This window comes from Thermobia domestica, chromosome 7 (assembly GCF_964235325.1).
Source record: "Thermobia domestica chromosome 7, izTheDome1.hap1.1, whole genome shotgun sequence".
Lineage (NCBI taxonomy): Eukaryota > Metazoa > Arthropoda > Insecta > Zygentoma > Lepismatidae > Thermobia > Thermobia domestica.
In genome coordinates this window covers 295,495,244-295,639,422 of record NC_137460.1, presented here as the reverse complement: position 1 = coordinate 295,639,422, position 144,179 = coordinate 295,495,244, and the positions used below count along the sequence as shown (strand labels likewise).

Below are 144,179 nucleotides of genomic sequence, written 5' to 3'. Positions count from 1 at the left end.
TCATGCGATAGAAGAATGCTTTGCTTGCCATTTAGTAGCATCTAAAGCCGACCATATTTTTGGTGGTGGATTTTGACGTTTTATAGAAAAAAAATTCCAGTCTGTGCTTATATTTGTACAGACAAAAGAAATTAGTGACCCAAAAGCTAAATTTCGTGCCTTTTTTTCACTTTCATGACCGTTTTCTGATTTCGTGATTTTTTCAGGACTTTCGTGATTTTCGTGACCGACAGACACCCTGTAACAGAAAGCCAAAAGACCATATCTATAAGAATATATTTATTACGTCATCAAAAATACAATTCTTAAAATCTTGGTTACTTTTTGACATGCAGTTTTGAGTATTCGACAGAGATGACTCCATTATTTGAGGTACCCGAAAGAAATTAATAATTCAAGTAATTTTTTATAGAAACTATAGTGGGGTTCTCACTTATCCCGTAAGGGTACAATCATATTTTACTACAGAATGTCTTTTAGATTGCTTACTAATGCACATATATTAGTTTAGTGAAATGTCACCTTTTTATAGTAGAAACCTAAATGTCCATAACCATAAGAATCTCTATATTGATGACGTCATCAATAATACAATTCTTAAAAATTTGGTTCCTTTTTAGATATTCATATGAGGTTTTCAGTATTCGACCCACCTGAGGGTGGTGTTTAAAGTACCCGAAAGAAAATAATGATTGAAGTATTTTTTTTTATGGAAACTATAGTGGGGTTCTCACTTAACCCATAGTAGTACCATCATATTTTACTACAGAATATCTATTACATTGTATATTAATTCACGTATATTAGTTTTGTGAAATTTCTCCTCCTTATAGTAGAAACCCAAAAGTCCGTATCCATAAGAATCTATATTTATGGCGTCATCAAAAAAACAATTTTTAAAATCTCGGTTCATTTTTTTTTAAATATTTACCTGAGGTTTTCAGTATTCGACAGCTCGAAAGAAATTAATGATTGAAGTAATCTTTTTATAGAAACTATAGTGGGGTTCTCACTTAACCCGTAATGGTACCATCATATTTTACTACAGAATGTCTTTTAGATTGTTTACTAATTCACGTATATTAGTTTTGTGAAATTTCTCCTCCTTATAGTAGAAACCTAAAAGTCCATAACCATAAGAATCTCTATATTTATGACGTCAAAACAATAATACAATTCTTAAAATTTTTGTTCCTTTTTTACATATTAATATGAGGTTTTCAGTATTCGACAAAGCTGAGTACATTGTTTAAGGTGGGGGCGCGGTGGCTCAGTGGTAGAGCGTTCACCTATGGTGCTTGGGGTCCCGGGTTCGATCCCAGCCCCCGCCAAGTGAACTTTGTGGTGGACAAACACCGTGCTCGTGGGTTTTCTCGGGGTTCTCCCGTTTCCTCCCACTTTCTTCATTCCACCATTTCACTCATCTCTCATCATCACCGTCTCCTTTAGCCTAACCGGCATAACCGTGGGACGTAAAACTCAAAGATTTCATTTCATTGTTTAAGGTACCCGAAAGAAATTAATGATTGAAGTAATTTTTTTTATAGAAACTATAGAGTGGTTCTCACTTAACCCATACGTGTACCATCATATTTTACTACAGAATGTCTATTAGATTGTATATTAATTCACGTATATTAGTTTTGTGAAATTTCTCCTCCTTATAGTAGAAACCCAAAAGTCCGTATCCATAAGAATCTATATTTATGGCGTCATCAAAAATACAATTCTTAAAATCTCGGTTTCTTTTGTAGATATTAACATGCAGTTTTCAGTATTGGACACAGATGTGTGCATTGTTTAAGGCACCTAAAAGAATTTAAAGATTGAAATAATCATTTTATATAAACTATAGTGAGGTTCTCACTTAACCCATAATGGTACCGTAATATTTTACTACAGAATGTCTATTAGATTGTATATTAATGCACATATATTTTTTTTTCTTAAATTTCTCCTGTTTATAGTACAGGGTGCCGACTCAAATTCCAAAATTAAATTTCGTGACTTTTCTTTACAAAATCATAAAATTTTCTAACATTCTCAAGAGTGAATTTGGGTGCAAATTAGGCCGAATTTTCAAGCATGCGATAGAAGAATACTTTGCTTGCCATTTAGTAGCATCTAAAGCCGACCACATTTTTGGTGGTGAATTTTGACGTTTTATAGAAAAAAAATCTCCAGTCTGTGCTTATATTTGTACAGACAAAAGAAATACTTTTTTAGATATTGACATGCAGTTTTTAGTATTCGACAGAGTTACTCCATTATTTGAGGTACCCGAAAGAAATTAATGACTGAAGTAATTTTTTATAGAAACTATAGTGTGGTTCTCACTTAACCCATAGTAGTACCATCATATTTTACTACAGAATGTCTTTTAGATTGTATATTAAAGCACATATATTTGTTTTGAGAAATTTCTTTTCCTTATAGTAGAAACCTCAGAGTCCATATCCAAAGGAATCTATATTTATGACGTCTCAAAAATACAATTCTTAAAATCTCGGTTCCTTTTTTTAAATATTCACCTGAGGTTTTCAGTATTCGACACAGCTGAGTGCAATCTTTAAGCTACTCGAAGAAATTAATGATTGAAGAAATCTTTTTATAGAAACTATAGTGAGATTCTCAATTAACCCATAATGGTACCATCTTATTTTACTACAGAATGTCTATCAGATGGTATATTAATACACATATATGAGTTTTCTGAAATTCCTCCCCCTTATAGTAGAAACCTAAGAGTCCATATCCATAAGAATCTATATTTATGACGTCAACAAAAATACAATTTTTAAAATCTCGGTTCCTTTTTTTAAACATTCACCTCACGTTTTCAGTATTCGACACACTTGAGTGCACTGTTTAAGCTACCCGAAATAAATAAATGATTGAAGAAATCTTTTTATAGAAACTATAGTGTGGTTCTCACTTAACCCATAGGGGTACCATCATATTTTACTGCACAATGTCTATTCTATTGTATATTAATGCACTTATATTAGTTTTGTGAAATTTCTCCTCCTTATAGTAGAAACCTAAGAGTCTATATCCATAAGAATCTGTACTTATGCCGTCATCAAAAATACAATTTTTAAAATTTCGGTTACTTTCTTAGACATTAACATGCAGTTTTCGGCATTCGACCCACCTGAGGGTGGTGTTTGAGCTACCCGAAAGGAAATAATGATAAACGTAATCTTTTTATAGAAACTATAGTGGGGTTCTCACTTATCCCGTAAGGGTACCATCATATTTTACTACAGAATGTCTTTTAGATTGTTTACTAATGCACATATATTAGTTCAGTGAAATGTCACCTTTTTATAGTAGAAACCTAAAAGTCCATAACCATAAGAATCTCTATATTGATGACGTCATCAATAATACAATTCTTAAAATTTTGGTTCCTTTTTTAGATATTAATATGAGGTTTTCAGTATTCGACCCACCTGAGGCTGGTGTTTAAGGTACCCGAAAGAAATTAATGATTGAAGTATTTTTTATAGAAACTATAGTGGGGTTCTCACTTAACCCATAGTAGTACCATCATATTTTACTACAGAATATCTATTACATTGTATATTAAAACGCATATATTTGTTTTGTGAAATTTCTCCTCCTTATAGTAGAAACCTAAGAGTCCATATTCATAAGAATCTATATTTATGACGTCATCAAAAATTCAATTCTTAAAATCTCGGTTCCTTTTTTTTAAATATTCACCTGAAGTTTTCAGTATTCGACACCTCGAAAGAAATTAATGATTGAAGTAATCTTTTTATAGAAACTATAGTGGGGTTCTCACTTAACCCGTAATGGTACCATCATATTTTACTACAGAATGTCTTTTAGATTGTTTACTAATTCACGTATATTAGTTTTGTGAAATTTCTCCTCCTTATAGTAGAAACCTAAAAGTCCATAACCATAAGAATCTCTATATTTATGACGTCAAAACAATAATACAATTCTTAAAATTTTTGTTCCTTTTTTACATATTAATATGAGGTTTTCAGTATTCGACAAAGCTGAGTACATTGTTTAAGGTGGGGGCGCGGTGGCTCAGTGGTAGAGCGTTCACCTATGGTGCTTGGGGTCCCGGGTTCGATCCCAGCCCCCGCCAAGTGAACTTTGTGGTGGACAAACACCGTGCTCGTGGGTTTTCTCGGGGTTCTCCCGTTTCCTCCCACTTTCTTCATTCCACCATTTCACTCATCTCTCATCATCACCGTCTCCTTTAGCCTAACCGGCATAACCGTGGGACGTAAAACTCAAAGATTTCATTTCAATGTTTAAGGTACCCGAAAGAAATTAATGATTGAAGTAATTTTTTTTATAGAAACTATAGAGTGGTTCTCACTTAACCCATACGTGTACCATCATATTTTACTACAGAATGTCTATTAGATTGTATATTAATTCACGTATATTAGTTTTGTGAAATTTCTCCTCCTTATAGTAGAAACCCAAAAGTCCGTATCCATAAGAATCTATATTTATGGCGTCATCAAAAATACAATTCTTAAAATCTCGGTTTCTTTTGTAGATATTAACATGCAGTTTTCAGTATTGGACACAGATGTGTGCATTGTTTAAGGCACCTAAAAGAATTTAAAGATTGAAATAATCATTTTATATAAACTATAGTGAGGTTCTCACTTAACCCATAATGGTACCGTAATATTTTACTACAGAATGTCTATTAGATTGTATATTAATGCACATATATTTTTTTTCTTAAATTTCTCCTGTTTATAGTACAGGGTGCCGACTCAAATTCCAAAATTAAATTTCGTGACTTTTCTTTACAAAATCATAAAATTTTCTAACATTCTCAAGAGTGAATTTGGGTGCAAATTAGGCCGAATTTTCAAGCATGCGATAGAAGAATACTTTGCTTGCCATTTAGTAGCATCTAAAGCCGACCACATTTTTGGTGGTGAATTTTGACGTTTTATAGAAAAAAAATTTCCAGTCTGTGCTTATATTTGTACAGACAAAAGAAATACTTTTTTAGATATTGACATGCAGTTTTTAGTATTCGACAGAATTACTCCATTATTTGAGGTACCCGAAAGAAATTAATGACTGAAGTAATTTTTTATAGAAACTATAGTGTGGTTCTCACTTAACCCATAGTAGTACCATCATATTTTACTACAGAATGTCTTTTAGCTTGTATATTAAAGCACATATATTTGTTTTGAGAAATTTCTTTTCCTTATAGTAGAAACCTCAGAGTCCATATCCATAAGAATCTATATTTATGACGTCTCAAAAATACAATTCTTAAAATCTCGGTTCCTTTTTTTTAAATATTCACCTGAGGTTTTCAGTATTCGACACAGCTGAGTGCAATCTTTAAGCTACTCGAAGAAATTAATGATTGAAGAAATCTTTTTATAGAAACTATAGTGAGATTCTCAATTAACCCATAATGGTACCATCTTATTTTACTACAGAATGTCTATCAGATGGTATATTAATACACATATATGAGTTTTCTGAAATTCCTCCCCCTTATAGTAGAAACCTAAGAGTCCATATCCATAAGAATCTATATTCATGACGTCAACAAAAATACAATTTTTAAAATCTCGGTTCCTTTTTTTAAACATTCACCTCACGTTTTCAGTATTCGACACACTTGAGTGCACTGTTTAAGCTACCCGAAATAAATAAATGATTGAAGAAATCTTTTTATAGAAACTATAGTGTGGTTCTCACTTAACCCATAAGGGTACCATCATATTTTACTGCACAATGTCTATTCTATTGTATATTAATGCACTTATATTAGTTTTGTGAAATTTCTCCTCCTTATAGTAGAAACCTAAGAGTCTATATCCATAAGAATCTGTACTTATGCCGTCATCAAAAATACAATTTTTAAAATTTCGGTTACTTTCTTAGACATTAACATGCAGTTTTCGGCATTCGACCCACCTGAGGGTGGTGTTTGAGCTACCCGAAAGGAATTAATGATAAACGTAATCTTTTTATAGAAACTATAGTGGGGTTCTCACTTATCCCGTAAGGGTACCATCATATTTTACTACAGAATGTCTTTTAGATTGTTTACTAATGCACATATATTAGTTCAGTGAAATGTCACCTTTTTATAGTAGAAACCTAAAAGTCCATAACCATAAGAATCTCTATATTTATGACGTCATCAATAATACAATTCTTAAAATTTTTGTTCCTTTTTTACATATTAATATGAGGTTTTCAGTATTCGACACAGCTGAGTACATTGTTTAAGGTACCCGAAAGAAATTAATGATTGAAGTAATATTTTTATTGAAACTATAGTGGGGTTCTCACTTAACCCATAGGGGTACCATCATATTTTACTACAGAATGTCTATTAGATTGTATAATAATTCACGTATATTAGTTTTGTGAAATTTCTCCTCCTTATAGTAGAAACCCAAAAGTCCGTATCCATAAGAATCTATATTTATGGCGTCATCAAAAATACAATTGTTAAAATCTCGGTTTCTTTTGTAGATATTGACATGCAGTTTTCAGTATTGGACACAGATTAGTGCATTGTTTAAAGCACCCAAAAGAATTTAAAGATTGAAATAATCATTTTATAGAAACTATAGTGAGGTTCTCACTTAACCCATAATGGTACAGTAATATTTTACTACAGAATGTCTATTAGATTGTATATTAATGCACATATATTATTTTTCTTAAATTTCTTCTCTTTATAGTACAGGGTGCCGACTCAAATTCCAAAATTAAATTTCGTGACTTTTCTTTACAAAATCATAAAATTTTCTAACATTCTCAAGAGTGAATTTGGGTGCAAATTAGGCCGAATTTTCAAGCATGCGATAGAAGAATGCTTTGCTTGCCATTTAGTAGCATCTAAAGCCGACCACATTTTTGGTGGTGAATTTTGACGTTTTATAGAAAAAAAATTTCCAGTCTGTGCTTATATTTGTACAGACAAAAGAAATTAGTGACCCAAAAGCTAAATTTCGTGCCTTTTTTTCACTTTCATGACCGTTTTCTGATTTCGTGATTTTTTCATGACTTTCGTTATTTTCGTGACCAATAGACACCCTGTAATAGAAAGCCTAAAGACCATATCTATAACAATATATTTATTACGTCATCAAAAATACAATTCTTAAAATCTTGGTTACTTTTTTAGATATTGACATGTAGTTTTTCCTATTCGACAGAGTTACTCCATTATTTGAGGTACCCGAAAAATATTAATAATTGAAGTAATTTTTTATAGAAACTATAGTGGGGTTCTCACTTAACCCATAGTAGTACCATCATATTATACTACAGAATTTCTTTTAGATTGTATATTAGAGCACATATATTTGTTTTGTGAAATTTCTCCTCCTTATAGTAGAAACCTCAGAGTCCATATCGATAAGAATCTATATTTATAACGTCATCAAAAATACAATTCTTAAAATCTCGGTTCCTTTTTTTAAATATTCACCTGAGGTTTTCAGTATTCGACACAGCTGAGTGCATTTTTAAGCTACTCGAAGAAATTAATGATCGAAGAAATCTTTTTATAGAAACTATAGTGAGGTTCTCAATTAACCCATAATGGTACCATCATATTTTACTACAGAATGTCTATCAGATCGTATATTAATGCACATATATGAGTTTTCTGAAATTTCTCCCCCTTATAGTAGAAACCTAAGAGTCCATATCCATAAGAATCTATATTTATGACGTCAACAAAAATACAATTCTTAAAATCTCGGTTTCTTTTTTTAAACATTCACCTCAGGTTTTCAGTATTCGACCCAGCTGAGTGCATTGTTTAAGCTACCCGAAAGAAATTAATGATTGAAGAAATCTTTTTATAGAAACTATAATGTGGTTCTCACTTAACCCATAGGGGTACCATCATATTTTACTGCACAATGTCTATTATATTGTATATTAATGCACTTATATTAGATTTGTGAAATTTCTCCTCCTTATAGTAGAAACCTAAGAGTCTATATCCATAAGAATCTCTATATTGATGACGTCATCAATAATAAAATTCTTAAAATTTTGGTTCCTTTTTTAGATATTAATATGAGGTTTTCAGTATTCGACCCACCTGAGGATTGTGTTTAAGGTACCCGAAAGAAATTAATGATTGAAGTATTTTTTTATAGAAACTATAGTGGGGTTCTCAACCCAAAGTAGTACCATCATATTTTACTACAGAATGTCTTTTATATTGTATATTATGCACATATATTTGTTTTGTGAAATTTCTCCTCCTTATAGTAGAAACCTAAGAGTCCATATCCATAAGAATCTATGACGTCATCAAAAAAATCTCGGTTATTTTTTTTAAATATTCACCTGAGGTTTTCAGTATTCGACACAGTTGAGAGCATTGTTAAAGGTACCCGAAAGAACTTGAAGATTGAAGTAATCTTTTTATAGAAACTATAGTGGGGTTCCCACTTAACCTATAGAGGTATCATCATCTTTAACTAGAGAGTGTCTATAACATTCTATATTAATGCACATATATTAGTTTTATGAATATTTTCCTCCTTATAGTAGAAACACAAAAGTCCATATCCATAAGAATCTACATTTTTTACGTCATCAAAAATACAATTCTTATATTCTTGGTTCCTTTTTTAGATATTGGCATGCAGTTTTCAGCATTGGACACAGTTGAGTGCATTGTTTAAGGCACCCAAAAGAATTTAAAGATTGAAATAATTATTTTATAGAAACTATAGTGAGGTTCTCACTTAACCCATAATGGTACCGTAATATTTTACTACAGAATGTCTATTAGATTGTATATTAATTCACATATATTATTTTTCTGAAATTTCTCATCTTTATAGTACAGGGTGTCGACTCAAATTCCAGAATTAAATTTCGTGACTTTTCTTTACGAAATCATAAAATTTCCTAACATTCTCAAGATTGAATTTGGGTGAAAATTAGACCGAATTTTCAAGCATGCGACAGAAGAATACTTTGCTTGGCATTTGGTAGCATCTAAAGCGGACCACATTTTTGTTGGTGAATTTTGACGTTTTATAGACAAAAATTTTCCAGTCTGTGCTTATATTTGTACAGATAGAAGAAATTCGTGACCCAAAAGCTAAATTTCGTGACTTTTTCTTGACTTTCATGATTTTCGTGACCGATAGACACCCTGTAATAGAAAGCCAAAAGTCCATATCCGTAAGAATATATTTATGACGTCATCAAAAATACAATTCATAAAATCTTGGTTAATTTTTTAGATATTGACACGCAGTTTTTAGTATTCGACACAGTTAAGTGCATTGATTAAGGTACCCGAAAGAAATTAATGTTTGAAGTAATTTTTTATACAAACTAGAGTGTGGTTCTCATTTAACCCATAGTAGTACCATCATATTTTACTACAGAATGTCTTTTAGATATTATATTAATGCACATATATTTGTTTTGTGAAATTTCTCCTTCTTCTAGTAGAAACCTAAGAGTCCATATCCATAAAAATCTATATTTATGACGTCATCAAAAATACAATTCTCAAAATCTCGGTTCCTTTTTTTTAAATATTCACCTGAGGTGTTCAGTATTCGACACAGCTGAGTGCATTGTTTAAGCTACTCGAAAGAAATTAATGATTGAAGAAATCTTTTTATAGAAACTAAAGTGTGGTTCCTACTTCACCTATAGGGGTACCATCATATTTTACTGCACAATGTCTATTATATTGTATATTAATGCACATATATTAGTTTTGAAATTTCTCCTCCTTATAGTAGAAACCCAAAAGTCCATATCCATAGGAATCTATATTTACGACGTCATCAAAAATACAATTCTTAAAATCTTAGTTTTTTTTTAGATACTGACATGAAGTTTTCAGTATTCGACACAGCTGAGTGCATTGTTTAAGGTACCCGAAAGAAATTAATGATTGAAGAAATCTTTTTATAGAAATTATAGTGTGCTTCTCACTTAACCCTTAGGGGTACCATCATATTTTACTGCACAATGTCTATTATATTGTGTATTAATGCACAAATATTAGTTTAGTGAAATTTTTCCTCCTTTTAGTAGAAACCTAAGAGTCTATAACCATAAGAATCTATACTTACGACGTCATCAAAAATACAATTGTTAAAATTTCGGTTACTTTCCTAGACATTAACATGCAGTTTTCAGTATTCGACCCACCTGAGGGTGGTGTTTAAGCTAACCGAAAGGCATTAATAATTGAAGTAATTTTTTTATTGAAACTATAGTGGGGTTCTCACTTAACCCGTAAGCGTGCCATCATATTTTACTAAAGAATGTCTTTTAGATTGTTTACTAATGCACATATATTAGTTTAGTGAAATGCCACCTCCTTATAGTAGAAACCTAAAAGTCCATATCAATAAGAATCTCTATATTTATGACGTCATCAATAATATAATTCTTAAAATCTTAGTTCCTTTTTTACATATTAATATGAAGTTTTCAGTATTTGACACAGCTAAGTACATTGTTTAAGGTACCCGAAAGAAACTAATGATTGAAGTAATATTTTTATAGAAACTATAGTGCGGTTCTCGCTTAACCCATAATGGTACCATAATAATTTACTACAGAATGTCTATTACATTGTATATTAATAAACATATTATAGATTTTGAAATTTCTCCTCCTTATAGAAGAAACACAAAACTCCATACCCATAAGAATCTTCATTTATGACGTCATCAAAATACAATTCTTAAAATCTTAGTTCCTTTTTTAGATATTGTCATGCAGTTTTTAGTATTCGACACAGTTGAGAGCATTGTTAAAGGTACCCGAAAGAACTTGAAGAATGAAGTAATCTTTTTATAGAAACTATAGTGCGGTTCCCACTTAACCTATAGGGGTACCATCATATTTTACTGCACAATGTCTATTATATTGTATATTAATGCACATATATTAGTTTTGTGAAATTTCTCCTGTTTATAGTAGAAACCCAAAAGTCCATATCAATAGGAATCTATATTTATGACGTCATCAAAAATACAATTCTTAAAATCTCGGTTCCTTTTTTAGATATTAATATAGGTTTTCAGTATTCGACACAGCTGAGTACGTTGTTTAAGGTACCCGAAAAAAATAATGACTGAAGTAATACCTTTATAGAAACTAGTGGTGTTCTCACTTAACCCATAGGGGTACCATCATATTTTACTACAGAATGTCTATTAGATTGTATATTAATGCACGTATATTAGTATGTGAAATTTCTCCTCCTTATAGTAGGAACCCAAAAGTCCATATCCATAAAAATCTCTATATTTAAGACGTCATCAAAAATACAATTCTTAAAATCTCGGTTCCTTTTTTTTAAATATTCACCTGACGTTTTCAGTATTAGACACAGCTGAGTGCATTGTCTAAGCTACTCGAAGAAATTAATGATTGAGGAAATCTTTTTATAGAAACTATAGTGAGATTCTCAATTAACCCATAATGGTACCATCTTATTTTACTACAGAATGCATATCAGATTGTTTACTAATGCCCATATATGAGTTTTCTGAAATTTCTCCCCCTTATAGTAGAAACCTAAGAGTCCATATCCATAAGAATCTATATTTACGACGTCAACAAAAATACAATTTTTAAAATCTCGGTTCCTTTTTTTAAACATTCACCTCAGGTATTCAATATTCGACACACCTGAGTGCACTGTTTAAGCTACCCGAAAGAAATAAATGATTGAAGAAATCTTTTTATAGAAACTATAGTGTGGTTCTCACTTAACCCATAAGGGTACCATCATATTTTACTACACAATGTCTATTATATTGTATATCAATGCACGTATATTAGTTTTGTGAAATTTCTCCTCCTTATAGTAGAAACCTAAGAGTCTATATCCATAAATATCTATACTTATGACGTCATCAAAAATACAATTTTTAAAATTTCGGTTACTTTCTTAGACATTAACATGCAGTTTTCGGCATTGGACCCACCTGAGGGTGGTGTTTGAGCTAACCGAAAGGAATTAATGATAAAGGTAATCTTTTTATAGAAACTATAGTGGGGTTCTCACTTATCCCGTAAGGGTACCATCATATTTTACTACAGAATGTTTTTAGATTGTTTACTAATGCACATATATTAGTTTAGTGAAATGTCACCTTTTTATAGTAGAAACCTAAAAGTCCATAACCATAAGAATCTATATTTATGACGTCATCAAAAATACAATTCTTAAAATCTTGGTTCCTTATTTAGATATTGACATGTAGTTTTCAGTATTGGACACAGTTGAATGCATTGTTTAAGGTACCCGAAATATATTAATGATTGAAGTAATCTTTTTATAGAAACTATAGAGTGGTTCTCACTTAACCCATACGGGTACCATCATATTTTACTACAGAATGTCTCTTAGATTGTATATTAATTCACGTATATTAGTTTTGTGAAATTTCTCCTTCTTATAGTAGAAACCCAAAAGTCTATATCCATAAGAATCTCTATATTTATGACGTCATCAAAAATACAATTGTTAAAATCTCGGTTTCTTTTTTAGATATTGACATGCAGTTTTCGGTATTCGACCTAGCTGAGTACATTGTTTAAAGTACCCGAAAGAAATTAATGATTGAAGTAACATTTTAAAGAAACTATAGTGGGGTTCTCACTTTACCCATAGGGGTACCATCATATTTTGCTACAAAATGTCTATTAGATTGTATATTAATGCACATGTATTAGTTTTCTTAAATTTCTCCTGTTTATAGTACAGGGTGCCGACTCAAATTCCAAAATTAAATTTCGTGACTTTTCTTTACAAAATCATAAAATTTCCTAACATTCTCAAGAGTGAATTTGGGTGCAAATTAGGCCGAATTTTCAAGCATGCGATAGAAGAATGCTTTGCTTGCCATTTAGTAGCATCTAAAGCCGACCACATTTTTGGTGGTGAATTTTGACGTTTTATAGAAAAAAAATTTCCAGTCTGTGCCTATATTCGTACAGACAAAAGAAATTAGTGACCCAAAAGCTAAAATTCGTGCCTTTTTTTCACTTTCATGACCGTTTTCTGATTTCGTAATTTTTTCATGACTTTCGTGATTTTCGTGACCGATAGACACCCTGTAATAGAAAGCCAAAAGACCATATCTATAAGAATATATTTATTACGTCATCAAAAATGCAATTCTTAAAATCTTGGTTACTTTTTGACATGCAGTTTTGAGTATTCGACAGAGTTGACTCCATTATTTGAGGTACCCGAAACAAATTAATAATTGAAGTAATTTTTTTATTGAAACTATAGTGGGGTTCTCACTTAACCTGTAAGGGTGCCATCATATTTTACTAAAGAATGTCTTTTAGATTGTTTACTAATGCACATATATTAGTTTAGTGAAATGTCACCTCCTTATATTAGAAACCTAAAAGTCCATATCCATAAGAATCTCTATATTTATGACGTCATCAATAATAAGATTCTTAAAATCTTAGTTCCTTTTTTACATATTAATATGAGGTTTTCAGTATTTGACACAGCTAAGTACATTGTTTAAGGTACCCGAAAGAAACTAATGATTGAAGTAATATTTTTATAGAAACTATAGTGCGGTTCTTGCTTAACCCATAGTGGTACCATAATAATTTACTACAGAATGTCTATTACATTGTATATTAATAAACATATTATAGATTTTGAAATTTCTCCTCCTTATAGAAGAAACACAAAACTACATATCCATAAGAATCTTCATTTATGACGTCATCAAAATACAATTCTTAAAATCTTAGTTCCTTTTTTAGATATTGTCATGCAGTTTTTAGTATTCGACGCAGTTGAGAGCATTGTTAAAGGTACCCGAAAGCACTTGAAGAATGAAGTAATCTTTTTATAGAAACTATAGTGTGGTTCCCACTTAACCTATAGGGGTACCATCATATTTTACTGCACAATGTCTATTATATTGTATATTAATGCACATATATTAGTTTTGTGAAATTTCTCCTCTTTATAGTAGAAACCCAAAAGTCCATATCAATAGGAATCTATATTTATGACGTCATCAAAAATACAATTCTTAAAATCTCGGTTCCTTTTTTAGATATTAATATAGGTTTTCAGTATTCGACAAAGCTGAGTGCGTTGTTTAAGGTACCCGAAAAAAATAATGACTGAAATAATACCTTTATAGAAACTAGTGGTGTTCTCACTTAACCCATAGGGGTACCATCATATTTTACTACAGAATGTCTATTAGATTGTATATTAATGCACGTATATTAGTTTTGTGAAATTTCTCCTCCTTATAGTAGAAACCCAAAAGTCCATATCCATAAAAATCTCTATATTTAAGACGTCATCAAAAATACAATTCTTAGAATCTCGATTTCTTTTTTAGATATTGACAAACAATTTTCAGTATTCGACCCAGCTGAGTGCATTCTTTAAGATACCCGAAACAAATTAATGATTGAAGTAACCTTTTTATAGAAACTATAGTGGGGTTCTCACTTAACCCATAGGCGTACCATCATATTTTGCTACAGAATGTCTATTAGATTGTATATTAATGCACATATATTAGTTTTCTGAAATTTCTCCTCTTTAAAGTACAGGTTGTGGACAAATTCCAAAATTGAATTTCGTGACTTTTCTTTACAAAATCATAAAAATTTCTAGCATTCTCAAGAGTGAATTTGGGTGCAGATTAGGCCGAATTTTCAAGCATGCTATAGAAGAATGCTTTGCTTTCCATTTAGTATAATCTAAAGCCTACCACATTTTTGGTGGTGAATTTTGACGTTTTAAAGAAAAAAATTTCCAGTCTGTACTTATATTTTTACAGATAAAAGAAATTCGACCCAAAAGCTAAATTTCGTGCCTTTTTTTGACTTTCTTGACGGTTTTCTGATTTCGTGACTTTTTCATGACTTTCGTGATTTTCGTCACCGATAGACACCCTGTAATAGAAAGCCAAAATTCCATATCCATAAGAATATATTTATTACGTCATCAAAAATACAATTCTTAAAATCTTGGTTAATTTTTTATATATTGACATGCAGTTTTTAGTATTCGACACAGTTGAGTGCATTGCTTAAGGTTACCGAAAGAAATTAATGATTGAAGTAATCTTTTTATAGAAAATATAGTGAGGTTCTCAATTAACCCATAATGGTACCATCATATTTTACTACAGGATGTCTATTAAATTGTATATTAATGCACGTATATTAGTTTTGTGAAATTTCTCCTCCTTATAGTAGAAACCCAAAAGTCCGTATCCATAAGAATCTATATTTATGGCGTCATCAAAGATACAATTGTTAAAATCTCGGTTTCTTTTGTAGATATTGACATGCAGTTTTCAGTATTCGACCCAGCTAAGTGCTTTGTTTAAGGTACCCGAAAGAAATTAATGATTGAAGTAACCTTTTTATGGAAACTATAGTAGGGTTCTGAGTTAACACATGGGGGTACCATCATATTTTGCTACAGAATGTCTATTAGATTGTATACTAATGCACATATATTAGTTTTGTGAAATTTCTTCTCCTTATAGTAGAAACCGAGAAGTCCATATCCAAAAGAATATCTATATTTATGACGTCATCAAAAATACAATTCTTTAAATCTCGGTTACTTTCTTAGATATTAACATGCAGTTTTCGGTATTTGACCCATCTGAGGGTGTTGTTTAAGCTTCGCGAAAAAAATTGAAAACTGAAGTAAATGTGGGTGTTTCACAAACCCCATGGTACCCGTAAACCCCATTAGTATGTGTGGTTTTTTTTTATGGATTATGAATAATCGTGGTATTATTTTTAGGCGTCAATAATTATTTCTCAAGACTGTACCTTTTAGCACGTGGTCCCCACTAATCTATGTTGCCGGTTTTTGATTTCCGTATATTTCGGTAACAGTTAGGTGTACTGACTTGGTACTTTCGGTAAACACGTCTTTGAAATGTTCTTTCAAGTATATTAGGACGTGTTTTGTTAATGTTTAGAAGTGGATGGTTTGCGACTCCATGGTACCCCCAAAACCCCACAGCTGTGTGTGTTTGTTTTGGCTTAAACGTCTTTTGAGATTGTTATTAGGAATGAGTGTTTAGTTTTTCGAAATTGTTCCATCTAGTACGCAAACCCCACACATCTATGGTATCACTGTTTATTTCCCCATATTTTGGTAACCAAGAGGTGTAGCGAGATGTGGTTTTCGATTATCTAGTATTTGTAACGTTCTTTGAAAGATTTTGTGGACATATGTTTCAAAATATTTAAAAATTCATAAATTAGGTACCCAATGATACCCCCAAACCCTCTTGGGGTACCTACCAAATTTTGCATAATAAGGCTAGTTTTAGACGAAAGCATTCATCGTAGCATTTCTCGTAGCAGATGTGCTGCCAAAAATCTCGTATAATATTCTATGGCATCAAAAGTATATTGTGCTTTTACACGGTAGCATTTTGTCGTGACGTAGCAAACAAATCACTGGAGAGGAGCGCAATTATGGCTCCAAAACTAAAAACAGATATTTCAGTCACTATTTCTTCTAAAGCCCTTTTTCGCATATGCTTATTATGATACAAAGGACTTTTAGCGGTACAGTTATACTATGCAGAGCCATAGATTTTAAAATTTACAAAAGACATTTCTTATATTTTAATAGAGTAGTGTATAAGTAATGGAAATATAGTGTGCACTTACATCTGATATGCGTATTTACGTGGAAATATAGAAGTTAAAGTCGAACCTGAAATGCACGTAATCTTCAATAAGCTGCCATAAAATTTTGGCAAGTCTGTAATTTCCCCATTTTGTATCGAGAACAGAACCCAACTAACCCCTGCGGGGCTTGTAACCAGTTCCCACTACTGCTACTACTACTACTACTCCTATTCTAACTACTACTACTACCCGTTCCTACTCCTACTCCTATTTCTACTACTCTTACTATTACTACACCTACTGCTACTGTTACTAAGTATTCCTACTTCTACTCTTACTACTGCTAACTCCTCCTACTCCTACTACTACTATTACTCTTACTACTACTACTACTATTACTCTTACTACTACTACTACTACTACTTCCTCTTCCTCCTCCTCCTCCTACAACTTATACTGTGGATCCGTATAGTAAAACTACTCGCTGCCACCTGTTTAAGTGAATCTGCTCCAGGGAATGCAAGAGCACACCTCAGAAATGATTGCTGAAGGTACAATAAATGAAACGAGTTTTTTAAAAATGAATTTCTGTGTGGATCCGTATAGTGAAACTGCACGCTTTTAACTTTGTACAAACAAGGATGTTCCTTATATTTTTTTAATTAACATAATAATAGTATCCCTACTCCAACTCATTTTTCTTTACTACAATTCAATTTCCCACACAAAACAAAGAGCATGGATATTTGACACAATATCTTTCGCTTCCTTTTAACACACCACGGTGCTGCAATCGGAGCAGAAATGCTGGGGAAAATGCTACGAAATAGAGCAGGTTCTATCGACAAGAAATGCCATAGGATATGCCATGTCATGGAATATGCTATAGCATTTGCTACTTTACACGGTATAATATCGATGATACGATTTTTGCTACGAGAAATGCTACGAAAAATGCTTCCGTCTAAAACTAGCCTAATACATTTTTAATTGTTATTAAGCCTCAATAAGTAGTTTTTCGAAATTTATCGTTGTTCTACCCGAAACCCAAAAGTCCATACCCGACCGATCTTACTTTTAATTGGTATAGCCTACAGCTACTATATGTGTGCCATACCGTTTCCAAAATGTAGGTTATTAATGTACGTTCCAGGTGTCTCCCACACCTAAATATTTCTCGTGAAGTATTGCTTTTAACCTATAAACTTTCCAAACCCATGTAACCGTATTATCAATCTGAGCCAATTACTATATGAAAAATTCAACATTACCTTTCTGGCCGAACTGAATTTAATTCTTTTGTTGTTAATTGTTGGAGGTCGTTAGAGTATGACGTGCAAGTTTCTTGAACCACAATTTTTCTTAGCGTATCTGTATTTCTTTTATATGCAGAATCTTCTTCTACTGCAAATTTTGATTTCACCCTATCAACGTTCATTTCCACATGCAAAGAATACTCAGCACTATCCTTGTCCATTTTTTGCTCTCCTGTTGTAGATAATACTAGTTCTGTGTTGTCAGTCATTAGTTCGTATGTCCACCCTTTCCCTTCGAGTGGATCTTCCTGACGTAAGTCATAATCAATTTCTCCTTTGCACATCAATTCCAACTTAACAGACGCCTCACCAGCCATTATTACTTCAAATTTAATAAGAATTTGGCACTATATTTCCCTTATGTTTTGTTCTGCCAGTGTTAATGAAATGATTTACAAGAACGTTCACAGAAACAACTTAATACTTCCAATCAAACAAACGATCAGATTTTAATAAAATACTGTATATTTGATTTTTGAAAATAATATGTTCTTCTTCTTCTTCCTCTCACGTAATATGCTCCAGGAAAAAAAAGACCATTGGGTAGTTATTAAGTGTATAAACCGTATAATAAATTAATAAAAGCGTATTATTTAACAAAGGATTCAAAGTATGCAGTAGATAAGTGAAAAATGAGAGGTTCACAAATCAGAACACGTTTCAACACTTCGTTGTTTCCTTCTACGAGCCAGTGTTGTTTCGAAGCAGGGTTGGAAACACATAGTTAGCGTTTAGTACTAAAAAATATTCTAATTTAAGATATTTTTTCTTGCATTATCTTCAAATTTTGTTGCAATAGATATTGTCAAATATTATTGGTGGCTAGATAGATAGATACACAAATAGAAAGATAATACTTACAAATTTTATTCGCCTACAGATAAAGTTTTTTAAATACAATTTTTATACATACTATCTTGTATTTAACAAAGTTTTGTTCAGTTCTACTATATGCATCTAGCGATGGGCAGTGGGAATATTCTCAGTGAGAAGGAAAATAAAAAATCCGAACATTCCCGGGTTTTTTCCATGGCATATAAATTCCCTGGAAGGAACTTATATCCATTTCTTTAATTTATGTCGAAATTATAAGAACCATATAGCTTATTACTTTATTTTTATTTATTATGATTTCCTTTTAGGTTTTAAATAATTTGGCCGTTGAAAAAGTTAAAATTCGTTGACTGTACTTTATATAACTAATAAAATAATATTTTTAAATTTCCATTTCCATTTGCAATAAAAAGAAGCAATATATCAAGTTACAAATGATGAAAAGGAGCGAGTTTGTAAGATAATGTAAAATTATGTAGAAATAGATATTAAGTATTATTAATGCACTCCGAATTACAGTTAGTAATAGACCTCGACTTGTGTCCTATCTCTGAGTCGAGTATCTGAAGAGGTACTCGGATTTCTCTTACGTGTGAATTAACCAATGACATTTTGAGAAATAGGTAGGAAGAAGGTCGTGTGTGGCAATGTTACGTGCAAAATTGTAAACGTATATCAGTATATGCAAATATTGTGAACATAAATGTGTATGTGCAAATGTTGATAGAATAGTGAGATATGTGTCTTCTGGCAGTTACCCAACCTAATTTGTTTAAAACATTTAAAAATTTAATCCGTATTATGCAGAGTCGTTTTGACCAATGTTTTAGCGTCATACTAAAGTCTGACTACTACAGGATATATGTTAGTCGAACTCTTTAGTATGGTACTAATGACGCGTCAGAACGACTCTGCATGAGACTTCATATGTTTATAATATCAGTAGTAGAATCAAATTTAGAATATCCACTTACATATAAATTTAAACTGTCTATCGCTATGAAAAAAGTATGTGGACTTACTATACAACTTTTCCACATATTTACGAGACTCTACAACAACTTTCCCAACTCGTACTTGCATAGAACATATTGTAAGTAAATATACATTTATGCATATTCTCTAAATATAATAAAATATTAATGAAATGACATAATACCATTAAGAATATACATTTAAAAGAAACCTCTGGAGATAACAATAATTGCTTTGTAAAAAAATAACTTTGAAACAATTTTGTAGTAATAGAATGCAATTTTCTTTGTGATTGTGAATATATTCAAGGAAAATTCCCATTCTGGGGAATCTTTCCGAAAAATCCCAATTTGGGTAATATTCCCATGGAGTACTCCCGAAAAAAATATTCTCGGGAACTTACCAATCATTATACACACCCAAAAGTACTATTATTAGTATTAGTATTAGTATTAGTAGTAGTAGTAGTAGTAGTAGTAGTAGTAGTAGAACAGGTTAGCATTCCCACAGGGTTTCGTTCGGTTCTGTTGTCGACATGAAATGTGTAAATGAAGGGCTTCCCGAATTTTTTCCGTACATTTTACAATCAGTAGTTTCGTATAGTGAAACTGTATAAAGTTCTCTTCCCATTTAGAAATACACTATATTGAATATTTCATGAGGAATTATTTGCTGTATATTTTTTTAATTATCGAGTTATTCGTACGCAAAATTTCTGGTAGTTAATTAAACAATTTCATCTTCGTATACTTTAAAGGTCAAATGCAAAGAAGTTTCGACGTATATTAACGCTATACTAGGCGTTTGGCAATTGTCATGAAATAACAGCTCTTTCGATCATTCCGAGATATGAACTTGCAACAGAACACGAAAAACAAGTACAACTTCCGTTACAACGAACTGGAAGAGTCAATAAAGTGATAAAAAAATACAAGCCACTTGCAACATTCATAAATAACTTACAACTGCAGTGCATTAACAAAATGTTTACTGGTAACCTTTCTGACCGACAGATTGAAAACAATTAGTTGATTGTAAGGATGGCAAAGAAACATTTGAAGCTCTACGACATACAACAACGGGAAACCTGGAAATTTGTAGCTACTGTTGCAATGAGCTAGGAGCTGCATACATTCTACGGGGTAAATTACAGACTGACTTCCTAGAAGCACGATTTTGAAAATGCCGGTAATTAGCTGGTGCCAACTATAACGTATTACTGCCCCAAATCCTAGAAGCAGAGAAAAAGTTCCGTTTGGTAGGCATTTTTCGTTTGAAATTAAAACTTAAAACTATAGACATCGCTTGTTCTGCATAGAACGACATGCTTTTAGAAGACGGAAGTGAAAGTTTGTCCGATAATAATTCCTTCTTAAATCTTGTCATCGTCACTGAGTGAAGATATCATAAAATCTAAAAATGAGGATCTTCCTGTTCTCAGATACACAGCAGGGTACTGTTCTATCCAAGTTAAAGAAGATTAGGTTGTGATGAATGTAGTGATGTTTGTTAGTGGATAAACGTATGCAAGTGGGAAAAACTGGGAGTTCATTTATTACAAGTTTAGATCATGGTGTCTATCACATCCAAGTGAAATTGTTGTTAATATTGTGCTTGTTGTGTATTGTATTTTTCAAAAACTCATTGAAGAACATAACGAAGATTTCTTGAAAGTTAAAAATCAAAGAGGTGTAGATATGTGTCTTGTTGAAAGGTATGTTGATCAGAAGTTCGATGGTATTTTTTCCCATGTAGTTAGGGACATGTTTTGAAAAAAAAGTAAAATTATTTGTTGGGCTACCACTAATGTGATATTAAATAATTATTATAAAAACCGAAACATCAGCATACAACAATGTGGAAAGAAACAAAACCAAATACTCTTATGAAGAGTTAAATAGTGTAGAAATCGCATATTCATGAAAGCAGTTATATTTGTTATAACTATGTAAATATGTAAAAGTATTCATAGTAATTGGTTTTAGATGTATCTGAAGTTGTATCATTGGAATAAAATAAGCTCTTAAAATGCTATTTGAACTTGAAATAGCAGTTTTAGAACTGCAATTAAATCTAAGTAGTCCTACTTGAATTTGTCAGGAAATCATTATTTTGTCTTTTAAGCTGATTGTAGATTTAAACTTGCATATTAACAGATTGCATTCTATCCCGTCATATTGTTATTATTGTGACAATACTAGCTTATTGTTATCCTACAGGTATTCATTTCTACACGAATTTACGAAAATACGAACAAAATTATCGTAAAAGTCATTATAATCTGACTCGGACTGGTGTTTCCTTAAGACTTATGTGACCTTCATATGATAATGTCATTTTGGAGCTGTAAGACCTTCTGTCCAAGTGGCGTTGGCGAAATAGGGAACAGTGCTACATAATTGGAACCTGTGTTCTGTAAGTTATAACGATGTAAATCATGACACTATGGTAATTAGGATGGTTGCAGAGTGTTGCAATATAATGGTTTATTACCTCCGTTGAAATATGCGATACAATCCATAAAGGTGGGACACCTTCCTCTTCCTAGATCTAAGTGGCTGTTTTACATCTTACACAGAAAGGTTTGTGGGGGCGCATGGCCCGGGCACCCTCAAACATCATGTGGACCCTCCCTATATTTTTATGAATATGTATTTTTATATTTATTTTTCGTTTTATATCTACTGTTATATGTATTTTTCATGAAAGGCCCTCCCGAAGTTACACAGAAATTGGCACCCTTGAAGGTATGTAATAATGAATATTTTTTCCGCTGGTGTACACAGTATTGCCAGAGATGAAATATTATTTGAAAAAATCGAGTTTTTCTACATTTCTAAATTTCTTATTCTTCTTCATCTAGTCGAGCTCAAAGTTGGAAAAAATGTTTCCTAATTGGAATCTGCGCTCCATGAGCTTTAGAAATATGTATTACTGATTGCTCTATGTTAACAAGGAATTGTAAAGGAAGCATGTAAGTGAAACTTTGAGAATAGTAGTAGCGCGTGTCGGCCATGTTAGAAAATAATCCAAAGCGGCCTTACCCCACTTCGGAGAGTTTTAGATTTCGCCATCGTTTCCCCAGATATTTTTCAATAAGATCCCATTAATAGAAATTGCATTGCAATTTGTTCCAGGTTAACAATTTGCCAAGACTATAAAGCATGGTTATTATAGCTGCATTCACGGTTTCTGATTAGGACATAGTAATTGACTAAATTAATCATGTGTGACTATTTGATTTAGAGCAGAGGGTGCCCTTGTTTAGCCGTAGACATCCGCCAGGAATGCTTAACAAAATCGTAGACACTCACATGGGGAGCTCTGTTGACACCAATAAATATAACAGAACCATTATATCATAGGCGCAGCTACGGGGTGTGCCGGGTGTGGCCAGGCACAATCTAATGGGTGCTATATCAAAGAAATAAAGACATATATTTCATAAGGTAAAGCATTACGGAAGTCTTTCCGGGCAAAATTATTAAATGTAGAGATTATTCGAAATATTAAACTCGCTTAATATTCCTCCGAATTCCATTTTCCTCAATATTGGTTTAACAATCACTAGATACGGCTCAGTACTGAATATCTAACAACAAGTGTGGTGGTATTTGTTTATTACTCACTTGAAGCATTCCGCTACTTTCACTATTAAAATGTAGGCGGGTGGGCTAGTGATAAGATAGTGCTTTTGTACCGGTACTTATTTTGACTTTAGTGCTTAGGAACATTACCGTCATAATAGCCTTGTACTATTGTTTAACTTGTGGTTCTCCCTACTTACACCCCGCTCGGATCCACCATGCAATAGTACCGTCTTTATTGCATACTGGACCCACGCACAGATACACCTAGAGACACTCACAAAGTTAACCTGTCCAGCGGCGTAGCGTAAGGGAACGCCGGTATGCCCGGCAACCTTGTTAATAAGAAAAAAGTACGTATTTCATTGTATATAAATTGTTTGCTTGCTTGTAATTGTCACAATTATTTCCACTGCAATCTTCTGGATGTGTTCTCTCGCCTTATAAGCAGAACCTACGCATGCACGTCACTCAGATGCACATTTTCTATCTTTCCTCTTGTCGTATGCTATGTTCCTTGGGCATCCAGGCCGCGTATTTTTGAAATACACTGAACTCTAGCCATAAGGCATTGTGAACGGGGTTACGCTTGGCAACAATCTAGGAGAAATGAATGACGTTTATATCGCGATACTGTAGGTGACATCACAAGTCATGACCTACATATAGCACAAAGTAAACACCAGATGCTGTCGGCCCTCGTAGTCGGGTGAGTTAGCACAACATGCTTAGCAAGGAAAATCGTTGTTGGCGTGGGTTAAACCGTGCCTAAGGAAAGTTTTTTTATTATTTTTAAAATTTTTATAACACTTCTTTCGTTCAAATAAGATTTAAAATAATATTCAAAAAGTGATTTAACGATTATTTTTTTTAAAATTTCAATAAACTTCTTTCATTAAAATAAGTTTGCCCTTGTACTTATTCAGATCCATAGCAAAAGTATTATTATTATTTTTATTATTATTATTATTAGTAGTAGTAGTAGTAGTGGTAATAATAGTAGTAGTAGTAAAAGTAGTACTTGTAGTAGTAGTAGTAGTAGCAATAGTAGTAGTAGGAACTGGTTAGAATGCAACTCAGCATTAATTTGTTAGCGTGCGATGTTGCCAAACGTAATGCCTTCTGGCTAGGGCTGAGTGTATTTCGAAAATATGCATCCAGACCTACTGCAAAAAATGGGGTTTTCGTCTGCTTTCTGTCGAGTGCGCATGCGCAACTACTTGCTTTCTTAACTCTCTTCACCCCTTGCAACTCTACATTTTGCTTTAGATATACGCTGGCATATCTCCAAGTATTTCCAGCTCTATCTATTTTGAGAACAAAAGAGAAATGGCTAGTTCAATGCCTTTTTGAAGCATGTCGGTTATGTAAATAATAGTATAAACAGAGTTATGCTTTAATCGTAATTAAATGCATCGTAATTGTAATCGTAATTAAAGGCAAACTATTAATCTTCATCATAAATACATAGTATGTCCAGTGGCGTGGCCAGAAACTCTTTGAGGGAGCTCACACACATAAGCATAAATATAAAGCATTCTGTAGAATCACCGTCACCGATCTGGTAGACCCAGAGAGACAGCATTCCTGTAGCTTGCAAAGATTGCTTGGGCCCTTCAGTCATTGGCACATATCCCGAGGAGATGAGGAGGACATGTCCCCTCTATCCGATTTGAAATTGTGATGATTTGTATCCGAATGCCACAAAGGAAAGTGGGATGAAATTGAGGTCCCTTGACTTATTTCATTTTAAAAAAAGAATCGTGTTTTTTAATATTTCATTGTCATTAATTATTGTTAGTCTATTTTCAACTATTTGTTTAATTCCTCTAACGATTCCTATAATGCTATTGTGATCACCATAATGTTGCTCAAATAAGAGTATTGTTGCGCCATACATAGTTGATTTTCTTTCATAGTTTTGGGGAAGTCATTATTTATATTATTACAAAACAAGTGTCCTAAAATTTTAATGTGGATCATTGTGGATGCGTAAATAGCAACATATCAATTATAAATATGCATGCATTCAGATTTCAGAATGTGTTCACGGCACTTGATACGTATCACAATTTCATCTACATCGCCTAGTATATAATATACAACAGGTTCACCTCAGAAATCAGATTCATCTACCGTAATATGAGTTTCATCACCCCTCCCCCCAGAGTAAGCCTCAAATATGCCCTCCTCCATTAAATCTGCCATCCTCCAAATTTTGAAGAAAATTCTGATCCTCCATAGCATTGTTTTTTTTTTCAACTTCATAAATATTTTGAACACCGCTTAAAAAAAGTGGGAACGGTCTTACCCGTTCCCCGAATGTTGAAGACAGATTTGCGCCCCTGCCTTCAGTATCTGGCAGGCCCGTAGCCAGCCTGATTACTTAGGGCGGGCAATGATGAATACTGAGGGCGCAATGGCAGGGACCTCAAGGAACGCAACACTCTCTCTCTAATATATATATATATATATATATATATATATATATATATATATATATATATATATATATATATAGTTCCTTGAGGCGCTTGTTGTGAATGTCTATGTTCATTTATATATTTATTTATTATTTTTGGAATCTATAAGAAAGTTGAAACACTTTATAGTATTAGGTACCAAATCCACGACTACCAAATATCATTAACATTTTTTTCTTAAAATGATGGTATATAATTCAATATATATTTTAATGCACTAAGTAGTACTAAAAGTAAAATATAATAATTTTTAGGAACATTTATTAACTGTTATCTAAATTATAGTATTTTGGAACGACAATACTTTTATTACAAGTAGATTATGGAATATTTTTATGTATAAAAATTAAGAAACAACCTTGACATAAGTAAAATAAATATTTTTACAGTCCTTATGTAAGTAATCACATCAAAAGGAGTGTACATGAGCACTTCGCAAATTCAATTACAAGCTGGTCTAGATCTAGTGCACGCAAAATATCTTTGTTGTAAGCCAGGAGAAAAAGGTCCGATTTTCTTTCATGTCCCATAGACAGACGTTGAAATCGAAGGAGAGCTCTCAGATGTGACAAGCAGTTTTCGACCGTGACGTAGAAGAGGGAATAATTAGAGCAGCTTCTGTAAGCATCTTTAGGCTCGGGAAAGCCTCGCCATATTTTCCAATTTGTTTAGTGAGCTCTTCCAGAGATGATGTCTTGATCAGTCGATTTGCTAGATCTATTTCCTGCTTCAAATTCTGAAGCACTTTGCAATGCATGGTCTTTGTACTTTACAACATCACACAGAGGTTTCAAATTTTCTTAACTTCTTTTCTTGCTCAGTAAGTGAGTAGTATCATTGATACCAATCCTAGCGCACTTTTCCCCTCAAACCCCTAACTGCCAAAAATTACAAATCCACCACTAACCATTGAACTTTAAACAAAGAAGAATAGCACAAAATTTTTACACAATTTACAACTCCGAAGTAGAATGGGTATTGTACACTGCGCAGTGGCTTTTATCACATGTATATCAAAGCACTTTTCCCCTTTCAACCCTCTAACTACCAAAAAAAACTACGAAGCCACCACTGACTATTGTACTTTAACACAGAAGGATAACCCAAAGTGAGATCGCATAGGCTTTTATAACATTTAAAATCATAAAAACGATTACATCTAAAATTTATAACTTATAGTGCTGTCTTTGATTGAAAAAAAAAGTTTTTGTTTGGTTCAAATCGGCTCAGAAATAGCTGAATTATAAGAAGATAAAGTTTAGTATGTCGCATAGGATTTTATGACATTTAAAATCATAAAAACTCTATATCATAAATAAATTTTCAAAGTAAAAAGCAGCAAAACCTGTGCACAGGTGGACCTGAGAGGACTTACGCCTTTCTCTTATTTGTTTGTTTGGTTTGCTTTTGGCTGCCTCTCAGGCTCCTTTTTCTGTCTGTTTGTCTTTCTGTTGCTGCTTCTCTTGTGCCTCCGTTTTCTTTTCCCGAGTAGCGCTAGTCTCCATTCATGTAAACTCAATCTGATTTGCTTGGCTTACAGATGAGAGAGTGAAAATCCTTCTGGCTTGGAGGCGACTCGAACCTGCGACGACCACGCCGATAACTACTCATAGCTGGCCAGACCATGAGCGAGCACACTCGGCTAACATGTACTCAAAGAAATCAAGTGAAAATCGGCCCTTATATATGAACAAATACTTCTACAAGCAACGCCATCTATTAGCAAAGTGATAAACTACACGATATGCAACGCTATCTACTGAGTAAGTGAGTAACTGCTTGAATATGTCCTCCTAGCTGGCAAATTTAGCTAAAGCATCAATGTTCAAAAAAGAAAAATGTCAGTGTTGCCAACCCAGTCACCAAATATTATAGTGTTTACTCAAAATAATTTTAAGAGGATAGTTTTACCCCTCCGTAGTTATAATGTGCTAACTCATCAAATAAAAAAGTTGGCAAATTTCAGAAAAAAATATGAGTTGGCACACTGCAAAAAATAAAAATTCAGATATTTGAAAAATAAGAAATACTAGCATAATTTACAAAAAATTCTAAGACTTTTTTAAAAAATAACATTTTCCCGAAAACTCAAAAATAAACCCGTAAAAAATTCCCGAAATTTTGAATTTGTTATAACTTCGTCAAATATTAACCGATTTTCAAAATTCAAACGACAATCAATACAGAAAACAATTTACTATCTATCGAATGTCTTATAGATTGCATAACTCTAAGGATATAATTCCAAAACACTCAAATAACTTTCTTATTTATACATGCATCTTTAAAATTCAAATGACATTATGTTCTGTATATCTAAAGGTCTTAGTTTTTATAGTCTTGATACTATAAAAACCTTATACACTTAAAACATACTTAAAATTACAAGTTCGGATATTGATAATGAAACCATAAGAACACTTATACACTTATAACATACTTAAAATTACAAGTTCGGATATTGATAATGGAATCTTCTGCTAACCTCGTTCTCTAGAGGAAACAATGACTTCTTAAACTCTGTCCACTGATCATAATTCAAGCTGAATAGACAGCCGTTCATATCAAAAACAATTTGCACTTCGGTTTGCACATTTTTCACAATTACATTGAAATTATTAGTAAGTATAAATTTCTTTTGAGGATCCATTCTAACCACTCGATTTTTTTCTAAGATTATTTTGAAAACAATCATTTTTGTTATTTTTTGCACTCATTTTTAAAGAACAGTTGATGTACTTTGTAACCATTAGAAAGATCCTTCATTCCATCATATCTCATAAACAGTTTCTTAGTTTTCATCTTTTAAAACTTGATCAGTATCTTTGTTATATCTCTGTGGTAATAAGGTTTTGTCTTTCTCATTTAGATGTACTAATATCCTTTCACCAGTGTATTTTGTTTGTATAAATTTCCATGAGGTTATTTGGTATAATTTTCCTTCCTCCAGATCTTGCAATTTAACCAGCTTTAAAATGTTAATATTGTTTTTCCTATTTAATTGTTAGGCCATTTCTCATTTATTATATTAAATTTTTTTAAACAAAATTAATCATTTTTGTATTTATCTTATCTCGTTATATATATAGTTAATTCTATCAACAATGTCTTTTATATGTTCGTCTGTTAGTTCTCCATTCATTACTTTAATAACATTAAGCTCATCCTTAAACATAGCAATTTGAGTAATCATATTTTTATAATACTCTTTCTTTGAAGCTATATTAAATCGTGTTGATAGACCAGTGATAACTGCAGAAGCAGATGCAAATGCTGTTGTAATAATTGAATAGACTGTAACAGGAATAAATATAATGATAAACCCTGTTGAAGCAGAAGTAGTATCGAAAATGCAATAAGAGTAACATAAATACATTTTAACCTTTTAAATTTCCTATTATTTTTTGCTAGTAAGTTTTGAAGTGTTAATATCGCATCCTCAATTAATGTAACTAAATTCTCTCGTGGAATGTTATCTGGAATATTCATTTTATTAAATAAGTTTTTACGATGATTACCATAAAAAAACACTTTAAAAACTAAAACATATAATCAATTTTAAATTTTCTCAATCATCTTTTCTTTCTGTACATCGTATTCAAAGTTCTTCTTACCAATCATAATCACATAACAAATAGTTTTATCAGGTACATCGCTTTCAAAATTAACAGTCAATTTCAAATTGGTTCTATCACTTACAGTTACTGATTTGTGCTTGTTTGTATTAATTACAAACATTGGTCGATTTTCTAAGAATTCTCTAGGATAGTAATACATCTCCGTGTTTCCAATTGTAGCTCTCTTACATACCGTATACATTTCGTAAGCTTTAAGATATTTGTGTTTTTCAAAATCTAAGTTCAAAGATTCTAAGGGGAAACATTCATTTCTCACATTCTTAAAGTGTATATTTTGAACCTTACAGTGATCGAATTTGCTTGAGTCTTTTTCTTGATTATCATTTCTATCAGTTTGGAAAAAGGCAATCACGAAATCAGGCATATCGAATTCGTTAGAGTTAAATTGCGTAGTTAAATTCTAAATATTTACCTGTTACTGCCTTCTGTAAACATTGATATGTGTTGAAGCAAATAGGAATCTTACCTCCTTTTAACATGTTAGTTCTTATCAAGGTACCATAGCTAGATTCATAATTAACAACAGGCATTCTCAACTCCATATTTGTAATCTTAACTTTACCTGGATGCTGCTGATCATTCTCAAATGTTCCATCTTGCTTCTTAGTTTAACAAATCAAAAATGCATTATCATCAGATCCACTTCTTTTAAATATATATTTCAATCCTCCTTTCCACATAATGTATTTATAATCAGAACAAAAACCAGGTAAAAGTCTTAATAGAAATAATATTTCCTCATCTGTTCTCCACCATTTAATTCCTTCCCATCCAGTTTCATCATAATGATTTGCTTCTGGTTTGGAAATCGTACATGTATTTACAGCTGTTGATGTTAACCCAGGATGGTCTATAGTATCTAATATTTGTCCATGCTTACTGATTTGTATTTGAGAAAACAGATATGGAAAGAAATTATTAATGAGTTTAATATTTGGTTTACCATTGTACTCACCGCCTGCATCTCTCCCCCTAATTTCAAAACTTACATACATATAAGCATAATAAGGATGCACATATCCGTCACCAACGTCAATATCAAACTCAATTGATCTGTTTGGTTTGTTTAGGTTTTCAATTGTTCTTTGATTAGGTTTAAAGGTTTGTAACTCATATGACTATCTTATCCATATTTATTATACAGAAAAATTATTATAATCGTTTTATGAATTAAACTCATAAAACAACTTAAATATATCTTCTCCAAATATCCTTATTCCTATTTACCTCGCTAATGATGTCTACAAAACTATATCCATCTGTAAACATTTTTAATACTACAATACATAAATGCCAACAAATTACTTCGTTAAAATGTTGTATTCGATTGCTACTGTACTCTATATTATAGCCAAGATATTTTACGAGTGCTTTTGGTGGATTTCCTCCGAATGAATCAAACACATACTTTCTATTACCTTCTTTCCAATAACAAATCCAATGTGTTCCTATATTTCTAGATGTATCAAAGTTAACAATAGCACACTCATTCTTCCATGGTTGTTTAGGCAATTCTTCTCTCATAAACACACCTCTAAAGTTTTTTATCTTAAGTCTCCTAACAAGTTGTATTAGGTCTAAATTACTTAAAGGTTTGACTTCTTCTTTTTCTTTAATTTTTTGGGTTTTCCGTTTTCTGAAAGCTTACCACCTTGTTTCTCTTCCATTGCTAAGTTATGTCTCTTTTGTTCTTTTAATACCTGTTTATTCTTTTTTACATCATCTACCGCTTTTACAATCGTAGCTACACCTCCAGCAGCAGAACCAAGAGCACCTATTAAAGCTAAAATGGTTGGAATTGTAAATATAAAACCTCCATAATGAACTTTATTATCATTTGTCCTTATTTCTTTGTCTATTTTCTTAACTTGTGGTATAGAAAGAGTTAAAGACATACATTTTCTTTAATTAGTTTCTCTTCTTTTTGTTTAATTTGTTTCTTAGTTAAAATGTGATCAATATTTAATTGATTAATTTCTTCGTTAGGAATTGTAAATGTAAAACTAGTCAACTTCATACTTATATATTTATTATAAAACATAAAAATTAAACACAAATACTTATAAACCTAAACCAAATCTTACTTTTGTATTCATAGCCAAAGCAGTTCCTAAAGCAGGTAATCGTTCAGTTAAGAAGCTCGCATCTTTAGCAAAAGCTCTTTCCCATGCTTTATTTTCTAATTCTTTGTCTGCAATATGTCTAGAAGCTGTATCTTTGTTATCTCTGTAGTAAATATCATGTTCTCTACAAGCCTCATCTAATGGGTTAATACCTTTATCTCCTCTTTCTAATCTTTCTTGTAGCTTCGTAAAAGGCCCGCAAAATGCATAGCCTGGAATATGTAACTCTGGCATACCCTTCATGTTTAAAATCCTATTCATTAATCCTTTTCCATACTTCTCACTGTTCCAAAACTTTGGTGGTAACGTATTCAATATCTTTATCAAATAACCTATACCCTTTGGATCATTTGGAATAAATTGTGTGAGTTTAGAATTAATCATATCCACTATGCCTACTTTCTCATTGTAAAAGTTATCATTCCCAGCTTTTTCTTCTCCATCTATAACTATCAACCTATCAATTAACTTTCTCACATCATCCATCCATATATATTGTTTAGGTAATTCGTTGTATATTTTTATTCCTTCTCCTGACTTTGGTGTTTTCTTTTTCGGTGGTGTTAATCCTAATGTTGGTTTTATATATTCATCCCAAATGGGTTTAATGATTTCTAGATATTTTTACCTCTGTTAGACCTTTGTTTTCTTCTACTTAGATCGCTATCTTGAAATGCAACATTAGAATCAATAACTATCTGTGTATATTTTTGTAAATCATCCTCGCCATAATTTGTCGGATTGTTTCTTGTCAACAGTTCCCATAAACCTTCTGTTCCTGTATAATGTCGATTGTTTATTATTAAGTCATCACCATTTATTTTAACTTCTTTATATCCAATCATATTTATTATTTTTCCATCCTCATTATATGCTTGTATTCCGAAAACCTTATCATCTCTTGTTGTATAATATTTTGTAGCAACTTTACCAAATCGTGTTCCTTTTTCAATTGGTTCTATACCTTCTACTTTATCTTTAATTTGTTTTCTCATATGCTTAATTTCTTTAGTCACAGGCGAATCATCCTCATCTATTGAACTATCGTAACTTGTTCTTGGAGGTGTTTCAAATAAATCAGAATCTAATCTTACACTTTTCTTTACAACTGGAACTAACTCTTGAATTAAATTTTTATTTTCTTCTGTTACTTTTGCTATATTTTGTCCTAAGCCTTCAATCGCATCTATAACAGGCTGATCTTGTTCTTTATATTTCTCATATTTACCTCGATTAGTTCGTTTAATTTCCTTAAATCTTTTCACAAGTTCTTCTTTTAACTTTATATATTTCTTAGTTTCAGCAGCATTTAACTCACTCATTTATTATATAAAAAAATAAAAACGTAACATAACGTGCACGTTCACCTACGTTCAATCACGTTCTCTATACTTTTAAAAAGTCTTTAATTTTATTTCTGTATTTCCCATTATTCGTTTTCCTAGTCATATATATTGTTAAGAAACCATGTTGTTCTTCTCAACACCTATTGCAGAGTGATTGTAATTTTTCAAACGACATATCAGATCCAACAAATTCATCATATATATGTTTTAAATTCACATTGTCCTGTCTAAAAATACAAAAAAAATTAAGTTATCTCTTATTAGCTGTTTTGGTACTTTAGAATATGTTTGTCCAAGATAGAAGCAGTTTAAACCTTTATGCCTACCTCGAGTAAAATATTCTCTAACGTGGTTTTGTTGCTCTAAAATGAAATCATCAAACACAACTACAGAATCCTTCTCACACTCATCTAATGGAATAATCTCTTCGTTGTTTCCTTTTACTATTGTAATTGTCTTATTAGTATCTCGTTCTACGTCTTGGAAAAGTTGTATTAGTTTTTGATATTTAGGTTGATGTAGACTTTTAGAATATATATAAACATTTGAGTATTTAAGCCAATCTGGTGCTAGTAAAAAATTATCAATCATTAACGTCGTTTTTCCACAACCACTAGGTCCTATAATTAAACGTCTTATATCATCAGGCAACAATATACCATTCTTCTTTTTTACGGTTTGGTCTAATAACCTTACTTGAATATCCCATTTATTCATTTCAACTTTTATTATATAATAAATGAAAGTAATTAATTTAAACGGTTATTCATCTGAGCTAAGCATGTACTTGCATTATCCATTTGAAAACGATTTAGAAGTAGCTGTTGCAGGATTTTATACAACATACTTAACTCCAAACATTACAGAAAAAATAATAAACTAACATTTAGTAGTAACCTTAATCCTAATCTTAAAAAACAACTCATAGTTCAACCTGGTCAATATAGTTTAAAAGAGTTAGAAGAACATATTAAATCAATTCTGCCATACTCCCCCGATGCTTTTAAAAACACTAAATTTACTGAGGACAGAGAGAAAAATAGAGTTAAAATATTTAGCGGACCGTGTGATATAACCTTAGATACCATTAATACTCTATTAGGTTTTAGTGATAAAAACTTGGCTAAAAACACAGAACATTTTGAAGATAACCCGCCAAAGTTTCATCCATTCGATACTATAAATATTCACTGTGATTTAGGAGAAGGTATGATTTTAAAAGATAACGATACAACACACAACGAAACAGACTTAATAGCAACGTTTAGAACAAATGCAGAGTTTAGAGAACCAATTATATATGAGCCTAAAGAGAAGACTTTTCCCAATACACCACAACAAATTTAATAATATCAAAGTTTCAATTCGAGATGAGAATGGCGATTTGATTGATTTTGGTGGAGCTCGTATAACTGTTCTTCTCGCTGTTAAATAGATATAAATTTTCTATATAATAAATATGGATATCTTTGGTAATGTTAAAAGTAAGAAGAATGATACCATTAGTAAAGAGCTCAAAAACCTTAGTGATTTGAATAAAGTTTTCACAACAAATAATACAACATGGGTTGACTTTAAAAACAAAAGACTTGTTAATGTAGCTGATGCTATTGACCAACAAGATGTACTAACTTTTCATCAGCTTAAATCAATAAATAGCCAATTAGAAACTGATAGAAACAAATTTGAAGATGTATTAAAATCATTACAAGACACATATATAAAGATGGATGATATTAACACTTTTAGGAAAGAATATATGGAAGAAATTAAAAAGACTAATACTAATGTATTTTTTTTGTTTAAGGCAAAGGTTCTATATCAGAGTTCAATCAATACAAAGCAGAAATATCATCGCAGTTAGAGAACGTTGTTAGAAAGGACGATATAGATAAATTTGTTACTAAAGAAGATTTCCAAATATCAAACAGAGAAGCAAATATGTTCATTATGAAAAAAGAAACTATAAATTTATTATGCCGATTGAGAACTAAAAATGTTAAAGATCCAATCTGTCGAGTGGCTACAAGTTTCTCTATAATGGGAAAATAATGTATATGGAATTAAGTTTAGATAAATACTATCTACATATATTTTTGAACGATACTTTAGTTGAAACTTTTCCTTTAGACGTTAAAAAGAGTGATGTAATTACGTTTCAAGCAGATAAAAATTCAGCTTTCGAAGAAGGACAATTATTAACTGTTATTATGTACATAGAAATAGAACTTAAATGATTTTCTATATAATAAATAGGGTGTATTGTGTTAAGTGTAAGAAATCAACAGATACAAAGAAAGATACCATTAGGATAGAACGAACAAAGAATGGAAAAACTTTAAAGAAAGGTATTTGTTCTGTATGTGGTATTACTAAATCTCAATTCGTTAAAAAGAAAGATTGACTAGAAGAAGGTAAAGATATTAGAGAATACATTATACAAGAAATTCACAAACCTTCTAGAAAGAACTATCCTAGGTTAAGTGTTATTGTTAAAGGTATAGATGATTTGTGGCAAGCTGATCTTGTAGAAATGGATAGTGGTGTGTTAAAGGGAAACTCTAAGTTTAATAAAGGCTATAAGTATTTGTTAACGATTACAGATGTATTTTCGAAATATGCATTTGCTGTTCCCGTTAAAGATAAGAGCGGAAAGAATGTTACAAAAGCATTTGAATCTATATTAAGAGCGAGAAAACCTAATAACTTACAAACAGATCAAGGTAAAGAGTTTTACAATAAAGAGTTTAAGTTAATGGATGAAAATAAGATTAATCATTACTCAACCTATAGTGGTAAGAAAGCTTCTGTTGTTGAGAGATTTATTAGAACACTTAAACAGAACATGTGGAAGAAGTTTACAACACAAGGAAATTATAAATGGATAGATACATTACCAACACTAGTTAAAGAGTATAATCATCAAATTCATAGAACAATTGGTTTAAAGCCTGTAGAAGTTAATAAAAAGAATGAGCAAACAATATTAAAGAAAGTGTATCAAAAAGAATATAAGCGTGTTAAGCCCAAATACAAAATAGGCGATCATGTTCGTATAAGTAAATCGAAAGGGTTATTTGAGAAAGGATATACACCTAATTGGTCAACAGAAGTATTTGTTATTAGCCAAGATATTCCATCTAATTCACCTACGTATAGAATTAAAGATTTAAAAGAAGAGGATATACAAGGTAGATTTTACGAACCAGAACTATTAAAGACGAAACACAAAGATGAATACTTGGTGGAGAAAGTGTTGAGAAAGAAAGGTAACAAAGTATACGTTAAATGGTTAGGATTTGATGATTCGCATAATAGTTGGATAGATAAAAGTAATGTTGTAGTGTAAATATATAATGTCTTTTATGGTTATTATTCCATAAAAGGTTAGTATGAATAGCGAATCATTCCACTTGTGTTTAAGCTAAGATGAATGATGATTGTTTTAGTTGTAAGGGAGTACCCAAATTAATCAACCTTCTAAATAAAGTAAAAGAAAAGTATAATTGTCATGTGGATGGGGAAGAAGATGATGAGATATTTATAAAGGTAAGGGTAATATCTAATCTTATGTAAATATAACTTTTATGATTATTGATCATAAAAGCTTAACATTAATCTACACTAACTTAATTCTAGTCTTCTTCTTCGCTATCAATATCTAGAATAAACCGGGTTATCAAAATCATTATTGTCAATTGTTATTATTATGTATAACCGTTCTACACAAAGGACAAGTGTTATTATTTCCTAACCAGGTAACCATACACTAAACACAGAACACATGTTCGCATCCTGTTTTACACAATTGAGTTTTTGTTTCTTTGCATATTGGACATTCTTCTGAGTTTTCTATTAAGCGTAAACCTGATGAAAGTAACATTAGTTTGTTTCTAAGGCAATCGCTAACATGTCTATTTAATCTTAAGAATTGAGCTATATCGATCTTGTCTTTGATTCTCATTATAAAGCTTTCTATTCCAACAAGCATATACTATCCCACTTAAATTTAAACCTTTGCTTTCAAACTCGAGAATGAATTTTTCGCCTTTATCATCTAAGCTAACATTTGGCCAATGAACTCTATTTTGGTATTTTCTTACATGTGCCTCGGCTAGTTGTGGTGTAATAACTCGCCAATTGATAAGAGAATTCAATTGCTCAAGAAGGTTGTTAGTTCTTTTCTTTCAATATGACACTTTTTAGAAACTACATTCCAACAGAGTTTATCTTTAACGGTTCTTAGAAACTCAAGTGTGAGCAAATTTGTAAGATAAGAGATTATTTCCCAATATAAGTATTCTCTGAATTGTGTACAAAAATTAATAGCTTGTTTCTCTGTATACTTTCTCCAGTTATTTCTTTCAGTGAATGCAAGCCAATCAATCTGTTCTTTAAACTCATTAAGAAAATCTTCCGTCATTTGACGAGCATATTCATCAGTGTAGTAATACCATTTTATATGTCGTCTTGTTTGTTCTTTATGTTTTAATACGAATTCTAGCTTTAGATGAGAATATCGCCCATACCTTGAATCATACTTGGGCTCACACAATTTATCCCAGAAAAGCATATCACCATACTTATTAATAATGCTTTCGTGTTGAGACAGATCTTTTCTTCTTGATAATCTAGCCCAATCAATGTGTTCTTCGTGATTTTCAATAAAAGAAAGTGATAAATTATGCTTAAATATAATTGAAAACCAATCTACCTTGTTTTTGAAAGTATGTAGAAAGTTATCGGATAAGTCCTTTATTTCTGAAATTTCTCTCCATTCTTTGGCATTTCGATTATTAAGCACATCTATAACTATATTTTTACAAAGTGGATTTTCAAAGTAGTTTACGATATGTTCGGGATTTAATTTTTGAACCATGTCTTTTATAAGTTCAGTTAGTTGTTGTGAACTTGTGGTAGTTGTTCTGTGTTCGTTAATTAAGGTTATTAGTTCTGCTTTTGTAAGCTTTGAATAACCTCGTATTCCCTTTTCTTTACATAAGTTTTTTAATTCAACAACAGTATGTTTAATTAAACTCATAATTACTCTATCGTTTTATATATGAATTTAGAAAATAATAATCATTTTTGCTAATTTTCTATATAATAAATATGGAAGCACATTATAAATTGATACACCCTTATTCATCAAGATCTTAAACTCATAACAGCACTACTATTAAAAAACCAAGAAATGTTATTAAAAGAAAGATTTACACCAGAATCAAATTGAGATAGCGGCGAAGAGCTTGAGTCTACAAATGAGGAGGAAAAATGATTTAGTTTTCCATTAGATCAATAGTAGCTTTGATGGATTATTCCCATAAAAGCAATGCTCTAATACAATATGCTAATAGACATCGAGATTTCCTAGGTCACATGAATATTAGCTGTTGTATTAGTTAACAAAATTGATTAAAATTATTTTTGTATAATAAAAACGATAGAGTAATTGTGAGTTTAATTAAACATACTGTTGTTGAATTAAAAAACTTATGTAAAGAAAAGGGAATAAAAGGCTATTCCCGATTAAGAAAAGCAGAACTGATTGACAAACTTAAACAACATGAAGATGAACAAAACAGATTGAACTTTCACCAAACATTCCTATTTCAAGAAGACATTTTTGAAAAACCAAAACCTAAAAGATTAAATAGGAAGAAAGCTTTAAAATTGTTCCCATTTAAAAAAGAGATTTTTGAAGAACCGAAGCCTAAAAGAGTGAATATAAATGTTGAACTAGAAGAAACTTCATTTAAACATAGATTACATACTTTCAAAATAAAAAACACAGGTGAATATAAAGATCCTTCCAAATTCCTACGTTCAATTAGCAAACCAGTTAAAAGTATGATTAAAAATCGATTGAAATATTTTAATGCACTTAAGGTAAATATGTCATTCACATGTAACTTCATAAAAGATAAGCAGATTCGAGAACATAATTTTAAAACATCAAATGAAATTATACTTCAATTCACCGATCTAAATGAGTATTATAAAAATGCAACTAGAAAAATTAGAGCAGAGATGGAAGAGTTTCAAGGAAAGGGTTCAGGTTGGGTCTTGCATTCTGTTAACTATCTTGAGTTAAGAATTGACAAATACGTAGCAATGAATGGATCATCATATATAGAACTTCCAGAAACAATTAAAAGAAGAAAAGCATGCATTAATATTAAAAACAAAGATCAAAAATGTTTCCTATGGTCTGTTCTAAGAGCATTACATCCTGTTAATAAAGATCCACAAAGAGTTCCTAGACAATATGAGCATGAATTAGATAAATATTTTAAAGATATCCCCTTTCCTGTACAAATTACAGATATACTAAAATTTGAAAATAGAGTTAATATATCTATCAGTGTCTTCACTATAGATGATAATGAAAATACATGCCCTCTTAGAATACCTAAAGAAAGAAAACAAAAATCATTTTCGTCTTTTATATTTAAAGAAAAGAGATAAAACACATTACTGCTTGATTAAAGATTTATGGAAGCTTGTTGGAAGTCAAATAACAAAAGATGGACATAAGAGATTTTATGTGAGTGATGTTTAGCTAAGCATTTTGAATCAGAAGAATTATTAAAACAACATGAAGAATACTGTGGTTTACATTCTGGTGCTAAGATCATTTTGCCTAGAGAGTGGAATAAGATATTAGAATTTGTAAATTATAAGCGTTCTTTAAGAATACCATTCACAATGATAGCAGACTTAGAATCAATACTAAGAAGAATAAGTTCATGTCAACCTGATCCTGAAAGATCCTACTCAAATGCTTATCAACTACAGGAGCCTAGTAGTTTTACTTACTATGTAAAGAGCAGTTTGGATTCCTATAAAAGTAAGCTAGTAGAATACATAGGGGATAATGTAGCAGATGAGCTTATAAAAACGTTAACGGAAGAAGCAATCAAAATAGCAAAAATATATGATACTTATACACCTATGACTCCATTATCTAAGGAAGAAGAGATATATGAATCAGCCACAATATGTCATATTTGTGAAGGAAGTCTTGAAGATCTACCACGTTTATTAGTGAAGAAAATAGAAAGCTTAAGGATTAAAATTGAGTATTTAAAGAAAAAATAAAAGAAGGAGCTATACACTTGGAAGAAGAACACCATTTCAAAATAGAAGACGAGGAGGATGGCAGCATAACAGAGATAAAAGAACAGAGAAAAGAGATAAAAGAAGTTCTAGTAGAATGTAAGAAAGTATATAAGAAGCTTAAAAATAGTAGAGTCATGTAAAACAAAAGTGCACGATCATGATCATTTAACAGGTAAATTTAGAGGTGCTGCTCATTCTTATTGTAATATAAAATATACAAATCCAAGATTTATTCCTGTATATTTCCACAATCTCTCTAGGTATGATGCGCATTTATTTATAAAAAGTTTAGGAGGTGGAAATGAGAAAGAGAAAATAGATGTAATAGCTAACACTGAAGAAAACTACATTACATTCTCAAAGACTATTCGGTATAAGGATGCAAAAGGAAAAGATAGATCTATCAAGTTAAGATTCATTGATTCATTCAGATTTTTACTAAAAGGTTTAGCAGAGTTAACAAAGAATTTAAAGCTAGGACAATTTCGAGAAACATCAAAGTTTTTTTCCAAATAAGAACCAGCTTGAATTAGTTCGTACTAAAGGTGATTATCCATTTGATCTTGTTGATTCTAAGGAAAAGTTAAAAGAACCTGTTCCATTATCTCCAGACAAATTTACGAACAGATTAACAGGAGAAAAATAAGTCCTGAGCGTCATAAGCATCATGTACGAGTTTGTGAAGAATTTAATTTTAAAAAAATACTTGAATTAACTCATTTTTATAATAAGACAGATGTTCTTCAACTAGCAGATATTATTGAAAATTTCAGAGATACAGCTCTTAAAACATATAAATTAGATCCAGCGTGGTATCTTACTAGTCCTGAGTTTTTCTGGGACGCAATGTTAAAGATGACGAAACAAAAATTAGAATTATTGACTGACTATGACAAATTACTATTTATAGAGAAAGGTATAAGAGGTGGAATCTCTCAATGTTCAAATCGATATGCAGTTGCTAATAATAAATACTTAGATAGCTTTGATAAGAAGAAAAAGAGTTCTTATATAACTTACATGGATGCAAATAATGAGTATGGTTGGGCGATGAATCATCATATGCCGTATGGTGATTTTCAATGAATATATGTTAATAAGTATAATGAGAAACACTTAGCGAAAACAATACTAGAAACAAAAGATGATTCTGAAGATGGTTATATTTTAGAAGTCGACTTAGAATATCCAAAGGAACTCCATAATAAACATTCAGATTTTCCCTTAGCTCCAGAAAACTACGTTAATAACAAAAAGTTTCCAAAGTTATTGACAACTCTATATGATAAAGAGCATTATATACTATACTATCAAAACCTTAAATTCTATTTATCACAAGGAATGAGGCCTAAGAAAATACATAAGGTAATAACTTTTAAACAATCAGCCTGGTTAAAGAAATATATAGATCTAAATACTAATGTACGGTCACAAGCAAAGAATGAATTTGAGAAGGATTTTTACAAGTTGGCTAATAATGCTGTTTTTGGTAAAACTATGGAAAATATAAGAAAAGAATGAATGTAAGATTAGTACATAATGAAAATTTGTTAGACGATTTAGTAGCTAAACCTAACTTTAAAGATAGAACGATATTCTCTGAGAATTTAGCTGCTATTAATATGTATAAAACTAAAATTGTATTTAACAAACCTATCTATGTAGTAACAACCTTCCACCGTCGTGCCTAGATTGCATGGGGATGAAACGATAATTGACGGTCGAAGATCGCTGCTACTCACCATTTGTAATGAGTAGGTTGAGGAGGACAGAAGTAAACCACATTAAATTAACTTTGAATTAAATCTTTGTATTTTCATAAATAGCGTGTAATACTGTTGTTGATCGTAGACTGTGTATAAACGCCAGATCACATATCTTAAGCATCTAAGAAGTTAACCACGAATAACTCGAACATAGCTGAGATACACATACCTTCGAGTAGATGATGCCTGGAACTGATGTTGATGTTCTGGAAGATGAATATCTCGCTGTCAATAGTCTGTAGAAGCTGACTATTGTTAAACCATAATCCACTTTAATGGTTTACTGAAATTAGTAGATCTCCTGATCTATTCGTAGACTGGAATCACAGCTCAATGGCCACTGTGATAGAAGTATCAGTGGTTCTCAATGTGAATACTCAACGTATGATGATCCACTTCTGATCGTCGTCTGACTGATCCTTCCAACTGATCCCAATCCTTTCGGACCATGAGTTTTTATACTCGGATTCCAGACATCCTGGAATTCATTGTTCTTGACTTTCTGTATATCTCAGCTATTGGTAAAACATTGGTTTCACCCGAATTACATCGTGATCATATTCTCAGACGAATAAATTTCTGCAAACTTAACGATTATGCCACAGTCAAAGTGTGTCAATGTTATAGTATTACAACTTGATGACAATTCATTCCTGAACCAAAACATTACAAATTACAAATTACAATAGCATACAAACTGACGACTTAGCGTCTAGCCGTAGCAAAACATAACATTCATCACATATACAAAACATTGATGTAAACACACAAACATACACACGTGTTTACGTTATATGACAACATTGAGTTTCTTTATTCTGACATAACATTCAATAATTAAATATGCTTCCTTTCCCAAAATAATATATTCCTAAATAATATCAATCGTATGTATCAACAGTAGGAATGGCAGTACTAGATATCTCTAAAATATGTTTGTATGATTTTTACTACAATGTTTTGAAAAAGAGATATGGAGACAATGCAAAGTTGTTAATGACTGATACTGATTCTGTTATAGCATATATAGAAGCAGAAGACCTTTACGAAGATATGAAAGATATGTATGAATATTTAGATACCTCTGATTATAAAGAAAACAATGAATATGGATTGAAATTAGTTAATAAAAAGGTATGAGGAAAATTTAAAGATGAATTAAAAGGTGTTGTAATAGAGAGGTTTGTCGGTCTAAAATCAAAAATGTATGCTATTAAAAACAAAGGAGATCAGGATAAACCTATTAGAAAAGCAAAGGGTATAAAGAAAAGTGTAATTATAAAAGATATAACATTTGAGGATTATGAGAACTGTGTTTTAGAAAAGAAAGAGTTATATAGAATACAAAATCATAGAAGAAAACAAGTTAGCTTTAAGTGCTTATGACGACAAGAGATATATTTAATATATCAAATGATGGTATACATATTCTAGCTTGGGGCCATTATAAGATAGAATTAAGGAAAGAAGATTTAATTCCCAAATTAAAAGAGTTATATGATCAATATGCTAAGAGTAGACAAGAAAGAGAAACACATTGAATAGAAGAGTTAAATTAGATGTAAGAGTTTTATGATTTTAAATATCATAAAACAGATGTTTATTTAGCTTTACTCCCAATTTGAATAAGGCATCATCCTTACTCTCCATTTCAAAAATGCATTTATATAATCAATCCACTTCTTATTATTAATATTATTGATAAAGATATGATGGTTCTTAAAACTGAAATAGTAGTCTAAATTCTTATAGGGTAATGCATTATTCCAAAGCTCGTGTATTTTATTAAGATGATATTTTGCTCTTTCATCAAGTTGAGCTTTTCCATTCTTATAGTCGATGTAAAATTCTAAAAACATTAGTTTGATATCATTCAATTCGTTTTGTAAGTCTCTAAATTCTTTTTCAGATAATTGTTCAGGATTTACAACATGATAAACAAACGCTCCCATTTTTTCTGTTTCATCATTTTGTTTGCTCATTTTATTCCTGCATGCTTTACACTCATCATGTCTTGTATTTCCATTTCGAGCAAATTTTTGGTATTGTTTTAATTCTCCACAAATTATACAATTTTTCATGATTTATTAAATATAAAATATCTAAAATAATTATTTCGTTTTTATTATAACTATATTGATTTCACTATTCGATTTACATGTGATAAAAGCCAATGCGCAGTGTACAATGCCCATTCTACTTCGGAGTTGTAAATTGTGTAAAAAATTTGTGCTATTCTTCTTTGTTTAAAGTTCAATGGTTAGTGGTAGATTTGTAATTTTTGGCAGTTAGGGGTTTGAGGGGAAAAGTGCGCTAGGATTGGTATCAATGATACTACTTAAGTGGTGAATGGCACCAATCACAGCTGTCCCTGTCTCACTGAATCTGCTTCGAATTTCTTCGACGGAGATATCGAGAACTTCGCAAAATAATCTTTTCAGCTCCTTCTAGTCTTCCTTTTCCTTCTTCAAATTTATGCCTTCCTAATCAACAACCGAATCAGCTAAGCAACTGGGGAATGTGTATTTGCGTTTTAATGGTTGCTGAATCGAAGTGTTTAAGGCATATGCCTTCATTGCATCGTGAAGGATATTTTCAAATATTCCTTCGTCTTACCGGCAAGACCTGAGCTGTTCCGTTACTGATCCTATTAACTTCACAGCGGTATCAATGTCCAAATCTCTTCTTTGTAGCAGTACGTTTGTCGGTTTTAAATATCCAAGAACCCTGAACATGAGCTCAGTAAGGAAACAAAAATCCTTAGTGGAGATCTGATGTAGTAAACCGGTAGTTTCAACTTTCATTGAGGCGTGTTCTTCACGGCAAGTTTGAATTGCCATCAGTGCACTTAATATATGAAACCTGTCGTCATGAATTACAATCACTGTGTCAAGATGTGCAGACCAACGTTGTTCCAACAATCGCTTTAAACTCCTTTCTGCGTAAGCTGCTGCAATGCGTCCTTTTCTGAAAAATTAATATAGTTGATGACAAATATCGAAGTCTTAACTCTTTCAGTTCAGGAATTGTGTCAATGGTTCTACAAATAACTAAATGTAATTGTTGATTGAAACAGTGAACAAACAAAATGTTCCTCTTCAAATCCTCTGACAAAAGAGCTTGCATTCCATTTTTCTGTCCACTTATGACAGGTGCTCCATGGCAGCACTGTGCTATTTTCGTGTCGGTTTTGAATTCTACTTTTCTTAAACAATCTAAAATGGCCTTCTTAATGCTGGCAGCATCTTGTTTGTCCAACTTCATAATAGCTACGCACCTTTCTTGCACTTTAAAATTCACAAGGTACCTAATTGCGACAGAAAAATATTCGATTCGTTGCTTGTCTCTGGTTTCATCTGCAAGTAATAAACAAAATGTGCTTTCGTTTGCTTCATTTACTATTTTCCTCTTAACAGATTCTGCCATGAAATGAATTATCTCATTCTGAATATCCGGACCAGTGTATGTTGCATTGACAGGGATAGCTTTGACAATTTCTGCTAATTTTGGATCTTTACGAATACTAAATTCAAAGAAATTTAAGAACAAACCACTTGATTGTTTTCCGAGTTGCTCACACCCAGAATCTCCCGTAAAGGACAAATGATTTACAGCCAAGAATTGAATAACTTCCATCACACTTTTCACATAGTACCTATTATTCATAATTACATCACTACACACCTTCTTCAGGACCGTTTCGCCCGAGTCCTTGCTCCAGGTATTAAGCCACAGCGCGCCTATGAGTTTCAGAATCGGCGTGATGAGGAAATCCCTTATTTTTCTCGGTTTCATGCTTCCAGTTTCTGAAACCATTCTGCACAAATGAGGGATCACTGTTTCTTGACGGATATTTCCGGCATGGGAAGCAAAAGGGAGCATCTAACATAACAGAATACTCGAGCCAATCCCACGTTTTGTACCATATTGGACGAAATCGTCGAATTCAACCAGAAATGCTGGAACCTGGAAAATTTTCAAGATGCTGCTGAGCGGGTTTTGTATCGCCAAGGTTTGATACATGGTGGACATCAACACCAGTATGGTGGAAATCAGATGTTTGACGTTTAGTTTCTTCTTGACCTTCTACACATGTTGAAACAGATGACCCTGCTTCTGAATTAGTTTCATTTTCGATAACTTTTGCACCAAAAAATGACTTGATGGATGCCTGCTTCATATTTATGGCGTTATAATAGTCAGTAGAATGATTGGAAACGTCTGGCGAGGTACATTTGCCTGTAGTTCATTTTCTACTGTTTTTGTTTCCTTCTGAAAATTCGCTAAGCACTCTTCTACTTATTATTGCGCGCAATTATAATGGTGTGTGACAAAATCTTTTTAAAGTAATAGGTCGCTGTTCTGCTGCCGTCTTGATTCTTTTTCTCTGAATGCATATAAGGAATTAACGTTCTCATCATTCCGTATATTTGTAAACAAATCGTGAAACAAATGGTTCGGGGCAACTCCGAAAACACAAAGTGAGCCGATGCAAACCGCTATTTAGAAACATTTTACAATCATTGGTTTATTTTCGTGGGTGCTCCCCGCAAAGACTCAAATCAGGTGAAAAACAGCATTGTTGCTGCTTTTACAATAAACAAAACTTCCGAATTCCCCACTGATTTTTTTGTATCTGACTAATCTAAAGGCGCATGTACGTTTTCTCCAAATATCACAGTTTTGGTACTAGTTTCATATATGAGACATGCGTTTTCCTTGCACTGTAAGGAACATGGACATGTTGCATGTTTTACACGTTAATTACAGGCACACGTGGGACATGTACTGTCAAGTCGGCAAAACGAATGTTTTTTTACATGCAATATTACACATGCACAAGCCAGGCACTCACATTCATGTAACATAGCCTGTTTTCGGGTCAATTTTCATATGGGTATTCTTTCGAAGGGCATCTTGTCCAACTCCTTGAATGTTTGTCGTGGTTGTGATTCTTCAAACTCTTGGAATGAGGAAAAGTAATACATGGGAGATTATTGAGTATATCTAGCAATAAGAATAACTGTTGTTTTTCGTAGAAATATACGCCACGTTCAATTTCATTCGTTAGTAGTCTAGTAGTAAATGCGCGCTAAGTTCAATTTTATTTAGTAAATAAAATCAGAAGAGTTTCCTATTTGGGATTTGCTGAAACAATTTGAAACTTCTGGACAACGTCCTTTTTAGAGCGGGCAAAAAATATTTTAGAGCGGGCATTGCCCGCTCTAGCCCCTCCCTGGCTACGGGCCTGGTATCTGGATATCTCACAACGAAATATATACTCAGAAACAGGCCTCCAGAGTTGGTTTGAGTGTTTTCTATTTGCATCTTTAAATGATATATGTATACACTCAAGCCCATATTCACGAATGGGCGTCTGATTTCCGGACTCAAGATGACAAATTTCTAGGGGTGAGTTTTTAAAGAACGAGATTGAAGTATGGTATGCGGAGAAAGAAGCTGCCTACGAGAAAGAAATGTAGGGAACTATACTGGAAACAATGTTCATACAAAAGTGGGGCCGAGTTTTCTTGTCACACGGTAGTAGTAAGAAGAAGCTGAGAAAATTGCTTATTGGCTTCTAATGTAATCCACGCATTTACTTCTGTAAGCAATTAAAAGAAATATATATCAATTCCGGAAAAAGATTTCAGGATATTTTGCTTCCGCTAGCACAAATATTGAATACAAAATCAAAGCGTGGACTAACAACTTCTACGTGAAATAAAAAAAGCGAGAGATACTTGGTGTTACAATATTGGTAGTAGACAGGCCTGTGCTGGCCCACCGGGACACCGGGACATGTCCCGGTGCGCCCTCCGAAACATCTCATTATAAATAAAGGTACAACTTTGTATATATATATATATATATAATAAATTCTTACATTTGTTATTGCTAAAGAACTGGTGGTGAATACAGCGCGCTCTTTACATACGGCGCCCTCGCGAACCACATCAAAAATAAACAGTTTTATTTATTCTTCTGTATGGCATAGTTCTGTACAATGAATGCATACTATTACTGTTAGTGAAGAACCCGTGAAAGGCACAATGCGTCCTTTATGTGAGGCGCCCTTGTGAAACCAAATCAAAGATAAACGGTTTAATTTATTCTTCAGTATGACACAGTTCTATACAATAAATACTTACTTGGGTAAAGAAACCGTGAAGAGTATAGTGCGCCCTTTATGTAAGGCGCCCTTGTGAAACCAAATAATTTATTCTTCGGTATGACACAGTTCTATACAATGCTGTTACTGTGGGTATAGAGACCGTGAAGAGTACAGTGCGCCCTTTACGTAAGGCACCCTTGCAAAACAACATCAAAGATAAAAGTTTAATTTAATCTTCTGTACATTGGCGGATCCACGACCACGTGGGGGCGGAGGGGGCGACCGCTCCCACAAAGTTCTTTTACTTCCAGTTTACTTTCGGAAATACAAATATTGTCTTTTCAATCTGGCCGATCCAATCTGTGTGACAAGCCTAGCAGAGTCTAATCAAAATGTATGGTACTTAATACAGACATATTTGAATTGTGAATACTTCTGTCCCTACTTCCTTGAGACTGTCACCATAAGCCGCAAACGAGCGAGAATGATTTATTCGTTGAACGAACAGCTGTAGGAAGAAGGAAAGATGGATCACTAACTAAAAATGTATATTTTAAAACTATGTCCTAGAAAAAAAATGATGTGCGGATGGAATTCAAAACCCGAAACTTCAATTACGTTTACCTTGAATAAAGAGAAATATAGAATATTCAGCGTTCCTTACCGAAAAGCTCTCTGAATCTGAGATGAGACTTTTCGGTTGGTTGATTGATTGATATGTTTCTATGTCGTTTGTCAAAAGCGATGCTTTACAGAACGAGAACTAGAGTTTAAAGTTGGATCTGAACCACTGCAATGCGTTCTATGTTCACTTACCTTGTATCAAACCACAGAACCTCATGCATCAAATATCAAAGGTACGTCCGTTAGCTACTACATCAACAAAGAACTGTGACTTTTGGGGTTCAACACGGAAACATTCATTGTGACTTTTAATGGCATTTCATCTTTTCTTGGGAAATAATATCTTATTGTATCTTATTGTAATCATATATAAAGAAGTCGTCCTGATCTTCGCACAGGCTATAAACTTGAAATTCGGACAGTAGATAAGATTTTCGATCTAAGGTATCACTAAGGAAGGATTTTTGGGAAATTCAAAGAAAGGAAGGGGGAATGGGGTGGGAATTATTTTAATAAGATGATCATCTCTCCGAATCCCTTAAGGTTAGAAAACTGAAATTTGGATTTTGATTTCTCATTTAAAATAATGCGTTTCAACATTTTTTGATACTTCAGTAAAATGGGGAAAAGAGGTGTATAGAAGAAGGGGCGGGGATTGCAATTATCATAATAAGATATCAATATCTAAGAATCTTTGAAGGTTAGAAACATGGAATTAGGTATATGGACTTCTCACTTAAAACAATTCAATACATATTTCAGCGTTTTTGTATTATTATTATTATTATTATTATTATTATTATTATTATTATTATTATTATTATTATTATTATTATTATTATTATTATTATTATTATTATTATTACAAGATGCCTATATCTCGGAATTCCTTACGGCTAGAGACATGAAAGTTGCTAGTTTGATTATTCATTTAAAATAATGAAACATGTATTTAAGCATTTTTTTTACCACTTAACGCAGTGGTGCCCACCCCCCCTCAACTCCATGACGCACCCCCCCTCAATTGTCTATCCGTAGGTGTTCTTCCATGAAAAAAAAATCTTTTCGATTAATTTTTACACACCCTCAAACATATTTATATAGATTTTTAACCCCCCCCCCAAATATTTCAATGACGCAGTTTGCGTCATAGCCCCCCCTTGTGGGCACCCCTGCTTAACGTACAGTAGAAGGGCAAAAAAATAGGTGGGGGTTGACTAAAATGCCTTGCGAAGTGTTTGAATTTCATGACAGCGTTTTAGCTCGATTCAATTATATGTATATGAAAGACACAGAAGGGAGAATGCGAAATATTGTGCCACAATACACGTAGAAGCATTTTCTACATTGTACAGGGCTGTATTCCGAACAAATTGGGGGTCTGGGAGCGAAATCCCACCTAGGCGAAGGCTACTATAATATAATTTTATTGTTGTTGTAAGCATACATGTTTCTAAATGCTGCTTTTAAGAAATTAATTAATAGAGCCAATTTCCAATCCTCTCTTCCTCGTCTGGTCTAATGTTGTTTTTTTTTTTTTTTTTTTTACATACTCAATTATACCACTGCAAAAGCAGAGTATTCGCAGAAAATACTCTATACGGTGCTTGTAGTCCCCGGTTTGATTCCCGGTGAGAGTATACTTCAACAAAAAATGTGGTTCGGGTTCCATTACAATCAATAAGTGCACGTCTCCTTTAGCCGTCATGTCACTACCATGGAACGTTAAGCTCAAGCAACAAATCAAAATACCCTATGTATAGAGGTCTACACTTTTGTAATAGTGTCCTATATTTGTCTTCTTGCTCTCTCCTGCTTAAGTTAAAAATTCCTGAATGTACCAGAAATTGAATTCCTTACACATTCATCTTTAAATGCATCAATTGAGTACAGTTGGGAGCTTTTCTTGAGAAATGAACTATTCCATGCACACATAACGTCAAGGCTTATCAATGACTCCCCAACTCCTCGTGAATCCTGGGTTCTATACCAATCATATAAATGTTTTCTTCACCTTTGATACATCAGAAGATTTTGGTACGACTTATGTAGCCGCAATCTTAACGCGCACTTAAGAAAATGTCAACAATGTTGATAAACTGAAATCATGGTGAAATATTGAGTTTAGCAAAACGAAACGTAACGGAAATCCAACATCTTGCCCTCAGGAAATGTTCTTTCCATAGCGCCATAGATCAAAGATCAGATCAGAGAGACAGTGAAAAAAATGTCATGGATAGGGGTCGACGAACGGAACATAACCTCAAGGCATTCTATTGGATAATGAAATTAATAGTTATGTCAAACTTCATGTTTTCTTGCGATCACTTTAGTGAAACAAAGGGAAGCTATATTTATATACACAGAGGAGATGGGAGAGGCTTCGTGGCAGATAACAGATGACACATAAATTCCATCGTCAATATAGTACTTTGTGTAAGTACTGTGCAAGACAGTGCATCTGATGTATGTCGCTAAGAGTGTGAAGTGAATTATGAATTATTATCGCCACGCCTCTGAAACGGAAGTTCGTATTTAATTTAACTCTAGAGAAAGAATAAACTTTCAAAAAAAAAATCGGGTCACAAAATATAATATGAGAATCAGGTTTACGCCCCCCCTCTCCAGCCCCGGATTCATATGTGTCCCATTTTTGCAAATTAAAATTCTGGTCACTTTTAGGCTACCTCATCTTCCAGAAAGCGAACCGCACCTCCAAACGATACCTCTGGATCCGTTAGTGCTTCTGTATGGCACAGTTCTATACAATATACATACTGTTATCGTTGGAAAAGAACCCGTTAAGGCACCCTTGCAAAACAACATCAAAGATAAACGGTTTTATTTATTTTTCTGTATGGCTTAGTTATATAAAATGAATACATGGCGTTACTGTGGGTGAAGAACCCATGAAGGGTACAGTGCGTCCCGCGCATAAATCACCCTGCGAAACACCACGTTAGAGGGAAGTGGTTTTAATTGTCCTTTTGTATATCAGTTCTATATAGTAAATTCATATAGTCATTGGCGCAAATCCCGAGAGGATGAGGGGGACATGTCCCCAACCTTGGAACTACGGAGAACTGTCCCCCCAATAATTCGATTTGAAATGTGTTTTTGGAGGAGAAATGTGATGATTTGTGTCCGAATGCCATAAAGGAAAGTGAGATGAAATTGATGTCTCTTGACTTGTTTCATTTTTTTAAAAAAATCGTATTCTTTCATATTTCAAACTGAACTTCGTATCCTGGCGTATTTACGTCGCATCAATCTGTATTAATTCAGCTCCCGTTACTTGGACACAAATTGCAATATGTGTCAGAAAAGAATATGTGCCTCTCCTCATGCTGGAAAATTGTCTCAGCTGTAGATAGGGCACAAATCCCGAGAAAATGGGGGGCCTGCTCCCCAATTTCAATACATTAAATGCGTCTTTAATTATTGTTAGTCTATTTATTTAATTCTTGTAACGATTCCTATAATGCTATTGAGATCATCATCATTTTTCTCAAATAATAGTATTCTTGCGTCATACATAATTGATTTTCTCTCTTCATAGTTTTGGAAAAGTCATTATTTAAGTTATTATAAAATAAGTGTCCTAAAATTTAATGCGGTCTAAGTAGAAGCATACCAATTACAAATATGCATGTATTCAGATTTCAGAATAAGTTCATGGCACTGATTTGTAATATCTACATCGCCTGATATATAATATACATGTTCACATCAGAAAGCAGATTCATCTGAGTCTCATCTGCCCCTTCGCCACCAAAAAAGGCCTCAAATCTGCCCGTCTCCCAATATTGAAGACAACTGTGCTCCCCCAGTTTCTTTGGGAGCCACCCTTGCACCGCCACTGCACTTGATCCGATTGTACACTAAGGCGCGCTATACACTATAGGATATATCCTAGGAAATCTCTTACGATTTGTCCTAGAGTCAAAATCTCAACGTGTATGCCATCAGATCGCATGTCATTTCCTGTGTTCTGAACGATCCTATGAGATTCCTCTTGTTTAGAGCACGCTCTATTTTGGAAACAAAATTCGTAAGATTTCGATTTAAGCGACATCAGGTGATAGAAAGTGAAAAGAAAACAAGTGAAAACACAACTGATGTTTCTTTTGATCATGCAGGATTACTTTAGGTGTACCACTTGAAATAATTGTTGAAATATTATAATTTATCACTGTTTCCTAAATGATTTGCGTTGACTGACTTGAAAATTATTCGCATAGCATACAGTGTTGAATTCAGACATTTTCACGCGGGGGGGACTATGAACTCCTCGGGGAAAGGGGAGTTTGCGTGAAGTAATTTCTACATTTTGTGATTGAAATTTTGAGTTTCTCCGGGGGGAATGAATTTTCTTCGGGGCAGAGAATCTCCCGGGCTATCCCCTGAATTCACCCCTAATAGATACAATCCCTCAAGGAGACCATCAAAAGCAATTATTGATAAACTACAATTCTTTTACGATTTGCGTACAAATACGGGGGCCGGATATATAGTATAAATACTATAGTGCAAAAACGCAAACCAAGTTGTGCTAGGTGGCCTCTGGAAAGTACAAATGCTATCTAACCGAGTCACAGCAGGGCGTAGCGGGGACCCGAGCGTCAGTCAGAGGATATGCGAGCGAAGGAAACAGGCGCGTCAGTGAAAATGAGTGGGTTTCGGCAATGATACGAGTTTGAATAGTAATTGTCATGCTATCGTGGTAGTAGTGATCCACTTGTAAACATAAACTATAGCTTCTGTAAACTATACAGAAATAAACAGGTGGTGGAAAATAGTATCACCAGTCATCTTTCATATGCACTCACTTAGGTAAATGCTTCGCAGAAAGGGTCCAGAAGTAGGCAAAACATGCAAAATTTACAGGAGAAATGGAAGATCCAAGTACTTAGACCTAACACAACCTAACTAAATCTAACCTAATGAAATTAATGAACTAAAACTAACCTAATATTAATAGAAGTAAGCGAAATTCTATCACGTTTTGAAAATTAGCTGGAGCCATATACTAATATAATCTAACGTAACATAACCGTACCTAACCTGGACCAGTCTAAACTAAACTAATGCAAATAGAAACTATCGAAATTGTAACATTTCTTAGAAAAATTAGCTGGACTCTTTCTGCTAAACATTGTCTCTCACCTATTTTACCCGTCGTTAAAACATTTATAATGATTTTACACTAGTAACCCTACAATTGTAAACATAAAATACAGCTGTATTACTTTGTATTTAATTCTGTTGTTTGCAGAAATTTGATTCTTATAAACATGTCTTTTCATGCAAAGTATTAAATTTTATTTGTAAATCTTCTAAAATGTGGTGTGCCGAAAGTATACCAGCACCCTTCTGACATTTATGTTTTTTTTTAGAGGTATCCAATTTAACAATATAGCGCCTGGTATTAATATCAGTAGGATGTGCAGTATGGTTAGCATAGTAATTCTTCAACTTTGTACTTTTATTAAATAGAACTATTTCACAATGTTGATAAACGTCATTCGGTCAGACAAAAAAACACTTCACGTGTATGGTACAAAAAGGGTAGCATTTCCTACAAGATATGTCATAACATTTTTCCGAAGATAAATCCTAAGATGTTTCCTAGGATTAATCTCGTAGTGTATAGCCCGCCTAATGGAATCTATGACTAAAAATAATGGACATTCACTTTTGCGCAATTTCAATCTGACATTTTGTTCTGGAGTATAGCTGTTTTTGCATCTTTCCGAAAATTTTCGGGTGGTCATCGCTCCGAGGCATTTCTACACCCAGGTTGGTCTATACTTTTCTTTTTATCGTGGGGACAGGAATTAAATCTTCCAAGACACACCTACACACACACACACACACACATATATATATATATATATATATATATATATATATATATATATATATATATATATATATATATATGTATATATATATGTATATATATATGTATATATGTATGTATAACGTAATCACGTTTGTATGAGCGCCCTCTTGGTAGACTTGTCCACCGCCCTCATTAGTAAGCCAGCACGGGATCTTTGTGGATGTTCGTGATACTGTAGCATCCTTAGTTTGTAACAAAATTTCAGCCTTTTTTATATTATTCTAAAAGTTACAAGAGTGTAAAGATAAATAGTCCACTAAGTGTGTTCGTGTAACGTTATTTTTATTTTTATTTTTACCCTAAGAGTGTCAAACACGAGTGTCCCCTAAATAAATCTTATCTACCTCACTCGGGGAGAGGGCTAGAAGATTCAAATGACACCAATGTACAATCACTTACATCTGTTTCTTTTGTGGCTCCATCTCTGGATCACCCTCGGCCTCAATAATCTCTTCCAGTGACTGCTATCTTGATGTTTCCTGTATAACACCAACGTGTCGTGATCTTAAATGGTGCCATAAGCCAGTCGTTGAATTTCGATTGTGGATAATACTTCGACAGTAATTGCATTTTGAAGAAACACCATCATTTTCATGAGTGAAATGTTCCCATATATTCGACTTTCCCATTGTAAATACTTCCCGAAAATATCTCTTCTTGCAGTTCTCTTATATAGTTCGAAACAAGCTCTGCGTTGGTAACTGATATAATGAACGTCGGTTGGGTATTCCTCATAACGAACGAATGCTTCTCCCACTAGGCCAACAAACATATCAGAAGTGTTGATATCGTAGGACACGTGTCCTTTCTCTAAACAACCATCTTTTATTGTTACCAAAATATTCAGTCACAGCGAATATGAAACCACTACCGTATCAGCAAAAGCGAGTAGGAGATAGCTAGCTAAAAGCAGTCTCAAATAGCTATTACGATTAGAACACGCCGCATCAGCGAAATAAGATACTATTCAATTTCAGTCAGGGAGTAAAGCTTATCTGTATGTAATGATGCGTTTCTTTTCTTTTGTTTATAACTTCAATCAAACCAGACAGGGAAGGAAATGTTGCTCTTTCGCAACTTCAAATTTCTCTTCAGTTTCGTTTTTCAGTTTAGTTTCGTCCCTTCGTGTTCCATCTCCAAACTTTGTCCTTCTGTTTCGATTTTTTTTTTTCGTTTTTCGAGAAATTTTTCGTTTTCGAAAAAGTATTTTTCGAAATAATGTGGCCATACTCAGAGATGGTGTTCCTTATTCAATACCAGTCTTCCTTCTTTTTGGGGACTGAGAAAAATCGCAAGATTTGCTTTAGGAACCCTGTGAAAACAAATGTGAAGGATAGACGTTCTCAAAAAGTAATATTTGCGTTACGATGTGATATCTAATATCACAAACTAAAATGCAATTTCTTACTTCCGTTGACACATAGAGATGTAAAATTTTATAAGAAATCGAAGGCCGTTCTATGCAAAATCGTTTTTACGTATTATTAGAGTCATACTGAAGGAATGACTACTGCAGGAAATATAATGGTAGTCCAGATGGTAGTCGAACCCTTTAGTATGGCACTAATCACATGTTAGAACGACTCTGAAGAATTCTCAAACTTTAGGGAATTTTTTTTTAAAGTTAATATTCAGGAAACACCGAAACTTCCTTTTCAGCTGGTACCACTGTTTAAATTGTACAATTGTGCGTTCGATTATTCACTGTTTAATTTAATGCTTTGTAGGATTTTTTTTTTTTTAAATTACAAACAAAAAATTAAACCTAACACAAGTGATTTCGAGGTAAGTAACATGTAGTTTCACCAATGAAGTAATAGTTAAATGGTGCTGGTCAAGTTTGGCACACCACACTTTAGATCACAGATAAAATTCAATACTTTGGGTGAAAAGACATATTGATATAAATTGATTTCTGCAGGCAACAGAATTAAATACAAAGTAAACCTATTATAATTTTAGGTTTACAAATGTAGGGTTACAAGGGTAACGTCATTTCAAAAGCTCTATGACAAATACAATTAGCGAGTGCATATGAAAGGTGATGTATAGATACTTTTTTTCCCCCCACTGGTGGTGTATAACTGCACAGTGCACAGAATCTGTATTTTATATTTAGAAGTAGAGCGTTAGTAGTATGAAACCATGACAAGTGGGGTTAACTTTACAATGACCGCTCCAGCTGGTATGCTCACGCAGAAACTAGAAATAATTTTATGAAAATGGATCAAAACTTTCCTAGGATAAAGTATACGTAAAGCCGCGTCAGTTCCCGAAGGAGCTGGACGCTCATACTTTCAGGGATTATTCATTGAGTATCTACGAACTTACCAAGGGGGTAACAAAGCGACTTTGATTTACTTATCGACTGATACGAAAATAAAACAGAACGTACCTGTACTTCATATCTGCATGTGTAGTGCCCTTGTACTTTATCTATGACTATATGTGTATAAGGGGGGGGGGGATTTAACGCATATCGCATGTCTTCTGCACATGGATACTTCTTACTATTGCACTACGTAGAAAATTTATGGTATTTCATGTAGAAGTGGTAATAGAACACAGAAGAAACGCAGATCACGACGTTCTCATGTATACTATTACCCTTTCCTAACCGGTCCATGTACCGTTAAGGGGCCCAAAACTAACCTAATATAACGTTATATTATATAATCAATAGAAAGAAGTGGAGAAGTTGCAAATTTCGTGTGGAAGAAATTACTGGACCCCCTTAACGGAACATTTACCCACTATACCCTTTTAAATCGGCCCTACCGTACTTATTTTTACCCAGCTGGGACGTGTATTATAAAGTTTACCCGACAAGTGTTATTGAAATTCGCGTATTTATTCCTAAGTTTGCGCCTAGTTTTCGAATAAAAGTAGGCCTATAATAAAAGCTACGAAAACTTTAAAAAAAATAATCAATTTGTACTTTGCATCAGTTAATCTGGGCTGAACATAAATACAGTGTTAACGTATAACATTTAAGCTACAGTGCATAAAACACGAACCAACTTGTGCCAGGTTGTCACTGGAAAGCACGAATGCTATCTAACCGAGTCAGGGCAGAAGCGCAGCATGGGTGCACGCATGGAAGGAGGGATGCGTCGGGAATGTTCTAGGATATAGATCCGCTTTATAAAATTAAAGAACTGTATTTTATGTAGCTCGTTTTGGTTCGTTTTCGTTTCTTATTCTTTTTTTGTATTTTCCCACAAAATAGTCGTTTCTTCCTCCTAAAGGCTTCTTTCGTCATTCCTATCATTGCTTTTATTTCTCCTTCACACTTCATATTATCACTAATAATACTACCCAGCAGGGTTGGCTGGTTTAAACCAGCTTTTTTTTTTCTTTTTTTTTACAACTGGTTTAAAGCAAAAAACGAAAAATATTCGTAAAATTGTAAGTGTTCGTAAAATCTTGGTGAACACACATTTGTGGGTTATCACGTGACACTTATTATTCGTATTATATTCAGACGTAAATTCCCCATTCTTTACTCAGAGAATATACTACAAAAGCATCTTTTTTTTATACGTTTATGAATGTTTCTTTTGTGATTTTTTTTTACAGTTTATTATTATTGTTATGCAATTGCAATCAAAGAAAAATTCTAAATATTGTTTCGTTTTAATAATGTTTACTATTGATAAAGTACATCGAAATATCTATTATTTTTTTTTGGGGGGGGGGTCATTTACTGAAATCAGAAGTATCTTTGGTATCTATTTATGTATAAATGGATCACAACCAAAGTGGATTCAAATAATTTTTATCTTTATTCACTTTTCTTACTGATATGCAAATTAAGTCATCGTATTTATTTAACTTGGACTAACAAAAGTCGTAGTGAACTAACTTGAACTTAATTAGTTCTTCTATACTGTGAAGTATTTTGAGATTGTCTATCTGTAATTCTGTATAATGGTTTCACTTGTGCAACTGTTTATCTTTTTGTCCTTCTCAAATGACTCTTGACAGTTAGACAATTATACAAGGTGTTTCAAAACAACAACCGACAACGTTTAGCGAAGTAATTCCTGATACGAAGATAAGACAAAAAGTATAGACCAACTTGGATGCACAAATGCTTCCTTTCGGAGTTATAGACTGCCGAGATCATGAAAAATTGAACTTTAGAGATCCATAGCTTCAAAACTATGGAACGTACAGTAGTCGGTTCAAGACTTCACTTAGATACTAGTAGTAGCTCTATCGGAATATCCAACTTTAAGAATCGTAAGGTACTCACGCTTCAATTTTTATGAAAGGAGTTTGGTTACTGGCATATAATCTAAAGTACTTACAAACTACCTCTATAAAATTGATTGCAGAAGTACCGCAGGATTCTGAAAGTCGGATATTTGGTTCCATACACTAGTTCCTAAGTGAAGTCTTGACCCGACTACGGTAGGTCCCATATTATTGTAGTTGTGAGCCTCTAAAATTTAGTTTTTCATGTTTTCGGTAGCCTAGAACTCCATTTGTACACCCAGGTTGGTCTGTACTTTTTGTCTTACCTTAGTGTCAGAAATCACCTCTCAAACGTTGATGGTGTTATTTTGAAGCACCCTGTATTATAAGTATGAAAAAGTCAATACAACGTATCAGGAGTCCATTGAGAGTGAGTCGGCAGACATATTACTTTTACTTCAAAAACTAAACTAAACCTGTCTTTTATAATTATGTTGTTGATAATGTTTTAGTCAAAAAGCTTGTCTCTATTAAGGATATGGGTATTACTGTTGATGCCGAGTTGTTATGTAATAAACATCTTTAATACGTAGTTTCAATAGCTAGAAGAAACTTAGGAAAAATAAAATAGATTTCAAAAGATTTTTTTCTCTTTAAAAACCTGCCTACTTTTATACTATGCTAACGTAAGAAGTCACCCTGAATATTGTACTACTATTTGGAGTAAAGGAGCCCAATACTTTAAAAAGGATATTGAAGTAGTTCAAAATTTGTCTGTCTCATTTAAAATGGAAATTAAAACTTTTATCAGAGAAAACTCATAATGAAATTAGGCATCTTCTTGGTCTGCTAAAACTATCTGAATGAAGAACTTTATTCGATATCAAACTCCTCCATAATGTTTTGACTGGCAAATTACCATTAATTAAGCCTGTTGGTCTTGGTATCCCTAAAATGGCAATAAGAAATTTTAAAATTTTCAAATATAATCCTAATTTTAATGATGCACCGATATATAAATGTTTGTCAAAAGCCAACAACTATTTACATATTGGTGTCTTTACTTATGGTTTTCCTTCTGTTCAAAGGGAGTTTAACTTGCCACTTATCATTTTTTTTTTTTTTTTTTTATGTTTTAATTACACTGGTTCTTAATTATCTTATCATTGTCCGTGCTTATATATTTTTTAATTTTGATTGTGATTTCAGTTATGTTTTAATTCAGGGATGCAAATAAGCAATACAATTTTACTAGCCCAAGGAAAAAGCTACTAGCCCACATCACACAACAGAAATCATTTACTTACCTTTGGTATGATATTAAATACTCGCCCCGGTTATTTGCATCCCTGTTTTAATTAATATCTGCTATTATGTTACTTTTTTTTATTTTAATATTATTGTATGCATGATTGTTTTGTTATTTTTGTACTATTCTTGGGAAGTGTAATTGAACTAAGAGGCTAATTTCCTGATACCAATTAAAAAAATATTTTTATTATTATCATTATTATTACCGGTATTATTATTATTATTATTATTACGATTAGCATTTAAATACCGTTTCTGACCACATGTAACTTCGTTCCCATTTATACGAAATACATACATCATATCTAAATGAAAGATAATATGGATGTGCATTGTCCCGTCGGTCTCAGTACTATTGTCACGTGATAGAGGCTTCCAAAATTTGGATGTTTGTGATACTGTAGCGTCCTTTGTTTGCAACACTGAATAGCAATTGTGGTACTGTCAGTTTTCGTGTAACACGTAAATTTGAAATATGTATCTGATGAAGACATTCGAAAAAATAAGAGCTGCAATGGCTCTCTGGTAGAGCGTTCACCTCTGGTGCTTGGGGTCCTTGGTTCGATGCCAGTCCGAGCCAAGTGAGCTTTGTGGTGGAGAAACACCGTGTGCATGGATTTTCTCGGGGTTCTCCCGTTTCTTCCCACATTCTTCATTCCACCATTCCATTCATTTCCCACCGTCACAGTTACCTTTAGTCTAGCCAGCATAACCGTGGGACGTAAAACTTAAAGATTTCATTTTTCCATTTTAAAAAGTATGACGTCGTGTTGGATTGGTAATACTGTTGTTGTGTTGGTACTGCGGTGTATATCAAAGAATTTTTCCCTGTTGTTTCTTCCTTCGCAAAGTGCCAGCGTTTTTCATATATTGGTCCAGAAGTTACACAGTTGTCTCAAACTCACGCTGTATTTTCGACCCTAATTTTGTGGGGAAAGTTGATTTTGAAGCAGTATGGCGTATAATCCCTTTAAGCTTCCCGATATTTCTCACTGCATGGCATTAAAACCGTGTAGAATTTCGAAATGGATTTACGCACTCCCAATTAAAAAAATAATCCACGAGAAGTTCTATTCAGAAAATATCGATTTTAGTGGAATATGTGTGTGTTGTGTGTGTGTGTGTGTGCAGGGTGTTTCAAAACAACAACAACAACGTTTGGGAGTTGATACCTGACAATTTTCATAGAGGGAGGTTAGCTATGGGCATATAATTTGAAGTACTCATCAACTACCTCTATAAAAATTGTTGCGGAAGTACCTCAGGTTTCTGAAACATGGATATTTGGATAGGGCACATACTAGTTCTTAAGTGAAGTCTTAATCTGACTACGGTAGGTCCCATAGTTTTGGAGCTATCGACCTTTAAAGTTCATTTTTTCATGTTTTCAGCAGCTTATAACTCCAAAACGAAACATTTGTGCACCCAGGTTGGTCTATACTTTCTGTCTTATTTTGGTGTCAGGTTTGGTATATATATATATATATATATATATATATAGTTACCTCGAATGTGGGTTTAAAGTCGGTCGAGAATAAGGGAGTGAGTTTAACTCCCTTTTTCTCCACTCTTTCGTGGTTTGAAAGATATATCACGTGATAAGTTTTGTGAAAATCATTTGTTTTCATACAATATGGAGTGTGTGTTCATATGGCTTTTGAAATCAGTCAGTGATGAAGTATTGAATCCTCCGCGACACACACACACACACACACACACACACACACAGACATCTGATTTAAAAAGTATGTTCAGCGAAAATTTCGCAAAAATAAAAGAGAAAATTCTGATTTCTATGAAACAGTTATATTGAAAGGATAAGAGGATGAAAATCACAATCTTTAGCATCACTACTAAGTTACATTTCATTTTATTAAGATATAGCCATGGGAAAGTTTGTAATTTGTGTTACATTGTGAAGAGGTGATCCCTCGAGTAATCTCTACCGTAACTCTTCGTTAGCGTTAAACTTTAGCTTAACATACTTTTGTGAAAGCACGCTCACTTCCTGTACGAAGGGTCTTTTTTTTTTCAGGTTGTTATGAATAACATTGTTTTCCCTTTTTCCTTTTCCATCGTCACTACTTTTTTTTTTTTATCATCATTTGCGTGTAGAACATTAAAGATAAGGTGCTACTTCATTAACTTTTCTTTGTCTTTTTTTTTTTTGTACTGTGCATAATTTACATTTTTTCGTTGATTAATGACTGATCTTACTCTATAGTACAATATTTTATTGCAGATGATGCTAGTAAAATTTATTCTTTAATTTTCTATCCCTTATTTCAGGTTTTTTGTTAGTATTTAATAATGGAAGAATGTAAAGTGCATTATTTCAGCAGCAGTGGAAGAACTATGTACAGGGAAGTTTGTGTGTATCGTTACTGAGAGGAATTTACACAGGAGCATGTGAAGACTGTGTAGGTACTAAAGTATTCCTTGGTTCTGAAATTAGCTCATTCAGTGTCAAATCGACGCTCTCGTATGTCTTTCCGCTTTCAAATTTTGTAACAGTTGATAAACGATTTTTTTAGCTTCCTAACTATGTTTTGCGTAAGTTTCGGAAGTCTTGTAAAACAGCTTCGTCCGTCCATCTGTCTGTCGACAGCTATCAGAACAAAAACGATGCTGTAAGAAGTAACGAGATGATTTTTTTTTCAATCAATTCAGCGTCCGAAAGATATCTCTCTTCCGTTAACACTCTATTCAAACGAGAAGTGGTTTAGATTAGTCATTTCCGGTTTCAACGTTTATCGCCATAAAACCAAAACGGTAAAAGATATCGACAAGAGGTTTTCTACAAGAATTTAAACTGAAATATAAAAGTAAAAAGTAAAGAATTCCGTAAAAAAAAGGGTTTTCTTTATATTTCTTAAGTTTATACACACGCATTTATATATATATGTACAAGGGTCGTTCAAGGTTGACCGGGATTTTCGTACGTAAATAATCGATGAATAGCCGGATCATAATGAAATTTGCGGGTGACGTAATGTATTCCTTCTCGAGTAACTAGCGCCCGGCATGACGTATTTGGCGCATGCGCAGCAGTGGCAGCGAATATGGCGGCAAGCAGTGTGTCTGTGGAGCAGCGGTGTATAATGAAATTTCTTGTGAAGGAGAAAGTTAAACCAGCTGAGATTTTCAGAAGATTGTAAGCACAGTATGGTGAACAAACGATGTCACGGAAAAGAGTGTATGAATGTTCTGAACAGTTTCGCGAAGGACGGAAGCTGGTGACAAATGAAGCGCATGGACACATTCGCACGACTGCAGTCACACCAGTGAATATTCGCACGTGTTGAGCAAATGATTCTTGAGAACCGGCAAGTAACAATGTGGGATATTGCTGCCGAGGTAAATATCAGTGTCGAGAGTGTTGAGACAATCATTCACGACCACTTAAACGCTTACGCAAAATCTGTACAAGATGAGTTCCCGCCTGCTGACATTTGATCAAAAGTGGACATGCATGACGGTTTGTGAATAGCTTCTGAATCAGTTTCGAGCTGAAGGTGATGAATTGTTGCAATCCATCATCACGTGTGATGAAACATGGTTGCACAATTCAACCCCAAAGACCAAAAGAAGCAGTATGGAGTGGCGGCATAAAGATTCCCCGCCGCCCAAGAAAAGCAAAACGCAGCCGTCCGCTGGAAATATCATGGCAAGTGTCTTCTGGGACATGAAGGGTGACTTTTCATGTGACTTTTCTGACAAAGAGAGCGCAATTAATGCCCAGTACTACTCCACATTGTTGAGTGGTGCTGTATGAAAGTCCATTCGCAAGAAAACACCTGGGATGTTGTCTGGTAATGTCATTCTTCTCAATGACAATGCCCGCCCTCACACGGCCAATGTGACAACAACAACTCTGGCCGAAATGCGCTGGGAAGTTCTGGCCCATCCCCCCACAGTCCAGATTTAGCTCCCAGTGATTATCATTTGTTTGCACCCCTTAAAGACCATCTGGGAAGGAAGAAATTCATAACAGATGAAGCACTGGGAAACGATGTTCTCCAGTGGCTACGAGAACAACCAAGTTATTTTTACGCCAAAGGAATCAGGGAGCTGCCACCTGAATGGCTGACAAATTGAATTAATTTGGATCTATATAAAGATACCCTCCAAATATTTGCCTCCTATAAAAATATCTGAAAACAATTTTGTTTTTCCAACATTTAAAGAACATAAAACTTTCAAAAGTGGATGTATATTGTTGTGTGTTTTTTCCTCTCAATAAAAGCACATTGAAAGAGAGGTTCCAACCGACAGTGTTCATTAATCATTGAAGATCCTTTTGTGGATACTTTTGACAGAATTGAAAGGCTTGATTTTAAATAATTATTTCCGCCTGCATCCTCAAACGTTTTGAATAGTACTTAATTTAGTAGCTCGAAAGGTTGCTGTGGACTTGAAGAATGCTACTTTTTTTTCGTTTCTTTTGAAGTTCGATTTGACACGGGATGCTCTCAATGTAGTTGATAAGATTTTGTATATATATATTTGGTTCTTAAACTGTAATGCAATTTGTAATCTTCTATTAAGTTTATATTATTGGGTATAATTTGTACGATTCATGCAATATGTTTGTTCTATCGTGAAGTTCCATGTTATTTAGACCTCTACAATTCTCAAATTGTACAGCCTCTATGCTGAAGACCTTAGACTTTCTCGAAACAATTTTAGCCGACATTTTGCTTTTGACACTGTGTAGTGTTGGCACGTAACGTAAACAGAAACAAAAAAATGATTGTATGCAGAGAGAGAGAAAGCAGACATACTGTGCCAAGATTCTAATGTATATCAGAATAAGATATTTCCACACAAAACTGAATTAATGCAGTCTAAAATTTTTCTGGGTATTATTTCAGTTTTATTCTATACAATTAATTAATAATAGTTAACAATATTTATTGAAGCATTTGCAGTAATAAGTTGATCACAAGTGATTAGACGTTGTTGTGTCTTGTATCAAAACCAAACACTTCCTTGTAATTATCATGTTGGTGATCTAGACTAGCGAGTGTCTTCCATGTGGGTAGCGAATGGGTCAGATGTTCATGGCGCCTAATTGGATTACATATATAAAAGAAAAGGAAGGATACACAGAAGACAAGAAAGATTCGGAACATATATGACTTACACGGATTCAGCAAACCGTCAACTCAGGGGGGAAAAGGTAATGAAAAAGCGTCCAGAAGTATGGTGCTTACTTTGCTTTTCCTTTCCTTAGCCTCGGTGCGTAAACGTGTAACGTTTAGCTAAAAAAAAAAAAAAAAAAAAAAAAAAAAAAAAAAAAAAAAAAAAAAAAAAAAAAAAAAAAACAATGTTTTGACCCGCGGTACGTTATAAATTGCGAGTCACTGCTCTAGACGAAAACAGTACTTAGGTTTATTTACATGAGAACTAAAAGAACATAACACGTCACGTAAGAATATTCAGCGAACATGAAAACTTCGTTACTGAATTCTCTGTCTGTCTCTCGCTCTCTCGCTCTCCCTGTGTGTGTGCGTGTGTGAGAGAGAAAGAGATTTGCTAAATTTTCAATTTTGAGTCCTCCATTCGATAGGGCATCAAAAACTATCTCCGAAGTTAATAAAAATTTTCGCGTCACTCTTACCGTTCCTGAGATATTGGCCAAAAAAGTTCGGACTTCGGGAGATTTAAGGAGCCATATCTTGGGAACCGTAAGTCATAGAGAGATGATATTGATTTTGATCATTCAATTTTGAGCTCTCGAGACCGGAATACAGCAAATTATGGATGCGTTAAAATATTAAATACAGTACAACCCCTCAAATCCGAACTAATTGGGGCTGAAGCCTGTTCGGATTTCGGGGGGTTCGGATTACCCGGGAAATAATATTACGTACTTATTTCGTCACTGAATTTCTGATCTTCGACAGTTAAAGATAACTGACTTCAAGTGGAAAATCAGTGTTTGTTTAATCTTGTGTTGCAATTTTTCGTGTTAATCGTAACCCAGTTAACCTAAAATGATTTCATTGTTTTGGATGTTTTGAATTACTTAAGTAGACGTAAACTATTGCCTATTTTATCTAAACTTAACTGTATTTTATAACGTTGTGAATAAGCATTAAGTCTAAACATGTTAAAACCTTAAAAAAGCTAAATTTGTGTAATTAAATCTATTTTTTTTATTTTCTAGCTGTAGTTTTTTTTTTTTTTTTTTTTTTCCTGAGAACGTGTTCGGATTTGCCGGGTTTTCGGATTTACGGGGTTCGGATTTGAGGGGTTGTACTGTAATACTTTTGATAAAGTGGATAGTTTCAAATATCTAGGATCAGTATTAACAGAGGAAAATCATATTCACGAAGAAATTAAATGTCGACTAAAAACAGGGAATTCGTGTTACTATTCGGTTCAAAATCTCTTGTCGCCGCGAATTCTGTCGAGGAATTTGAAGCTTAAAATATACAAAACGATAATAATCCCTGTTGTTCTGTATGGCTGCGAAACATGGTCACTTACTCTGAGGGAAGAACATAGACTGAAAGTATTTGAGAACAAGATCCTGAGACTATATTCGGACCCAAGAGGAACGGGAATGGGGAATGGCGGAAACTTCATAACGAGGAACTACATAATTTATACGGTTTACCTAACATTGTTAGGGTCGTCAAGTCTAGGAGGCTTAGGTGGGCGGGTCATGTAGCTAGAATGGAAGAAAGTAGAAACGCTTTCAAAGTCTTGACTGGAAGACCAATCGGAAAACGACCATTAGGAAGACCTAGGCGCAGATGGGAGGACAATATTAAGATGGATCTCGCAGAGATTGGAATACATAGTAGAAACTGGATGCAGTTAGTTAAGGATAGAAGTCAGTGGAGAGCTTTTGTGAATGCGGTATTGAACCTCCGGGTTCCATAGGCCATAGAGTTAGTTAGTTAGTTTGATAGAGCATCAAAAACTGTGTGAAAGTATTACGGATTTTTTGGCGCTCATTAATTGTGTTAATCAAGAGAAGAAAGACAGTCTATGCAGTGTAAACTTCAAAATTAATGAACAGGCCTCGTATGGAAATTTTCCAAGAACTCTCTCTCTTCCCAAGCATATACATATATGTTTGAATGTGTGTGTGTGCAACTAACTTCGATCAAATCGCCCAGCAGTCCTTTTATGGTTAAAAAGAAAGAAGAATCGCTTCACAGAACATTCCAGCAAGAAGTCTCATCGCTAAGTTTAGCCATTGCCTCAGTTGGTTGCGTTTCAAGTCAAAACCGGGGTTTTCCCTTTGGAGAAGCAACACAAGAGGTTGGCGAAAAAAGCAAGTCAGTCTATTGAAGAGACTCGGCTAGGCAGGGGTGCCCTCGCACCTATCGTGCGTCCTGTACGTAGAGTAGGCTTTTACGCGGTCTCGCACTCAGCCTGTCGACACAAGTTTAGTTTTGGAGTGTTATATAATTACGAAATGGGCCTTGTACCTGAATTTGTTTGTGATTGAACGTGTTGTGGCGGTCGAACGAAGGAAGAAACGCTAGTGAGTCAATTTTAAGACAATTGAGTGGTTGAATTTCAGCATAAGCAACGTTTTAAGGCACACCTAAACGATAGCCCTGTCGTGAGCAGCTTAGCTGTTGAAGGTTTCTGTCGTGTGACACATGAACTACTAGATTGGATTTGAGAACCAGATTTCTGTGAAGAGGATAGCCCAGAAGAGGAAACTGCGTCTGACTTAATCCCCACTCTCCTTGTGCAGTGCTTAGAGAAGCGCGAGTGTTATATAAATTATCCCCTACTCAATTTTTTGCTGCCAGCGCAAACTGTAACTAAAATTGAGAAGAGTAATTTTTATAAATCGAGAAGGCCACCTGATTTAAGTAAATGACTTTAAGAAAATAAAAGTTAAAGGCAAAGTAATTGTTTTGAGCGCTCAGGTTGTTAAATATATAATTTGCTTGTAGTTTACTTATTGTATATTGTTTGTTTAATCATAATACATAGTACTCACAATTTTAATCTCACGTTTAATTCTTAGCCGTAATCGCTTGTAGCTTTACAGGGCGTTATAACAGTTTATAGATTATTTGCTTTATTCATTAATCTTTACGGCAAGCACTCTTCTCTCCCCCGATATCTTTCCAGCGGTCGGTGAAGACGGGAACTGCTTGTATGGTTTATGATGACCTTTTGTGGGCGCTGGGAGCCATGAAATCAAAGTTTGAAGCAAGTGAAACAAAAGAGAGAGAGATAATATATAGACTTATTTACGATAATTCCACAAAGGTCGGTCATAAAAGAAATGATGGAATTTTTCGCGTCACTCTTACCGTTCCTGAGATATTGGATAAAAAAGTTCGGATTTCGGGAGATTCAAGGAGCCATCTTGGGAGCCGTAAGTCATAGAGTGGTGATATTTAGCGAATTTTTCAATGTTGAGCGTGTATCTTCGTAAAACGACATATCGAGAACGTTTTAACAGGTTTCCTCCTTCGTATGAACTAAACACTTTCTCATCACTCCCGATTACACGGTTCCAGAAGTCTTATGGCTTGTTAATGTGCATCTTTGCGAACTCTAAGCGAGCATGTATATGTGCATCTGTTAGTTTGACCTGCAAAGCAGGACAAATAATATGAGTACAGTTACATGTCTCTGCACTGCATTCCAGACCTAAAGTTGTTTTCAGTTTGTTGCAGCAGGGAATGGGTTTGCTTCGTTAGCTCCAATAATTGAAACATCTTCGTCTTCCGTTGTCACTTGCGGTCTACTCAGTTTCGCTGTAGTTTCTAATCTCCTGTCGACGAAGATTAGAAGTATCTACAGAAGCGAGCCGCAAATCATGTATATGAATGTTGTATGAAAGCAATAATGCCAATTAAATGATCACTGAAGTTATAAATCGTGCGGATAACGCAATAGAATGCGATGTTGCTTGAGAGCAACATTGCCCACTAAAGGGTTAGGTGTTAGTGGAGGTTGTTTGATGAAAGCAGGGTGTGCATGTTAAGCTGAGGGATGTTCAAATGTTACTAATGACGAGAACATTGTTAGGATGGATGAACTTTTTCAAAAAATGCGTGGAATTAAGGTACGTGAGGTTGCAGAAAGGATGAACATTTCTTTTGGAACAACTCATGACATCATTCACGATAAATTCCAATACCGCAAAAGGAGTGCATGATCGGAATGAAAATAGTTAATATTATCTCAGCAAGATGGCAATTAATTCTTTAGGGGATGAGACATCTGTCCATCATTACATTCATGAATACAAGAGAACATCCATGCAATGGAAGCACAAACTGTCTCCTGTGAAGAAGTTCAAGATGGATCAATCAGCTGGGAAGGTGCTCTTTACCGTTTTCTGGGATGCCAACTGGAACAAGGAAGAACAATTAATGCTGAAGCGTTAATTAAACAGAAACGCAGTTCGATATAAGCGACCTGGTCTCCTGTCAACTGGTGTTATTCTTCTTGACGATAACGCCTGCCCTCCACTCACCGGCGCAAACAAGACACAGAACTGAAGACGACTGCCCCACCTATTATACAATTCCGATTTAGCGCTGGGTGAGTTCCATGTTTTTCCGGTGTTAAAGTCTACGTTGCAAGATAAACGTTTCGAAACAGATTTAAAAAAAAAAAAAAAAAAAAAAAACGAAACGTGAGGCAAGCCTTTTTTTTTTTTTTTCAATGGGTTGGACAAAACGCTGCAGCGGTGGGACAAATCCCTGAATCTCAATTGGGATTATGTGGAGAAGTGAGGAAGGACTCATCTGCAAATGTACCATAAAAAATAACTTTTTAATAGCTTAGGGAAACTTATATATTGAATGATCCACATAGAAAACAATTTAAGACAATTAATTGTGCAGAATCAAAGTAACTGTTAGATCTTGATTCTTGTGACTGAAATCTTACCGTACTTGATGGAAATTGCTGTTTTAAGTATGGAAGAAAATAAAGAAAAAGAAAAAGAGTAGTTGAATAGAGGTTAAAAGTTTTAATGGATCCAGTGGATCTAGTTTGAAGACGGTTTCACTAATTTTATGCTGTTACCTTCCATGCTTGTAACAACTACATTTAATATATATTTGAGTGGAACTTGGCCATATTGTTTTATGAGATGCAGTAAAATTATGCAAATAATATGTAACTAAAGAACTAGATTCCTGTTCCGTTCTTTCTTATTCTTGTAATTAATATCCACGCTTGTTCGTGTTACACAATACATGTAAAAATCACGCGTGGAATTAAACTTAGCTATTCTGTTTTACATAATTACTCCTTTTTACTGCATATAGCCTTTGATGCTTAACTGACATACATATTCTGTATCTGCATTTTCTGACGAAAGACGCGTACTGCACCAAAGAGATCAGGTCAAGAATAGCCACAGCCAAAAAAGCATTCAACAACAAGAGGTCACTCGTAACAAGCAGCCTTAACGTTGGACTAAGAAAAAATTGGTCAAGTGCTATATATGGAGTATTGGACTTTATTGTTCAGAGACTTGGACATTACGGAAGTTAGAGAAGAAATATTTAGAGAGAAAAGAAAGGAAGGAAAAAAACACAAGTGATCGATGATTTAAAAAATACAAGAAAATATTGGGAGTTAAAAAGGAAGGTGAAAATCCAGAAACCTTGAAGAAACATTTCCAGGCGCAAACTGAAAATTTAAAACAAGAAAAGAAAAAAAAACCTCAGTCCCAGATAGAGATGCAAGGGCTCGGAAAGAAACAGGCTTTTATGGAAAAAAAAAAAAACTCGGTTTTTTCTGCTTCGCTTTTTTGCTTGGGAAATTTTGGGCTTTTTTGAAAATTCTGCTTTAAATTGATAAATCAGATTTTGTTCCGCTTCTCTATAACACAAAAAGCCATTTAATTAGTGGTTGATGCCGATAATAATATAAAACCTCGAAAATAAACCATGAATTTCGAAAAGATATTTCAAACAATTTTTCTTAAACATTTATGAATTCCAAAGGATTAACCAATGTATATAATAAGATTATTTTAACCTTCTACATACAAAAGTAAGCAGGGTTGGCAAGAACCATGGTTGTTTTTAAAAGTGCCAAAAACCCGTTTTTTGGGGGGGAAGTTTAAACTAGGTTTTTTGGTTTAAACCAGGTTTTTTTGGGTTTAGATATTTTGCTTTATGTGTTTATATTACATATTGACAGAGATAAGTTTGTTTCGCCTTGGTGTTATTATGCAACAACGGGGTTATGCTGGAAGAGGTCACATAAGCTTAAAGAAGTCCGGTCAGTAAATTTCTTAAATTGAGAAACTCCCGCCCTAGCCATCGGGAAAATCCCGTCATTACTCTAAATGTAAAACAATAACGGAAAAATCCTGTTATTGCTTTGCATGTAAAATTTAAAGGTCAATGTATCATAGTCACTTCGCTAAAACTGAGGTATTAAATTACAAATTTAGTACGTACATATCATTGAAAGTACAATCCAAGCTAATGTTGGAAGCTACGTAGGCAATCGATAAATTTTGCCAATTTATATCAATATATTTAAGCAACTTTGATTCTTTATAAAACAACAGGCATTCATTCACGCATGCAGAAATATACAGTTTAGTTTCGTTTTGTATGTTCAGGCTTAACATCCTTGCGTAATACCGAGGTTATCAAGGAGAAGACTTTCGCTTAAAGTTACATCCGAACCGCTACTTTGTTTACGCATGAAAGAAGGGTTGTGGTTCGACCGAGAATTGAACATGGGACACCTTGATTAAAAGGTGAAAAGGAAATAAAACTAATGCAGATGGTTTGATGTGTGGAAACGTCACCATGAAGTTCACACGATTCGCATTTTTCGTTCTTTTTATTTATTTATTTACTTTTTTTTGGTTTAAACCAGTTGTTTATTTAAAAAAAACAGCTGGTGTAAACCAGCCAACCCTAAAAGTAAATACTTCTTTTAAAAAAAATACTCAAATAAGTAGCAAAATTCTATGTAGTATTTTTACTTCAAAATATTCCATACCCTCTTTTTGGAACAAAATAAAATTAAAATAAAACATAAGAAAAATACTTAGATTTATATGATACACTTAAAGGCTACACATCTAGACCTTTTGGTTTTGTATACTCTTGAAGTTCTTCAGTTTTATATAAGCACCATCACAGTTTACTCAGTTCTCAAGTTTTATGTATGTTTAACAAGAGGGATTCAACATATGAAGGGTGTGAGGTAAGAACATGGTAACCCACAATTTTACTATTTTAAGAAATTAGAGATTTTCTGCTACACAATCCATTTTGAAAGTCGGAAAGCTGATTTTTCACATAAGACTATACATGAAGGATTAAACGAAGCGGTATGCGTTGCTGTCTATCTGGTGCTGCATAACTCAGCAATTGAAAATTTGTTAGTTACCATGTTCTTGGCTCTCACCCTTTATATCATTATGGAATTCTCCCCACCCCGCCACCAAAAAAAAAAAAAAAAAAAAAAAAAAAAAAAAAAAAAAAAAAAGACTACGGAATATATTTAAGATAAGATAAATACAACTGCACAACAAACATGACTGAGTGGAGCTTTTGCGCTTCTATTGGGAGGTCCGGGATTCAACTCAGCATTCGACCATTCTGACAAAACTTTTCTTCATTCCATCTATGAAGTAGAAATAGTGTGTGTACTGTGAGTTGGCGGACTTCATTTCTTATTTATTTTTAAATCGTTATTATTACTAATTACCAGCAGTGACGGTTTTGCGAAGGTTAGGGGGACGGTCTTTCGGACTGAAGCCTGTTCGCCAAAATTACGGATAAATACAACTGCACAACAAACATGACTGAGTGGAGCTTTTGCGCTTCTATTGGGAGGTCCGGGATTCAACTCAGCATTCGACCATTCTGACAAAACTTTTCTTCATTCCATCTATGAAGTAGAAATAGTGTGTGTACTGTGAGTTGGCGGACTTCATTTCTTATTTATTTTTAAATCGTTATTATTACTAATTACCAGCAGTGACGGTTTTGCGAAGGTTAGGGGGACGGTCTTTCGGACTGAAGCCTGTTCGCCAAAATTACGGAATGTCAAACAAACGAAATAGCTATTAGTTATGCCTTTACTCATAAACTTTAAGCTCCCGTCAAATAAAAATTACGAATGTTTAGAAAAACTAAACATTAGTAAGAAAAAAAAACTCCCAAAATACTTTTCTAAATCCGCCACTGATTTTCAATATAAAATGATCTTCAAGGTTGTATCCGGAAGATTATCTCTAAATATATAAACGAAACGAAATACAGTATTAGTTATGCCTGTACTCATAAACTTCAAGCTTCTCCCAAATAAAATTAGGACGTTTTAGAAAACGAAACAATCAGAGAAATCCCTCCCAAAGTACGTTTCTAAATCCGCTACTGATTATTTGTATAAATTAGTATTCAAGGTTGTATACGGAAAATTATTGCTAAATCGTTGCACAGCTACAGTATAACAGAAATGTGGAAGTACGGTTAGACGGATATATTGAAAAACGTACGCTTTGACGGATATATAGAAAAACGTAAGTTTAACTTTTGCGCTAGAAGCTAGAGTACTAATCTCATAGAAATGAAACACAGATAACAAACTGAAATGATCCCGAGAAGAAAAAAATGTCGATAACTCAAAAGTTAAAATAAAGTTAAATAGCCTCTAAAATTGGCCTCAAATACTACATTCTTCATGTTAGCTTTAATTCGTAAAACATGTGCTCCATCCATCTTGATGGTGAATTTTAGAGCGAAATATGGCATTTAGGTCATGGAATTCTTATCTAACTATAGAATATACTATAAGAAAGCTATTTAGATAGAAAAATCATGAAAATGAAAAAAGCCAAAATTTCCAAAATTCTCGTTTTTTTTCCAAAAAAGCCGGCTTTTTATGTGAAAAAAACCATCGATTCAAAAAAGCCGGCTTTTTTGCATCTCTAGTCCCAGAACCTGGCAAAAAGCAGAATACTTAATAATTAGGGACACGATTTTTTCGCACTAAGAATTTGAAAATTTCGCGTTTTGTCGCATTTTCCAAATAAAATTTCGCATTTTGTGGCTCTTGTGGGAAAGATATTCCGTGACATTTTTTCAATTATTCCTTTTATTTATAGCTCACCAGGGAAATTAACCATTAATTACCTAAAAACAAAATGCAGTGAATATATCACTTATACAAAATTATATATATATCGGGTGTTGTAAAATAACTCTTGGGAGGTGACTCCTGCCACTGAGACAAGAAAAAAAGTTCTCTTGAACTTTCGGCTGTCGGACATAGTTTCGGATCTACAAGGTGCCGAAAGCGTGGGAAAATGACTTTCGGACGCCATTAGCTCGGAAACTATTCAACGTAAAGAGGGCGGGTAAAAAATTCACTGAAGAAGTCGTACCTGATGTATTGAATTTTGCATGTTTCACAATCCTACCATGCACGTGCAAGGGATTCCACAAAGGAACGTAGGGAGTCCCGGATAATCTGCCAGATGAAAATTGGTCTAAATGGATATGAATTGATAGGGTTTCTAACAGGTAACAATAATTCGTTTGTATTAAGTCGATATCTGGAACAAATACAAAATGGCGGACACCTTCATGTCCGTTGTGTGTGGTTGCATAATCGCCAGGTACGGATGCTGGCCAACAGTGACGTTCTGATTATTAAGTGTAGCGAATTTGTACGAATGTAGAAAGACATATGGACATATGGCAGGAGTCACCTCGCAGGAGTTGTAACACTTATTTTGCAACACCCGAAGCTCAAGTGGTAGAGCGTTGGCTTCGCATTCGGGAGGTCGCGGGTTCGATTCCCGCTGCCAACCATCCTGATTGGGGTTTTCCAGGGTTTCCCTCAATCCTACCAGGCAAATTCTGGGATGGTACCTACTAAAACAGGCCCTGGCCGATACCGTCCCAAATCCTTTCCATTGTTGTTTTTATTATTGTTAGATATCCAGTATAAAATGGCCTCAGAGCTGTATCTGGTAATTGTTAAATAATATATATATATATATATATATATAATCAATCCGAAGGAAAATCAGTAACTAAACTTACTATGAGTAGGAAAGTTTGGCTGTCTTTTGAAGACACACAGGCACAATTTATATTTAAGCATTAAATATAAGCATGTTACATGTTTCCACATTTTCCTCCTTGATTGCATCACTTATACAAAATTATATATATCGGGTGTTCTAAAAATGACGCCCACGGACCACAGAGTACTAGTCTACAAACCAAAATAAAGCGAAAATGCTATATGATGGCTTGCCCTCCGCGACCTGCTTCAGCCGCTATGGGGAATCAAAGATTCATAATGTGACAACGTTGCAGATTAACTTGCAGCCATTAGCATTATTCTATGAATACAACAAGGAGTTGAATCGATTGCTACACTAATAAGAGATCCTGGTGTTAATTAATATCGACTTTATCTGCCATCTGGAAAGAATTGATATAACTATTTGATAGATTGGTAGATCTATTCTATGGTTATTTATTTGTGACGTTGTCACATAGTGCAATTCGTGTCTCCAGACAAGGACCTGAAAGGTATACAAACATATATACTTTTTGCTTTATTATGACCTGTAGAATAGTGCTGTGTGATCCATGGGCGCCATTTTTAGAACACCCGATATATATATATAATCAATCCGAAGGAAAATCAGTAACTAAAGTTACGATCAGTAGGAAAGTTTTACTATCTTCTGAAGGCACACAAGCACAATTTATATTTAAGCATTAAATATAAGATGTTACATGTTTCCACATTTTCCTCCTTCCTTGTTGTACGTTTGTCATTTATCACCAGTCCATATTTAAAAAAAAAAAAAAAAAAAAAAACCTACTCATAATTGGCATTGCTTGTTGGAAACCACACATATGTAAGTGCACTTGCAAAAAACTTCAAACAATCATCACTTCGGAACTTTTATCCATTCCACTACACTGAACTTTCCAAACCAATTACTTCTCAAAAGTTCATAAGCCACTTTGTAAAACTCCAAATACGGTACTTCATAATCAGATTTTTGATGAAGGCAAAGCTTTATAAAACTTCCTTAACGCAACAGTGTCTGGTTTACTACTACATGCGATTACCGAAGGATCAAATAGCTTTCCCAATTTAAGAATGATCTTTCTGTATATTTTTTTAAAGTCACATTCACCATTAGTCCTCTTTTCACTTGGTAACAAACGTAAGTGTACTTTAGTTTTTTCACCAAAGAGACTCTACCGCAAAAGTTGAATCGAGTGCTGAATCTTTCAAGACAACTACTCAGCAGATGTGCTGTCGGAGATTTGCCGTCTTAGTGAAAGTTATAAAATCGACGAGATCACCACACTTATCAATAACAAAACTTAACTGAGCCCTCAAAATTAACTTTTTGTCCTTTAAATAACTATTGAGCGTTTTAGCTTGAGAATTTAGATCGTCATAATTTGAAATGAACTGATCTAGTAGTTCTAAGTATTTGTCTAAATACTGCACAGCGTAGAACCAACTATTCCATAGTCAGAACCAACTATTCCATAGTCAGAACCAACTATTCCATAGTCAGAACCAACTATTCCATAGTCAGAACCAACTATTCCATAGGCTCGGGAAACAACTTGGGTTCAGGATCAGGATACTTCTTTTTAAGAAAACTCTGGTACTTGCTTTTGAGATTCTGTGCGTTCAAAAATGCATTTTTTTACTTTGCACACAAAATTATTAAGTTCTTTCAAAGTGTTCTGCCAGATATCTCCAATCAAGTTCACTTTGAGTGGCCAACACTGTACATGAACCATATGTGTTCCAATTATCACAGACATGTCGAAGCACTTACACATATAACGTGCACTGTCCGAGACAAAACCAAGAATATTCTCATATTCAGTGCTGTAGCGGTGCAGTATCTCTATTATCATCTGTTTTTGAATCATCCAAAATGTACCATTCATGCCACGTTCTACAGTCCCCTCAGTGGAAAACTGGCGTTTTTAAATAAATGAAAACGTATTTTGGGGGGCGCGGTGGCTCAGTGGTAGAGCGTTCACCTCCGGTGCTTGGGGTGCCTGGTTCGATCCCAGCTCGCGCCGTGTGGACTTTGTGATGGACAAACATCGTGCTCGTGGGTATTCTCGGGGGTCTTCCGTTTCCTCCCACTTTCTTCATTCCACCATCTCATTCCTTTCTCATCTTCACCGTCTCCTTTAGCCTAACCGGCATAACCGTGGGACGTAAAATTGAAAGAGTAATAGAGACATTACTAAGCTGAGCAAACGATGATTTCATTAGAATCATGGCGTTGTACTGATTAAATGTTCATATCGAAAGCAATGAGAGTTATTGTACTTACTTTATTATTTACTCTTAGATACTGTGTGTTGAGTGGTATATTCACCTGTGGTGTGTAGAAATTCATATAGTTGTGTGTACTAATACGATGCTTGCTGATTCGTTTGTATAGCCCCGGGTTCGATTCCCGACGGAAGCTCAAGTGGTTCGAATTCCACGGTAATCAGTAGGTCCACGCCTCATATAGCCTCGCAGCTGAACGGGACGTTAAACTCAAAATCAACTCGTTTATATAGCTCACGTCATTGTCACAGGGATTGTACCTTCTGACAGTTCATATCAGTCTGCTTTCTTGAGCCTGATTATATTTAATGTCTTCTCGGTAGAGACAGTAATAGTTCGAGATTTAAACCTTCACCAAATTTATTTTATAAAAATATTACAAAACTTGTTTGTAAGTATAAAGAAGATAATATCAGATTCTTTCCTTATCAGAAGTATAGGTAAAGGAAGGAAATAGTTTTGCACGGGAACCCTTTAGCTCATGGCAGCCTCTTGGGATTTCGGCAAGACAATACCCCTTCGTTCAGGGTAATGTTGTAAAATTTCCGAAAATTTTAAACCTGCTGGTAAAAAAAAAAAAAAAAAAAAAAAAAAAAAAAAAAAAAAAAAAAACGGTTTCTTTCTGGAAAAATTGGGAAAATAACAAAAATCTTTGTATTAGCTTAGTTTTATTAGTAATGGGACCTTTTTTTTCGAACGCGTGAAAAATGTAAGTTGAGAAATTTCAATATAGCGAATATTTAAAAAAAAGAAGTATTGGAAAATAAAATTATTGTAATTTTTCTTGAAAATTAATATTTTGCACTCATTTCCTTTATGTGGCTTTTAGTCGTTTACGCCTGGATGTGCATTAATTACAGAACTTTTACAATTGTATACACATCTACCATCATGAAGCGTTTCTGTTTTGCAACAAATAGGGCTCTTGAATGAAACTGAGTCCTTAATGTGCTCTTTGATCTGGTGAAATTTTGTTAATTTTAACCAAATTATTTCTTAAAAGAAAGAGCAGTAGGTAAATTTCACTATTACTCATGCACTTAGACATATAATTACTATCATTTAATATTCAAATACAGAATTTACTATAAACTTTATGTACAAAATTTTGTAAGTAAACAAATACCTGTTTTCTAGTGCGACAAATTATCTATATGTATTATATATATATAAAAATGAAAGTGAATATATTTGTGATTTAAAAACTCTTGAACCACCAGACTGATCTCAACAAAATTTTTTAACACAGATGAATTTAGGGCCTGGGATGGATTTTAGGATTTCACTTTGAAGTTGCAACTTGGAGAAAATTATCGATCTTGGTATCAAACCCATAGTTTTCGTGGTTGCTGAGATGAACAGTGATATTTCCGATGAAGCTTAAATTCAAATTCAGCTCTGCAACTTGGGGGAAGGGGAGGCATATAAAAAAGATGGAAAATAGCTTATATCAGTATCGAATCCATAGTTTTCGGGGACGGTGAGGTGAACAGTGACACTTTCGATGCCGTTTAAATCCAAATTTATCCCCGCAAATTGTGGGGAGGGGGAGGTAGACTATATAAAAATGATGCAAAATGATCGATATTAGTGTGGATCCATAGTTTGCAGGACCACTGAGATGAACAGTGACATTTCCGATGCTGTTTAAATCCAAATTCAACGCCAAAACTTTAGGGAGGGGGAAGGGGGTGATATACATGAAAAATGATCGAAAACGACTGATAATAGTGTCGAATCCATCCAAACGAATCCAAAATGATCCAAGAACAAAATTAAAACGAAAAATAAGTCCCATGGCCTTGTTGACGGAAAGGAGTGTGCAAATGGAATTTCCAAAATAATCAAAACACATTAAATAAACACTTTCTAAGTGGCTATTTAGACAAAAAAAAAAAAAAAAAAAAACATTTTTCTTTTAGTGTACTTCAAAATAATTTACGAACTAGTATAACAACTGGCAATTCTGAACAGTCATTATCATTCGTTCGTCACCCGAACAGCCAGTTATTATGTTCGTTTGATTACTACAACCTTCTCTGGACTTTCAAGATGTCTCGTTCAATGCTGACGATCATAGCAGGACTCTATGGATTGTGAGTATGCTTTGTGCTTGTTATTACATGACATAACGCTGTGTAAAGGAAACACATGATTTTATTTACACCGGAGGGAATTCAAGGACTGTCTCCTTGATAATTGAACTCCAACCACTATTACTACACGGGTTTCTATTTTAACTTTGTACATACCATCTGTATTATTTATTTCTTTGAGTTATCTATGGTGATGGTTGTTATTAGTCAATAAATGTACTCTTATATAGACGCTATTTTATTCCTTAAATAATAATTCACACCCTATGTGGGTAATGCATCTTTATTTTAATTTCTTAAATCATAGAAAACGTGACGATTAAACATCTAAATGCATCATTTTAGTAGGAAGAAATATATAAAAATAACTGAAAGTCGCCGATATTAGTGTCAAATCTATAGTTTTCGTGATCGCTGAGATGAGCAGTGACATTTCTGATACCGTTTAAATCAAAATTCATCCCCGTAACTAGGGGAAGTGGAGATATATAAATATGATCGAAAATGACCGATATTAGTGTGGAATCCATAGTTTTTGGGATCGCTGAAATGAACAGTAACACTTCCGATGCCGTTTAAATCAAAATTCATCCTTGTAACTTGTGGGTGGGGAGAGGTACCCGATATTAGTGTCGAATCCATGGTTTGGGGGGTTCTGAGATGAACATTAACACTTCTGAAGCTGTTTAAATCCAAATTCAGCCCCATTAGTACTAGTAAAGGCGGAGGGTGACATGTAAAATAATTGAAAATGACTGATGCTAGTTCGAATTCATAGTTTTTGGGGTCCCTAAGTTAATTGGTGACAGTTTTGGTACCCCTTATACCCAAAATGAAACGTATTCTCCCCGTGCGAAGAACGGGTATTCTGCTGGTCTTTAATAGTAACGAACGGAAGTTACACATGTTAAATTTATTAATATATTTGTCGCTGCTCAAATTTACGCACTTGTACGGCGTATATGTGTATATGTAAATAAGACCCTCTCTCTTTTTGAGTTGTTCGAAAAATATACAAATAATAAAGAGGGATTTTTATCAGAAATCAGAAAACTAAATGTAAAATTAAAAGCTGTTGCTTTAATATTTTTCCTGCTGGCAAAATACATTGTACCTAGGTATACATTCTGCAGACACGTTACAGCAAATAAGATTAACATCAGGCGAAGAAATAGCTTTTAAATTATATTTTCCATGGTTTGCCAATATTTCCGAACAAAAGATTTTTTATAATGGGTTCAAAATTTCCGGAAATTTTACATAGCACAAGGAAGATACGTATCTTTATAAAATATATATATTTGGTTTTAACATACTGGTTATAACTAAAATGATTCTGGCCCTGTTATTTTAACACTTCCCTGCCGTAAAACGGTAACTTTATAATATTACTTAAAATAATTTAAATATGTCTATATTAATTAATCTAACTAGGATTATATTTTAGTATCTTTTGCAGCCATAACTCCATTCTATCACGTGCTAAATTTAAAGGAGTGGTACATATATATTTGTTGCCACAAAATGTCTCTATTCTAATATAAGAAACATAACTACTCAATGATCTTAAATGTAAACTAGTATATATAAAATAATTTTCATTTTAAAAGCATAATGTAGTAAAAAAAAATCGAAAATATCAATTTTTCCCAATTTTTCCGTTTTTCTCCAAGCTTGTAAAGAAAACGATAAAAAACTGTTTTTTTATCCAACATATCCGGTTTTTTCCAGGCCTTTACAACACTAGTCCAGGGTGACCTCAAGAGCGGGTGTAGGTTATCCTATCGGTGGTCAATTCATCCTTCGGTCCTCTTCAGGTCCATTTTTATAGGAGATTTGTGGGTGGCTCGTTCCTTCCCGTGTCCCGTCGTCCTGACTTCGTGTCTTCTAGTTTATTGTATGTGTATCGTCTGCTTGTAAACAGTAGCACGTGTTGTATGGATATAACATGAACATGTATTCGCACTGAAAAATGGGGATCCTTACACCCCTACACACTAAAAAAAATCTACGAAATTATTTTTGGAAAACACGATTATAAGGCACTAACGTGTGTTGATACAAAAACACGCACAATGAAAACAGTAAATAATGTAAAACAGTGGTATAATATGAAGACACTTAAAACACCATAAATCACTTAAAAACACCTGTATTAAAATGTATTAAACAAAAAAAAAAAAATCTATCAGCGCCTTCAATCTGAATTACTAAATCGAGATGTTAATCAACTGTTGAGTGGTCGTTTCTACTCCATGGTACTTTCTAGTTGTAAATTTTACTGACTGAGTTGGAATTCCTCTTCGGTTCATTAAATGTTTTATGAGGACCACAACCAGGCGAACTCGATGTCTCATGCTGCGGAACTGATTGCTTATACTACATCCTGGAACGGATAAAATAAGTCACTACTCTGTACGTCTCGTTGGAACAGGAGCGTATCTACAACCATGTATTTCCTGGGAGATACATTGACAGCATAATCTGCTTGTTGGCGCTTCGTAATCATTTACTGGTGCTAGTTTTATTAACGATATATATATATCCATGTTTGTAATAAATCTGTTAAAACATCAAATTTTAATTTTTCTGTTAAATCAATTAAATTTTGCAGAAGCTGTTTTAATTCATCATTATTAATAAGATTCGTTTTTTATTTTCTGGAAAACTACAATTTTTTTGTGATGCCAAGAATTTCAGGATGGTTCCATTACAGAAACGTATTAGTGGTTTTTTTTTTTTTTTTTTTTTTTTTTTCATAACTTGCCTTGAAGTCTGGAGTCGTAAATTCATGTACTTCTTGGCGATCGAATCAACATTATTTAAGATTGTTATATATGGCTGTTATCTGCTAAGACTTTCACATGATATATATACTTATTATTAATTTTAATTTTAAAAATTGTTTTTTTCGTAGAAGACATTAATAATCTAAAAAATCCTGCTTCTCGAAGAAGTAAGTCTGTCCAGCCGTGAATAAGCCGTGGATTTCATTACCAAACCTTGAAAATTTAATTTGTTTCTTTCTATGTACATCGTAAGGTTGAAGTTTAGTTATTCTACTTCAATGTACTGACTCTCGCGCCACGTTTTGGATCCCGCCCGTGGTTCGGTTCTGTACCAGGCAGTTTTATTGTCGTCGTGCGGGCAGTATAAAAGCTATTTGTATAACCTTTCCGATCATAAAGATTGAAAAGTTGAAATGGAAATGGAAAACTTTTCGTCCATAAAAAAGCGTGAATTCGATTATTTAGTTTGAGTGGTAACCTTCTTGAGGAACATCAGGATGAACTTAAACCGTATCGAACATTTACGGCCAGGCTATAACGATAAGTTATTAATCAATATATAATTCCTTGTGCTATTAGGATATATATATATATATATACATATGGGATAGACAAAAAAAAAAAATCTAAAGACACTTCATACAGGACATGTAAGTTTGGCCCTCCACTGTACAACGCGTGTTGCGGTTGCCGATCGTTTTTTATTTTCAATGTGTCATGTGGACCTTCCTCTTCCGTCAGCAGTTACCCGTTCACCTGTGAGTGTCGTGCTCTGAAAGTGGTGCGGTAAAATGGCCGACCTGACAAACTTCCAAAGAGGCATAATCGTTGGTGCCCGTCTGGTTGGAGCTTCAGTGGCAACAGTGGCGAACATTGTGGGAGTATCGAAAAGCACTGTGTCCAATGTCACGAGGGCATACACAATTCATGGGCAAACGACGTTTGCAAAGCACAACAGTGGTCGAAAGACAATCCTATCAGATAGGAACGGAGGGCATTAAAACGGATTGTAGCAGCTAAAAAGAAGACCACTGCAATGAAAATTACGTCTGAACTCAATTCCGGCCTACAGAACCCGGTTTAATCGAAAACAGTGCGACGGGAACTTCATAAAATGAAAATTCATGGCAGGGCCGCTATCGCCAAACCCCTGATCACAGCAGTAAATACGAAGAGGCGTATCCAGTGGTGCAAGGACCACAAGGCGTGGATTCTTGAGCAGTGGAAACACGTCATGTGGTCGGATGAATCGACCTTCACCTTGTTTCCAACAACCGGTCGTGTTTACGTATGGAGAACACCGTCGCAGGCTAATGATACAGACTGTCTGCTCCCAACCGTAAAGCATGGGAGTGGTTCTGTTACAGTATGGGCAGTGATATCGTGGTTTTCTGCAGGTCCCATCATAGCCCTGCATGGAATGATGAATGCTAAGGCGTATGAGGCCATTTTAGGGGACCAGGTTCTACCCATGGCCCAAATATTGTTCCCTGATGGTGATGGCATCTACCCAGATGATTTGGCACCCTGTCACGCTGCAAAAACGGTGACATCATGGTTTGAGGAGTATGACCAGGAGCTATCACACCTCCCCTGAGTCCCAGAATCACCAGATCTGAAAATCATTGAGCCATTGTGGTCTAAGTTAGAGAGGCGTGTTCGATCTCATTACCCTCTACCAGCATCCCTTAAGAAACTGGAGCATGTTTTGGAGGAACAATGGTACAAAATTCCACACACCACGATACGCCCATTCCACGTCGGATCCAAGCTCTTTTGGACGCAAAAGGAGGCCCCACACCATACCAGGTATGATTTTCATACTTTTGCAAACGTTTTAGATTTTTTTCCTCCACACCCTATATATATATATATATATATATATATATATATATATATATATATATATATATATATATATATATATACTGGGTGTCCCAGGAGGAAAGGGCAATATTTAGGGAAATAGTCGTATGGGTGATTCTAAGGAAAAATGTTCATATGAACATAGATGCTAATCTCAACGGTTTGAGAGCTACAGGTTGTGAACCATTTTTTACTTTATATTAATGATTGCTCACCCTGTAATTATTCTACAGATGTGGTACACTTTTTAATTCGGAAAAGGGATAAATTCACCCTTTCGTGCTTGATAAATTTCAGCTTCAAGAAAGGTGAAAGATTAGGAACCTTCAAAATATGCACCATGTTTCTTCAAAATTCAATAATTTTGGTGTAAGTCATCAGAAAACTAATTTTACCACGTAGTGAAAATTGTAAGTCCGGACGAAATGGCCTCATTTACCCGTTTATCCATGACAATTCAACCACAAGCGTTTGAGATGTTCGTGTAGTGCTTAAGAAAGTGTAGATCGTTTTGTATCTCAATCACACATATATATATAATGTAAATAATCCTTAAAAATCGTTTTGTTATGTAATTATATAGTTGTGTAATCAACTAGAACATGCGGTGGATATTGCCTCGTTATTTTCTTTGAAACACGCTGATTAGCTGTGCCTACTATGATACAGATGACTTTGAAACATAGTGCTTAATTCTGGTAAACACCTGTTTCTATTTGTAACTGAAAGATTATGATAGCGGTGACTACAGTTGCTTAGTAGAAAATAGTTTCTCCATTGTCCTCTAGATGTTAGAGGCATGATATTATCAATATATCAATCAATTACTTTTTTGTGTGTGCAATGTAGCAAACTCATCGGAAGTTTGTTAAAAGAAATGTAGAAGTCTCATGCATATGGAGTATTTTTCCTGAAAGCTTTAAAGAGTTAAGTTACTTATAAAGGTTTCCCAATAATTTAAAATTGGCTTAGTTAGGATTTGAAATTGTTACTGTTAAGTTCAGTTCAGAAGTGTTCCTTAACCGAGGTGCGAGGATCAGAGTGGACGACCACCGGAATTCTCACAACGTGGCAACAGGGCAACACATGCTCCTCCAAATGCGAATTCATTTCTTAATTTATAGAGTTTAATAGCAATTTTGTCCTCTACAGACACCCATTGTGTGGTTCGAGTTTCGTTCGAATCAGGGGTTCCCGACTCCCCAAGGAATTGGATGCTACCCAAAAATTTATCATTCTTCTCGCTTCCCCAAATACGAGGGATATTCAGGTTATAACCGGAATTTATTTTGTTCTGTTAAATAGAAAAGACAACATGCGAATCAATTCCTGTTCTGTTTCAAGGTAATCCCCATGTAGACGCACACACTTGTCCCATCGGTATGGGGGTGCCCGCATCTCTGCGACATAGAATGCTTGGGACGATCTTTCAGCACACATGTTTTGACTTCGTCATCGGCGTGGAACTTTTGCCCTTCCAGGTGCTCCTTAGGGGACCAAAAAGATGGAAGTTTTAAGGCGACAGATCGGGGCTATACGGGGGATGGTCTAGGATCTCACAATCCAGTTTGGTGATAGCTGTGACCGTTGTCGTGGCCATATGAGGATGTGCGTTGTCATGGAGGATGATGACGTCATTTTCACCATCTGCAACCGTTTTCTTTTCAGCCTTTTGACTTTGGTCCGGAGGAGGTTGCTGTAGACGTCCGTCCCGCGTGCCAAAAAATCAGTGCATATCACCCTGTCTTTTTCCCAGAATACCGTCAGCAATACTTTGCCCGCGGGCGCTTGTGTCTTGAATTTTTTTCGGCGTTGGCGAGGCTGGGTGCCTCCACTCCATGCTGGAGCACTTTGACTCGGGAGTCTAATAATGGACCCAGCTCTGATTGCAGGTGATTATATTTGCACAGAAGCTCTCGCGTTCTCTCTGACATCACTACAGATGCTGAAACGAGACGTTTACCCTACACTGCTTCTGGTCAAACGTTAACATTTTTGGAACCCGTCAAGCTGTAATTTTCCGGAAGGTGTTTGTGGATGATCGTTTCCACATTTTTCACATTCAAATCTCTCACATTGGTGAGTCGATTACTCAGAATGAGCTGCTCCCCCCGACGAATGTTGGTTTCGTTAACTGCAGTAGCAGAACGTGGAGTGCGGACCACATTAAGAACGAATTCTCTTTCTGCCTTGAATTTTCAACACTCGTACACTTGCAACTGAGAGAGAGTTTCTTCGCCATATTACGCACGTAATCTTCCGAAGATTTCAGCAGATTCAGGAGGAACTTGATAATGCAGCGCTTCTTCACTGGGCCGCCAGCTTCACACTGCCAGACTTGTTGCTATCGTCCATCGTCTCTCTCTGAGACTATCTTCTCAACTGCCCATTATCGCAGAAAAGTGTCAGGACTACCCTATGACAGAATGGGACACAGACGCTAAGCTGCACACAGTAACACGTGAAGAAAAAGCAATTCTAGATATAAATTTAACGTCCCTCATATAGCTTTCTCTCTACATTTATCATTCTCCTGTTTCATTGTATTATTTTCAATGGAAAAGGTCCCTTGGCCCAGTGCACTTAAATCCACCTGAGGTTGCCGCTCGTTTGATTCAAACCATGTGTATGGGTTGTTCGTGAATACGTGTGAATGAATGTAGTACGTACAAAGGTATTGTAACATGAAAGCCAACAATTATCAATGCTGAAGTGCAATAAGACAATGAGTTTTAATCTGAAACAGTACTTGTTACAGAAAGAGTGAAAAGCACCATATACTTGTTACAAAAATCGTATCTAACGTGTCTTGAATGCTACATCGTCTTGAGATAACTTTATAAGTTTGTTCCTGTTGAGCAAACGAATTTTCCTCTTAATCACTTCTAATTTTATTAAACAATATGTGCCTTCCATTTCAACTCAGGCAAAAAAATATAAAATTGTACCATTAACATCTCAGATATTGTTGAAACTTTTTTTATAGCAGCTAGACATGTTTTAAAGACACCCATATTTTTTTGTTTTGTCGGAAAAAAAATTCCCACCAAGTAATGGGCCATCAAAGACAAGGAGTACAATTTATGAATTGTAGAAGACATGGAAAGTGGTCAACTTCGGAGCCTCACCATTCGGCTATGGAGACAGGTAGAGTTGTAATTATTGTTGTGGTATGTACATAGGGATATAAATAAGCTATATTTTATTATAGTTTGGTTATGGTTTGGTTAAGCTATATTATATTATAGCTATATAGTGCATGCGCATATCTTTTTGTACATAAATTAACAAATGAACGTAAATTTATCTGAAAAGTCGAAGTTTGCGATTTTTTTCGAGCACTTCCGATTCGAATTTTAAAATTCTGTTTTCACAGTTGGTAAGACCTAGTTACCCACCTTCCGAAAAAAAAAAAATGTTTCGCTTCTGCGTGCAACCGTTTTGTCGAAAAAAAATTCGAGAAATTGTAAAATTTTCAAAAATCGCCATTTTTGGGCGCCATTTTCTCAAAAACACCATCTTTTAAAATTTGAAATTTTGTCAGATGGTTCAACTTTTCACGAATAATAAATACACCAAATACCATTCTCGACCAATGCATCATGAATTAACTGCAGCCTTTTAAAGTTAGCAAAGTTTCGTTAACTTTAATATCACAGTTATCAACACTGGGAACAATGAAAGTGCAATGATTTGATGATGTTTGTGGTCCACATTCATTAAATGAAGAATAAAAGGTTTTCTTGACTGTTTTTTTTATTATTTTGATCAAAAAGGCTCCCTCAAATAGTAAAATGAGCCTCTCCCTACTCCGTTTTCTTAAACCGAAATAATCTGAGGTAGAAATTACGTTTACGAAACACACAAATTTCAAGTTCACTTATTTAAAATGGTCTTCGGAAAGAAAACTTCACTTCTTTTTTTTTTTTTTTTTTTTTTTTTTTTTTTTTTTTACATGGACCGATCATTTGCTTGGTCGGTGTCTTCTTCGCTAATAGCATGTAACCGTGCAGATGCTCCAATAGGTGTTGGTTCACTCACAACTCGTCCAGGAGTGGATCTAGGGGGACGATTGCCCCCCTCACCAGAAGAAGAAACTTTCTTATTTTCTATATAAATAAAACCCATCTCAGAGTTTAAAGCTCTTAAAAGTTGTTCTAAATCATTACACCCCCCCCCCCCCCAGAAGTCCGTCCTGGATCTGCTCCTGCGTAGCACATTGTCGATAGTCACAAAACACTTATTTTCACTTCTCTTATGGTCTTCTGGAAACCTGTACCCTGCTGAAGGTCTATGTGGAAGCATAAACGGCACTTCAACTTCACGTAATTCATGATTTATTCATAATATTTCTGCTACGCACCACTAGTTATCATACATATATGTATGTAACAAAAGTTCCTTTTTGCAGATTTCTTAAATCTACACTTTGAATTGCAGAAGTTTGATTTTGGGGGAAGCATGAAGTTAGTTCATGGTGACCCGTTACTGCCATAAAAAATTCGCCATGTTCCAAAAGCCAAAGATGACTTCGTTGAATACCAGTTACCGATCACATACTTTCCCTTTTTTTCTTCCGGCAGTCGTCGAATTCAGTTCCAGGCAACAAAACGAGAGTAATGCCCGGAGTTTGTACTTCACTACACTCACGAATTCTTATGCGGTTTTAGAGCGGACGCGGTGGCTCAGTGGTAGAGCGTTCACCACCGGTGCTTGGGGTCCTTGGTTCGATCCTAGCTCGCGCCGTGTGGGCTTTGTGGTAGACAAACACCGAGCTCGTGGGTTTTCTCGGGGTAATCCCGTTTCCTTCCACTTTCTGCATTCATTTTTCTTCTTCTGCGGTTTTAAAACTGTGTATCTGTTTTTGCCTAAGGTTATGCCACGTTGCCACATTCTTTACCCCACAATACCGTCGCAGAGACCCTTGCATGGCCAGTTTCACTGCAAAACCACTGCTTTAGCGGACCTTTCTGCATCTCGAACATCTGAAAACGATTTTTAAAATGGGATGCAGCACCATCAGAAATCACTGACATGGTTTGGGAAATTGTAGACACTTATTTTCACGTATTCAAACCTTTTTCTACAAAATATATTTTCGCTTTTCTTCGAGTATTTTTAGACTCTTGTCTATGGCTATGAGTACATGAGCCGAATCGTGTGTTTTATCGTCGTTTATAACAACAAAACTGTCAGTTGTTTCATATTCCGGTGATAACTCTGAATTTCACTTTGCAGAATAACAGTCCAGTTTTCAACTAAGTCCACATGAAGTAAAATAGAATTTGTATCTTGAAATTTTATACGATGCTTTTCGGTAGCAATTAATTCTCTTTGGACTTTCTTGATGTAGTCATGAATTACAATTCTTACAGTTAAACTAGCAATGTAAGATACGAAAACAGAAAGTGGCACAGTTTTTTAACGATATCATTGTTTTCCCATATGGCATACGTAACACTTTCATTTTCTCAGGATCAATAATTAAAGACTCCACACTTATTTCTTCTACTTCAGGACATTCACTACATTCTTGAAGAAGACAACTGTCATTTTCTATGGATCATACTACTAAAGGAAATAGGTCACTCATGACAGCTTCAATACAAGCTGCACCTTTGATTTGTAGCAACGCAGTAGGAGCTAACTTAAAATTCGCACAACACACACACACTTCCTTCGCAGGTTGCTGACTGACCCACTTTAGTCAAATACTATATCATTCCGAGTGACCCATTCTTATGCTGGGATTGTTCTGTTTAAAAAGTCAGTAAATTTCTTTGGAACGCGTAAGAAAACGTTTCGACTTTTTTAACTTTTTGTCCTTTTTCGATCATTGTAATGACATCGCACTTATTTGAGGCTTTGTCTGGAGCATTCCAAATCATTACTGAGGTAATAGTTCAGGCTTTATATAGATAATCAGAATTTATTGGATGGTCATTTCAAGTAAACTTAAAATGTGTGTTTCGTAATCGTAATTTCCACCTCAGATTATTTCGGTTTAAGAAAACGGAGGAGTGGGGAGAGGCTCATTTTACTATTTCAGAGAGCCTTTTTGATCAAAATAATAAAAAAACAGTCAAGAAAACTTTTTATTCTTCATTTAATGAATGTGGACCACAAACATCATCAAATCATTGCACTTTCATTGTTCCCAGTGTTGATAACTGTGACATCAAAGTTAACGAAACTTCGCTAACTTTAAAAGGCTGCAGTTAATTCATGAAGCATTGGTCGAGAATGGTATTTGGTGTGTTTATTATTCATGTAAAGTTGAACCATCTGACAAAATTTCAGAATTTTAAAAGATGGTGTTTTTTGAGAAATGGCGCCCAAAAATGGCGAGTTTTGAAAATTTTACAATTTCTCGAATTTTTTCCGACAAAACGGTTGTACACAGAAGTGATACAATTTTTTTTTCGGAAGGTGGGTAACTAGGTCTTACCAACCGTGAAAACAGAATTTTAAAATTGGAACCGGAAGTGCTCGAAAAAAATTCGCAAACTTCGACTTTTCAGATAAATTGACGTTCATTTGTTAATTTATGTACAAAAAGATATGCATGCGCAAACCAAACTATAATAAAATATAGTTTATTTATATCCCTATGTACATACCACAACAATAATTATAACTCTACCTGTCTCCATAGCCGAATGGTGAGGCTCCGAAGTTGACCATTTTCCATGTCTTCTATAGTTCATAAATTGTACTCCTTGTCTTTGATGACCCATCACTTGGCGGGAAAAATTTTTTTCAACAAAACAAAAAATATGGGTCTCTTAAAAACATGTCTAGTTGCTATAAAAAAAAGTTTGAACAATATCTGAGATGGTGATGGTACATGCTCTGCCTGAATTGAAATGGAAGGCACCAATAATAATTGTAATAATATACTAACAAAACCGAAATTCAGTTGACTAGGAATAGCTTTTGCCATTACAACACATACTTCGCTCGTAAATTTTGACCCAGAGGTAAAAAGAAATCAACTATGTTTACTTCCATCTGAAGATCGTGTTTTCTGTTTCCATTCAGATAAAAAGCTTCATCACGTGGCATCCGAGTGAAGCAATTGAAAGGATCATCTGGTGTACCTTCGTGGTCGAGTGGCTAACACACAAGTTTTCTGTGCATGTGATCATGGATTTTATTTCCAGTGGCGTATTTGCCTCGAGAACTGGTCTAGATTCCACTTTAAATAGTTTCTCCCGTCTCATATAAACTCCATTCAGACTACCAACCAATCAGTTGCAGCATTTTGCTTCTTTCAAAGTGTAAGTAGGAAAAGAATGGAACACTCCTAGTCTCCGATTAGTTGAACTAGCACTCTCTGATTGTAGTCATTTTGACGTAAGCACGATAAACCTTCATAAGCATGAATGCATAATGAAACATTTACAAATACTCGAATTGTAATAAAAAAAAAAAAAAAAAAACTTATCCTCCTAAGATTGCGATCCATCAAAAAATACACAAGAACACTCTACTCCGACCGTTCGTTAGTGCAGTCCAACATATATTATTACCACATCAGCAGTTCACTTCAGTTTAGTAAATTTATCAAACAAGTAACATAATACAAAGGACACATCGTTTTTCACGAAAGCGCTTATAAAGGAAACATTGGAACTACTGTAAAACATTTCCCCAGATAATATAGTAAGCATTTTTAATCACGTGTCCGCATTCGTTTACTTGCTCTATAGCGGAGATTATTACGAACAGACTGACGGCGTCGCCATGGGCTTCCTCCTGCCGTTGTTTTCTACATAGAACGTTTCGAGAAAACAAGCTTCATTAATTCCTCCAAAAAGCCATGTGGTTGCATCAGTTATGTTGATGACACGTTTATGATCTGGAACACACAGGGAACTTCTGAATTTCTGAAAATGTGCCAATACATGAGGATATTCAATTTGCCATGGGAATAGGAAAAAAAAAAATAGTCTTCTTTTCCTAGACATTTTAGTACACAGATTAGAAGGTAAGTTCTTTACAGCATCGAGTATACACGAAGCCAACGCACAAGGATTTGTATCTCAGTGCTAGTTTACATAATTTCCCAGTCCACAAACAAGCAGTGGTATCGACATTTATGCACAGGCATGTAAGAATTTCAGATAACGACACATCAAGGCTGAAACTAACCATGCAAATAAGCACTGCTGAAAAACGGTGCAGCACCAAAGGAATTAACAAAGGATTCTCAGAAAATTAACACAAAAAGAAAGGGACAATTGTGGTGTTGGAAAGAGTTAAAGAAAGAAAAGCCAAATTGCAATTATATCATACACCCAGGGAATGAGCAGGAAATACTGAAGAAATAAATCATAAGAGCAGTCCACAAGCTCATCGAGTATATAAATACAGAAAAACCTAAACAGAGATAAAACGACTCACGGGGTGCCCGAATATACAAAATTACTTGTAAATTAGGCAATGTATATTTTAGATAAGCAGGAGGGACAATTCAAAACAATAATTTATACTATTGCATATGGAAGGAGTCATAAGATCTGCTCTGGCCTCGAATACGCTTTGATAACTCTGGTATTCTATAATTACAGTAATTATTTTGAAAGAACAATCAGAGAAGCCAGTGGAACTTTCTAAAAAATAAAGTACCCTAACAAATTCAATTGAAATACTAGATACCAGCTGAACTGCGAAATACGCTTATAAAAACCAAAATACGGCAACCAATCAGCGGATCCATTACCGCAAACCTGAGATTTGATGACTGGTTCAGGCAATCAGAGGGCAGAAAGCAGTCGACACTACTTTATAACTTCGGACGTCGTACAATCAAAGAAACTGTGGTCAAAAGAAGTGAAACAATCATCGTTTAAATGTTAAAATAAACGACGTTATAATACCTGAGAATAATGTCGAACTCTCGACCTGAAAGTTTGTAAGGACAAATAATTTTATAGTAATTTTTCTTTTTTCTAAGAAATGATGTTAAATTCTCCAAGTGAGCACCTCTTTTTCTGTCTGTTTTCTAGGTGGATACTAAGATAATTAAAGAAAAAGTCAAAAATCATCATTCAGACTATTAGAAGAGGTTTAATGGAGACAAAAATGGCCGAAGAGGAAGAGGAGGAGGATTCCTCGGACTTCGAAGAGTATTCAGTTATTGAGATGGACTACGGAGATGAATCGACAGAAGAAGAAAATTGTAACGACCTTCCAGTGTTCGATTATTCATTATCGCAAATGTCTTGTGCATGCGCAGTGTGTAGTGCTCAGTTCACAACAATTGAAGCTCTGGATGAACATATGAAACTTCACGCAGAATCACGTGTGGGAGATTTCCATTCTGAAATAACAATAAAAGAGGAGCCTTTGGAAAATGATGTATCGGAAAGTGATCAAACCAAAGAAAATAGCCATCTATTTGATAATTACGAAGAACATAATACCAGCAATGTTGCTTGTGCGTCTGAGTTTAAATGCATTGGCTGTGGAGAAGTCTTTCAACAGAAGTATGAACTTACAAATCATTTACAGTGGCATATACGAAAATATAAAGAACAGTGTAAGAACTACAAATGTGAAGAATGCCAAAAAGTCTTTGATACGGAAGATATCTATAAATTACATAAAGACTTATGTATCAATCTCAGAAAGGCTACTTCAGAAAGAGTTTTCGTCTGTGAAAAGTGTGGAAAAGAGTTTCCAACGAGGGCTAGACTGAGGGAACATTTGATACGCCATGAGAGAGCAATTTCAAAGCCGTTTGCGTGTGACCTTTGCGGGCAAAAGTTTGTCAATAAAAACAATTTAAGATTCCATGCTCAGCGTCATGCAATCGTTCGTCCTTACACTTGCTCTCATTGCAACAAAAAATTCGCAGCATCTTACGCACTTAAATATCACAAAAGAAATCATGCTCCAGGCAATCATATTTGTAATGAGTGTGGTGCTGCTTTCTCGCTTAAGTGTAATCTTAGTACTCACATCAAATATCAACACATGGAATGTGAACGTTACGCTTGTGAGGAGTGTGGTAAATCATTTACATATCGTTCATATTTAAAGAAACATCGAAAAATCCACCGAGGAGAGAAAGATTATTTGTGTAATGTGTGTGGTCGGGCATTTTTCGCAATAAACGCTTTTAAGGAGCATCTTCGCACTCACACAGATGAACAGACGTTGTATTTGTGTAATATCTGCGGCAAAAGCTTCCCAATGTATAGTAAATTTCTGAAGCACAAGAAAATTCACACAGATAATCGGCCATTCGAGTGTGATGATTGCAAGAAGACTTTCAAACGGCGAGACACGTTGTTAAGTCATGTTCAAAAACATTTGCACGTTCGCCCCTTCCAGTGTCTAATCTGCGGGAAGAGCTTTAATTGTAAATCGGCACTTGATAAACACCAAAATTCTCATTATGTACGCGTTATAGAGCCTTTCAATTTCATGGCAGAAGCGTCGATCGCCGTTGCAGAACTTGTGGAAGTATGTAGTGAATCTGGAGATAATACGTCTCTTGACGTTTAATTTACATGTTTGTGCATTTTCTGTTTTAAGAAAAATGTATCGAGTGTGATTTTAACGAGTAGATTTGTACAAATATTTTAATGAGTAATTCATATTTTAAGTAAATTGTTTAATGGTAATTGTGTGCAGCCATTAGTGCAACTAAGTAGGTAATATCAGCGAGCTGATCATTGAAATATCTAATGCGTTTTCCTGTACAAATGTTTCTGTCGATACATTGGCTATAATTGTTTATAATCAGTCAACAGTTGCCTGATGAATTATGCCTGAGAGAAGTTGTGTTGATTTTAAATGTAGTTGTTGCTACTGTGTTAGATCGGATATTGCGAAACAAGGATAATTTATTCAAATGAGCTATTATATTGCTATATGTCAACAGAAGACATTTTTTAGGGTTGCCAACTAGCCGGAAATATTGCTGTTATTTAAGGGTTCCTACTTGTCAGGGAAATCAGGAAAAAATGGTGCAGGTCAAAGAAACTCAGGGAAAAAGGCTGGAAATCAGGAAAATTCAGGGAAATTTTATAAAATATATTTTTTCTAACATAAGTTGTACACCAGTTTCAGCTTAGCTAACCGTTAATGATCACAGTATGGAACGTTGCTCAGATTTTTGTGGGTGTAATTGGAATGTACGTATGAGCAATTGATTATTATTTGTCTCTATAGAAGAAATGTTTTCATATATAAATATTCACCGTTTATTTATTCCTTATTTATATATCAACGTCATCCTACAACTGTCATTAAAGTCATGGAATTTCCTTGCAAAGGTCAGGGAAATAGATCTCTTCAGATCAGTAGGAATCCTGTATTTTGATTAAGACCGGTAACCGATACAAACTTCCTACCAGCCCCTTTATAACCGCTATTTTGAAATCTGCAATCCCGAATAAAACATCGAAATTGAACTTCAACTGTGCCTTTATAAATACAAATTTCCGTTATATTATACACTAGCATATATTACCCGCTTCGCCGAGTTGAAATGAAAATTTAAATGCACAACTCCGTATCTCGTGTTTAGTACCCGTGAAATATGCTGTTTTCGTTTTTAATGGCATCGATTTAACCAGTATAGGAAAGATCATTGGTCATCTCGGCAACTTCGAAAACCATGGATTTGACACTAACATTGGACATTTTCGATCATTTTATTATCTCCCCCTGTCCCAAGTTCCGGGGCTGAATTTGGTTTTAAACGGGATCGGAAGTGTCATCTCAGCGATCCCGGAAACTATGGATTCGACATTAATATGGGTTATTTTTGATCAGGTTTATATATTTCCCTTTCCCCCTCTCCCAAGATGTGAGGCTGAATTGCGTTTCAAATGGGATCGGAAGCGTCACCAGTCATCTCAGCAACCCCAAAAAATGTGGATTCAGCACTAATATCGGTCATTTGTTATGATTTTTAAGTATCTCTTCCTTCCCAAAGTTGCGGATTTGAATTTGGATTTAAACGGGATCGAAAGTATCACTGTTCATCTAAACGACACAGAGAACTATCAATTCGACACTGATAGTGGCCATTTTCGATCATTTTTATATATACCTCTTTCTCTTCCTCCCCCAAGTGGCGGGGCTGATTTTGGATTTGAACCGGATCGGAAATGTCACTGTTCATCTGAATGATTCCGAAAACTATGGATTAGACACTAATACTGGTCATTTTTCCATCACTATTATATATATGCTCCCACTCCCCCTCCTCCGTGCTGCTGCACACGGCATCAGAATTGTCACTGTTAATCTCAGTTACTCCTAAAACTATGGACTCGACACTAATACATTTTCGATCATTTTTAAATGTTTATCCCCTTCTCCTACGTTGTACCCTCCCCAATTATCAGAGCTGAACTTGGATTGGAACAACATCAAAAGTAGGTGCCGTGGTGGCTCAATGGTAGAGCGTTCACCTCTGGTGCTTGGGGTCCCGGGTTCGATCCCAGCCCCCGCCAAGTGAAATTTGTGGTGGACAAACACCGTGTGCGTGGGTTTCCTCGGGGTTCTCCCGTTTCCTCCCACTTTCTTCATTCCACCATTTCATTCATTACTCATCATCACCGTCTCCTTTAGCCTAACCGGCATAAGCGTGGGACGTAAAACTCAAAGATTTCATTTCATTTTCAACATCAGAAGTGTCACTGTTTCTCTCATCGACCCCGAAAGCTATGGGTTCAACACTATCAGTCATTTTTGATCATTTTTTAATTTCTCTCCCCCTCCTCCTCCCCTACGTTGCATCGTCAAAGTGAATAGTCTAAAGTAATCCCTGTCCCTGAACTTATGTATGTTGAAGATTTGATTGAGATCGGTTGGGTGCTTCAAGAGTGATGAAGTCACAAAGGCAGTTATTTTTATTTTAATCTTTTTTTTTGTACATATATCTCCCCTCCCCCACCCCTACGATCCTTCGTCAAAGTGAAACGATAAAAAAAACACCCAAGGCCCGACCCTCATATATGTTGAAAATTTGATCGAAATTGGTTGGGTGGTTCAAAAGTTATTAGGTTTTATTTATACGTCCCCTCCCCTCCTCCTCCCCTAAGATCTACCGTTAAAGTGAAATTACAAAAATGTTTCCAGATTCGAACCTCATGTATCTTGAAAATTTGATTGAGATCGGTCGGACAGTTCAGGACTTACTAAGTTACCAAAATATTCACTTTCGGTCTGATATAAATTGATTTTTATATATCTCCCCTATGTTGCTCCGTCAAATTTAAATCATAAAAACGATCCCAGGTCTAAACCTCATCTATGTTGAAATTTGATCAAGATCGATCGAGTGGTTCAGGAGTTATTAAGTTTTATATATTTTTATACCCCCTTCCCTTCCCCCATCCCTCAGTTCTACCATCAAAGTGAATAGCCTAAAACCAGCCCAGCCTCGAACCTCATCCATGTTACAAATTTGATCGAGATGGGTCGGACGGTTCAGGAGATTTAGAGTCACAAACATAGTGATTTTGAATTTTATATATATAGATTAAACGATATTTTTCTTTAATCTATGTTTTTTTTTTCATTTATTTAGTATATGAAATTTAATTTGATAAGTTAGATTTTATTGTGAAACATTGTTTTCAACTATAGAAACATAAATATGTAATTTGTAATAATCATGCAGCAGTGTCTAGTATGGGATGTAACATGTGTAGATACTTTTGCCCCATCTTACTTAACGTCAACTAGTGAAGAAGTGGGAAGTGCAGCAGAGATAGTGTGTATGCGGGAACTTTCTAAATATTCAAAACTTAAAGATGATGACATTTTTATTGCGTTTGCCACGGAAGCAATGGGTGTTTTTAGCAAAGAAGCCATAATGTTTGTAAAGGAATTAGGATCAAATTTAATTAACAAATCAGGAGATCGTAGAAGTGGTTATTTTTTGACACAAAGGATAAGTCTAGCCATACAAAGAGGAAATGCCATTAGCATATTAAACTCCTTCCTATCTTCACCCAAGCTAGATGAAATTTTTTATCTAAAATAAATAAACATTTTTTAAATGTTAACAATTACTACTTGAAAGACAGACACAGTATAAAATGATATTTTTGTTCATTAGTGTGCGATTGGGATTATGGCAAAATCTTAAGTATAGAGGATTGAAACTCTTATTAATCATTATGTGTTACCCTTCGTTTTTACAATTGTCGGTGCATACAGTAGCACAATTATGTTTAATTTTTACTGTTTGTTGTTTTAAAGATATTAATTTTGATGTCAGAGTAAGTTGTATAGCATTTTGTAACATAGATCTAGAGTAGGAATTTATTATCAATTAAGGATATTTATTTCTAAAACTACATTTTATGTACCTTTAATTGTTTTGTACCGTACAAAAAAGCGTCAGATAATGATATAAAAAATTTAACAACAATAACTTTATAAATAAATAATAAACAATATAAATAAATAAATAAATAAATATAAATAAATAAATATAAATAAAAGGTAACGTCTCGTCGGTCCTTGGCACTTTACCACCTGGCAAGGAACTGGATGAGGTGTTTATACTCTGAGAAGAATTGTCTTTGTAGAAGAACGTAATCAGAATCTAATTGCTTGATATTGTAAAGATTTTAAATATATCTGAGATGACAGGAAAAGGTTTTGTAGCTGCTGGTGCTAAATGTAATTTCCTGTTGGTTGGTTTATATGACGTCCTTATCCCCCTCCCCCCCCCCTTTCTGAAAAGTAATTTTCTATTTACAATTTGTTTCCAAATATCTTATATTAAAGGTCAGCATGTTAAAGGGAATATAGTCTGAGTGAAGCATGAACGAATATGTCATTTGATTTCTACCTTTCTATTAGTTTCGTTCTTCTACGGATGCAAGTGTTCTTTTATTGTATTTTTTCTCATCTTTCAGAGGATTTCATTTCGATTTCAATATTTTTGTTGTATTGATTATGCATGTAGATGCTTCCGTTGTTATATAAAATATATACGTCTTTAAAAATTATATTTACAACAATGTAAATAAATAATATTGTTACATATTATAAAAAAAGAAAATTATAAAATGTTACAATTATAATTGTACCACAATAATTGTTGAACAATTCTGAAATTAGATCAACTCTGATGATGAGCACAATCGGTGTGTTGAAAGGTACGTTAAAACAAATTAAATAAAATAATCGTTATCGTGCAACATAAATATAGCGATAAATTTGAATTGTCCATCGATTGTTGGCAAAGAACTAATAATTCTTAGGCATTTCGTAAGTGCAATGTTTGTTGCACTGTTAAGTTTCACGTCTGTGGCTTCTGCGTATGACAACTTTCCTTAAACTTCCAACTTCCGTAGGACTTTCTAAAGCAGTTTCTTGTGGTTGAAGGACAAGTTTAAAGAGTAAATTTCATTTTGTAAATCCAAAATTGTTACGTAAGGATTAATATACTTTTGTTCATTTGTTTCTATAATTTTAAAGAAGTGGAATTTACTGCTAGATACAATAAAATGATCAATACCGACTTCCGTTTCTCATTTTTATCACAATATATCTATTAAGCTTATTAGTGAATGTATTAAGGATATGCAGAATACAGATGCTAATGTTCTTTTGTCCACGATAGTACTATTCCTTCCCATAGATGATGGGTCCGAATAGAGATATTTAATACTTAGGTCTATATTGTAGGGAATTTTGAAAGAGTGCCGGTAATTTTATTTTCCAGAGTTGGCAACCCTAGTTATAATGATGAACTCTATTAACCCTTAATTGGTGACTGAGGTCTCACGGACACAGAACACCTTTTTTTTTTCTCCTCAATCTAGCTGACGATTGACTTTGAATATGCCAGTCATAGTACCTTTCTCGCTCGCAATTGGCTATAAGTAGCTGTAGAGTTCGCATGTCTAACCGTCACTCTTACGTTTCCTTGCAGTTAGTGGAGTCCCAGGGACCACACGTCACTAATTGTGTTACTATTTTGTTCCAGTGCAGTGTTCATGAGTTGAGTTGATTTTGAGTTTTAACGTCCCTTTGAGCAGCGAGGCTATATGAGATGGGACCTACTGATCAACGTGGAATCCGAACCATATGAGCTCCTGTCGGGAATCGAACCCAGGTCTCCGACGTCAAAGGCGTGTACGCTAACCGTTTAGCCACGAAGGAGCTCGGCAGTGTTCACATTTTATACATTAAAAAAAAAAATCACTTTTTCTCGTACAATATGGTTAACAAATCTGGCCCATCTAGTGTGAATGTATATAATTCTGAATTTACAGAAAAAAGTTAATTACATGTTACATGTTTCATGTCAGAAAGTGACAGTGATACAGTGAGAAGTAAGGTAAAACAAGCCTTTGTAAAATTGACGAAACTGATATATACTTCAAAAATTTCACAAATTTGTAAATGCCTTGCCTTCCATTGGCAATAGTTTTGGGGAGTTCGTTTATTTATAATTTCCATATCAGTGTCAGTGTCGCCATATATAAAGATATCTTTATTTATATTAGAAAACATACCAGACTGGTTTGAGCATGTTATATCCATGCATATTGCTATATTTCTTTATTATATCTATAGTGCGTTATGTCCTATAGCTACAATGTATAATTAAAACAAGCTTGTCTTTCAAAAGTAATTGTTCTCCTTTTTATATTTAATAATTAATAAGGCGTCCCAGGGACCTCACGTCACTAACTATGTACTAAAAATTCACTACACCAGTTGAGGGTTAAATTATTTGTGATATTTAATTCGTCTAAGGCACAGTGGCTCAGTGGTAAAGCGCCAACCTCTGGTGGGTGGGTTCCCTGATTAGATTCCCGTCCAAGTAAGTTTGTGGTGGACAACATCGTGGCCGTGGATTTTCTCGGGATACTTTCAGTTTCTCATTCCACCAGTTCTTCCGTCTTTAATCATCGTCTTCTTTAGCCTAAAGGGCAGAATCGTGGGACGTTAAACTGAAAGATTTCAATTTTTAATTGCTCTAAAACTAGGTCATATGTATATATACTTCTCAAAAGTTTGAATCACGTGACACAAAAGTAAAAAAAAAAACTAAGAAATATGTTTATTATTCAAATGTATATATAAGTACAAAATGGTTATTGTATATTATAATAAAAATAATCTTCATACTCTTCTGTTTGAATGGATATCAGTTGATCAAAATATTCTCTCTTCGGCTGACATTTGAACGTCAACAACATATAACAGTCATCTGTCTCGTTCACAATGCGAAGGGGTAGAATGGATATTTTGTTTTGAAGTGCATGGTTAAACAACACATATGGAGGCCGGAAATTATAGCGAATGGAACAAGAATTCTTAGTGTTTGGCTTAATAATCGATTGTTTATTAATTCTGAAAATTTACTTGAGATCACATTGAGCACGTTAAGTAAAGCATTTAACAGGGTTTCCACTCGTCCTGGAAATCCTGGACAACCTGGATATATCCTTGAAACTTACAGAAATACGGAATGTCAGATTTTTCGTACTTATAATGAACATATTAATTGATTGCTACTTTTGATTGCTATTCCTGGTTTTATGTTGAATAATAATTTATCATGATCCTTCATGTGTGGGTGGTTGGTGGGCTTTCTTCTAGCAGGGAGAACTTCTCTTCTTTTATCCGCTATTCTCTCAACCCATTCTTGGATGCTGTCTTCACTAGCACTATCCTCCAGAAACTGTGGTTTGTACCAGAATCAATCTTCTATATTCATTCTATTTTCAGTCTAATTATGTCTGTCCTTTTGTCACGCAATGAAAATGTCAGGTATGAAAAATAGATTTTTGATGTTCTTAAATTCGTTCGGCACACAATTAAAATGTCATGTAGGAAGAATGAAAATACATGTGCTGGGTTTATCGGGTGGCTATAAGGGGAGTTGGGAGACCACAAAAAGAAAAGTTACGCATTACGCTCCGCTTTGTGTATTTAATTATTGTGTATTAATATTGTACTTGCATTAATATACAGTGCATAAGGTACTGTACTTTTCATTTCACTATTGTGAGTTTTAAGCCTACAGGTGCAATCCTGGAAAATTGGTGATTTGTCCTGGAAATGGCCTGGATTTTTTTTTTAAAGAGTGGAAACCATGATTTAATCTTCCAAAAAAAAATGTTTTCCCCATTTTTCCAACCATGTAGAACACCAAGAATCCGTGGGATCAACACCGAAAGTGCAGTATTACGCTGTGAACACAAGAATACCAGAATAAATACAAGAATATAAAGAGAAATACCACAGCTGGAGTGTATCACATCAGAATGATCCTTTTCGTTTCAGATTACAAGGATCATCTAAATTCAAAATTCATTCCGAATATAGCGCTGTCTGCCACACGTTGAAATAACGTTTCAGGCAAGAGAGTGGTACCATGATTGTAATTTATTCTGAAATGAAACATTATGGTTGCCAATGGGGGCATTTTAGTGAACATAGTTTTCACTTATTACACTTCCATCTTATATAATTTTTTTAAAGGGTGTTCCAAATAAAATTTACGTATATTTTCCCGTAAAATTTAATCTGATGTTGTATATATACGAGGTATCTATATATGTTCGTTCGTTCCTTTTTATCAGTGATATATACACGAGGTTTCTATAAATGTATGTTCGTTTTTATCCTGCACCTATTCACTACTTGTTCAGGTAAATTTCATTATCTTTGCCAATGTACATATTGTTAGAAGCATTATGTTTAAATTCGAAATGAAATTATTATTATTTTGGTTTAACATTTCATGGTTATGTCTTTTATAGGCTAAAGAAATCGGAAGGTTAATAAAGGTGAATGATTATGAAATTTAATTTTTCTGCTCTTTCATCGGAATCTGAACCCGAACCGCATGCACCAAAGATGTTTAAAATTCTGAAGGTTTAATAATACTGAATCATTTTTATATTCTTATACATGAAGGATAATATATACAAAAATCATTTTATTTCGTTCAGATAGTCGAAAGTTACATGAAATAGTAACATTTGGAGAAGAAAAAAAGTAAGCCTATATTATTGAGTGAACAACACACTCAAATTACTAATTTTAGTAATGCAGATTTTTTTTTTTTTTTTTAATTCTAAACTACCTACTTCTAATTGAAAAGCCTTGTACTCTTACTTCAAACAGATTTGTTATAATTATTCTGCACATGGCTCTGTGAATACATCCTTTTTAAAAGAAGTGTATGGCTAGGTTTATTGAAGGATATTCTCCGCATTTATAGGAAGCACATACAGATTCACAAAATATTTCCCGTTCCCTTCTGCTTGGTGGAGTTAGATGCAAACCGACTCTTATGTGCCCTCTTAGTACGCCTCAGGCTGCACCAAAAATAATTAGCTGAAGTTTATATTTAACACTTTAAATTGCAACACACATACGTATATAATTAAATATTGCGGTCCCAGTTCGATTAAAATTTAATAATCACCGAAATTTATCACGATAATTATTTCAATAAACTAAACTATTTCTGTTACTTTCAAACTTAGTATTTTCTTAATACCTATAATTCATTTTGCAGAAATTAAAAATAGACTTCAATCACTTATGGCTTCCTCCCTTACTGTATCTAACAGCATAAATAAAACAACTTTGAACAGTCTGGCCGCAATATTGGCTATCATAAGGTACCAGACTATTGTCCTTGTTGTCTTATAACTAAATATACATAAAGGTTATCATTGCAAAGTACAGAAAATAAGTTAACCTGGGGGCGCGGTGGCTCAGTGGTAGATCGTTCACCTCCAGTGCTTGGGGTCCCTGGTTTGATCCCAGCTCGCGCCGTGTAGACTTTGTGATGGACAAACACAGTGCTCGTGGGTTTTCTCGGGGTTCTCCCGTTTCCTCCCACTTTTTTTTATTCCACCATTTCACTCATCTCTCATCATCACCGTCTCCTTTAGCCTAACCGGCATAACCGTGGGACGTAAAACTTAAAGATTTCATTTCAAGTTTACCTGACAAAGTTTGAATCTTGAATAATAACCATAAATTGATTATTTTCAGCCTGGTACAGACGCAAACATTAAACTGTTATGACTAGCTGAACCCAGGCTGATAGCTGTACGTAGTTTATTTCGTATCGCTACTCTTTCAAACAAGCGTATAATCTAAGCAGTAGTTCGTTTGTATCTTCATAAATTGTTTCCTTTAGCATTCAATTTGTCATTGATATTTGAATAACTAGTAAATAGTTTCTTGATTGAAATAAATACACACATTTCACTAAACACTTAGCACTTTTATTCCAATATTTTCCGTTAATTCTTGTTTTGAATAGTAGCTAGTGATTCTGGGAAAATTTGATTACCATAACTTTGATGGCCATTACGTCGGAAACTAAGCGTTTGCACAGGAAGAAATTTTTTTACATGGTTATTAGGCAAATCAAGGTCTACCTTCATATCAAGTTTCGTGCAGATCAATAAATTCTGAAGATCGCATACGATGTATACTGTCCTTAAGATTGATTTTTGAAAGAAAAATCAAATTAAGAAGTAAAGGATTTGATTTTTAAAAAGAGAAATCAAATGAAGAACTAACGAGTATGATTTTTTTAAAAAAAGAAATCAAATGAACTAGCGGATTTGATTTTTAAAGAGAAGTGAAGAACTAGTGGTTTGATTTTTCAAAAGAGAAATCAAATGAACTAACAGATTACAATTATAGTGCAGAAAATTCCCCATATAGAGTGATCTTCCCATGTAGTCCCAGTCATAAAGTAACCAACAGAGTGCCTTTTCTGTACACAGAAGTCCATGGAATGTATATATATACAATTTTTTCTGTGTGTTGGGGGAAGGGAGGAGTTAAAAATAGTTGTTGATACAAGTTTGATTTGACTGGAGTTACAATTGGAATCACTCGCGCTTCTTCCTTTAGGGATCACATTTCGCAAAACTTCATCTCAACGTCAGCCTAGATTGCATGGGGGATATTTATATTTAAAAAAAATCAAAATTCTACACGTATAGTTTCGGACACTTGAGAGAACAAGGGAATGAAGGTACATGGACAGCAAATAGACATGCTTCGTTTTGCTGATGATATAGTTGTGGTTGCAGAAAAGAGAGACCACTTGAAGCGAGGCCACTCTCAGCTCTGGTTACAACATGAAATTGAATAATTGGAAAACAAAGACACTAACAGTGAGCAGACATGGTACAGCGACTAGCTGTAAGAGGGAGAAGATCGACTTCAGAGTGTGAATTTCTTTACCTAGCTTGGAAGCAAACAAACATCAGATAAAAGAGCCAAGGCTGAAATTGTAAGCCGCGTATACACCCAGGTAAAAACTGGTTTCAAAAAGAAACGCACCATATTCATTTCCAATAACATGGACATTCGCCTTAGGAAGAATCTTATTAAGACCTTTGTCTGGATTGCAGTGAAACTTGGACATTCAGAAAAGAAGAATAGTGTCATTAGCGTACTGATGTTACCAACATATGTTGAAAATTTCCTGGATTGACAAAATGACCAACGAAGAGTGGAGAAGGGCTACAAAGGCAAGGCCGTGCTTGTATGAAATAATGTTACTAAGGAAACAAAGAACTACTTGGATAGTTCACCTTCTGAGACACAATGGACTTAACTAAAATCATCATTGAGGGTGAAGTCAAGGATAAGAATGCTAGTGGCCGACCACTGTTAGAATTTATCAAGCAAATAATGGAGGACAGGACGTTGGGGCAAATAATGGCTGCCCCAACTATTTGACCATGAAGAGGCTAGCATAAGCTACTGCAAATCAATCTTCGGTTGATAACTGAAGAAGTAGAAGTAGTTTGGGAGATCTGGAGAACAGAATCTAAACTTTCAAACACTTCGTTTTTACTGACTGCTTAGGTGTTTCATCTCGCAACATCGCGTATTATATACAACGTAGGGTAAGAGAATATATTTTTTCAAAGTTTCGAATTTATATTACTACAGTAAAACTATCTTCAACGGACCATTTCTTTAACGCAAATACTTCACGGTCTCATGAATTTACTGGTGAAAATAGTGTTAAATTCATTTCATTAAATGTAAACTGTATTACGCGGACAAGGGAAATCAAAATAAGCCTTTTGACGGAAAATTTCAAGTTTCGGAGGGCAGCATTTAGATAGATTTTAGACATCCTGTGGGAGATTAGATATATATTTTAGCAAAACAAACAGTGATGTGCAAACCGAAGCACACACGACGAATATACATGCTTTAATTGAGAATTATATTGAAAGCCTGAAAGGAGAAAAGGAGGTGGAAAAAGAAGAAAAATAAGGCATTCAATTGGAAGGAAAATTAAATGAAATCTTAGAGTTTTGCGTCCCACAATTATGCCGGCTAGGCTAAAGAGGACGGTGATGATGAAATATGAATGAAATAGTGGAATGAAGAAAGTGGGAGGAAACGGGAGAATCCCGAAAAAAAGTCGCACACACGTGTTCGTCCACCACAAAGTTCACTTGACGCGATGAGTTGAAAGGAGATTGTAGGCTAAAGACTTAACAAGATTCTGTCAAAAGTTTAAAGGAACTGCAACATTTGCCTTACGTCGAAATGACACTGATATGCTGAGTGTGGTCTCTAAGGCTAAAGTCTTTGTGTACAATTGGTCATATAAGCAGATATTGAGAATTATATGGAAAGCTTAATAGGAGAAAAGGAAGTGGAGGAAGAAGAGAAATAAGGCATTGAGTTGGAAGGAGAGTGTAGGCTAAAGACTTAACAAGATTATGTCAAAAGTTTAAAGGAACTGCAACATTTGCCTTACGTCGAAATGACACTGATATGCTGAGTGTGGTCTCTAAGGCTAAAGTCTTTGTGTACAATTGGTCATATAAGCAGATATTGAGAATTATATGGAAAGCTTAATAGGAGAAAAGGAAGTGGAGGAAGAAGAGAAATAAGGCATTGAGTTGAAAGGAGAGTGTAGGCTAAAGACTTAACAAGATTCTGTCAAAAGTTTAAAGGAACTGCAACATTTGCCTTACGTCGAAATGACACTGATATGCTGAGTGTGGTCTCTAAGGCTAAAGTCTTTGTGTACAATTGGTCATATAAGCAGATATTGAGAATTATATGGAAAGCTTAATAGGAGAAAAGGAAGTGGAGGAAGAAGAGAAATAAGGCATTGAGTTGAAAGGAGAGTGTAGGCTAAAGACTTAACAAGATTCTGTCAAAAGTTTAAAGGAACTGCAACATTTGCCTTACGTCGAAATGACACTGATATGCTGAGTGTGGTTTCTAAGGCTAAAGTCTTTGGCTCAATATCTGTCGTAATGTAACGTCTACATATGTTAGATTTATAAGTTAATTCATGTTGAGCAAACATATTTGTTCAAAATCGCTCGAAACTTACGAATGAGGATCAAACTAAGGTTACAAGGCCGATATCTCTGGAGTTTTCGTCTGTTATAGAGAAATGAGAAGTATGCGGTAATTTTAAATTGATGGAGTTGACAACTGTGCAGTTTCAGCCACCCACCACCTACGGCGCTATTTGCATGTAAACAAAAATGGCGACTCATTTGGAAAGCTGGTCTCGCGAAGAAGTCCGCTCAGTTATTCGATTCCTGGGGGTAAAACATGTAACTGCAGCTGAAATTCACCGGCAGCTGATAGAGGTTTACGGAGAGACTGTAATGTCTCGTCAGCATGGTCTCGCAGAATGGTGTCGAAACTTTACGGCTGGTAGAGAAAACGTCACCGACGAGGAGCGCAGTGGGCGACTCAGGACGGCATCAACAGATTTGAACACAGCTCGCGTGGAGGAACTGATTGAGTATAACAGGAGGATCACATTATGCATCTGGTGGCAGAATTGGGAATGACGTTCGGAAGCGTTTAGAACATTCTACACGATATTCTGCACTACCGGAAAGATTGTTCCCGATGGGCTCCACGGACAGGATTTTTATCAAGGGAATCTTCAAACTCATCCCACTACGCAACAAATGTCGCAACCGATATGGACACAATGTCGAAAGGTAACCTAATGTATGTACTATCTCTTGACTGTATTGGTTGTATGAAATAATAAATATACGTTTCACTGCAGGCTTCTAACCTTACTTTTTGATCACCCCTCGTATTAATTAATAATTGTAACAAGATACCTAACTGAAATTTAGATGTAGAACAGTAATAAATTTTGAGCCACAGAAAAATGCAGAGATTTCAGTTACGTTTCCTTCCATCTAAAGGTCGCGTTTTATATTTCCATTAAGATGGGAAGCATCACACATCAAATGGCAGGACAGGAATTCCATTTCAGACTTCGCTTGAGGGGGGCAAGAGCACCACCGACATAAGACTCACGTTTTGTACTAGTATATTAGTAGACAATCGATTAAAGTATATGTATTTCTCAAGCCCTTTTAAATGACGCCTCTGTGGCAGGATAACACAAAAATACGACTGATGCAAATATAAAATTAAACTAGATTCTACGTGTTGTAGCTCCTCTGATTAGTTGAAATTAAGTGAATTATCTGTGGGGATCTTTTGCGGGTAATATACGAGCTCTTTGTGCGCGTGATTGCTGTTTGGGATGAAATGCAGATTTGGTATCAATTAAGCTACAGTCAGGGACGTATGAGTATTGAATGTACAAATTTTATTCTTGTTTATTATTTCATTTTTACGAAATGATGTTATACTCTTGAAGTGAGTACACCATATTCTGTCTTCTAGGTGGATGCATATAAAATAATTAAAGAAAAAGTCAAAAATCATCGTTCACAGTATTAGAAGAGGTTTAATGGACAAAAAGATGGCCGAAGAGGAAGAGGATTCCTCGGACTTCGAAGAGTATTCAGTTATTGAGATGGACTACGGAGATGAATCGACAGAAGAACAAAATAGTAACGACCTTCCAGTGTTCGATTATTCATTATCACAAGTGTCTCGTGTGTGTGCAGTGTGTAATGCTCAGTTCACAGTGATGGAAGCTCTCGATGAACATGTAAAACTTCACGCAGAATCACGTGAGCGAGACTTGAAATGCGAAATAACAGTAAAAGAGGAGACTTCGGAAACGAGTGTATCGGAAAACGATCGAACAGCAAAAAGTGGTCGTTCATGTGATAACTACAAAGAGCATAATACCAACAATGCTGGTTGCGCGCCTGAGATAAAATGCATTGACTGTGGGAAAAAGTTTCAAGACAAATATAAGCTTGCAAATCATTTGGAGTGGCATATACGAAGATATGAAGAACAGTGTAAAGGCTATAAGTGTGAGGGGTGTTATAAAGTATTTGATACAAGAGCGGACTATAGAACACACAGACGATTATGTGTCCATCTCAAGAACGTTAGATCAAAAACTCTTTTCGCGTGTGAAAAATGTGGAAAAGAGTTTCCAGCCAGGATTAGATTGAGGGAACACTTAATGCGCCACAATAGAGCAGTTTCAAAGCCATTCGTTTGTGAAGTGTGCGGGCAAAAGTTTGTCAATAAGAGTAATTTAAGATTTCACGCCGAACGTCATGCAACAGTTCATCCGTACACTTGTTCCCATTGCAACAAAACATTCTCAACATATTACACACTTAAATATCACAAAAAGGCCCATGTTCCTGGGGACCATATTTGTAGTGAGTGTGGTGCTACGTTCTCGCTTAAGTCGAATCTTATGGATCACATTAAATATCAGCACATGAATCGCGAACGTTATACTTGTGAACAATGTGGAAAATCATTTAGATTTCCCTCTATCTTAGAAAATCATAAGAAAACCCACCGAGGGGAGAAAGATTACCTTTGTAATGTGTGTGGCCGTTCGTATTTCGCACTGAAGACATTTAAGGACCATTTTCGCCGACATGCAAATGAACAGACATCATATAAGTGTGACGTGTGTGACATGAGCTTCCCAACATACGGTAGCTTCCACAGGCACAAGAGAATTCACAGAGATGATTTGTTGTACGAGTGTGATCATTGTAAAATGACTTTCAGTAGGCGACGCACGTTGTCCAGCCATGTTAAAGGACACTTGCGCGTTCGTCCCTTTCAGTGTGTGTTCTGCGGAAAGGGTTTTAATTTTAAAACAGCGCTTAATAGACACCAAAAAAATCACTATTTCCATTACATCGAACAGCCTTATCTCATGTCAGAAGCATCGATCGCCGTCGCGGAACTTGTAGAAATAAGTAGTGAATCAAGAGATAATACGTCTTTTGACATTTAATTTACATGTTTGTACACTTTCTCTAGCAAAAACGTACCGAATGTGATTTCGACAAATAAATTTGTACAAATATTTTAATGTATGATTTCTGTTTTAAGTGGAAGGTTTAAAGGTAATTGTTTGCAGTGCTTAGTGCGATTAGGGAATGCCAGGGCGTTATTCATTCAAATGTTTAATATGTTCTTTTGTGAAAACATTTTTCTTAATGCGTTTGTTATAATTGTTCATAATTAGTTTGCAGTCTGAAAGTATTTAATCATGCCTGGAGTTAAATTGCGTTGACTGAAAAGTAGTTGTTGCCGCTGTTAGATCAGATATTGATAAACGACCGTGAAGATAATTTATTCAGGTAGGCCATTATATTCCCATATGTCAACAGAAATGTTTGCCATTTGGTAACCCGTTGTAATGAGGAATTCTGTTAAGAGTATTTGTGATAGCTTCTTCGGCTAAAATGTAGATCAGATGTGTACAATTTCTCAAAAGTTTAAATGTGACACAGAAATAGAACCTTGAGAAATCCAGGATACTATTGTTGTTCAAATGTACATTTGCACCAGGTGGTTACTGCGTCATAAAGAAAATAAATGTTGGATGGATATCAGTTAATCAAAACATCATCCCTTCGCCTTCATCAGAGCGAGACATACCTGTGACATTCTCAAGCATATTCAGTAGTTATTCTGGAATAATCTGATTCTCTTAAGTTCGTTGACCTGTGCTTGTCTCTCTTGCGACTTTCTGTCAATCAATTGAGTGGCGAAGAGTCGGAGGACTACACCTTCATTTTCGAAATATATGTTTCTGTAGATTTCAAATACATTGCCATATTATATTGCTAAAATTCCCCGCATTTTGACTCCTAATGTTGGCTCCGTGGAGTGAACTTGTTTTCTGTTAAAATTCTCCAGAACGAAACACATGCATCACATTCCTTTCTATACTCCTATTTTATAAAGTCACTCCTCTTTTTTTTATTTCAAAGTACTTTGTTTGTGTGAGTAGGCTTTAAGTATTTTCGTAGTTTAACTATAACGTGTAAAATTACAAGAGTACTTTAAATGGCTGTCATTCTATAGCATTTTCAACTCTCAAAGTTTTAGGTATAATAGACTTACTGAATTATATTCATCAACATTATGAATAAAGTAGTTATCTTCTTGATACAAAGTTTTTGTGGTTAAGGATTAGTAAGTTAGGCTTTGCTGGTGAAAAAAAAATGTCACCTGCATTTATATCGCCTCTGAGCGTCTTGTGTACGGAGGTGACGAAAAGTCCACGGAGTGAGCGTTGTAGGTGCTTCATGACTATAGTACCTAAAATAATAATACTTCAACATTTTTTGTTTCTATGTGATTTTTCTTTTTTGTTGTTTTTAGTTGGAACACTTGAACATTATTTTCCAGTGTTAAAAGATCGAACTTTATAATTGCTATTATTGTAATAATTATGTAACTAAAAGTCCCTGAAAAAAAGAAAACAAAGTTAGTTTGGATGTTTATTTCATAAATTCATTAAAATAATTCCGAAGGAATAGTCTCATTATTTTTTTCTAAATTCGAGCATTCAAAATGTTGGGGGCCGCAGTGATAGCGTGCACATCTCTGATACATTGTGTCCCTAGTTCAATTGCAGTTCGCGCTAAGTTGAATTTATGATGAAAAGCACCATGCGCTTGGATTTACTCGGGGTTCTCATCTTCCCCCTTTCGTTATTCCACTTCATTCATTATTATCGTCTCCTTTAATCTTGGTGCATAATTGTAAGACGTTAAACGAAAAAAATTGATGGTAACCATGCTGGGAAAAGCCAAACTCAGAAATACCCTTCTGTAAAATCAAGAAAAAGCGAATGTAAAATTAAGGAGAAAATTAGAGAGAATATGAAAGGAAAAGAAAGAATAAAAACCAGTATATAATGATACAAGATACAGGGCACATACCGTCAAATGGGGTGAATAGAAACATGGGGGTGAATAGAAACAAAACTCCCAGATTAGTTTTGGATTTATCTGGACGATAAATTAATCAAGAAAACTGAAATTTCTTAACAAAGTCTTATACGGCTAAAGTGTCCAGGGCAGAGACAAAATGTTTTACTGAGTTGGGAACACTTAGGTAGACGGCAGTAGCATTAATGTGTTACTGAAATCTTACACGGTATTTTAGCGCTCCTTAAACTTTCTTGGTAAGTATGACATTTTCATATTTGTTGCATTTGAACATATGCCTATTTTGTAGTTTGTTGTTTCATTTACTGACGTTCATAGTAAAAGTTTTCCTTTTGTAAATTATTTTTAATCAAAATTTAACTTTACTGGGTTATTGTTATGATTTTTAAATAGCGGGGTGAATAGAAACACTTCTTGGGAAATTCTTGAAATTCCTCAAGGAGTGGAAAATTCTTGAGGAGCAGAAAAAAGGACCTGATAGGAATGTATCAACCATCTCTAAGAACAAATTTCCAAGTTTTCTGAAAAAAAAAAAAGTGTGAAACTGAAGGAGGAAAATATCAGGGCTGGATTTGAAAAGTGTGGAATTTTTCCCATTTGTCGAGACCAAATACTGAGGATGTTGCCAAGAAAAGACAATGAACGAGAAGAAACAGAACAGCAAAAGTCATCTCAGACTGTAAACCGTTCCCTTATGGATCTTCTCAGGAGCATGAGAGAAGATGAAAAAATTAAATAAGGGAAGAAGAGAGTACGAATAGATGTTTCTGGTAAGAGTTTTGGTTTGTTTTCTGAAAATGATACATTTTCATCAAATCACAACGAAACTCAACCTACCTTTGTATTGTCGGAAGAGGAGAAAGACAACACTCCAGAAGACAACATTCCAGACGATCACGAACTAGATGATGGTTTTCTAAAGCTGGTGATTTTGCTGTGGTAAAATGAGAAGCTAAAATTCGATGAGACTATTCAGCACCCAAGTGCGAAAATGGGAACATGATGCATATGTGGGAGTGTTTTATAAGAGAGCACATAAACAATGAAATTTTCAGAACGAAACTGTTGGGTTTTATTAGGAGTTCGTCAGCACGCTTTAAGTATATGATAACTTTCGGGCCCCTTCGTGGCTAAGCGGTTAGCGTACGCGCCTTTGGCGTGGGAGACCCGGGTTCGATTCCCGGCGGGAGCTCATGTAGTTCTGATTCTACGTTAAACAGTAGGTCCACGTCTCATATAGTCTCGCTGCTGAACGGGACGTAAACCTCAAAATCAACTCAACTCATGATAAGTTTCCCTGATGATTTCAGTGGTTTAAATCTTATTCAAATATCATCAAAACTATAGGGTCGTTTATACCTATATTGTGCATTGTATTGTTTTATAAGTTTGTAACTTATGTAATACTGGTCTTATTGAACTAATATCTTGCAGGTATCAAATAAATAGTTCGTTTCAACAAATACGCTGTTTCTTTTTTACCTTTCCAATAGTATAAAAGAAACAACAATGAAAATAAAGTAATTGTTTCTATTCACCCCATGGGTAGGGGTGAATAGAAACATTAAGAAAAACCAAGGTGAAGAAAAGTGGAGTTGATAAATTAATATGACGTTTACTGAAATTCATTAGCATATTAAGACCTTTCTTTTGGAATAATCTGATACGCGAAATCTTTAACATTACCAGACTTATATTCTCATATAGCCAAAAATGTGTTTCTATTCACCCCATTTGACGGTACTCATACGAAAGTAACTTACCTTGTACTTATGAATGAAACATAGGCACACAATAAGTCATTTTTTAATAAAGGCCAATCTTTACTCTATGAAGATTAAAAAACGAGTGCGAGCGATGTCATAGAAAGGAAGGTGCTGGGAAGATAATAAGTATTTCTCAAGAAAGGAATTAGTGAGCCGAAAGACGGAGCAAAGTCAAAGGACTAAATGGCACCATGAAAGAGGAGAAAAATTGATAAAGAGTATAAGGTTATTTACATGAGACTCATTCCTTCTCGTGCGTGTGAAGTGCATAGCTATCATACGATTATGATGTGCAGTGTTTTCTGACAGGGCGAACAGTATTCAGTGTATAAATATATTATTAATATTCGAGACCAGTAAACTATAATACTATTGATAGTTCCGGTTCCTATTCCATGAAAGCCTTATCTCCGATCGGTTGCTAATTCACAAAAAGACTAATGTACCTTTATCGATTCTCTTGCCAACTGTTGTCTTATAGGTTAATAATTAATTTTCGAATCTCTTAAAAAGTAGTCCACAGAAAATTGAACCCCTAAATATTGGAGAATTTCCAATACTTTCTAGAACGTTTTCTTATTTCTACATGAAATTTACTTTCGATTTTCGGTGATGCAGCATAAAATAATATTAGACTGCAAAGGTAAACAAGCAGTTCCAACATTGCAAACAGCAAAGGAGTGGGTAATGTTCTAATCCAAATCTTTAAGATACTTAACATAGAAGCACAAGACTTTAATATGGCTTGGCGTTACATCATTCAATAATTCATACTTAAAATATGAACTGGACAAATGTACTCTGGCAAAAAAAATTTACTCCTCTTGCACTAACAACTACATTTTCGTTCTTTTTACACACATTGATGTCATCGGAGGAACTTACATCTGCAGAACTTAAATTAATTGCGTCTTTCACCATTACTAAAACTATTTGGCTTGCTATCCCCAGAAGATCTGCTTTCAATTTCTTTACGAATATTTTTCTGCACTTTTATCTAAAGTTGCTAAAATCACTTTAGTAATTTGTTTGGCTTCTTCTAATACTCTATTAAATTATCTTTTTAGACCATATTTATTTTGATCTGTTTTCTTTCTGATTTTATTTCCATACTTTTACCGACTTAGGAAGCAAAACTAACCTTTCTTACATTTAAGTACATTGAATCACTTTCAATATTATTTGGCTGCGCGACAATATATTCTACTAATATTAATTATCCTGTTGCATAGGTTTCAACAATTATTAACTCTAGTGGTTTAAATTCATCTATCTTTCTACGTTTGATTTCAGCTTGTGTTAGAATGAACGGCAATGGCTGTATACTAACGCTAAGGCCAAGAATGTATCTTTCCTTATGCTTATTTTTTTTACTATTTCTACGGTATTTTTTTACTATTTCTAAGAACTTGTTGCGGTATTGTCCATAAATTCATTTTTGATTTCTTTATATTTTGGTTCTATTTCACGCGTAGCTTTTTTATACTCATACTGATAACATTTTAACAAATTTTGCTTATAATTCTCTAGTCTTAAAATCCAGTATTTTCGAAAATCTACATTTAGAATCTTGAAGGCACAAATATTTATTTTTTACCTTTCATTATTCAATGAATACATCACAGAACTGACACGTCCCTGTTCGGGCGTCAAATTTATAAGGTCATGAGGTTCGTTCTTTCTTGTCCGTATGAAAAGCACAGCTATTTTAAAGGGTGCGATGTGCAATTGTCTCTGTGAGAGCGAGTGATATTCAATATACAAGCATATTAATATTCGATAAACTATAATACCACTAATAGTTCCGATTCCAATTTATTGTAAAAACCTTGTCTCAAATCGGTTCTTCATGCACAAAGAGTCTATTGATATCGATTTCCTTGCTAAGTATCATCTCTTAGATTCATGCTGTTAGGAAACCAGTTGTCTTTCAAAAGAATCCTTCAACACGAAGAAACAACTCAGATTCTAGAGGTTCTTTTGTGGCTTAAAAGTCCATTAAGACAAATCCTTGAATCACTTGTGGTAGTCACATATATTTGTAACTATATATTATATTTACACGTACTTGTGGCTCTCACACGCACATTTTTCAGTATATGCAAGATACACTAACTTAGTACATAAGAAACATATAAATAAAACACTCATTGTATATTAAATGGCAGGAACTTGTATGGGAGTATTACTTTTATTTTCGTTAAGATCAACTTTCGCCTTATCTTATTACCTTATGATTATTAATACAACAACTACATAATTAAGACTTCCATATGTATGAAATGTAAGAGAAATACATGCACTTTTATGATATTCCAAAATTATGTGTAGATATTATTTTCAATACTAATGCTGAATGATAGAACGGAAGAAGTGTAAGAGAAGAATCATATAGTGACATAGTTGTTTTGAGAAGACACACGTCAGTACAGTGCTCCTGATACTTTTGTCCACTTTTCACAAATATTTTTGATATTTATAATTCACAGATTGACAGTTAACTACTACCTGTATAGGAATTGAGTTCAAACAGTCTCACTACGTCACAACGTGGCTCACTTTCCAGTTCTGTAATCTGCTACTCGGTAGAGGCTTCAAAAAGACAGTCATTCTGCTAGATGAACTTAACTGAGCGTATAGGCTCACTACAGAAAGAAAAATGGCTGTCATTCCGTATATGAAATTAACAACACTGTTAAGGAGCTGGGTGAGCAGAACAATATACATGTATTTCCAAGTAATTGGAAAGTTCCTTTCATGAGTCGGCGATGTTTGAAAATAACGAAATGAAACTGTGGCGCCTCAAAAGATATGTTCATTCTCTCATAGAAAATATTTTTAAAAAATCCACAGGAAGTGAGGAACATGGAGGAAGTACGAGGTGCATCGAAAAAGTAACTGGCCGAAGATGTCAAAACGGGACGCGCTTGCACATGAGTGGAGGAGGAACAGCCTGGTGCGAGCATAGTTGTGTGGAGTCAGTGGTGAGAGAACTATAGTATGGGAAACATGTCTAAGCGCATAAAGTGTCCCGCCGATTGTGAGATACGCGAGGTATTCGGGTTGCTCCACACTAAGAAGCTATCGGTATCAGCCGCCGGCAGTTACGTGAAGTATGTGGGCTGGATGTCATGAGTAAAAGTATTATCAGAAGATAATGCAGACAATTCACAGAAGGCCGCACCAGTATGCACTACGAACACCGTAGTAGTCGACTACGGCTGGATGGGATAACCATCCTCCCACCCTTGCATCCAGGGACTCCCATCTGTCCCTTCATCTAAAGCGATATCTGGCTGAACAATGTTTGGACAGCGCAGGTGTGTTCCATATATTTACATACTGGTTTCAGTCCCTGGCAGCAAAATTATTTGATGGAAGCATACAAAAGGTGGTTCTTGTTATGACAAATGCCTCAACAAGGATGATGTAAATGTCAGAAAGTAGGTTATATGTATCACTAACTCCAGAATAACAATGATTTTCTTGTGTTGTTCGTCTTTCATTTTTCAGTCCGTTGGAATTCACTCTCTAAGTGCGTCTTGTATTAGAACAATAAAAGAAGATGCTTTTCCTCCAGTGGACAAAACCGGAAAAGGACGTAAAATCTGTAAAAGGATAATCTTACAATGAAACAAATCATTGACATGTAAAGAAATTATAACCTACTTATGGAAAAAGAAAAACAAAAGATACGAAAGAAGTGTTATCGTTTAGTTAAAGCAATCTCTAACAAAAAATAGTTTCAGAATTGAACAACTTTCTTCAGGGTGAACATCGCAAGTAAAAAGGTTGTTAAAATTTTGTATAGCTCTTGAAATCTAAATCGCCAAGAACTTACGAAAAATATAGCATCTTGAAAGTCAAAGAAAGCATTCACAATGATATTGACAGGGAAAATAATCTAGAAATATGATGCCCTTCGTAACTTCAATCATTGTGTCTAATCTTATTAGGAAAACTTAAGTAAAACATCGAAAAGAGGTCAGTAATTACAATGAACGAGATAACGAAGCAGTAAAGTAATAAAATTGGGCGTTGTTAACCTTTTTCAACACGATGTTGTCAGTCGACAAGAATCACGAAAAAGGGTTGTATAACTATTAACATTTTCAGCTCATCCTCATTTTTAAGTGAATTTATATCCCAAAGGTATATTTTTTTTATTTATTTGCCTGTTTTGTATACAAATGAGAATATTCTCGAGTACGCATACATTTGTCAAAATTACAAAATAATTATATACATAGATGCTATGAAAAAAACAAATAGAGTAATACATACATAGCTATGACATTTATAAGCTTACACATTCATAACTTAATTAACAAAAGACATTTATACGTTGTCTTCAGAAAACTCATTTACCGAGTAGTAACACTTATCTACTAAGAACTTGTGAAGAGCAGATTGAAACATATAATGTGATTTATTTTGCTTTAGAAAGGCAGGTAACTTATTGAACATTTTTGTACAGTTGATATGTATGCTTTTTTTTTGGTAGAAACGAGAAATATTGGGGGATAATATGTAAATTATTAACGAATCGTGTATTGTATTTATGGACGTTACTGTTTTCAATAAATAAGTGTACATTCCATCAGCCATTCCAAAGACAAGCGTTATCTGTGTAATGTATGTGGAAAACGGTTTAAGACAGTCAATTTTGTGCCCACAACGGTATTCACATGAACAAACGCCCTTACGAGTTGTTGCGTAATGAAATACACATATATAATTCCATGTATCCGCCAACTCTCAGTTCTAGCTGTTTTACCCACTAGGAATATAAATAGCATTAAATTTCTTTACTGCAAAATAATTCCCGAAAATAAAACAACCAGCACCGACAATTAACGTCCACACATCGAGTGAGCGCGATAGTTACGATAGAAGGGTAGAATAGGTTCGTATCAGTTTCAAAATTACTGGAAATCCCAATTTCAGATAACAACTAACAAACTTTATTTTGTGAAATTTGTAACAAATAACTTGAATGAAAAGTAATAAAGAAAGTCTTGCAGTGGACTAAATTAAATTTCAGATACAACATCCAATGAGAAAGTAACACACATTAACTTTTTTTTCCCAAGATTTGTTTGACACTAGAATTTTTAGATATAAAATCCCCACTTTAAACGCAATAAAGCACTGCTTATCGAAACTTTAAATGATATTGAAATTCTCTACCCAATACGAATAACCAGGGTTAGCTACTGAAACTTAATTTATAGTTAAAAGCAAAATCCAAAAGGGGTTTATTCAAATAGCTCAACCAAGGCATTTAATGGTTACGTAAGTTGACAGAATCCAAGTTTCTTTCATTTATTTTCCTTTTCATTATTTTCCTTTTTCAAACAAGACAATAAGAAAAATGAAATGGAAGTTTCTAATGGAAATAAGAATCATTAACATACAAACCAGAAACTATTTCATTCATTTTCATTTCCCTTTTTTTTTCTGTCTCCAAACCTGTTTCCCTTACAGAGCCTTTTTAGTGGTTAGATATTCCTTTGGTCTCCGTACAGCCAAAATCCACTGGTTCCTGTCGTATCAACTTCAAATATTAACACCTCCATTTCACAATTCCCACTATCAAGTTTACGAACTTCACTCAAGCAGTACCTATGTTAAATTGCACCCTCCGCTAGTTAAGCAGCAGGCAGCTGGCTGCAGCGACAACTAGCGACACAGAGCGGAAAGCTCGCGCACTTCACCACAGGCACTGCCAAGGTCACTCAATTACGAGTATCTCACAAAACTATTGCTATTTTAAAACGGAGATTTTATTCACAAACATTTTACATATTTTTATTTTTCGACTAAACGCAACACATTAATTTCCCCCTCCCCTGTAGAAGGCAAACAATACTATTAGACAAAACAAGAGGAGAAAAATAAAAATTATTTGTACATTACCAAATTTCCTTCAAGATCAACATTATATGGTTAATCCTCTTACAAACTTTTGATTATCCACTCCATTACATATTAACGACAATCACGCGACGAACACGGATGATGATGATGGGCTCTACCACCACAACTCCTAGCCCTTAACAATAATGAAGATTTTCCTGCAGGAAAAAACAGAATAAAACAAACACAACAAGAATTCCAACAAGACGTATAACAATAAATCTCAATACAAATACCAAGCAATTCAAATATATTTAAAGGTATCTTAATTATTATTACCCTGAGCATTAGGAGGAACGTTAAAGATTTTACAAAAGGAGACATGGCGTTTCAACCTTATATTAGGATTCTCTACACTTCTCAACCACACTGTGTTCTGTGTAGGTTTATTTAACACCTCAAATGGGCCATCCCAAGGAGGAGCAATTTTTGGGTTAAAGTGCTTTTCCACTGACAATTTTAACATTCTTTTTACTAAGACAAGATCTCCTACATGTATATTAACGGGAATATGTTTCTGAGAGTAAATTTTTTCACTACGTTTCCAGGAATTCTGAATATTATGACAGATAATAGCAAATTTCTCATCTTTATTTAGGTCATCGTCCAAAATTTCTAGATCTAATAACCATTTAATGTCAAGAGGATGATAAAACTTTCTTCCCATATAAATTTCGCTAGGTGAATAACCAGTAATTTCATTCATGCTAATGTTGATAGTGAACGCGATTTTAGATAACAATTGGGCCCATTTTCTTTGTGATTTATCAACGTATGCACGAATTAAATTCTTCACCGACCTTATGGTTCTTTCCGCCTTATTCGGCGACGGGTTATAAGGGGATAATTTTACATCCTGAATACCATAAGAGTACAAAAATTGAGAAAAGTACTCTGATACAAAATATGTCGCGCCGTCGTGCAAGACAGAACCTGGAAATCCAAATCTCAGACAAAGATCTAATAATTTAGTACAAATAGTCTTAGAATTTAATTGTCTCAAAGGTTCTAAAAACACAAATCTACTGAAAGAATCTGTTACAATCAAAATAAACTCATATCCCGAACTATTGGGAAGACGCCCAGCTACGTCAATGTGCCAAATGTAATTCGGATGCTTAACATTTCTAGTATAGTAATTTCCCATAGGTTTCTTAGTTTTATCTTTACATTTCTGACATATTTCACAAATATTCACATAGTTCTTTATATCTGAATACATTGTTGACCATGTAAAGCGAGAAGCAACCTTTTGTATCGTTTTCTTAATTCCCATATGACCTCCCGGTACTAAAGAATTATGAGCATACTCTAGAATGCTATTAATTAAAGAAGAAGGTACGACAGCTCTAAAACCTTGACCAGATTTACCTTTTGTTCGTTTTAGCAAGATGTTATTTTGTAATTTGTAACCTCTTACCTCCTGCTTACTTTCGAGTTTGGTTATAATCTCTTGAAGCTCTGGATCTTTCCTTTGATGTTCTTTCAAGGATATACTGAAATCAGGATACTTCCAAAAATTTACAAAAGACACATTTACACTTTTACCATGATCTTTAACAACTTCAACAGTATCTGCGTCTTTCGTATAAAATTCCAAATGATTGCCAACACGGCTGAGAAAATCAGCTATACAATTTACCTTAGTGCGGATATGGACTATTCTAAACCTAAAACGTGCAAGTTTCTCCAAAAGAGTTCCATACCAACGTTGTCTTTTATGATTGGTAAGAAGCCAAGAGAGGCTTTTACTATCGCTGTATACAACAAATGGATTGAATAGATAATATTCAAATCGTTCTAAGCAAAGAGTGAGGGCTTTAAGTTCCAACTCATAGACATTTTTACTCCAATCTGTAGGGGGAATTGCTTTAGAGAACATAGCAACAGGTCTCAAATTACCATTTTCATCATATTGACTTAAAACTCCCGAATAATGACGCAAACTACTATCCGAATGGACAATAAAGCTTGAGTTCATATCAGGAACTTTCAAAATTACATGAGAACAAAATTCATCCTTCAATCTTTGAAGTGCAATATCATGATCTTTGGTCCACTTAAATACTCGTTTAGGAGATCGTAATTCCTGTAGAGGAGCTATCAATTCAGAATAATTTCTTACAAATTTAGAGTAAAATGCAAAAAATGAGCATATTTTATTCACTCCTTTTCGATTTTTAGGTTTTGGAATATCCTGAATTGCCTTAATTCTGTCGGAGTCAATACACATAGTTCCTTTTTCAAAACGAAACCCTAAGTACTTTATAGATTGTTGAAACAAGAATGTTTTCTTAGGGGAAATTGTTATACCCCATTTTCTTAAACGGGAGAGAACATCCTCTAACAATTTCTTATGATCTTCGACATTAGAGCTAAACAATAGAATATCATCATAGAATATTTCCAAATTCTTTCCAATTAACCCATCCAGTACCTTATTCATTAAATTACTTAACACAAATGGACTATTTAGAAAACCCATAGGACAAACCTTAAATTGATAAATTTTATTTTTTGTGACAAAGGCAGTATAAGGACGACTGTCTTTCGTCAAGGTCAACTGAAAAAAAGAGGATCGGAGATCCAGTTTACTAAATATAGAGTGATTAGAAATACTTGATAAAACGTTCTCCATGTTAGGAGACGGAAAATTATTACAAATCACCCGCTTATTCATTTCTCCATACGCTACGACCAAACGACTACTTTTATCTGAGTTTTTTACAAGAAAGCATGGGGAAGTAAAAGGTGAAAAGTCTACCCTCTCAACTATATCATCTTTCTCAAGTTGTTCAATATATTGTTCTAATTCTTTTTGTTTAAAGGTAGGGAGATGATAAGGTTGTTGTCTAATAGGAGTATTATCAGTTACTTCTATTTTATATTCAAAGTTCTTGACTCTACCGATTTTATCCGATATCACATCTTGATAATTATTTAAAATTTTATCAACATATTTCTGTAAACTAGGATCTATTTGTAAAAGTTCAGGCGAAACCTTATAATTACCTTGTAAATTTTCCTCGGTAATCCTCTCTGGATGAAGAACCGAATGATCATAGCAAAACTCCAACTCTGGGTCTGGTTCTTTTGGAACAGCTCCATGTGACGTGGATGCAGCAGCTTCCGGCAATCCATGCTGTTGTTGAAAACTCGCAGAAGTACTAGGAGTAGAAGATGTTTCCAGCGAACCTAGGTTGCATGGTGGTTGCCTTCCACGATCCTCTCCCCTAGAAGTATAAAGGGAAGAGCGCACAGTTTCTGCCGACAACTGGGAGGCATCTTGTATAGGTACGCTTAATCTTCGATTTTGTACTCTATATAAGTTATTTGGTAAGTCTATAACAGCACTATACTTTGTATGAAAACTGTTACCCAAAAGAATATCAAAGTCGTCCGACTCGATGATATAAAACAGTTCACAAAACTGCTGACGTCCCATGCGGAAGTAAATACGAACACTCTGTTTTACGAGAATCTGAGTATTTCCAAGACCCATAGTTCGTAAGTTCACATTCTCACTTTTTATACGACACATACTACTTAGACGTTGATAATAGCGCTGACTAATGAAATTGTTACTACTGCCAGTGTCTATTACACAAGGTACAGCTTCGCCTTTTATATAAATTAACACCGAAATTAAATTCATTAATCTTTTATCAGGTGTATGAGCTATACTTGATTCAGTAGATTCCCCAAATTCATTTATTTTCACATTAGACCGTGGTTGAGATTGAACACCCCTTACTCTATTGAATTTATCAAAATCTGAATGAGGACATTTACATTTTTGTGTATTATTACCCAAAGATCTGTTTACTTTTGTAGCCTGACTATTCTCCCTCATTTGCATTCCACTAATTGAGTCGTCTTCATAACCTAACTGGTGAACACTAGGATGATTAATATAACATTTTTGTTTCGGTACCTGAACCACTGAGCTACGCATGCCACGAGCCTTCAACATATTAGGTGACATATTTTGTGTTGCGACCAGATTTTGTTTGTCCCCTAAGGTTCGTTTACTTAACTTATAATAATCCCTTTTATATCGGAACAAAGCATCAAACCTAGCAGCTAAAGTTAACAAGTTTTCAAAAGTGTTAGGAAATCCGTGCTCAACTAAAAATTCATGCGTTCGAGGAGTAACCATATTTACAATTAGACTACAAATAGTATGCTCATCAAAATTCATATCCAAAACCTTAATTATAGATAATTTAGAGTCAATAAAGTCATAGAGTGTTTCCTCTTCACTCATAGTAGTGTAAAAATATAACTTCATATATTGAGTTCTAGCAATAGTAGAGATGAAACGCAACATTATTCGCCTACAAACAGTCTCCCATGAGAGGGAACTTCCAATCAGAGATTGTACCATCTCCTGAATTTCCCCTTTTGTTCGAGAAAGACAAGCGATTAGCACCAAATCCAACGGGAAATCCCGTCCCCTGAGAAAACTATCTAAACGAAGCAAAAACTTGAAAGTCAAGTCAGTATTTCCTCCATCAATTACTGGTAAACTATTAATTTCCTCCATTAAGACTTTATACATGCTATCCGACGCATGCCTTGAAAAATTGAATTGAAATTGACGGGTTAGTGGAGGTACCATTTCGGTCCGACCACCCCCTCTCATATTAGAGGCTCCCCTTCCCATATTAGGAGAAGTACTATTATAATTAGGAATTTGTCTTCCGCTCAGGTCATTTTCAAATAAGGGATTTTCATATTGATACCCCACAAACTCATCGCCACTAGAGCTAGATTGATCATTATCGTGTACAAAACCAGCCCTTATATCATTAAACTGCGCCATATTACTCTTAAATACAAAACAATATAACGGGGAGAGAGGAATTACATATATACATATAAACACTACAATATAAATTGGGAATTTTATATCTATTATGTTTCTGTAATATACTTCCATAAAGTTTCCTCCCACATTAGCATGCGACTTCCATAACTATCAGTTTTACGCATTTAGCAACCTGCCATAAACAATGCAAGAAGTACGAACACATTAACGTCTATATACAAACAGTACCAATTGCAATAAACAAATTGCCAATAAAGCATTAAGCAGGAAATCCTTCCACAGAAACTCTGCTATACAGAAACTTTCAAAGAGAGAAACCATATTCATGAAAACCCTTCAATTATTTTTGCACTCGCAATTTAACATAGGTACCTTATTTAAATTATATATGTGTTGCGTAATGAAATACACATATATAATTCCATGTATCCGCCAACTCTCAGTTCTAGCTGTTTTACCCACTAGGAATATAAATAGTATTAAATTTCTTTACTGCAAAATAATTCCCGAAAATAAAACAACCAGCACCGACAATTAACGTCCACACATCGAGTGAGCGCGATAGTTACGATAGAAGGGTAGAATAGGTTCGTATCAGTTTCAAAATTACTGGAAATCCCAATTTCAGATAACAACTAACAAACTTTATTTTGTGAAATTTGTAACAAATAACTTGAATGAAAAGTAATAAAGAAAGTCTTGCAGTGGACTAAATTAAATTTCAGATACAACATCCAATGAGAAAGTAACACACATTAACTTTTTTTTCCCAAGATTTGTTTGACACTAGAATTTTTAGATATAAAATCCCCACTTTAAACGCAATAAAGCACTGCTTATCGAAACTTTAAATGATATTGAAATTCTCTACCCAATACGAATAACCAGGGTTAGCTACTGAAACTTAATTTATAGTTAAAAGCAAAATCCAAAAGGGGTTTATTCAAATAGCTCAACCAAGGCATTTAATGGTTACGTAAGTTGACAGAATCCAAGTTTCTTTCATTTATTTTCCTTTTCATTATTTTCCTTTTTCAAACAAGACAATAAGAAAAATGAAATGGAAGTTTCTAATGGAAATAAGAATCATTAACATACAAACCAGAAACTATTTCATTCATTTTCATTTCCCTTTTTTTTCTGTCTCCAAACCTGTTTCCCTTACAGAGCCTTTTTAGTGGTTAGATATTCCTTTGGTCTCCGTACAGCCAAAATCCACTGGTTCCTGTCGTATCAACTTCAAATATTAACACCTCCATTTCACAATTCCCACTATCAAGTTTACGAACTTCACTCAAGCAGTACCTATGTTAAATTGCACCCTCCGCTAGTTAAGCAGCAGGCAGCTGGCTGAAGCGACAACTAGCGACACAGAGCGGAAAGCTCGCGCACTTCACCACAGGCACTGCCAAGGTCACTCAATTACGAGTATCTCACAAAACTATTGCTATTTTAAAACGGAGATTTTATTCACAAACATTTTACATATTTTTATTTTTCGACTAAACGCAACAGAGTGTGACGATTGTAAGAAAACGTTTAAACGGCAATATGCACTGAAGGTTCATATGCAAGTGCATTTGGGAATTCATCCTTTCGAATGTTCCATATGTGGGAAGGGCTTTACGTACAAAGCCGTGCTCGATGGGCATCTAAAGATTCATTTGAGAGATTGAAACGCATCTGATTCAGCACAGCTATCCTCGTAAGAAACACATTTTATTTCCTAGCAGTGAACATGTGCTTGATTTTCACTACTCAGCGTCTTTGAATGGAAACTAAACTGTTTGACATTGGTTATTATTTTTCATTTTGTTGTTAAATTCAGTGAAACGTGATTTAAGTCGCAATGAACAATGGTGAGTTTTCCTGCAAATAAATATCGCTCTGTAAAGCGGAGAACAGGCAATGTGTATTAAATTCGCTTTTCCTTCAGAAGACGTAATTAGGAAGTTCTATTACGTGTAACTAGATTCTAAAGAAAAGGTGCAGCTATTCATCATGAATATGTTATTAAAGGAACTTTCAGACTTTTAGCATATCGCATGACATGCACTAGTCGTTGCTGGATTGCTTCTCTCTTTTGGTATCAACAACAGAATGGGGATATTGGAGCAGAAATAAGACCCATATTTGCTAGGGTTAAACTTCGTGAAAGGCGTTTCTACTGCTCGTATACTGATGGCCTCGCAAGCAGAGCTGCTACAAGCGTTTCATTTCCTCCACTGTTCCAGGTTTAGGGACCCTGATTGTGTCTATTATATCTTTGATATTGACGCAGTCTAGTTTGATTCCGGTTCTCATGTGTTACTTGTATCATACTTCGACTGATAGCTGTCACGTTCGCGTGGATTTAATTTACAACGGCAAGCATCTCAGATATACTCGTAGTTTTAGCTGCCACCATAATACGAAACAACCACGGAGATAATTATTTTAGAAGGACTTTAATGTCTGTTCATTCATTGGGGGAGCCAATTTTGATGTAAAAGTCAACAAATAATCACACGTTGCTTGTTGACTTTTGGGTCAAAATGGCTAGTAAGGATATTTGTTCTCGGTGTTGCCAGCCTCTGATGATTCAAGTACGTAGACTTGAATTGTGTTATGAGTTCATCATATGTGCTAATTTTGCTCTGCATTGCCCAATGATTCTCAAAGTGGGGTCCGCGGGACCTAACCAGGGGATCTGAGAGGCCTAAAAATTGAAATGTAACAAAATAAAGCTCACAGCTGTTATGCAAGAAGTATTTTTAAGATTAAGAAACTGCAGCCGTGGGCAGTACGAGTACAAAACAATAACTATTCATCATTTCCAGTGCTCGAGGATTTCATTGATTCTTCAGGTGATAAAATCTCTGCTGAAATGCACAAAACAATTGTAGGGCACTTGGGAGCATTAGCTGCAAGTTTTCGAGAATATTTCCATGTCCCACAACCTGGTAATGGTTGGATTGAAAATCCTTTCACTAATGTAGAAATCCATGACATACAAGATATGAATCTGTCTCTAACACAGATTAAAAACAACTATTGGAACTATTCTTATACTTCATGGATTTTTTTTTTCGATAGAAAATGAACTTTGTAGCTTTTGGTTGTATTTGCGCTGTGAGTATGAAGAGTTGCGTAAAAAGGCATTGCAACATTTGATGCATTTCCCTACCACCTATGTGACCATACCTTTTCTGCTCTTTGCAGTATTAAAACCTTAAAGCGAAATATCTTAACGTGGACATTTAATAGAAATATCTTAATCGGACCTAAGATTGATGGTGACAATACTTATTCCAGATTTCAATGCAAATACGGAAAAACACAAAGAATTTCATTCCTCACATTAGTGACCCCACATTTAAGAATTTATCAAGTGGATTTCCTTTAAAAAGACTTGGTTTTTGAGTCTTCAAAAATTACTGTATTTTCAACTAAAATTTCGTTCACTAGGAAACAATCATGTATCTTTAGAATAAATTACTTATTGCATTATTTTTCTTGATCTTTTTCTTGTAAGCTGTTATTCTTATTAGTATATTTTTTAATACCGTGTGAAATTTCGCTAGCATTGCAAGGGGGTTCGCAGATCATTTTCGGAATGAACAGTGGTCCGCGTTATTGGAAAGTTTGAGAACCACAGCCTTAAACCATTTCAATGCCAATCCTTTAGGGTCCTCGGCATGAACGAGAAACGAAATTCTGTAGCTACACCTGTTAACTCAATTATGCAACTGATAGACGGGGAATTTTAAGGAAATCGACCTAATAAATTAGAAGGAAGTTGAGACTCGGCACAATTGTTTATTAGCTCCTGCTGATGAAAATACTAAAAGTCTCCTAGAATCCAACTTGTGCTTCGGCCGCCATCTTGGAAAATGGCCGCCAAATTTATGTTCTTGGGAATTACTTGAAAACTGTTGCAGATCTTTAAAAAAATTCCAAGAGAGAAAAATTATTCTTTATAAAAAACAAACTTTTTTATGTATAACATTTTTCTGTAGGATGAAAAATTAAAAAAAATACACAAGATTGAAGATCACGAATTTTGAATGTTATTGAGGATATGTAAAATTCAAATAGATTTTTCTAGTAGAATTATTATTATAAAATATTGTTTTCTTACCAGGGTAATTGTCCTCATAGATATCAAATAGTATTTCCAGTGATGAATTCCCACAATGTGTTCCCTGACACTATCCAAATATCAGTGACGCAAATAGGCTAGTTGTCGCCCGGGGCAAAAACTCACCTTAGCGCCCCCACCCCGACCACCCGACCAACCAATCCAAAAGCGCTCCCCAGCTACACCTGATATTGGTGTCACAGTAAATTTCTTATTCCGATTTTCTTCAAGTGGTAAAGCTTGATTTTAAAATCACAGTACATAATGTAATTGTCAGTACAAGATAAAACACCAAACTAATTAGTATTTGATTGTAAAATAATCTGAAATTAGCCTGCTTGACATATTTCATAATAACTACAAATAACAATGTTTTTGGAATTCTATTGGGATGTTCATATGTGTAGAATGAATCAACAGTCATCCTTTAGAATAAAATTTTTAATTATGACAAACAGTCAAGCTATTGTCTCGAGTATTAACTCGGAATTTTGCAAAGCTCTTAAATTGATATTACGTAAATGAAAGCACAAAATGCCGGAACTAAAATTTAACTTTGCTGACTCTGTCCTAATCATAACTTTGAAGCTTGTAGTGTTACCTTCCACCTTCTTAATTTTAACATCTATCGCTGGTCTCTTCTTACGTCTTTTCAGGCTCCTCTAGGAGATATTAACAATTAGGATCACTAACATAAATAATAATTTTAAAAAATCCAACCCACTCAGGTGAATACCTCTCAATAAAACTTGTAACCAGATTCGAGGTAAAGAACAATCTTTATTCAGGAATTAAATCAGAATAAATTTTAAAAAATGAATTCTTCAATTAGCGTAAGACAATGTTCTTCAGGGCTCTTTAACTTCGGAGCCCTGTCCCTTAAGTTGAAGTGCAAGCACAACAACCTATCAGTCTCTAATCAGGCTTCACTCATCAGTCATTTCTTCACAGCTCAGCCCTACCCTAAATCTAGTTGTGTTGTGTTGAAACTGTTACGTGATACTGTTTTTTTTACATATTATCACATAGCCTTGCTCAGTCTGTTATTGTGTATTAGAATAACCAAATATTATATATATATATATATATATATATCAAAGAACATCACTCAGTCCAAAGAGAAAACCATCACTTAGGTTTCTTTGACCTAACAAAAAAAAAGTATCTAAAATAGTACGTTAATGAAGTTTGCCTCAGAGGATTTTTTTTTTAAATTTTTATTCCCAATATTCTACTTTCTCCTACCTAGAAGATTACGGGAATCATTCATCCCGATAAGCTATCACTCAAGCTTATTTCTGTCTGAAACTAAATTTCCATACTAACTACGGTCATCACTCAGATCCAAGGAATTTCTTCCTTGCTCTAACCATCATTTAGATTAGTCCCTCAAGAATGCTTATTTTTGAATATATATATATGAAAATTCTACAGCCATTATTCGGGCCTCAGAGAACTTAATTCTCCGTCATTCGGTTAGCACTCAAACCGATCCCTAACAGACAGGAAAGTTATAAAATATATATAAAAAAAAATTCCAGGCGAGGCAATGACCTAGACCAACGACGGGAGGCTTCTAACAGCCAAGATTACTTTCCAACTCCCGCACAACGCAATGGCCCCCTTCGCTTATATATCCTTGAGTAACCATATCCTCTTTTTTATGCTGTTTGTTACTTTCGGTAAAAACAATCCTCAAAGAATCGTTTGAAAAGTTTTTGTAATCATCCTTACTCTCTGGAATTTTCCATCGCATACTAGAAGAGCTATATAAAAAATGAACGTATAACGTTAATCAACTAGAAAAAACAAGAAGAATATACAACTAAGCATATATACAATTACAAGAACAAATTTAAAATAATGTTTTATCTTATCAACACATATATATATGAATATAACTATTAATTATACTATAGAATATATACTTGGCCAGACTTGCCTTTTTAAACATCTAGACTGCATAATTTTAATTCACTCTTTATTTAATATTAAATATACACAGTAAGGGCGAAGACTCCTTCTTACAAGCTAACTTAGGCCGCGCTTCCATTGCTTGCGAATGCGAACTGCGAATTCATGTGCCTCTACTAGATCCAAAGTTTTACGAATGCGAATCAAGCAGGGAGTAATCTACACCCCCCTAAGACCCTCCCAAATTTCCTTACACACACCCCTGGATGGAAAAGGAATACTCCCCCAAATCCAATTGTATCAATCGGTATCATATAGGTTATTTATTACATCAAGTTAAAAAATGTTAAGCGTTTAGCAAAGAAGGCAATATTCTTATTTATTTATTTCCCTTGAAAATACGAAGCGACCTCGTTCTCATGTACGGCTTCGAGAACCACATGACCTCATTGTTTCGGGCGGTGTTTCGATCGAAACAATTGACAAAACAGTCCCGCTCATACCTATCCTCCTGGGTTCCGCAGTCGTTTCCGAAAAAAGAGATTGATTGATGGACAGATGCAGATGACTGAAATTGGCAACGTCTTGAGCGGTCATTCACCTACCTCCTCCTCAATAGGAAAAATGTGATAATATACAGTAATAATAAGCCTATACCAGATTCAGTTGGTAAGTGCTACTCTGCAAGTGGTGTATCAACGGACGAAAGTTAGAAGGGTGTAGTCAAAATGATCAATCGAAGAGATGATCAATGTAGAGATCAATCGAAGTAAGAATTATATATATTTTAGACTGACTCTAGTGTTATGCAGGAACGCATTTGTCGCTACCTTAATTATTTGTAAAGTATATTTTTATTTACGTAAATTCATTGAGCGGATTGTTAAAATTAGGCTACCTTTAAAAAGACAAAACAGAAAGATTCAAAATATTTGTAAATTGAAAAACTGCATTTCTGGAAAACAATTAAATCAATGAATAATTTTCTTATAAGAGATATTCAGAGCCAATAACGTAGCCAGGAAGGGGCAGGAGCGGAGATTAAGAGATCAAATAATATTACAACAATTAACGTTAACAACATGGTTAGAACATTAAAATAATGAAATTGGAACTATGTACAGTATTAATTACTAAACGAATGTGATTTCAGCATGGGACGAGGGAATTTTTCCCAATTAATATTTTTAAAAAATCACCCAATAAAACTAGCTGGGAGTGAATAAATTGACATAATGGCAGAAGTTTGCAAAATGATTACAATAATTCGTACATAATCAATTCATATGTAATTACTGGGTAAAATAGTGGTGGTTAATTCCTGATACAGTGAAACTTCACTTAACTGGCATCTCTCAATGGTGAACACCTTCATAAGAGGATAAACTTTCATATTCTTCCATGCCATAAATATGTGTGGTGTGATGTTATGAGAGAGAACCCTTCCTTTTAGGGACACGTCTCATTTACGGACAAATAATCGTGTTCCGCCGATGTTCGTTTTGATAGGTTTCACTGTATTACTTAGCTTAATAATAAAGCTCAAATGCGTGAACTTCCTTTATTGAACCTACTACTGCGAAGAGCTGATATTAGTAGTAGTAGTAGTAGTAATAATAGTAGTATTGCAATAGTTGCGTAACAAAATATACTGTTTTCTTAGAGTTTGTTTAAAAGTCACTATTCTGAGAGTACCCCCTTTTATTTTGAACACCCCCCAAGTAAAAATTTCTGGCGTACTTACTGGAATCAAGTTGCAATGTCTCTTTCAAAACTTCAATGTGAAACATTTTTGCTTGAAAATTCGTACCTTAAATTCTTAAGAGCCTAAATAATAATATCTATTAATTTCCTTTGTGTGCAAAATAGAGTGAATGTCTCTCCCGTTATTATTATGCTTACGTGGTAACCGCTACTATTTACTTTAAAATAAATTAACTAAATAAAACTAGAGATTACACAATCAACCTACTTACTAAGCAAATTTTTTCCGTAAATAAAGAAACCTTTTTTTTTTGCTATTTCAAACATATTTGTCAATAATTAAATGTATTCGTATAATCAGTATTTGACGAACAAAAAGGAAATATAAATTGAATAAAAAGTTGCAGTTCGTGTATTTTAATGAAATCTTTATATTTTAAAGACAAAACAAAGAAAATATACACACCTTCCATTCCAAGTTCCTTGCTTACATCTGCCCATAATTTGTTCACGAAGTGTCGTTTCTAGATGAGCTTGGTTCCACAATCGAACTTGATCAAAAACACAATTTATTAAAGCATCAACTATTTCCGTCTGTATTATTTTTTTATCTCCGCACCTCGCGACGTCGCCTGCTTTCACGAAAAACAAACTTTCTTCTCTCACGTAGCGCTCAATTCCTTTGCAGACGACTCTCCATTCGCACGAATTTGGACGAACAATCCCAGCATGTTGGAATCGTTCGCATTCGCATCTTTTCGTCGGTTTTCGATATTCGCAGGTCGAACTAGTCGAAGCACTCAAATTTATTTACACGTATTGGGAAATTCGCATTCGCATTTGGAAGCAATGAAGGCGCGGCCTTATGCTCGATGGATATGATCCCAAAGTTTGTGAGTCGTTGTTTTGTTAAGTTTCTGAGGTATTCTTTTTATGATCTTTAGTTTGCCAAAACTTCTTTCCTTGCCTTATAGTGAAAATAAATATTTTTCCAGTTCTGTGCCCTTCCCAATCCGGCGTCCGGGGCATAACCCTCGTTTGCCCTCCCCCTACACCCTTAGATACGTCACTACCACACATCGCTGAGTACAAATAGTCCTGAGTGTACACACTTGCATCTTTTTGTGCATTTTACTTTGCAGTTGCACGAAATGAGGTTGAACTGTTCTAATGAAGCTGCTTCCTTTGTAGTAGGAATAGGTCTGAGTAATCCTCTTATTATTTTCCAACCCCAATCGATCGATTCCAAACAGTTCCCCAACCATTCCTGAATCTGTAAGTATGCTGCGCATGTTGGAGGAAGCCATACTAGTTGAAAAGATGTATCTAGCTTCTTTTTCGCCACTGTATAATTGTACGTGAAGTAAATATCGCAACTTGTCTAGTGTATTTGATTTCGATCCATAAAATTTTAATAACTTTTCTCCAGCAGCTTTGATAGCTTCTTTTTGGGATTCCCTTCGTTGAATATATTAATTCCTTTTCTTAATTCTCCATCCTTCTGAAGTCTGAGTCCTCTAACTTTACCTTTATTATATATTGCTGATGTGTCGCATTCAGTCATGGCATGAGTCTCCTGTAAAACTTCACAAGCCTTCCCAATTTTCCTTTTCTGTATTGAGATGTTAAAGATACTTGGTAAATTGTTGGATTTTCTTGGCTAGAGAAACCATAGCTCTTCAAAATCTTCAGACGCTAAAGCACTTAAAATTACAAGTAGAGTATCCTGTCCAACACCTGTTGGCTTTTTACTATGGACTTGATTCAGAGCAGCCCTAATAATGAGAGTATTTGCATCTCTCTCTGCCTGTAGAACAGTGTAGGCTTCGGCTTTCAAGGCATGTATCAGAAATTGAATAAGAGCTCGTTTCTTGTTTCTGTTTGCAAGAAGATATGTTTGTGATGTAGTGGTTGGTGTATATTCATCAAAAATAATGTCTCGAAAAGATCGTTTAGCTGCTCGTCGTTCTTGTTCTGCTCTTTCTGTTGTTTCTTTATCTGGATAGCCATCAAACACCGCTGTACAATTTTTACCATAATGGGACTAAATGTATGTTACATACCCGTCAAATATTTCACCAAACGTAGCTGCTTTTGGCCAAACCACAGTGTAGATATCCTCCATCAAAACATAGAAGGAATTGCATGGAAAAGGTTGAGTCTCACTTTGGCATGAAAAGCAAGATTTGTTTGGAATTGAATGGAAGATTTGTTGCCTTTTCGTAACAGTGATAAATCAAATAATGATGGAGGTATGCTTGTTAGTTCATACTCAAAGTATGCTTTCCGTTCTGCTTTGCTATTGTCTAGACATATCATTCTGTGGAAGAGTTCTTGTGGGAATATCAATATAACAGTCTCATGGCTTACTTTTATCGTAATTTGTCAGTTTCAATAAAGGAACAATTTTCTTCTTCCGTTGCATACGGACATCGCAAAAGTTATTCCCTACAAGTGATTTCATTGTATTTGCCCCAATCTCCATTGCCCTATCGCATGCAATTGATGAGCCTGCTACCAGCTTATTAGAAAGATTCACCGAGTATCCTGTGGATTGACCAAATGGTTTATGTTCTTGTAACCAGCTTACAAATGTCAGTGTTTGGAATCTCTTAACTGACGAGATTTTGCCAATTCTGTGTTTTAATGTATACTTGTTACATTAATTCCAGTCAGGGGCGCCCGAAGATAATTTTCTAGGGAGGGGCCATCTCCATAGTTGCTATATTACTTCTGGTATTTAATGTACGTTGTTTGCTATTTTCGTCAGCCAGAGGGGACCCGGTCTTTTTTAACGCGTAACGTCCTTTATTTATATAAAGAAAACTACATGGGATCACAGGTAATTGAAATGCTTGTGAACGAGAGAGGAAACGGTATTCCTTGTTTTGGTGCCTTTTTTATTTCTTTTTGCGAAACAAATCCCCTACTCCTGCAGAAAGTAACGTCACGAAGCGCCCGCTCATTGCTGACCGAGTTAACAAACCCGAAAAACGTTCTGGAGTGAGGGGGGAGTGAATGGAATGCTAGGGACATATGCATTCATTTACCTTGAACTGAAATAATACCCAGCAATGGTGATGGCGGATGAACCACTGTTCCCCCTTCTCTTCATACACAAGACATAACACCTCTCTCTCTCTCTCTCTCTCTCTCTCTCTCTCTCTCTGTGTGTGTGTGTGTGTGTGCGTGTGTGTGTGTGAAAATATAGTCGAACTGAATGCTGATTTTTTCGTCTCCCCTCTGTGCCTTTTGAAAAGAGAACATGCTAGCTTGCTTTAACACCTCTCTGAAGACCCAATAACAAAATTAATAAATAAATAAATGTTTGGGGGAATGAATATATTTGGGGACTTGAAATAATAATGTATTAGTTTCTGTTTCAGTATTGGCATTGCGTGTATAATTCTTGTGATTTACTCTTGTGTGTAGTTATTTAATTAGTTAGAAGAAAATTAAATCCAATCATCTAAGTAATCTGAATAACGATATAGTACGGATTGCGAATAATAATAATAATAATAACTTTGAACCTAACAGTTATAGATGATAAAACATAATAACTAGTTTAAAATTGAATGAACTAGATAGCTAGGAACGATTATTATTATTATTATTATTATTATTATTATTATTATTGAAACTAAAGATAGAGAATTTGAAAAAATAAGTTTTAATGCATAGAATAGGACGCGAAACAATTTTAGTATATGTACTTACGTTTATAAGATACAACCTTATTATTTTTACTATTTTAATTGTTACACACACACACACACATACACACTAACGTACTAATGTAGTTATTTTATTTTTTAAAATTACAGCATCATTTATATACGTTACTCCAGTTTGTAATACAATAACTAAGGCGTAACCACATGCAAAGGTACGAGATGTGAAATGCCGTATGTCTCTATAGAAGCTCGCACCTGATTGGTCAGATTTCGCGTCTGCTTGCTTCACTCCTCGCGCGTACGAGAGAGGCATACGCACAAATGTGAAACCGCGCGCCTCATTGGCTGATAGCATGCAGCGCCAACCTCGATGAATAAAGCTGGCGTCATTCTCGACGTGTTTCGTTGCTTCCAGATCAGTGCAAGATGGCTGCCAATGTAAGAAAGAAAATAATATATTTTTCATACTGTGCGTATGAATATATTATGAAAGACGATTTTAGTACGCTATTTCTTCTAAAATTTTAAATAGTGCATTAAGCAATAGATAATTTTAACATTTTCCCTCCTTTTTTGTGTGTTAATATGTAGTAATACCCATGCATCAAAAGACATACATGTATGCACGTCTGTATGGTTTGAAATGATGCTAGAATGATAAAATATACATACATAGGACATTATAAAAAATAAAAACCTGAGACATGGGTTGAATAAAATCTTACATATTGCTGTATGATGGTAGTGGGGAGGGGTATAATTTATGCTTCTGGGTGACGAGTAAATGATTCTTATGTGTATTTCAGTATAGCACGCATTGATTGATTGATAGTAACAAGCATTTATGGATTAATAATGAAAATTATCAAAAAGTTAGATTTTTATGCAAAACATGGTGGATACGGGTAAATGTGCGAAAGAAAGTAAGACTGCTTAAAAATAAACATTATAATCGAATTCCAAAAGTTCGATTCACAAAAACTCATAAATAAAAAATTAACTTTCTCTCTTGAGTAGCTGTGTGGTCAAATGTACTAATTGTGGATGCCGCTAGAAAACAATAGGTATGTTCTATTGTGATTAAAGATATCAAATGCGTTTTTCAGCTGAACTATGTTCTATAATGAAACAAAGTGTACCATTCGACTTCTAACATCGAAACCAACCCTGCAAAGTTTAGTCCCTAACTTTGAAAATTTAGTATTTATGATATTTTTACAGTTTAGGTATGTTATATTTTTCAGTGCGATTGCTAAACTAAGATAGAAAGACATTTTCGTGTTACGTTCGAACCAAGCAATAATTTGGAAAAACAGACCGTCATACAATTCATAAGAAAAATCATGATATTGAAAACCAATATGCGCCAATCTTTTTTGAAAACTTTATCATTTCACATAATTATTATTCGGCAATGATAACTATTGTTGCTAATAAGATGAAAATATTTTTGAGTTAAAAAATAATAAAAATATTTATTAAAGTGTACTATTATACTAAAATATGTTATGTACATACCTTACTTGCAATATATATGTAGGTACTTAAAAATGTATGTTTGTTCGTATTTAAATATACTTCTCAGCACAAAAGCTAATATGTTTATTCACGTCTCTTGTACGGAAGACTAAAGTTTAAACTATAGTATTGATACCGAAAAACTCACATTGCAGGAAAAAGTAATATGCAACTGTTAACACGTAAACATTATCTTGCAAACTGAATAATTTCGTTGTCTGACACATTATTTGTGGCGCTGTAGTCAACCGTAACTTTAACACATACAGTTAGGCGTCGCTAGTGTATCGTTACGCGTAATCATTAACACAGCGGATCCGTAATCCCCGCTACCAGCAGAACGAATGGTGTGTTTAATGAAATTTCTGCCAGATGGCAGAATTGTTCTTAATGTTATAAAATACCGTTTCCGCTCCCATTAAACTCAATTGAAAACGAAATCCCATCGTTAATTGTGCTTTATTTTTGTGAAAGTTATTTGATTATAACATTTCTGTATTAAATAAAACATGTTGTTTTATCATACTGTTACAGTTGGAGATCAACTAAAGATTTATCAACGAGAGACTGATTTCTACGAGCGACAAGCATAGAACATTAAGGATTATTCCCCTGATTAGACCAGAGTTACCAGATTAATTTGCAAGAATGTAAGTTATTTGTAATATATTTACCTACTTGTTAATTTACATTTTAAGAATTATTTTGCATTAATGATTTTTTTATATATCGTAAATTTTAATTTTAAACTTTATAACATTTACTTTTGCATTTAGTTCAAATATTTTTGTTACGAAATAGTTTTATATGTACGAATCAAGTTTCCTTTTTGTTCTTTAACATGTAAAATGATTGAAAATTAAAATTGCATTTTTTGCACATGATTCTTACATATCTTTAAAGGATTGGTTCCTATTTTTATTTTTTGTACGTTTCATCAGCATCATATGCAATTTTTTTATACTTGTTTCAAAATTATTTTACATGTTTCACTACAGGAAACTCATTATAATTCATTATACTTAACGTTTAACTAAGAAAAAACATATAAGATCACGTGTTTAATTTACATTTTTAAAGCTTTTGAATCTTATTTATTTGCAAACTACCATTTCATATTTATGAATGATTATTTTGGTAAAACTTTTTTCTTACAATAATCATTTACTGCTTACTATTCTTCTACAGCTTCACTAGTTTTTTAGTTCTTAAAAATATATCGTTAACGCAAATAACATTTTAGTATATCAGAATTTTTACTTTTTTCATTACATACAACAGATTTTATCACAAAGAAACTTTGCAATTGTAATTTCTAATATGTACCTGTCATTACATGGAACTTTATTTGTAAAATATAACTGAAAAAAATAATATGTGCATGTAAAACTTTAACATGGTGTTTTTTGATAATTATTTCTTTATAATGTACTAAAATTATTTTTTTATTTTCACAGATGGATTTACTCGGCAAATCGCTGGTAATTGAATTCAGTGAGTTGGACGAAATCTATTTGGCAGCAGTAAATGAAGGCTTGGATACCAAGGAACGCATGTTGGAGGCAAAGTGGCGCATAATGCATAGACAGCGCCAGAGACTGCGCGCAACCGAAAAGTATGATACTTTGCTAGGTTCTTTTTCCCAGTATTATTATTATAATAAACAGCCCCTTATATTTCAATATGCTATGTCAGGCGCGGACATCGTTGCCCTTTTCGTGCACGGATTTTTCCGGGAACAAGTCATGTACCAGTGGGCCTATGACAAATATGTGCATTTTAACTATTTTCAGCATAAACAAACTGATAGGATAAATGCGGCAGAGGTAGCCAATTTTTGCAATTATGGTACGCGATTTATTTCGATTAATCATGTGGTGCCATCTGTTGCTCATAATCCTGTACCTCCGGCCCACCAAGAAATTCAACCCTTGGAAAATACACTTCAAGATGACGATCATAATTTAATTGATGAGATTATCAATAAGCAATTACTTTTGGATACAGATGGTGCGCACATCAGTCAAAATTCCGCAGTTAATCGTGATAAATTTGGAACATCTGATTATGTCGAGGCCTTGTTTAATGAATTATGTGAAAACGGGCAAAATCCTGTGAATGTTGTAAATGAAGAAGTAGATTCAAGTGTACAATATTCACGAGATACTCGGGGTTACGGAAGGGTTTCTCCACAACGTGGAACATCCGGTTATGTTCCTATTGCGCAACAGAGCGCTCGAAGAGATGTTCAGAACACAGAAGAAGGTGACTTCGAAGTTATCCGTGATAGCAGAAAGAGTTTCAGTAAGTTTAACTTGGTGGGACATGAAATTGCTGTTAGGCCAAGGAGAAACCATGAAATTAGAAGTCCTGTTTATATTGAAAACTCGATTAACTTCGCATTGAATAATATACTTGACAATGCGAGATCTAACGATTTTGTTGGAATGTACATTGATTCCCCTAATAGTATCAATAATAAAGCATTGTATGTTCCATGGAGTCGACGCAAAGATATTTCTGCACAATCAATATTAGCTTCCATTACTAGTGTTAAAAAAGAATGAAGACTTCTTGTTAGGTAATCCTATTTCGATTTCAACTAGTAAATGTGATGATTGGTGCTAGAAGAAATAGAAGTAATAACTCCTCACTGAACAAATATTTAGCCATTAAAGATTTTTTGGTTCAACATGTAGAACTTCCAGGAAGCGATACGGACAAGCTTTGTTTACCGAAGAGTATCGCGTGGGGCATAGCTAAACATACTGACAAGCAAGGGGCGCGATATCGAGACTCGAATTGCGCAATAGGAGTTACATATACTGAAAGAGCATCAGGTAGTTAGTAACTTACCAAATTATTAGCTGCAGCCCGCCAGTAGGGGAAAAGTTATGGGACTGTAAATTTCAGAGCCTGGCGTACGAAAACCACACCAAATGTAGCATTTGGCTTGTTCCTCTTTGTATTGACAAGAGATAATGAATTCTAACGTATTCCCATCACAGAACATGATGTTTGACATAAGAAAATGTGTATGAGAAGAATTATCAGTGTTGCCATACATAGAAATTACAGTGTTGCCAGAATAAGAATACCTCGAAAAGCTTGCAAACAAATAGTACGTGAGTGGGACTTGCGTTGCACAATACGGGTTATAAAATATATTCTGAAGGAGCATCAATCATGAAGTGACCACATTATTAGCTGCAGTCCGCCAGTAGGACAAAATTATGGGGCTGCGAATTGAACATAGGAGACTATGGCAAACAGAAGGAATAACCTGTTTGTGTGTGTAATAGCAAATTGTATTTGTTTGGGAAGGGGAGATAGCTATGTAAATGACAGTGTTAAGCCTACAATTGATATGAAGAGCAGAAAGTATCGAGTAATCCAAACAAAAACAGTTAGTACAATATGCACATCGGACGATAACCAGCGATGCGCAGTGATAACATTTCTGTGGTAAGGGAGTCAAAACAGTACTGAATTGGTGTCTGGAATGCTTCCGGTGCGATGTCCAGGTTTCCCGCTTTATAGAAAGCAAAGCGAATCATGTTGCGGAATAGGGGAGCGCAGAATTGGTACAGCGTGAACGACTGGAGACGCAGGAAATTGTCATGGTGCCAGATGTTCGCTTCCTGCGACAAGACAATTGTATCAGTGACGAACTTGACAAAGTTCTTGTAAGGACGGAAAAAGTACACGTCCAAGGGTCTCACCAGTCCTGTATATCCAGCCGGGATCCATTGCTTCCTGAATGTGACATTTGCAGGAACAAATTTATCGGAAAGCTCGTCGTCTTTGTTTGGGGTCCTCGAGTCCACGCTCCGGGAGACTTGCCATTGGTGTCATCTATAGACATTACAGTGTTGCTAGAATACCCTACACTCTTCATTAAGGCATGGACTAAGAGAATGAATTCAACGGCGTTGGATGATATATCACTGACAACACGAACCGAGTTTTACGATTCGCTATGCTCGGCATTTGTGTTGTCTGTCTGTCGGTATGCCTCACGATAAATGCCCAAGGAACAAACCGATTCGAACCCGAATTACATTTTCACAGGTTTATCGAGAGGTCTACTTTACGAAGCACCTTCATACTAGTGTTCTCTTGATAGCTTTTGCACTTCTGTTTAAATAATATTCTGTAATGTTAATACAAGTATATTATAACTACTTTGATTCTTACAAACTAAATAACGTATTATATAAAACGTAGTTCCGTGCAAACCACGAAAACACGATGTCACATACACCGTTGTGCTCACTCTTTCATTCGCTGCATACCAAGCTTTTCGCGGTATTCTTATTCGGGCAACACTGTAATTTCTATGGATGGCAACACTGATAATTCTTCTCATACTGATTTTCGTATGTCAAACATCATGTTCTGTGATGAGAATACGTTAGAGTTCATTATCTCTTGTCAATACAAAGAGGAACAAGCCAAATGCTACGTTTTGTGTCGTTTTCGTACGCCAGGCTCTGAACTTTACAGTCCCATAACTTTTTCCTTACTGGCGGACTGCAGCTAATAATTTGGTAAGTTACTAACTACCTGATGCTCTTTCAGTATATGTAACTCTTATTGCGCAATTCGAGTCTCGATATCGCGCCCCTTGCTTGTGAGTCTCATCACAGAGTAAGTCAATTTACGAACCCAAGTCGGGACACATTGAAACAGAGTTATTACCCTCTGTATACGTGCAGGTGTTAACGTTAAAGGCAAAAATGGGTGCGATTCTAATGATATTGATTTATTTCAAAAACATCTTAGTCCGAACTATCAGATTGTAATTTGAAATGGATCCTGAACATAATCGTAAATTTAGAGTACGTTACCCACAAACAGATGAGCAGCGAGTAGCATTACACGAAGCAAAGCCTATTTTTATTTATTTCGATGAATGGGGCAATATTGGACATTTTAGACCACTTAGAACCATTACATCAATTTTTAAGAAAGGAGAGTTATTGTTTAAACTATTTAGCAGGTTTTAAAAGACTTAAACGCCTCCAAAAGTGTGAGTTAGTCTGTTCATTCTGCGAACATTTACATATTGTAAATATTAATATGGATAAGGTAAAATGTAATGCACGCAACAGATATTTTACTAAGTGTGAATGTTTTGACAATCACTTAAAACGTAATAAAGTTGGCAAAAATGTGTGAATATTAAAGTTTGCGCCAACTGTAATGCCATATGATTTAAGAACTCGTAAATCGGCTCATAGATATGGGGAATACTTTTTCAGTACATGTGAACATACAAGACCACTCGTGTAGAAACTGAAACCAACTCATATCAGGAGGTTCCCTTATATTGTATATGATGTGGAGACAATGCTCAAACCGGAAAATGAGCATGAGGAAAGGGAGCATAAGGTGTGCTTAGTATGCCTTAGACATGTATGTCATGCATGTGTAATCAAAGGCATTGATGAGCCCTGCAATACATGTGGTGATGAAAACGGTAACCGCTCTTTTTCTTTTAAGACCGTTGATGCGTTTATTACTCATATTTTATTAGACCTGTATCTAGCAAGATTTGTGTAGTGGCGCATAATGGTTCTCTCTTTGACACCTGTTTGAGATCTCTCATTGACTCCCAGCATATTATTCCAAAAACATTAATTCAGTCAAAAGATTTTTAGTATCTCTACTGTAAATAACATTATTTTCAGCGATTCTTATCTTTTCCTCGGGGCTAAGCTGTCAAAACTTCCGAAGACTAGGCCTTAGTGGTAATTTAAAGGGAAATTTCTCATATTTATTTAACACACATGAAAACCAAAATTATGTAGGAGCATATCCCGGAATAGAGTACTATGATCCCGAATCGCATGGTACTGAAGAACGACAGCGGTTGGAGGCATGGCACGAATAACGTGTATGATCGGGAGAACAATCTAATTTGAAACAAGGTATGCTGAAGTACTGCCAGAATAATGTGAGAATTCTTACAGAGGCAGTTATCAAATTTACAAGTATTATTGAAGAGAAACGGGTGGATTACAATGTTTTCTCTTTTTCTTCGACGATTGCTAGTTTAGCAATACAAACATATCGAACATCATATTTTCCAGAAGAAAGTATTTCTGTTATCGCACCTTTAGACTTGCATCATAAAAATAAGCGAAAAAGCAATGAAATGGCTAAATATGTATATGGAACACGAAATGGGTAGAGAAATCCAGCATGCTCGACGGAATGGAGAGCAATCTTTTGAAAGGTATAATGTTGATGGATATCACGCAGAGCTCAATGCTGTCTTTGAATTCATGGAATGTTACTGGCTTGGCTGTAAGCTTTGCTTCCAGATAAACGTAATGCCGTAGTAGATAATGCGCATGGCCGTATAATACATTCGAAAAAAGATACGAACATACGGAACTCCGTCGTGAATATTTCACGAAAACTGCAAATGAATTTGTATGATTTGGGAGTGTTCTTTGGATGATAAAGTACGCACAGATGTAGA

At 34.6% G+C, this 144,179-nt stretch overlaps 1 protein-coding gene across 8 annotated transcripts; it reads left to right on the top strand.

Moving 5' to 3' along the window:
• The first annotated feature begins 56,125 nt into the window (after nucleotides 1–56,125).
• LOC145691073 (zinc finger protein 711-like) lies at nucleotides 56,126–113,991 on the top strand. 8 transcript variants are annotated; one of them, XM_081766729.1, is made up of 3 exons: nucleotides 56,126–56,293; nucleotides 62,309–62,439; nucleotides 93,110–102,176. In XM_081766729.1, exon 3 carries the CDS (start codon nucleotides 93,174–93,176, stop codon nucleotides 94,611–94,613), a length of 1,440 nt encoding a protein of 479 aa, XP_081622855.1. In that variant the 5' UTR covers nucleotides 56,126–56,293; nucleotides 62,309–62,439; nucleotides 93,110–93,173; the 3' UTR covers nucleotides 94,614–102,176. The 8 variants fall into 8 exon arrangements, with proteins under 8 accessions (XP_081622855.1, XP_081622856.1, XP_081622863.1 ...); XM_081766730.1 differs by having other exon boundaries at nucleotides 62,309–62,443; XM_081766737.1 differs by lacking the exon at nucleotides 93,110–102,176 and adding an exon at nucleotides 108,789–113,991 and having other exon boundaries at nucleotides 56,153–56,293.
• The last annotated feature ends 30,188 nt before the right edge of the window (nucleotides 113,992–144,179 follow it).

Coding starts and splice junctions, on each gene's coding strand:
- LOC145691073 (XM_081766729.1), top strand. CDS start 93,174: ATGGAGACAAAAATGGCCGAAGAGGAAGAGGAGGAGGATTCCTCGGAC.